The sequence below is a fragment of the Dasypus novemcinctus genome, chromosome 21 (genome assembly GCF_030445035.2).
Source record: "Dasypus novemcinctus isolate mDasNov1 chromosome 21, mDasNov1.1.hap2, whole genome shotgun sequence".
Classification (NCBI taxonomy): domain Eukaryota; kingdom Metazoa; phylum Chordata; class Mammalia; order Cingulata; family Dasypodidae; genus Dasypus; species Dasypus novemcinctus.
Genome location: NC_080693.1, coordinates 66143808 through 66287986, shown reverse-complemented (window position 1 = coordinate 66287986; position 144179 = coordinate 66143808). Strand labels below are relative to the sequence as shown.

At 40.1% G+C, this 144179-nt stretch overlaps 2 protein-coding genes and 1 pseudogene across 9 annotated transcripts; 2 read left to right on the top strand and 1 right to left on the bottom strand.

Annotated features, from left to right (window-relative positions):
• Positions 1-37582: 37582 nt before the first annotated feature.
• On the bottom strand, positions 37583-76443 carry MYL4 (myosin light chain 4). 3 transcript variants are annotated; one of them, XM_058284464.2, is made up of 8 exons: positions 76342-76443; positions 55118-55286; positions 51777-51804; positions 41017-41166; positions 39311-39484; positions 38776-38853; positions 38147-38191; positions 37583-37761 (listed from the first exon to the last, which is right to left on the bottom strand). In XM_058284464.2, exons 2-7 carry the CDS (start codon positions 55250-55252, stop codon positions 38163-38165), a joined length of 594 nt encoding a protein of 197 aa, XP_058140447.1. In that variant the 5' UTR covers positions 55253-55286; positions 76342-76443; the 3' UTR covers positions 37583-37761; positions 38147-38162. The 3 variants fall into 3 exon arrangements, with proteins under 3 accessions (XP_058140447.1, XP_071066824.1, XP_058140446.1); XM_071210723.1 differs by lacking the exon at positions 76342-76443 and adding an exon at positions 75690-75760; XM_058284463.1 differs by lacking the exon at positions 76342-76443 and having other exon boundaries at positions 55118-55327.
• Positions 75896-143136, top strand: CDC27 (cell division cycle 27). Of its 6 annotated transcripts, none has more exons than XM_058284460.2 (19): positions 75896-76210; positions 87684-87759; positions 104580-104727; positions 106850-106975; positions 108487-108584; positions 109809-109963; positions 110072-110283; positions 111459-111573; positions 114216-114331; positions 118554-118653; positions 119701-119908; positions 120113-120282; positions 124384-124536; positions 125227-125435; positions 127554-127671; positions 130404-130532; positions 137932-138006; positions 138800-138892; positions 140124-143136. In XM_058284460.2, exons 1-18 carry the CDS (start codon positions 76184-76186, stop codon positions 138872-138874), a joined length of 2310 nt encoding a protein of 769 aa, XP_058140443.1. In that variant the 5' UTR covers positions 75896-76183; the 3' UTR covers positions 138875-138892; positions 140124-143136. The 6 variants fall into 6 exon arrangements, with proteins under 6 accessions (XP_058140443.1, XP_004447178.1, XP_058140442.1 ...); XM_004447121.3 differs by having other exon boundaries at positions 138736-138892; XM_058284459.2 differs by having other exon boundaries at positions 120110-120282.
• On the top strand, positions 130893-137923 carry LOC139437225 (sorting nexin-24 pseudogene; annotated as a pseudogene).
• Positions 143137-144179: the final 1043 nt, after the last annotated feature.

Below are 144179 nucleotides of genomic sequence, written 5' to 3'. Positions count from 1 at the left end.
AGTCATATTTGGCCCACAGAGATTAGATTGTTGGGCACTCCAGAGGGTCCATTCCCCCTTCCGGCAGTGAGAGGGTCTGGTGCTATATCAGTTTACCTGAGCAACCATGGTCATTTTGGACCCACACAACACAGATTGCTGACAAAAACTATAGCTCCATCCCTGCCTAAGGTATGGGAGGAAAGGGTGTGAAGCTTCATCAGTATCTCTGGGTGACTACAGACAGTTTTGTTGTGCCCAACTTGGATTATTATACGTGACTGCAGCTCTGTACCTACCCCTGACAGAGGAGAAAGGTGCTTCATCACTTCCTGGGGCAACATGGGCAGTTTCAGCCTCCATTGCTTACAACACCAACTACATCCTTGGCTCCTACGACATGACCAGCAAGGGAGAAAAGATAAGAAATTCCTAAACTAAAGGGAGAAACTGTATCCAGAATAAATACATCCAGCAAGCTAGATGTGGAAATGCCAACCAAAATTACAATCCATACCAAGAAACAGGAAGAAGTGGCCCAATTAAAGGAACAAGATAAGCCTACAGATGACATAAAGTTGAAACAACTAATCTTAGATGTTCAAACAAATTTCCTTAATAAATTCAATGACATGGCTAAAGAGATTAAGGATATTAAGAAGACATTGGATGAACACTAAGAAGAACTTGAAAGCATACATAGAAAAATAGCAGACCTTATGGGAATGAAAGGTGCAATAAATGAAATTAAAAATACACTGGAGGCATATAACAGCAGATTTGAGGAAGCAGAAGAAAGGATTAGTGAGCTCAAACACATGGCCTCTGAAAGCAAACAAACAAAAGAACATATGAAGAAAAGAATGGAAAAAATGGAACAGGGTTTCAGGGAACTAAATGACAGCAAGAGACATGCAAACATATGTGTCATTGGTGTCCCAAAAGGAGAAGAAAAGGGAAAAGGGGCAGAAGGAATATTTGAAGAAATAATGGTGGAAAGTTTCCCAACCCTACTGAAGGACATAGATATCCATGTCCAAGAAACACAACATACTCCCATCCAAATAAATTCAAATAGACCAACTCCAAGACACGTACTGATCAGAATGTCAAATTCCAGAGACAAAGAAAGAATTCTGAGAACAGCAAGAGAAAAGCAATGCATAACATATAAGGGATACCCAATAAGATTAAGTGCTGATTTCTCATCAGGAACCATGGAGGAAAGGAGGCAGTGGTATTATATATTTAAGATACTGCAGGAGAAAAACTGCCAACCAAGAATTTTATACCCAGCAAAATTATCTTTTAAAAATGATGGTGAGGTTAGACTATTCACAGGTAAACAGAAAGAGAGTTCATAACAAAAAGACCAGCTTTGCAGGAAATACTAAAGGGAGTGTTACAGCCTGAAAAGAAAAGACAGGAGAGAGAGGCCTGGAAGAGAGTCTAGAAATGACAACTGTATCAGTAACAGTAATTAAAAGTGTCAAATATAAAATGACAGATAAAATGCAAAGATCAAAATGAATGAAATAAGAACTGCCTTTACAGTAATAACATTGAATGTTAATGGATCAAACTCCTCAATCAAGACACAGACTGGCAGAAAGGATAAAAAATATAAACCATCTATATGTTGTCTGCAAGAGACTCCCTTAAACCCAAGGATACCAATAAATTGAAAATGAAAGGTTGGAAAAAGATATTCCACACATGCAGTAACCAAAAAAAAAAGCTGAGGTAGCCATACTTATATCAGATGATATAGACTTTAAAAGCAAAACTATTAGAGACAAAGAAAGACATTACACATTAATAAAAGGGATGATTCACCAGGAAGAAATAACAATCATAACTATATATGTACCTAACCAGGATGCCCCAAGATACATGAGGCAAACACTGGCAAAACTGAAGGGAGAAACAAACATCTCTACAATAATAGTTAGAGAATTCAATACACCACTCTCAGCATTGGAAAGAACATCTGGGCAGAAAATCAATAAAGAAACAGAGAGCTTGAATAATATGATAAAAGGACTAAACCTAATAGACATATACAGAACATTGCACCACAAAACAGCAGTATATACATTCTTTTCAGGTGCTTATGGATCTTTCTCCAGGATAGACCATATGTTGGGTCACAAAGCTGATCTCAATAAATTCAACAAAATTGAAATTATACAAAGCACTTTCTCTGATCATAATGGAATAAAGTTGGAAATCAAAAGCAGCAAATAAAGGGAAAATTCACATACATATGGAGATTAAATAACACACTCTTAAATAATCAGTGGGTCAAAGAAGAAATTTCAAGAGAAATCAATAAATATCTTGAGACAAATGACAATGAGAACACAACATATCAGAACCTATGGGATGCTGCAAAGGCATTGTTGAGAGGAAAATTTATATGCCTCAATGCTTACATTAAAAAATAAGAAAGAGCTAAAATCAATGACCTAACTACACAGCTGGAGGAACTAGAAAAACAAAAACAAAAACAAAAACAGCAAGCTAATCCCAAAGCAAGTAGAAGGAATGAAGTAACAAAGATCAGAGCAGAAATAAATGAAACTGAGAACAAAAAAATAGAGAAAATTAACAAAACCAAAAGTTGGTTCTTCAAGAAGATTAACAAAATCAGCAAACCATTAGCTAGACTGACTAAGAAAAAAAGAAAGAAGATGCAAATAAATGAAATAAAAAATGAAAAGGGAACCTTACAACTGACCCCACAGAAATAAGAGAGATCATAAGAGGATACTATGAACAACTTTATCCTAAAAGACTAGACAATGTAGATGAAATGGAAAAATTCCTTGGAATGTACAAACAACCTACACTAATGCTAGAAGAAATAGAAGACCTCAACAAACCAATCACAAATAAGGAGATTGAAACAGTCATCAAACAGCTCCCCAGCTGTTTGAAATGAAAAGCCCAGGACCAGAAGGTTTCACAGGTGAGTTCTACCAAGCATTCAAAGAAGATTTAATACCAATCTTACTCAAACTCTTCCAAAAAACTGAACAAGAAGGAATGCTACCAAACTCATTCTATGAAGCCAGTATCACCCTAATACTAAAGCCAGATAAAGATATTACAAAAAAAAGAAAATTACAGACCCATTTCTCTACTGAATACGGATACAAAAATCCTCAATAAAATACTTGCTGATTGAATCCAAAAACACATCAAAAGAATTATCCATCATGATCAAGTGGGTTTTTTTTTTAAGATTTATTTATTTATTTATTTATTTCTCTCCCCTTCCCCCCCACCCCGGTTGTCTGTTCTCTGTGTCTATTTGCTGCATCATCTTTGTCCATTTCTGTTGTTGTCAGCGGCACAGGAATCTGTGTCTCTTTCTGTTGCGTCATCTTGTTGTGTCAGCTCTCTGTGTTAGCGGCACATTCCTGGGCAGGCTGCACTTTCTTTCATGCTGGGTGGCTCTCCTTATGGGGCACACTCCTTGCGCGTGGGGCTCCCCTACGCGGGGGACACCCCTGCGTGGCACGGCACTCCTTGCGCACATCAGCACTGCACATGGGCCAGCTCCACACGGGTCAAAGAGGCCCGGGGTTTGAACCGCGGACCTCCCATGTGGTAGACGGATGCCCTAACCACTGGGCCAAGTCTGCTTTCCTCAAGTGGGTTTTATACCAGGCATGCAAGGCTGGTTCAACACAAGAAAATCAATCAGCATAATACACCACATTAATAAATCAAAGAAGAAAAATCATATGATCTTATCAATTGATGTGGAAAAGGCATTTGACAAAATACTGAATCCTTTCTTGATAAAAATACTACAAAAAATAGGAATTGAAGGAAACTTTCTCAACATGATAAAGACCATATATGAAAAACCCACAGCTAATGTTGTACTCAATGGTGAAAGTCTAAAACCTTTCCTGTTGAGATCAGGGACAAGACAAGGATGCCCACTGTCACCACTGTTGTTCAATATAATGCTAGAGGTTCTAGCTAGACCAATCAGGCAAGAAAAAGAAACAAAAGGCATCCAAATTGAAAAGGAAGAATTAAAACCTTCACTATTCACAGATATATGATTGTATATCTAGAATGTTCTGAAAAATCTCCAACAAAGCAGTTAGAGCTAATAAATGATTTCAGTAGAGTGTCAGGATACAAGATCAATAAGCAAAAATCAGTGGTGTTTCTATACACTAATAATACACAATCTGAGAAGGAAGTCGGGAAAAATATTCCATTTACAATAGCAACTGAAAGAATCAAATAGTTAGGAATAAACTTAACCAAGGATGCAAAGCACTTATATTCAGAAAACTATAATGCATCGCTAAAAGAAATTTTTAAAAGACCTAAATAATTGAAAGAACATTCCATGCTCATGGATTGGAAGACTAGATATCATTAAGATGTCAGTTCTACCCAAATTGATGTACAGATTCAATGCAATCCCAATAAAAATTCCACCAGCATTTTTTAAGCAAATGGAAAACACAATTATCAAATTTATCTGGAAGGGTAAGAGGCCCCAAATAGCCAGAAACACCTTAAAAAAGAAAAGTGAAGTTGGAGTACTCTCACTTCCAGACTTTAAATCATATTACCTAGCTACAGTGGTAAAAACAGCGTAGCATTGGCATAAAGGTAGACACATACGCCAATGGAACCAAATTCATGGTTCAGAAACAGACCCTCACATCTATGGCCAACTGATTTTTGACAAGCCTGTCAAGCCCTCCCAGTTGGGGCAGAACAGTTATTCAAAAAATGGTGTTGGGAGAACTGGATATCCATAGCCAAAAAAAGAAAGAAGACCCCTATCTCACACCTTATACAAAAATTAACTCAAAGTGGATCAAATATAAAAGGAAATATGATAGAGCTCCTAGAAGAAAATGTAGGGAAACATCTTCAAGACCTGGTGGATTCTTAAACCTTACACCAAAGGCATGAGCAAGGAAAGAAATCATGGATAAATGGGACCTCCTCAAACTTAAACATTTCTGTGATTCAAAGGACTTCATTAAGAAGGTGAAAAGACAGCCCAGTCGATGGGAGAAAATATTTGGAAACCACTTATCCAATAAGGTTTGATTTCCATTCTATATAAGAGATCATACAACTCAACAATAAAAGAGCAAGCAATCCAATTTAAAAATGGGCAAAAGATTTTTCTCCAAAGAGGAAATACAAATGGCCAAAACCACATGAAAAAATGCTCCATATCACTAGCTGTTAGGGAAATGCAAATTAAAACAACAATGAGATGTCATCTAACACCACACAGAATGGCCATTAGTTAAAAAACAGACAATAATAAGTGCTGGAGAGGATGTGGAGAAATAGGAACACTCCTTCACTGTTGGTGGGAGTGTAAAATGGTGTAACTTCTGTGGAAGACAGTTCAGCACTTCCTCAGGAAGCTAAATATAAAACTGCCATATGGTGCAGCAATTCATTTACTAGGATATAGCCAGAAGAACTAAACATTATGACATGAACAGACATCTGCACACCAATGTTCATAGTGACATTGTTCACAATTGCCAAAAGATGGAAACAACCCAAGTGTCCATCCACCAAGAAATGGATAAACAAAATGTGGTATATGCATATGATGGAATACTATGCTGCAGTAAGAAGAAATGAAATTGGGACATATCTGATAACATGGATGAGTCTTGAAGACATTATACTAAGTGAAGTAAGTCAGACAAAAAAGGACAAATATTGCATGGTCTCATTAATATGAACTAAATACAAATAATAAACACGTGGAATTAAAACCTAGAGTATAGGTTATTAGGAGATAAGAAGAGGGTTGAGAAGAACTGTGGATGCTTAATGTATGTGGAAGTTTTAATTAACTTGACTGTAAAAGTGTGGAGATGGATAGAGTTGATAGTAACACATTATAGTGAGTAGCAACTGGTTTATAAATGGGATTGTGACTGAAAATGTAGTCTGTGGAAGTAAATGTCAATAGAAAGAAAGCTAAAGAATAATCTAGGGACTGAATAACACAGTGAACCCAGAGGCGGTTGAGAATTGTGGTTAAGGGTACAAGTGCAAGAGAGTCCTTTTGCGAGCTAGAGCAGATGTTCATCACTATTGCAGGGTGATGGGAATATGGAAAAGCAGGGGAAAACTACAATTGGTGTACCTATAGACTGTGGTTAACAGCAATACTATAATATTCTTGCATCAATGCCAAAGCTGTACTGTGTTGATAATGAAGGTGTATGGAAAAAGTGTGCCAAATGTATGCTATGGACCATGAATTGTGGTAATAGCCTGATGATATTGTCTCATAATCTGCAACAAATGTTCCACCAGGGTGTGGAGTTTCTTTGGAAAATCTATGCATCTGTATGATTGTTTTGCAGGTTCACAATATCTGTAACAAAAGTATATTTTTAAAAAATAGTATGGGTTGGGGGAAAAATATACCAAATATAAGATAAGGACTATTGTTGGTAGTAATATTTTGACAATGCTCCTGCATAGTTTGTAATAGATGTTTCATGACAATGCAAAGAGTTGGTAGAAGGGTGATGTATGATACCCCTGTGTATGTTATGTATGTTTATTTTGTAAGTTCATAATCTTTACTATACACTTATTGTTTATGCATGTTCATGTATGAATGATACACTTCAATAAAAAATTAAAAATTAAAAAAAAAAAGAGCATGGGGAATGGAGTTCCCTCAAGTAATTGGGAACCTTCCTCCCACATGGGAGGTTCCAGGTTCAATTCCCAGTGCCTCCTAAAAAGAAGACAAGCACACAATGAACAGACACAATAGAGCAGACAGTGAGCACAAACACCAGGTTGGGGAGAGGAGGAATAAATAAATCTTTTTTTTAAAAAAGCATGATACTGGTATGAGGATAGACATACAGACCAATGAAATAGAAGTGAAAGTTCAGAAATAAACCCTCATATCCATGGCCAATTGATTTTTGACAAGGGTGCCAAGTCTACTCAATGGGGAAAGACAAATGGTGCTGGGACAACTGGATATCCATATGGAAAACAATGAGAATGGACCCCTATCTCTCCATATGAAAAAATTAACTCAAAATGGATCAAAGTCTTAAATATAAAAACTAAAACTGCAAAACTTCTACTAAAAAATACAGGGGAACATCTTCAGAACTTTGTATTAGGCTACGGATTCTTAGACTTTATACCCAAAGCACAGCCAAAGAAGAAACAATAGATAAATTGAACTTCATCAAATAAAAAACTGTTGCACATCAAAGGATATTATCAAAAAAGTGAAAAGACAGCCTATATAATGGGAGAAAATATTTGGAAATTGAACATATGATAAGGGTTTAATATCCAGAATATGTGTTTTTTTAATAACTTCCCACAGCTCAACAGAAAGACAAACAAATCAATTTTAAAATGAGAATTTCTCCTAAGAAGATACCCGAATAGCCAGTTACCACATGAAAACATGTTCAACATAATTAGCCATTAGGGAAAAGCAAATTAAAACCAAAATGAGATACCACTTCATACACACTAGAATGGTTATTATTTTAAAAATGGAAAATAACAAGTATTGGTGAGGATGAAGAGAAACAGGAACCACTCATGCATAGTTGATGGGGATGTAAAATGGTGCAGCCACTATGGAAAACAGTTTGGGAGTTCCTTAGAAAGTTAAGCATAGAACTATCACATGAGCTAGCAATCCCACTTTGAGGTATATATGCAAAAGATTTGAAGAAGGGACTCCAACAGATATTTGCATAGTCATGATCCTAGCAGTGTTATTCACAATTGCCAAAAGATGGAAGCAAGCCAAGTATCTATCAATGGATGAATGTATAAGCAAAATGTAGTGTATATATATACACACACACATAAATATATACACACAAACACACACAATGGAATATTATTCAGCTGTAGGAAGGAATGAGGTTCAGAAACATGCTACTACATGGGTGAACCTTGAAGACATCATGTTGAGTGAAATAAGCCAGACACAAAGGGACAAATATTGTGCAATCTCATTTATACAAAATAAATAGAAAATGTAAATTCATAGAGTCAGAAACTAGAATACCATTTACCAAGGCAATGGTAAAGGTGGGGACTGGGGAGTTAATGTTTGATTGGCACCGAGTTTCTGTTTAGGGTGATGAAAAGTTTTGGTAATGGATGGTGTTGAAGGTAGTACAACATACTGAATGTAGTTAGCACAACTGAGCCTCTGAATGGTAGACTTGAAATGGTTACAGTGGGAAACGTTATGATGTATATATGTTACCACAATACTATTTTTTAAAAACATAGCTTTATAACATAAAAAGTGAAACTTAATGTAAACTACGAACTTTAATTACTAGTGTAACTATAATAATTTTGATTCACCAATTGTAACAAATGTAGCACACTGATCCACTGGATTTCACCAATGCAAGCCCCTTCAAGCTGGCTTCTATGCCTTTTTGGCATGCCCCCTCCATTTGTTGAGCACTTTCTTACTTTCTGGCACAATAAGATGTTCTGGGCTCATCTTGTACTTTCCCTACCCTAGCCTCAGCATCAGCCATTTGTCCAAGGAATACTGGCTCCTTTTAGTGGGGAGAGAGATTTAGAAACCAAGCAGGGGAGTGGATGTAGCTCAGGTGGTTGAGCACCTGATTCCCATGTGTGAGGCCCTGGGTTCAATCCTTGGTACTTTCCTGGAAAAAAAAAAAAAAGCAAAGAAAAGAAACCAAGCTACGAACTCATTGCTATAGGGATGTATAATAAAGAATCTGACTTAATTTGTATTTAATGTTTGCTGACATCTTTTAAGTCTCACCCCCTCCTTCATCCCCTTTTGTCCCACATCTGGATAAGCTGGTAAGAAAGCTCAGGTGTTCCCTACGGTAGCATTGGCTGGAAGTTCAAACCACATGTCAGAATCCTCAGACCAGTCCCACCCCCTAACCACTATAAAAACCCCAAGCAAATTTCCTTTTCTTGTACTTTCAAACCATTTTTGGACCTGTCTAAGAGTCATTCTGCTCTCCCAGAAAGCCTCACGTGAGTAATAAACCTTTGCGGTGCTTTTGGTGTCTGTAATTGGTCTCAACATCCAAAATAAATTTTGATTTGGTGTTCCTCCTACTTCTGCAGGATGGCCACAACAGGGTGTGGTTGATTCTAGAGCCTCTCAGAGGACAAAACTGGGAGAAGAAACACACACACACATATTCATCTGTATTTTCTATATGTGTATCTATCTCTGTGTGTGCATGTGTGTCTGTGTATGTATATATATATATATATATAAAACAAACCTTGACCTTGTACCTCTAATTCCAATTCAACACCACAACGTTTAGTATTTCTCCTTTCCACATTTGAAATTCTGATCTCTGACAATAAGAAACCTAGATCCTTCTTTTTGTTTTGTTTTGTTTTTTAGAGATACCTCCCCTTTTTATTTTTTTTAAATCTCTAATTCAAAGGGGAAAAATTATTTTTCTGATGAACTATTTTTAAGGCAGTTTTCCTGAGATATAGTCACATACCATACAATCCATCCAAACTACATGCAATGGTTTTTTGGTATAATCATAGTGTTGTGCATTCATTATGACAGAAATTTTTGAACAATTTCATTACTTCAAAAAGATAAACTCCACACCACTTAGCAATCACCTCTCAATCCCTCTATCCTTCCCCAGCCCTACATAACCACTAATCTAATTCCATCTTTATAAATTGATTTATATTAAATTTTATATAAATGGAATCATACAAAATGTAGTACTTTGTGTCTGGTTTCTTTCACTTAGCATAATGTTTGTTTGTTTGTTTTGCCTGATATTAACATCTTGTAACATTAACATACATTTGTTTGATTTTGAAGAAAAACCATCTTATATATGCAATATTACCCATATTCATATTTCACATGAGGTTTTACTATGCTATACAGTCCCATGTCACATTTTTAAGCTTTCCTTCTAGTAATATATATGACCTTAGACATTCCCTTTCAACCACTGTCATACCCATGTAATAGCTCTACTAGTTATATACACTATGATGTGCTTTCAACTCTTCTATTCATTTTCAGAGATTAACAAGGAATCTTTATATTAATTCTGCACAGGTTAACTCTCAGCTTTCCATTCTCTAACATCATCTGTTTTCTAGTGACTTATATTCTAGTTATTAACTCCATGAGTGGACACTAACCTATACTTGTTTCATAATACTGCAATCATACAGTATTTGTCCACTTGTGTCTGGCTTGCTTCAGTCGACATAATGTCCTCCAGGTTCATCCACTTTGTCATTTACTTCATGGTTTCATTTCTTCTTGCAGCTGCAAAATATTCCATTGTGTATACACCACAAATTGTTTATCCATTCATCAGATGATGGACACCTGGATTGTCTCCATCTTTTGGCAACTGTGAATAAAGCCTCTATAAACATCAGTGTGCAGATATCTGTTCGTGTCACTGCTCTCAGTTCTGCTGGGTAAATACCCAGTAGAAGTATTGCAGGGTCACATGGAAAATCTATATTCAACTTCTTTAGAACTGCTGGTCCTCCACAGTGGCAATACCATTCTACATTCCCACCAACAGTGAATAAGTGTTCCTATCTCTCCACAGGCTCTCTAACACTTGTAGTTTTCTGTCTTTTGCATAGTGGCCATTCTGATAGGTATGAAATGATATTTCATTGTAGCTTTGATTTGCGTTTTGATTTGCATGGTGAGTATTTTTTCATGTGGTTTGTTTGTTTTTGCAATTTGTATTTCTTCTTTGGACGAATGTCATTTCAAGTCTACTGCCCATTTTTAAATGGGTTGTTTGTCTTTTTATTGTTGAGTTGTAGCAACTCTTTATATATCATGGATATTAAGCCCTTATCAAATGTGATTTCCAAATATTTTCTCCCATTGAAACAGCTGCCTTTTCACCCTTTTGACAAAGTCCTGTGAGGTACAAACGTGTTCAATTTTGAGGAGGCCCCATTTATCTGTTTTATCTTACGTTGCTTGTGCTTTGGTTAATATCCAAGAAACCACCACCTACCACAAGATCTTGAAGATGTTTCCATGCATTTTCTTCTAGTAGTTTTATGGTCCCAGCTTTTATATTTAGGTCTTTAATCCATTTTGAGTTGATTCTTGTATAGGGAGTGAGATAAAGGTCTTCTTTCATTCTTTTGACTATGGACATCCACTTCTCCAAGCACCATTTTTTCAAGAGACTGTTTTATCCAGTAATGTGGACTTGGTAGATTTGTCAAAAAACAGCTGGCTATAGACGTGAGGGTTTATTTCTGGACTCTCAATTCTATTCCACTGATCAATGTGTCTATCTTTATGACAGTACCATTCTGTTTTGACTGCTGTAGCTTTGTAATATATTTCAAGGTCAGGCAGTGAAATTCCTCCCATATCACTCTTCTTTTTTAGAATGCTTTTGGCTATTTGGGTTCACTTTCCTTTCCAAATGAATTTGGTAATTGCCTTTTCTATTTTTGTAAAGTAAGCTGTTAGAATTTTGATTGGTATTACATTGAGTCTATAAATCAGTTTGGGTAGGATTGATATCTTCACACTATTTAGTCTTCTAATCCATGAACAGGAATGTCTTTCCATTTGTTTAGGTCTTTGATTTCTGTTAGCATTGTTTTGTAGTTTTCTGCATATAGGTCCTGTACTTCTCTGGTTAAATTGATTTCTGGATATTTGAGTCTTTTTGTTGCTATTGTAAATGGATTTTTCCCCTGATTTCCTCTTCAGCAGGATTGCTCAATACTAGTGTACAGAAACTTTACTGATTTTTGCTTGTTGATCTTGTATCCTGCCACACTGCTGAACTCATTGATTAGCTCAGGTAGCTTTGTTTTAGCAGTTCAGATTTTTCTAAATATAGGATCATGTCATCTGCAAATAGTTTTACTTCCTCTTTTCCTATTTGGATGCTTTAATTTTTTTTCCTAATTGTTATAGCTAGTACTTCTTGTATTAATACAATGTTGAACAATATGGTGACAGTGGATATCCTTGCCTTGTTACTGATCTTAGAGGGAAACCTTTCAATCTTTCCCCATTGAGAACAATGTTGGCTGTGGGTTTTTCATAAATGCATTTTTGCATATTGAGAAATTTTCCTTCAATTTCTATCTTTCAAAGAGCTTTTATTAAGAAATTATGTTGGATCTTGTCAAATGCCTTTTCTGCATCAATTGAGATAATCATGAGGTTTTTTCCTTCAATTTGCTAATGTGACGTATTGTGTTCATTGATTTTCTTATGTTGAACCAGGCTTGCATACCAAGAATAAATCCCATTTGGTTGTGATGTATAAGGCTTTTGATATGTTGTTGGATTCTATTTGCAAATATTTTGTTGAGAATTTTTTCATCTATGCTCAGAGAAATTTGTCTGTAATTTTCTTTTCTTGTAGTGTCTTTATATGGCTTTGGTATTAAGGTGATATTGGCTTCATAAACTGTGTTGGGTAATTTTCCTCCTCTTCAGTTTTTTGGAAGAGTTTAAACAGGATTGGTCTTACTTCTTGAAATGCTTAGTAGAATTCACCTGTGAAGTCATCTGGCCCTGGACTTTTCTTTGTTGGGAGATTGTGGATGACTGTTTTAATCCCTTTCAATATGATTGGTTTGTTGAATATAGAGTTAATATAGGTTATTTGTGCATTTCTAGGAATTTGTCCATTTCATCTAGATTGTCTAGTTTGTTGGCATACAGTTTCTCATAAGTATAGTGAGGGTAACTATACTTACGATTCTTTTTATTTCTGTAAAGTCAGTAGTAACATCTCCCTTTTCATTTCTAATTGTATTTATTTGCATCTTCTCTCTTTTTTTCTTTGTCAGTCTAGTTAGGGGTCTGTCCATTTTATTGATCTTCTCAAAGAGCCAGTTTTTGGTTTTGTTTATTTTCTCTATTGTTTTTTGGTTCTCAGTTCTATTTATTTCTGTTCTAATCTTTATTATTTCTTTCCTTTTGCTTGCTTTGGGATTGGTTTGTTGTTCTTTTTCTGGTTTCTCCAGTTGTTCAGTTAAATCTTTGATTTTAGCTCTTCTTATTTTTTAATGCAGCATCTAAGACTTTAAATTTTACTCTCAAGACTGCCTTTGCTGTATCCCATACATTTTTTTAATAATGAATTTATTTTCACTCTCTGAGATGGCTCCTTGGTTTGCTCATTGTTTATTTGCTTGTTGTTTGCTGATTGTTTTTTGCTCACTGTCTGTTTTTTCTTTAGGAAGCACCAGGAACCAAACCCAGGGCCTCCCATATGGTAGGCTGGAGCCCAACTGGTTGAGCCACAGCTGCTTTCCACTTATTTACTTTTAATTTCCTCACATGCACTTCCTTGGTCTGCCAGCAGATGGCACACTTTGGCAGCCCTCTCGGTTCAATGTGTGTTTGCTGCAACACAGACTGGATCAATGTGATACAAGTTCCTGCCTGGAGACAATGAGACTTGTGATTTGTACTTTCTCAGAGACAGGTCTCCAACCTTCACTGGCAGCCTCCTGCTTTTTCCTGGGTAGGAAATAGCTTCACTCCCCTTTTCATTCTCAACAATCAGTCCCAGTTAGTAGAGAAGGAGATTGAGAGGACAGAATCTTTTTAGTCCTAGATCTCTTTTTTTGTCCCTTTAGCCCTAGATCTCTTTAGTCTCAATCTGGCTCCCAAGGCAAATACTTGCACAGCCCCACCTGGCCTGGAAGAACTTGTGGGACACAGCAGACCAAATTTCTGGGTCAAAAGCTGAGTCAGCCTTAGGCTGTGTCCCTCTCTCTCCCCTTTCCTGGGGAGGTGGATCCCTGGGGCCCCCTTTGTCCTTAGTCCAGAGGCCTTAGTATTCAAAAGTTTCTACGTCAGGGAGGTTGCCGGCAGTAGCAACTGCCTCTTTTAACTCACAGTTTTGCCATCGCGATTCTTTTCCTTTGTCCCTCTTTCTTCTGGGAGGTGTCCAACCTTTCCCTGGTGCACTAAGCCCTAGACGTTGTTTTTCCAGGATGTTTCTGCCTGTCCTCTAGCTATTTTTTTGGTAGAGAAGAGAGTCCCATGTTTTTCTAGTCCACCATCTTCCCGAAGTCCCTACCCACTAATCTTAATATTCATTGATGTGTGTTCCACAATTATTTGACTAACAGTGATTTTCTATTTCTCTTTTCTCTTCTGAAGCTATTAATTAGTATTCTATCATAAAGAAGAGCTATCCTTTCTCTCTCATTATCTTCATTTGTTTATTTATTTATATAGTATGAACTCATGGATATTTATTTTATTCTACAGAGTATATAATACTATCATTATTTATTTTGTTGCTCAGATTATCCCAAGATTTGTCTCTGGCTACTTTTAGTTTTCTTTTCACCTTTGGTTTTCCAGCAGTTTGACTATAAGGTAGTTAGATGTGATGTTTTTATTTATCCTGCTTCAGATTTGATGAACTTCTTTGATATTTAAGTGGTTTGTTTTTCACAAAATAGAGGAAATTTTTAGCAATTATTTCTTCAAATATTTTTTTCTGTCCATTCTCTCCTTTCCTTCCAGAATTCCAATTGTACATATGTTAGACCATTTGATATTACCCCACAGGCTCAGTTCTTTTTTTTTTTTTTTTTCAATCTTTCTCTCTGTTTTCCAGATTAAAGAGTCTATTGATCTCTCTTCAAGTTTCCCAACCCTTTCTTCTGAAGTCTCTGATATCATGTTAGGCCTATCTAGGGAATTTCATCATTTCAAATATTGAATTTAAGTTATAGAATTTCTCTTTGGTTCTTTTTTATAGTGTCAATTTCTCTGTTGAGATTTACCATCTTTTCAATCATTATGTCTGTATTTGCCTTTACATCCTTAAACACACTTCTAATACAGTAGCTTTTTAAAAGTCTTCATCTGCTAATTCTGGATCATCTGTTTATATCAGTTGCTTTATTATTTATTATTTTATTATTATTAGCCCCATTTTCCTGCTTCTTCACATGTATTATAATAATATTATACTGTATTCTGAACATTGCAGATCATGCATTGTAAATTTTATACTGTCTACCCTTTACAGGCATTGAGTTTTGTTCTAGCAAGCAGTTAAATTACTGACAGATTATCTTTTTTTTTCTTTTACTCATTGTCTGCTCATTGACTTGTTTATTGTTTTTGCTTGTTGACTGCTCATTGTTTTTGCTCATTGCTCATTTTTGTTTGTTTGTTTATTTTTGCTCAATATCCGTTCACTGTCTGCTCATTGTTTGTTTGTCTTCTTTAGGAGGCACCAGGAACAAACCCAGGACCTCCCATGTGGGAGGCAGGCATTCACTGCTTGAGCCACATCTGCTTCCCTGGCAGATTATTTTGATCAAGCAGTAGCCAAGTTGCTCAAGTTTCTGCACTCTGGCTACTCTGAAATTCCAAACTCTCCAAGCCATGTGCAACCTCTAGCATTTCTGTTTAGCTCTCATCCCCACAGCTGATGTTTTCTGTAGAGTCTTTGCCTAAGTATGTGCAGCCCATCCTTAACAAGGACTTATAGGAAAGTTCCAGGAATAACCCACTTTTAGCATCTTCTTCTCCAAAAACCCACTCCCAAAATTACAGCTCCTTCAGTGTCCCTGACCTATAATCAGTGTCTCCTTAGCTCATGAAACCATCATGCACTCCACAGGTTCCACCTTCCCACACCATACTCTAGTTAGTGACCCCAGGCAAAAATTTGGGCAGTTGTTGGATTCACCTACTATGTTTCCCTTCCTCAAGGATCATAGTTCCTTCTGCCTTTTGTTTAATGCCCGAAAGCAGTTCCTCAAGTATTTTGTCTAAACTTGTTTACTGTGGGAGAGTGAGCCCCATGTCAGTTTATTCTTCATGGTCAGTAGCAGAAGTTCTGTGATTATTTATTTACTTCCACTTCTTCCACCACTAGATGGTGAAATTCTTGAGTGCAGGGACCGTAAGTTATTGCCTTTATAGTCCCTAGTAAGCCCTCAGTAAAGAAAAGATTCTCTTCCCCCTCCCCTTTTTTAACCTTCTTAGCAAGTCTTAATAGCTAATTTTAACAAAATACTAATTCAGCAAAGATTCTGGAAGACCAGAGAGTCCATTCTGTGATTTACCCAGGTGTAATACTCCCCAGCAGATAGGCCCATGGTGGGTGGGAGGGAAAGTACACAATGTGTGACAGGTGGAAGATCCACCCCAAAATCTATTTAAGAGGCAAAAGAGTCATATTATCTTGCTCCTTGCCCATCCTTGGGCAGGCTGACAACAAACAGGGACCCTGTCCATGAGATCTCACCAAAGCTCTGGTCTTTCCAAAGCAACCCCCACTCCTGTTCAATTCCTCATTATAATCACTATAAGTTGGAGGAACCAGGTTGGTGACCATTTCCTGGACCTCATACCTTCAAGGTCATGCTTAATCCCCCTTTGTCCTACGAGTCAGAAGGTCTGGATTCCGGTCCTTACCCCAAACCTCTTTCTAGTTAGATGACCTTGGAAAAAGTCTCCAAATCCTCTCCACACTCACTTTCCTTATTTTTTAAAAATAACTGCCTATTTCCTGCCCTTTTCCTTACATCCAGTCTCAGTCTACATCAACCAGCGCACACATGGTTATGTGTTTCCATGAGACCATGGATATGAAAGTCCTTTGGAGTCTGAAAACACAGAGGAATTTGTTCTTATTATTGTTATTTGTGGAGAGATTATAGCTCTTTTAGTGCAAGTCCATTCCTTGAGCTGAGGAGACTAAGTGTGGGGTATCATATTGGCTCAGAATCTTCTCCTCCTACACATTTGGCAAAGGTTCTTTTTCTGTCCATTGAGGGAAAGGAAATGATCCAGCTGTTTTTTCAGCTTGAAGGAAGGGGGCTTTTCAGCGCCCACACTGATTTAAAAGGTCATAGCTTGGAATTTCTGGGCTCCAAAGAGCTATCTGAGAAAGCACCCCCAGATTGTTATCAAGGTAGCCGTGGAGTCTTGACATTCCAACATTGATTCCCAGGTTTGGGTTAGATGCTTGCTGTGTGCCAGGTTCTTCTCAGGATCCTGAGAAAGCAGTGGTGAAGAGCGTGAGGCCCTGTCCTCCTAGAGTGTGAGCCTGGCTGGGCCTGAGGCAATCAACCTCTGTCTCTGGAATGTAACTCCTACTTCATCCCCACCCAAGCCAGTCCTTCCTCAGCTGAGAAGGGAAAGAGAACCCGAGGACTCTCCATCTCAGCTCAGCATATGCAGTAACAACTGACCAAACCAGGATTCAAGCTCTGCAATCACAGAAGGCATTACTTAACCATTCACCCCCATTCAGACTAATCCAGAAACCTTTCCCCATCAAACCCTGTGATGGTTAGGCTAATGTGTCAACTCGACCAGGTAATTGTGCCCAGTTTTGTCAAGCAAGCACGGGGCTAATGTAATACAAGGACATTTATGGACTTTAGTCATCAGTAACTTTACTGCATAGATAGCTGATTACATTTACATCAATCAGGGAGATTGCCATCATCAATGAGTTACTTATCCAATCAGTTGAATGCCTTAAAAGGGACAGTGATTTTAGCATTCAGAGAGAATTTCCCAGCTTGTCATTGGACAGCCAACATCTTCCAGAAACTCATCAAGGACCTTCATTGGACTTTCATTGGAGCCTGGTTTGCAGCCTGCCTACAGAACCTGGGACTTGTGCATCCCCACGGTCACGTGAGAGACTCTTATAAAATCTCTTACTATTGACAGATATCTCCTGTTGAATCTCTTTCCCTAGAGAACCCTGACTAATACAAACCCCTAATTCACAGATGAGACCTCGTTTCAAGACGGATTTGCTGCTTAGTTTCTAGCCTCAAATTCCTGCTCTTTCATCTTTCTAAATTCCCAGTCACCCTCCTTGGACCCCAGCTCCAGTGCATTCAAACTTGCAACTGGGCTCTTGAAACATATTTCAAATCTCTCAGGTACCCCTTACTCATCTTAAGAGGCAGGCTAATGTGATGGCCTACAGAATAGTTGGGTGGCTAGGTTTTGAATCCTGGCCCCACCACCTGCTTGTTTCCTATCTGTAAAAGGGGAGTTAAATGGGGGAAAAAATCACATAAGTAATTTAGCACAGTGTCTGGCATGTAGTAAGTATTTGATAAATGTGAGCTATTTTTAACCCTTAGGATCACTTCACCTCTCCCAGGCTATCCCCAAATTCTGCCTCCAGGGCAGGACACCCACTGTTCATTGTTGCTGCCAGTCACTAGCCCAATGGCCAATGTTGGCTGAATTGAGGCAGGAGGATGTTGTAGGCTATGGGTAGTGTCTTGTTGGTCAGACTAAGCATTCTCTGAGAACTCCTGGGTCAGGTCCCCTGGTTCCTAAACCAACCCATGCATGGCTCTAGTGGCTGATCCTGGCTTTAATCGGGGCTGCTGAGACAAGTCATTGCTTATCCCAAGCTCATGGACCCCTCTTCTTGCCAAGACCTAAAGCATCCAATGCACTTATCTCTTCCCAGGGACAGGGTTTCTTTACCATCCAGGTTCCTGAATGAGTTTCAGGAGATCTGTGAACCTTCTTTATATGCAAAAATTAGCATGATATACATCTTTCTAGGGCAATGGTCCTTAGCTTTCACTAGCTTCACAAATGGGTCTATTACCCCAACTGTTAAGATTCTAGAAGCCCGTGATGCTGGCAGACCTTCTTCTGAGCTACTGAGGACTTAGGGAGGCCCTTACTGCATCCACAGTATTCACTGTTTCCTGTCACGTCAGCCTTCCATCGTACCAGCTTTTCTGTAGAAGGACCTAGACTGTGGGCACCTGAAATCTGCCTGAATCTAGAGCCAGTCCATTTCCTCAGTGCCCCAATGCTTCTACTCATTTGAGAGGATCATAGCCATGGGTCTCTTCCAGCCAGAGAATGAGCTCCCTTTCCCCCACCCCCAACTCTCCTAAGCATGATGAGCTGCTAACCCAGGTCCTTCTCTCCAAACTACGGTTTTCTTCTTAGGGAGGGAGCTAGAATTTTTTTTTTAGGGGGAAACTAGAATTTGAAAGCATCTATCATATACCGCCTTCTTTACAAATATTGTTTCCCTTAAATCCCCACAATAACTTTTCTTATTTTTTTTTTAGGCGGTACCAGGGATTGAATCTAGGATCTCATATATGGGAAGCAGAAACTTAACCTTTGAGCTACATCCACTCCCCAATGACTCATTTTACAGAAGAGGAAAGTGAGGCTTGGAAGGGTGAAGGAATTATTATTATTATTACTATTATTATTATTAGCTGTCATTTATTTTATAGTTATTATGTGCAAGGTCCTATACTGGGCATTTATTCATATCTCTTTTTATTTAGTCAGCACAAGGTAAGAATGGGAATCCTGATTTTACAAATGAAAAATATAGAGGTTCAGAGAGATGGGATAATTAGCTCAAGAGCACCTAGGTAGTAAGTGGCAAAGTTGGGATTCAAAAACAAGTTGGACTGACTCTAATGCTAACCCTTCAACACAGTGTCTCCTCCACTCTAAGCATGAGTATAGGATGCCAGACTCCCTCAGATATTTCAAATGGGTAGCACTGTGTTCATGGGAGAAATTCCTATGGCTCAAGCCCTCTGGAATTTCCCGTTTTCCTAGATAAGATCAGGAAGTCCATGAAGGAGCTATGCCTAATATTCATGCACCCCAGGCCAAGTCCAGGAATTCTATGTCACTAGCCCAAGAAGGCACCCAGGGCTGGCTCAGTCCTGCCCCTCCTCCCCGCCCCCTTCCCCTGGGCTGCTCTATTTCCAGATCCTGACCATTTCCTGTCTGTACTATTACAAGAAGTTACCAGCTCTGCCCGGCTGAGTCCTGAGATATGACAGCCACACTGGAAAAACTGGGCATGAGCCAGAGGTCTGGACTAAGCAGATGGCCCCTGGGATTCAGCTTTTCCCTGGAGGATGCCTCAGGACACAGGGTGGCGTGACTGTGAGCTGGGTGTGTGACCAGCAGCATGCCTCACTTCCCCATGGCCCCGGCTATTTCCAACCCAATAAAACCCACAGTTCTCTATCCTGACCTGGAAGCCATGAGGTTGGAGGAAGGACTGGAAAGGGAGAGCCCATACCTCCTTCACCCTGCATCCCCCTCCTCACTGCCTCCTTTCCCCAGAGGTTCACACACCTGGGGCTCCCCCAAGGGTCATTTCCCCAGCAAGACCCTTCCTGGGCAGCTACTCTCAGCTTTCCTGACCCTGTCCTTGGTGCTTCCCTGGGAACTCTGCACTCTCATACTCATCCCTAAATTCAGAGATTGTGTTTGTGGTAAAAACTTCAGGCTGAGACAATCCTAGTTAATGAATATCCCATTTTACAGAACTTTCCTTTTCCCAGGTCACAAAACAGACTTGTGTTTCCTACTGGGTCAGAATTCTACTAAGTAACCCACTGAGTAAGGTATAAGCTGAGATGACAGTGTGACAGCTTCATAGCTAACATTTATTGAGGGTTTATTACGTACTGTGCTAAACACTTTATACATATCACAACGTAAAATCTTCACATCCTTCCATGAGATGGCTATTGTTTCGAATCCCCATTTTATAGATGAAGACACTGAGGTGCAAAGAGGGAGAGTCACTGGCCCAAGGTGGCTTGGAGTTGTATGTACCCCAGAAAAACATGTTCTCAAACTTAACTCATTCCTGTGGGTCTGAGCCCCTTGTAAGTAAGACTTTTTGATGAGATTACTGAAGGTGTGGCCCACCTCAATCAGGATAGGTCTTAATCTTAATTAATAGGGGGCTTTTTTTTTTTTTTTTGAGGTACCGGGGCCTGGGGATTGAACGAACCTCACATTGGCGAAGCCAATGCTCGGCCACTGAGCCACATCAGCTCTCGTGAGTTTGTTTTTGGTTGTTTAGTTGTTGTTTGTTTTTGCTTTTATTAGGAGGCACCGGGAACCAAACACAGGATCTCCCATGTGGGAAGCAGGCACTAACCACTTGAGTCATGCCTGCTCCCAATAACAGACTATTACTGGAGTTCTTCATAAGCCAAACAAAATTCAGACAGATAGAGAGAAAACCATGGGATGCAAGAAGCTGAAATTCAGTGGAACCCAGAAGGGAACTTAGAAGCCCCAGAAGCCACCATGTGCATTGCCACATGACAGCGGAGCCAGGACCGGGGACTGCCGGCAGCCGGCCCCAGAGCAACACAGTCTTTGGGGAGAAAACATGGCCCTAATAATGTCTTGATTTGACCTTTTTCCTGGCCTCAAAACCATGAGCCATTAAATTCCAATTGTTTAAGTCATCCCTTTGCAAGCATTTGCTTGAGCAGCCTAGAAACTAAAACAGTCAAGTCACTCAGTTGGTAAAATGCAGCCCTCGGTTCCAAACACTGGCAGTCTAGCTTCAGATCCTGAACACTTAATCACCAAGCTACACCCTGCAGCTTTCAATGCCCGCTCCCCAAACTGGCGATTAATAAGGGACATCTGGGCACTGTGGCAGGTGACCATCGTGCCCCTTGATGCAGGGGGACAGAACTTCCAAAGTCCCTCAAGAAATCAGTATAGGATGGCAGAAGCGGCAGAGAAGCATATGCTATAACTGCCAAAGGTACATGGTTACACTAATTACATATAAGACATAATAATTTAAAAAAATTTTTTCCATCAAGACAGAAAACAAAGGAAATAAAAATATGAGGGTGACTGTAGCAAGACTACTCCTACCAAATCCAAATAATCTTTGCCTCACCCTCCAGAAAAAAGAAATTTAATAAATTTAATAAGCTTCAATCACATCCACTCACTGCCTCTACTCTTTTTTTTTTTTCAAAGATTTATTTTTATTTATTTAATTCCCCTCCCCTCCCCTGGTTGTCTGTTTTCTGTGTCTTTTTGCTGCGTCTTGTTTCTTTGTCCGCTTCTTGTTTCTTTGTCCGCTTCTGTTGTCGTCAGCGTCTGCCTCTACTCTTGATACTCTCCTACTCCATCTCTACCTTTGCAGCCCACAAGATTCATCTCAACTAAATGTTGTAGATGCCACAAAAAAAAGGCCAGTGAGACATGGTCACCAGAGAAACGTCCCCTCATTCCACCTTCCTAAGTGGAGCCAAAAACAGCATTCTTGGTTTTCTTTAGGATCTATTTTTAACTCCTCTCTGGGAAGCATCTCTGACTCACCTTTAGTTACTGGTCACTTCCTTATTCCAAATCATCTTGGTATTTATGCCCTGGTTGTGTACGTTATGTTTTTTGTTCTTGCTTTGTTTGTTTCTATTGTTGTTTTTAACATACTGATAGGCTTATACCAAGGGACTTGGGTGCTTCTTGTGCATTCCTATCGTTACAACACAACAGCCAAATAAAGTAAAGTTTTGAGAGAAATCAGTCAAGCTTTGAGAGAAATCATTCAAGCTTGGAGAGAAATCAGACTTCTTAAAGATGACAGGGACCCTGTGAAGCTTCCTTTAACTTCCTTCAAAAGGAAACTGAGCCACAATGAAATACCACTTCACATCCACAAGGATGGATTTTATTGAAAATATGAAAAATCACAAGTGTTGGCAAGGATGCAGAGAAACAGAAACCCTCATGCATTGTTGATGGGAATGTAAAATGGTGCAGTCACTGTGGAAAACAGTTTGTAGTACCTCAAAACGTTAAACATATGCAAATTCATAAAGTCAGAAACTAGAATACAGGTTACCAAGGGTTGGGTGGGGGTGGGGGTGGGGAATGGGGAGTTAATATTTAACTGATAAAGAGTTTCTGTTTGGGATAATGGAAAAGTTTTGGAAATGGATGGTGATGATGGTGGCATAACATTGTAAGGGTAATTAGTACCATTGAATTATGTAATTGGTACTGGATAAAACAGGAAATTTTAAGATTGTGTATTTTTTAAAATTGTTAGGAACTTACTCTTGAAAAAAAAAGTTAAGCACAGAATTACCGTAACACCTGGCAATCCCACTTCTAGTTATATACTCAAAAGAACTAACAACAAGGACACATTTATACACCATGATCATAGCAGTATTATTCACAATTGTCAAAAGGAGGAAGTGACCCAAATGTCCATCAACAGATGAATGAACAAGTAAAATGTGGTATATCCAGACAAAGGAATATTATTAAGCTGTAAGGAGGACTGAGGTTCTGAAACATGGGTCAACACGGATGAGCCTTGAAGACCTCATGTTGCATGAAATAAGCCTGATACGAAAGGGAAGATATTGTATGATTTCACTCTTATGAAATAACTAGAATGTGCAAATTCATAAGATCAGAAAATAGATTAGAGGTTATCAGCAGCAGGGGTGGGGTGGGGAAAGGAGGGCTAATACTTAATAAGTACAGAATTTCTATTTTGGAGTGATAAAAAGCTTTGGTAATGGATGGTGTTGATGGTATCACAATATTGTGAACATAATTATTGTCACTGAATTCTATGCTTAAAGGTGTTTAAAACAGGAAATGTTATGTTTTATATATATTTATTTATTTATTTTTATTTATATTTATACATGTTACAAAATTTTTAAAAGAGAAACTAAAGCCCAGAATGCAAAAGTGACTCAACAAGATGACAAGCTTGGCCAGGGGCAACTAAGGATTGAGCGGTTTTCATTTTCTACTACCCATTGAGCATTGCACGGAGCGGACTGGGAAGGGGCCAAGGAAGTCAAAGGGCAACACGGAGTGCAGCTTAAGAACACAGGTTTAGGCAGTGAGCAGACATGGTTCTGAATCTTGAAACTTCAATCCACACACTGAGTGACCTTGTGAAAATTATTTAACCTCTACAAGCTTCAGTTTCCTTGTTCGAAAAATGGGGATAATCACATCCACCTACTGTGTGGAGTCGCTGGGAAGAGAAAATGAGCAATGCATGCAGGGCACTCGAATGGCTTTAGCACAGAATAAGTCTGCAGGGAAGGGAAGTTGCTATTATTATGAGCATTATTTCTCTCTTCATTTTGTTTTCCAGGCATCTCTGTATTTGTGAACCTCCACAAAGAATAATTGTTCTTCATTTTCCTTCTCTCTGCCTAGAATGCCCTTCTTCCCTACAGAGCTAGTGTTTATTGAGCACTTACTCTCTTACAGATGCTGTCTGATCCTCACAATAACCAAAATGAGGTCAGTACTATTATTATCCCCATTTCATAGACTGGGAAATTGGGGCATGGAGAGATTGAGAAACTTGCCCAAGATCACATATCCTATGAGTTGTGGACCTATCCTGACCCCAGAGACTGCACACTTAAGCACAGCTCTCTATTGCTTCTATGAGTGTGTTTCTAAATCACTCCCATCCTTTGAGGTGCAATTTAAGTGCTACCTCCTCCTCCAAGAAGCCTTCTCTGACCTCTTAACTGGAAATAATACTTTCTCTCCCTTTACAGTCCCCACTTCTTTGTTAGTGTCTATCTCACAGCACTTGCCTTCTACTTGGTATATTCTATTTGTGCACAATACATGTCTCAGTGTCACTATCAGACTAGGTACTCCTTGAGGGCAAGGACCAGATCCTACTAATTTTATAGGCCCCCAAGGGTCTGGTGAAATGCCAGTGCCATTATAAGAAACTAGACAGATGTTTGCAAAATTCCACAAAGATTAAATTCTAAGTCCAAATGAAAACTTGAAGAACCAGCTATAAAGTGTAGTAAGTAAATGATTGTGAGATTGCACAAGACCTTTTTCCACATTCCAACTGGTAAGCAACCATGTCAACACTAGATCTTTGACTTCTGACTTTTTCTTAAAATGCAGGGGAAAGAGGGGCCGAGTTGAGAGCTGAAGAGTGGGTGGAAATGGAATGGAGATGAGATACGGCCAACAAAATTTTTTTTAAAAACCTTTTTTGAATCCCTTTTGAAGCCCTGGGTGCCAAGAAGTCGAGGGATGCCTGGGCCCAGTACGGCCAGATGCACTGTTTCAAGTTCTCAGATGCCAAGATCAGCTTCCCATGTCACAAAGAAAACTGAGACACAGACACCCTCAACTCTCTGCCCCTGTATTGACCTCAGCCCTTGGTTATAAAGGGTATCTGTGTCCCAGAGTACTAATACTACACAGGATTTATATAAGAGCAAAAGGATGAAGATTTTAAAGACAGCGTGCCTACCCTCTTGGGTATGACCAAGACTTTGCAAGATGGGAATCATCTCCAAGTGACAACGGGACTTTGTCCTAAAGAAAAATTAAACTTGTAGGACAGAGGGCATTGAGTTCTTATTACCCAGAGGTTCACATCTACAGGGAATTCACCCGTCTGAGGAAGGAAGAGGCAGGACATGAGAACTAGATAAAGGAAGAACGGAGCAGAAATGACAGCACGGTGCGGTCAGGAGCCTGTGGATACTCAGATCCAGTGGGGGGACGGACGCCCTGTGCAGACCCAGCTGGACTGGGGCAAGACACAGCTGCGCTTGCGGGGGAATGCTTCTTCAACTACCCTGGCGCCACAGATAAAGAAAAATAAGCAGAAGTGCCTCTCTAAATTTAAGTGTGACCCAAGGAATGGCTGGGGGGAGAAGTGGGAGGAAGAGTCCTGGGAGAAGCAGACGGCCTATCTTAGGGTTGTGGTGGCCTGGGAGGAAGGCTGGCCACACCAGATGCAGTGTCAAAACATCAGGACAACGATAAACAGAATACCACAACGGCTCTGAAACAGCGGTTCTTAACCTTCCCTGGGGCTCTGACCCCTCTTGAAACTCTAAGGATCAATCTTCTCATGACAAAAAAGCATAAGGGTGACCGACCCGGGACGCTGGGCCCGCGCTGGGCGGGCGGGCGAGGGGCGCGGGTCCCAGGGCCGGGCTGGGGGTGGCGGGGCCGGCGGAGCCCCCGAGGCGCCCGCAGGCCGCCGCCACGCACGGGTTCCTGGCGCCGCCGCACGCGGTGTGGCCGGCGTGGCGAGCGCCGAGCGACCCGGCTCGAGCTCCTGCAAGAGGAGGCCGGAGCGCGCGGAGGGCCGCGAGCTGAACCCGCGGGCCCGGGCGCACAGACGGCGGCCAGCGGCCCTGCTGCCTGCGCCGCCGCCCCCTGCGGCCGCCACCACCCGGAGGCGCACGCGGGCCGAGGGGCGAGGACCCCGAGCAGCATTTAACTCTTAGGTGACAATGTGGGGAGGGGCTGCAGAAAACTGCCAAGATCGATGCTGTCGAGGAGAAATAGCCTCGGAACCGGAGAAGAGGGGAGGGGGGCGCTGCTAAGCTGGAGGAAGACGCGGGGGAGGAGGCCCCGTGTCGCCCCTGGGGGCGCTCTCAGGCCTGCAGTCTGATCCTGGAGGCCGGCCTCCTCACTTTCACGGAGGAGCAGCAGGCCTGCAGCCTCCAGAACCGGGCGGGAGCCGTGGAGTGTGACGCAGGTGTGTCCCCCTCTGGAGCCCCCTGGCGAGCCCCGCCCCTCTTCCCGAAGGAGGCTGAGGACACCTGCGCTGTCTACACTTGGGGTCTCCACCGAGACTTAGTGCCTTCTGTGGACCCACGAGCAGCAGCGAGGCAGGCGGGCAAATAAACGCTGGCATTTATTTACCCAGCGCTTCCTCTGTGCCAGGCAGTGAGGCAAGCACTGTCCACATTTCTCTTCACAACAGTCCTTTTAAGAGAGATTCTGTTGTCCCATTAAATGAGTCTATAAGAAAAAATGTTTGATAACACAGCCTGGAACATGGAAAGACTCTGCAAAAGTTAGCACTTGTTACCAGTAGTATGCTACAGGCGAGGAACCGCGCGCAGAGAGGTTCAGGGACTAGAGGAAAGTCACAGAGCAGCAATCTGAGAGATGGGATTTAAACTCCAGAACCCATGCTTCTGTGAACACTGTGTCCTCCTGCCGCCCCCGCTGTAAGCAGACGGGACAGTTTGTCAGGTTTCCTTAGAAGGCCTCACTCTGAACTTGACTGCCAGCAATGGAGCAGGACAAGTCCCAACCTGGGAGTTGGGAGACCTGGCCGTCATTGTCCCACTCTGCCACCTGCCCTTGACCCAGCTCAGTCTCCGAGGCGTGCAGAAGGGGCAGCGATGGCTGTGAGAGTTTCCTGAGACGACTGTGCGTTGGTGTCTGGCAGTGACTGGCACTTGATCAGCCCTCCCAAATGGCCACTCTGATGATGTTCCTGTTACTCTATGTTTTGTTGCTGTTTTGTATCAAAATCAGTCTTTCTGATAACAGAATTGGCAAGGGAGCGGCATCGTATAATTTTAAAATAAGCATTCTTCCTGTTCCCAAGGTATATGCTATTGAAGCAAATGCCTTTATGTTCCATATTTTAAATATGGAAACCTCCATATTTAAAAGAATTCTCTGTGCCTGTTGATAATTCCTCCTTTCAAATAATATTCTCAAAAGTCCCTATATAGCCCATTTCGGTTATCCCTTGCAGCTTATAATGGGCTCCAACTTGTGAGTAGTTCATACCCAGGAGTGTTTGCCCTAAGCAAATTGTGGCAGCTTGCACCAGCTTTGGGAGGCATCACAGCCAAGAGGCTGTTTCTTGTGAGACCTTGGGAGCCACCACAGATACCCTACTGTGTGGCTTTGACCTTGGGTTGCTGAGATCTTGGCCAAGGTTGCAGGGATCTCTGTGCCCCACCAGCCACGGCTCCCGGATCTTAGCCCCTTCACGCCGTGCACAGGTGTGTACTAATGCCGGGCACTGTGCCGGGGCTGGGGCTAGGGCAGTGACAGAAGACGTGGCCCCACCCTGTGGACCTAAAAACCTGGCAGGGAGCTGCACAGACATGAGCCAGTGCACCACGCTTTTCAGGGTGCAGCAAGGGAGCCAAGCCAGTCGCTCTGCAGCCCTGTGACAGGGTCAGCCTTTCAGGCACAATGAACTCCCTGCCCCACAGCAGCACCTGCCTGTTCAAGCCTCAGCTCAAAGCTAGTTCTGTGGGTAACAGATGCAAGCCATTGATTAAAGGAGCAGCTTGAGGATCCAAGCTCTCTGAACGGAGGCCGATTTCAGAGGTTCTCCCATTCCCATAAAGTTCACGGCATGAACTCCTGAAATGTGGACGTGCCCAGCATCCTGGCATCCACCTCACCTCCTCCTGCGTGCATCTCTCACCCAGAAGGAAGTTCAGACCTTGCACACACCAGGGGTTCTGGCAGTGCGTGATTACTGCACAAACCCTTTCCATTCCTCCAGGCAAACCCTGGACAGGAGTTGGGAAGCCTGGCTCCTCCCCACCTCTGCAGCAGGCTCACACCACCCGCTCTCTCCTTCCCCCAGCATGCACCTTCCAGGACATCCAGGGAGAGCGGCTCCCGTCACAGGGTGAAGGGCTTGGAGTCAGGCCCGGCCCCCCCACCCTCCCCGTGGCTCCTCAAGTGCTTTAGGCCTGGTCCTCACCTACTATGATGCATGGAGCTGAGGCCCAAGACTGGAAAGGGGGTGGGTGAGAAGGCGCCCAGTTCAGAGCCCGTGCCCAGCGGTCCTCTTCACGTGCTGCCCCCGTCCCAGCACCCAGTGGGGCCAGCCCTTGCAACTGCCCTTGAGAAGTGGGACTGGGGGTCGGGCGGGAATGCCCGTGTGTCCCATCAGTCTCTCAGGCAGGGCTCTGAGGTGTGGCAGAGGGTTGGCAGGATGGTGGCCAGTCAGAACTGGGACCTCTGGACGCATGCACTGGGACCCTTCTCCAGCCCTCCACCCTGAAGCACCAGCTGCTACAGTTCTGGGACAAGGATTTCTCAAAGCAACTACAGCAAGTGCATGTTCCTTTCTCTTCGCAATCACCTAGAATTTCCATTTCTGAAAAAGGTGTATGTAAATCATGGGGCTTACTCTAAACAAAGGCCTCTAAAGGGGAGTTTGGTCAAGGGCCCCCTCGTCTTCTGGCCCCCACAAATTCCCCAGAGCCATGCCCTTCCTGGACCCCTTCCCTTCTGCCTTCCACAGGACAGGCGGCCCTCATCGCAGCCGGCCCTGCTCTGGCTTTCCCTGCACCCAGGCAGGACTGTCAGCCCCTCTAGACTCTCCTATGGGGTTGAGGGGCCGTAGAGGGCCCTCCTCTGTGTCCTGTTTTCTCCTCATTTGCTTGCCTCACTCATCTTGCTGCATCTTCCTCCCCAGCACCTCCAAGACCCCACACTGAAGTCACTGCCAGAGCCATTGTCTGTTTCTCCGCTGACTTCTTGGGCACCTGGTGCTTCTCTTGACCATGAACTTTCCATGAACTTTTCTCCTCCCTCTGGCCACTCCATCCTCACCTCTTCTGCCCACTCTCCTAGTGCAGGTCACACTCCAGCTCCCTTAGCCAGGTGTCCCAGCACCTCCCCTTCTTTCTCCAGCCCCCAGTCTCCAGCCCTGTATTGCCACCTGCTGAAGGGACAACCTGACTGGCACTCCATGAAGCAAATTCCACATCTCCCAGCCTGCCCCCAGCACCAACCTTGTGCTGCTGCACACTCTCATCTCCCTTCTCTACCTGTGCCCCAAGTCTTGTAGATTCCACCTCACAAATGTCCCTCCTCACCAATCCCACTCCTGCCCCTGCTGCCACCTGCTCCCAGGGGAGCCTACCCCTCTCTGCACAGTTGCAGGGAACCCCTAGGTTGCCTCCCCAGCAACCAGGAACAGTCATGCCAGAGGCCCTCCCACTGTGCCCTTAGGAACCCCAAGCTCTCCACATGTGATTTTGGGGGGTTGTATTTTTATGCCCAAGGCAAATATTCTAGTCAGCTTGCTGACTGTGCACTAACCACAGTTTCCTGTGTGACCGGGGGTGGCGTGTGCTAACGCCAAAATGCGTCACCCCACACCTGCCCATGTGCACGTGTGAATTTGACCCACTCACTGAAAAGGCGAGCCTCCTCTTGGAAGCCATTTTCATCAAAGCCTTAATATCTGGAGCTATTTACTAAGTTGAGACATTGTGATGAGTCATGTATCCCACCTGCCAAAGAGCAGAGGCAGCTCCCAGGCATGCAGACGGTTCTCATCCACTGGAAGCCAAGTGACAGGGGACAGTGCTGTCATGGTCTGCCAGGCCGAGAAACACCTCACGGGGCATCCAAGTCACCCAGGCAGGACTGGGTCTACTCCTCCCAGACCCCCAAGCTTTTGCAAGTCAGTCTCTAAACAGGAGGCTGCAACTGCTATTCTGTTTCAGCAAAATATCATCATACTTCACATTAAATTAACCAAGGGAAGCAGATTTGGCCCAATGGATAGGGCATCCACCTACCACATGATAGGTCCTTGGTTCAAACCCCGGGCCTCCTGACCCATGTGGAGCTGGCCCACGCGCAGTGATGATGAGCGCAAGGAGTGCCGTGCCACGCAGGGGTGTCCCCCGCTTAGGGAAGCCCCACACACAAGGAGTGTGCCCTGTACGGAGAGCTGCCCAGCACAAAAAAAGTGCAGCCTGCCCAGGAATGGCGCTACATACACGGGGAGCTGACACAGCAAGATGACGCAACAAAAAGAAACACAGATTCCTGGTGCTGCTAACACGAATACAAGCGGACACAGAAGAACACACAGTGAATGGACACAGAGAGCAGACAACTGGGCGGGGGGGAAGGGGAGAGAAATAGATAAAAAATAAATCTTTTTAAAAATTAATTAGCCAATCTCCAGGAGGATTGCATCCAGCATCCATGTGGAATCTAAGCCCCCTCTTGATATAGATGTGGAGTGGACACAACCATTCCAAGGTCCACAGGATGGAAGAATAGAATATGGATTAGGGTGGACTTACTGATATTCTGTTCATGAGCTATTATGATTAGTAATCGAAGAAAATGTGGCATTGGTGTGGAGAAAGTGGCCATGGTGGCTGCTGGGTGTGGGGAATGGGAGGAAGAGATGAGATTTGGAGGCATTTTTGGGACTTGGAGTTGTCCTGGGTGGTGCTGCAGGGACGTTACCGGACATTGTATGTCCTCCCATGGCCCACTGGGTGGACTGTGGGAGAGTGTGGGCTATGATGTGGACCACTGACCATGAGGTGCAGCGGTGCTCAGAGATGTATTCACCAAATGCAATGAATCTCTCATGATGATGGAGGAAATTGTTGCTATGGGGGGAGGAGTGGGGGGAGGGAGGTGGGGGGTATATGGGGACCTCATATTTTTTTAATGTAATATTTTTAAAAATAAAGACAAAAAATTAATTAACCAGGATTTAATTACATTAATTAGTTATATTCATCTAAATTGTATTGTTTGGTAGGCTTCTCCTCAGTTTATCATTTTTGGGGGAGTTTTATAGTTTAGAAGGGCTAAATGAAATGCTTACATTGGGTTACATGTCTACATATTGAAGAAACATTATTACAAATGAAGTTGTCATCGCTGGGGGAAAAAAGCATAAATGTGCCCACAACAGTCTTTTATGATTAAAGACTGTGTTCCTACTGCAAGAGGAAGGGATGATAAGCAAAAGCGATCCTGTAACAGTGCAACTGCAAACAACCAAATAAGGAAATAGGTGAGGACATGAATCCAAAGAGGCTGATGGGGCTGAGGAAAGTCTTCTGAGGGGTTCCTACACATTTTAGAAGGAAGGAGGAGCAGCCGAGAGCTAATTATGAACATAAAATTGTGGCATGAGCTATGAGAGCAAGGTCAAGAAGGTGTAAGTCCAAAATAAGGTGAAATGTTTATGATGTTAAAATCAACAAAAAAATGTTTTTACTTATGTCCTGACCAAGAACAGCAAGGACATACAACGTTGTTCTAACAGATAAACAGTAGCAGAACTCAGTTCCATCTTCTCTGTCAAGATTGATTTTCAAACTCCAAAATCTGAAAATGTTGACAAGAGGGAACCAAGACCAAGATAGGAAGACAAGTTAAAGAGCAAACTGGCCCCATTAAATGGCTTGAAGACGCTTGGCCCAGAACAAGCACCAGCTGAAAGTATAGAGGAAAATGGCTGAGGGAAGAGGAAATACTGACTACCAATATGGAGAGTGCTCTTGGATCTTCTCTGGGATGCTTTGAAAAGCAAACTCAGGGGAGCGGATATGGCTCAAGCAGTTGAGTGCCTACTTCCCACATGGGAAGTCCTGAGTTCAGTTCCCGGTGCATCCTAAAAACAAACAAGTGAAAAAAAACAACTCAGGGGAGCTGGTGTGGCTCAGTGGTTGAGCACTGGCTTCCCACATAGGAGGTCCTGGGTGCAATCACCAGCCTCAGTACCTAAATTAAAAAAAGGCAAACTTAGGACCAGTGGATAAAAGTCTCAGGAATGGAGATCTCAGATTGCTACTGGGAAAAATGTAACATAAATTAGAGATTTTCCCCAACGGAGTGGGCTACTTAGAAAGGTAGTGAGTCCCACGCACAGCTGGTATTCAAGTGTGAATGCTGGGTAATGATTTCATGGGACTTTTATGGGAGGATTTGGACTAGAGGTCTCTTCCAATGCTGAAAGTCTATGTGTCTGTGGTTCTACAAGATTAGGGTAGAAAAGAATGAGTACTTTCCCTTCACATCTTTAGATTTTTTTAAACTTTAGTTTCACACCTTTAAATTGGTGGACATCACTTCAGAATGTGATCCCTGCTCACCCATCTGCCCTCTCTCTTTCTTTCTTTCTCCTTGCCTGGTATCCCATTCTCCAGTTCTTTTTCTCACTCTTTCTTTATCCTTCTTTGTTTCTCTTTACTCAAATCCTAAAAGGCAGGGACTTTACTCAAATCCCAAAAGGGTTATAGTTGGAGAAGAAGAAGGCACCCTGTGCCCCACCTTGAGTCCTTGTCTTACTTACATCCCATCTATGCCTGTCCCACCTCTTCCAGGAAGCCCTCCTGACCACTCCTCCTCCTCTGAGCTCTTAGTGCTCTCACCCATACCTTCCGCCTTGGTCCTTAGATATATTCTGCCTGGTGTCTTTTCTTCTATTTTGTCTTACCATCACTTAATTTTTCATATATACACCATTTTTCCTCAAATAGCATATAAACTCAGAGAGAGAGAGACCATGGGTGATTTTGTTTTTTAATCCCCCAAAGCACCTACTACTCAGTCATTTTGAATGAAAGCTTGACCTTTCCACCACTTAAGGTTCTAAACATATATACCCAATAAGAGTGAGACTAAAACAAATGGACTAACGTTGACTATAGGAAGAGAAAATTAGTTGAGTTCTAAATGACCAGTATCAGAGAGCTGAAAGGGATTTTAAAGATGATCTAATCAACTTCCTCATTTTGCAACCTGTGGGCCAAAAGTTGCATGAGCACATGACTTAGGAGGAGAAATGGTCTAAGCCAGGTCTGCACGTGCCAGGCCAGTGTCTCTTTATGACCTGTCATTGCAAACACTTTCGTGGGTACTGAAGCAAGCTAACTAATCTCCGTGAGTCTTTAAAAGTGGATAAAACCTCTGTTTACCTGAAGACATTGAGACGGACTAAGTGACTTCTTAAGTTTCCTTCCAGTTCAGGCTGGGAATCAGTTTTCTTCTAATTAATTTCCTCCGGTGGCACCTGCTTAGGCATCCTAAGCACGCCGCTGCAATTTTGCCATCTAGTGGTGTAAGGTGGACATTGCACCACCAGCAATCTCAACAACACATACTGCTTTTACAGCCCTAGTAACCAAAGAGAGTTTATACAGGGCTCCAAACATATGACGGCAACACTAGTAATGTTGCCCTCAGCGATTATACCCTACTAGAAGTCTCCAGGGTCCCCTCTCGTGTCTAAAATCTTCAGTTCCTATTTGACAACTGTGTTGAGACTAAATCGTGGCCATAGACAATAAGTGCAGAGAAGTTCGAGAGGGGTGTTTGCTTGTGGCACTGGGGAGAGCTCTGGAGAAGAGATGAGCCTTGATTTGGGTCAAAAGGCATGGAAAGATGTGAATGACTCAGTAGCCAATAGGGAGTTTTTGTAAGTTGTCATTGGGAAGCAATTTAATGAAATGATGTTCAAAGAATATTAATATTATGGCATGCTACAGCCTTCAACTGGAGGGGGAAAACTGAAAGAATTAAGAGTTGGGCTTATTGTTGTTATTCTTTCTACGTGATATTTTAAAATTCTCAATAGGGAATAATTCCTACCAATGCCCTGCACATAGTTAGTGTTCAGTGAGCTAATGCTCCCTCTATTATCATCTCTCTGAAACTTACCTTTGATGTCTGGGGACCCCATTTCGTGGTCACTTCAGCTCTAGTGGCTGCTTTGCCCATTTTCTCTCCAGGGGTCAGGAGAGTATTTGGGTGTGCTCAGGTGTACAGGAGCCAGGACACACCCGCTGACGCTTGGGCAGGAGGTAGGAAAGGAGCAGAGCAGGGAGAGGGTGGGCAGGGGCCTTCTCTAGTCTCCTCTCTCTTCTCTGCTTTGGCTCATCCCCGCTGACCGTAGGAACTTTAAATGAAGCTGCCCGTCCTCTCTTACCTGGGGCAGCTGGCTTTCTCCCCAGCATCTGTTCAGCTGAGATGAACATGAGGGAGCCATGTTTAGGGAACTGATGTCCAGGAGGCCAGAAGCCGGCCTGTGGCACATTGTCATCTGTCCTCCACGCAAGCGGCTGCACTCCGTCCCCTCACTTTCCATCCTCCCACCAGGAGGCCAAGGCATTGCTGGCTCCAGGCTGCAGCCTCCTTAAATCTGCCTGGGGCTGGGACACCCCTTCCCCTCCCTCTCCTGCCGAGCTCACTCTGCCTGTCAGATGCACCACCCTGTCAGGCCTACTGTCTGCCACCCCTCGGGGGCACGGCAGGGGGATCTCTCAAAAGCACTCAGGGTGGGAAAGAGACCTCAGTGGGCTCAGTCCCATTCCTAAAAAATCATACGATTTGAAATATTGGAAGTCAGTCCAGTCAAAGAAAATCTAGGGAATAAAGTCATCTTTTCGCCCATTCCTCTTCCCAGGAGGAGCAGGAGCTCAGCCTTCCTGAGGGCCTGGGGTAGGGGGTGATAAGAGGGAGGGAGTTTCTTCTGCCTTCAAACGGACAATCCCAACACCACAGAGGTGTCCAATATGTCGTGCTGGCTCCTGAGGAGGGTCACCAAATAGGAAATGCTTCCTGAGCTATTCCCTCAGTGGGAGTGATGGCTAAGCCATTTCAGACCAGGACATGACCTGGGGAACAGAGATCGATCACACAGTGCAATGCCACAAGATTAAAGGAGCCTGGGTCCCAGGGGCTTTTGCCATACCAGCCCTGGCCTACTAACCTCTGGACTTTAATGGGAGGGAGAAATGCACTTACATTTCTTTTAAGCCTCTGTTTATTGGTCTCTGTAACTCACTGATACTGTGTTCGATAAATGCTGGCTGTTGTATATTGCATGATTATAATTCCTTAATGTTGGTCTTGCAACTAGATTATAAGCTCCAAGAGGGAAGGGACCATGCCTGTGGCTCAGTATATCCCCAGAGCCCAACCCAGTGCCAGGCACACAGCAGGCACTGAATAAGTATCTGTCAAATGAATGAGTCAGTAGCACTTGTTCATGCCCTTTTCGTCCTGACCTAAGTGCCCAATCTTAGGGCATCTTTTCCTTTAAGGTCTCACTTAAAGATCCAAGAAGAAGCTCCAAGGGAAATTTCTCCTGCCATACTTCACTTCCTTCTGGTTCCTCTTCTTCAAGTTCATAGGAACAGATTCTGTATGTAACACAGATGGCATTAGCCTGCTATTGTTATGCTGTTTGGGGCTCATTCTCTAGTCTTGTTAGTCCCTGGATACTTGTTTCCTTGCTTAACTGGACTATAAGTTACACTGGCAGGGAAAACACATTTTCAGTTTTTTAAATTATTGGAAGCCTTAATCTCAATTCCTCATAAATGCATACAGCTGACAATAAATGCTTATTAGAGGAAGAAACAGAGAGGAGGAAAATCTGACAAAATCTCAAAACCAAGAAGGAAAGTTTGCATTTCAGTTTGGGAAGAGAGATTCAAGAAAATGAGCCAAGCTTGAAAAATTCAAAGGTTGGTGTGTTGAAAAAGGGAACAAAATGGAATTCCAGGGACCTGGACTCAACTTCCATTTGCTGTAATCTTGGGTATGTCACTTCACCACTAAGGACCTGTTTCCTTATTTGTACATAAGAAGATCTGACTGAACCAGTGAAGTCTGAGCTGTGCTCCAAGAAAAGCCAGTTAAAGGTCCAAAGATTCTAGAATGCAGATCCTTTACCTCTTCCTCCAGAAAGGGTCTGTCCCCAGCTTCACACATTGGCTTCCCCATAGAATTTATTTTGATCAAAGAGCTTTAACAGCTAAAATAAAATAAAGTTTAAAAAACATTGGATTCACGGAAGTAGATTAGGCTCAACTGATAGAGCATCCACCTACTACATGGGAGGTCCAGGGTTCAAAACCAGGGCCTCCTGACCCGTGTGGTGAACTGGCCAATGCACAGTGCTGATGTGCGCAAGGAGTGCCGTGCCACATAGGGGTGTCTCCCGCGTAGGGGAGCCCCACGCACAGGCAGTGCACCCCCACAAGGAGAGCCACCCCATGTGAAAAAAGCACAGCCTGCCCAGGAATGGCGCCACACACACAGAGAGCTGATGCAGCAAGATGACGTAACAAAAGGAGACACAGATTCCCAGTGCCACTGATAAGAATACAAGTGGACACAGAAGAACACACAGAGAATGGACACAGAGAACAGACAATGCGGGGGGGGGGGGGCGGGTAAGGGACGAGAAATAAATAAAAAATAAAATCATTTTTTAAAAAAACCACAACACTGGATTCAACGAAACACCCTCCAACTGTATAAAGATCTCTGGTTTTACGATCACATAAGTCTGTTCCCAATCCCCAAAGCCCTCCTCAAAGAAGAAAAGGTACGTGCAGGCCTCAGACTCCTCTCCCCAGCCAGACTGTAAATTCTGAGACGGCTGCATTTTGGCTTTTGCTTCTCCACTTCCCAAGGCAGACAAGTACCTGCGGCTGGATGCCCTGACAATCAGGGCAGCAGAGGGGCTGTGAGGAGGAATATACGCTCTACCTTGGGGAGTTCTCAGTGGCATAGGGACCCGGTGTAGGGTAACTGGGTCTTTGAACTCCAACATGTGTTTCTGCTCGTTCGTGTGTGTGTGTGTGTGTGTGTACGTATATCTTTAACTTCACATCTTTTTCCTTCTCCCCAGGCCTTGCTTTTCTTGTCTCTCTCCTTGTCCCGTGTGGTCACCCCTCTTCCCGCCCCACCTCTGATGAGCCTTTTCAGGCCCCTGAGCTGGTCTTCCGGGTCTGGAGCCCAGGGTTTGCAGGAGAGAGTCAGTGAAATGTCCAGGGCAAGCAGGGCTGAAATCAGGTACCAGGGGCTTTGCAAAGAGGAGAAGAGGCACCTAAAGGGGCCACAGGAAGAAGCAAGGACCGTTTGGAAACCCTAGCTCAGCTCCTGGTGTCCTCCTTCCTGCCTGCCACCTGGAGGTGAGAGAAGGTGGGGAGTGAGCCTCCCCCCCCCCCCCCCAGTTACCACTCCTCAAACCGCAGGCTCCACCAGAACTCACCGCTCAAGTGTCTGCCCTATTATTTCTAGATCCATGGACTTCTGTCCTACTTCTCCAGCACCCAGCTACCACTCATTTCTCTGGGGCATCTGCCTGAGGCGATAGGTGAGACAATCACAAAAGTACCACTCAGAGACTGGTCAGAATCAGAGCACTCGGCCCAGCCTTGCCCGGGCTGTTTATTTGCAGGGAGGGCTTGGGGGCTCTGAGGTCCTTGGGGTTGGGGTGCAGTGACAGGTCCAGGACTCCAGCTCCAGCTCGGTCCCCCAGGGTCTCTTGGTAACTCACCCTGGAATGGCTAAGGCCAAGGGCCATGCACCTGAAAGAAAGCACCAGATGAAAAGCACATTTCACCTTCCTGACCCCAGTCCCTGACACGAACCCCATCTCCATATCAGCCAGCACCAAGCCCGGGAGGACCAGGGAAAGGAGAAGAGAGGAAGAGGGTCACGAGCACAGGCCGGGAAACCTCCCGGAGCCTGAGCAACAGGCGCCAGACCTAGGAGGATGGCTGATGAGGGCAAGAGGGTGGAAAGACAAGGGAGGAGGGAGGAGAGGAGGAGCGCTGCAAGCCAGGGCATGACAGCATCCCACTCAGTGTCCGCAGGGGTCAGGGCTGGAACAGAGGACTTCTGGGACACACAGTGTTGTCCCTAAAGCCCTGTGTAAACCAGGAGGGACCGGGAGGGAGAGGCTGCACTTGCCCTGGAGGAGTCGGCTTCACCCAGACATGATGTGCTTGACGAAGGCTGGGAAAGAAAACGACAGTCAGCCACGGGACTTGGCCCTACGCAGCTCTTTATTTCTCTCAGCCCCTTAAACCTTCCCCCTTCCCTCTACTGCCTGACTTCAAATCTTCCCGCTCCCACTTCTCCAGTGATTCTTTCTCCAATTTGGGGGTCAGTGGGAAGAAAGTAGAAAAGGGCAAGAGACCTAAACCCTGCTCTGTGTCCCTTCTCTGTCCTGATCCTCAACATAGACGAAATGAGTTACCTTATCTTAACTAATCCCCATAATAGCACTATGAGACAGGTGCCGATATGACCCCCATCGTCCAGATGGGAAAATTGAGACTCAGAGAAGGTTAAGTGACTTGCTCACGGACACAGAGCTACTTCATCACAGAGCTATCTCCATAACACAAGCTCCTCCCATCCACACCCAGGGCAGAAAAAAACAACACCCATAGGGAGCCCACCGATATCCACCGAGGGCCGAAACCCTCCTGCCTAGCTCCCGGACCCGTTCTGCAGACTCATCCCCGGTCCCAGCAAGCCTGGTACCTGCCCTCCCTCCCTCGGCTGCCCAGGGGAGCAAGGGCACAACCCGACACCTTCGTAATTGATGCAGCCGTTGGCATCCTCCTGCCCAGCTAACAGCTGCTCCACCTCAGCCTCGGTCATCTTCTCTCCTGCGGTGGGGGCAGTGGGCTCTTAATTACACATGGCAAGGGGGGCAGGCAAAACCCAAGCACCCCCTCAAGTCTGCAGCCCGAAGGCTCCCTGGGGGGTAAGGCTGCGTGGGCTGAGGCACCCCCTCCACCCTACAGCCAGGAAAGGAAAAGCAGGCCAGGGCCCGGTGCTGGAGGCAAGACCAAGGACAGAAACCTGGCGGCCCTCCCCCCGGGGTCTGTCAGGAAATGCCCCCTGCTCTGCCAACCTACCCTCCGCTTCTCTTCCAAACCCTGGAATCTGGGGAGCACACCCGGCTGGGGAGGAGTGTTCCCAAAGAGCCCCGAGAGACAGGGCCCGGGTGAGGACGTGACCCTCAGGGTGGAGAACCCTTCCGTGACCCCCGGCCTAAGCCAGCAGGGCCCCCCAGCTCTCCTGGCCTCCGCCCTGGGCTTCCGCCGCTGCCCGGCGGCGTACCCAGGGTGGCGAGGACGTGCCGGAGCTCAGCACCCATAACCGTGCCGTTACTCTCCTTGTCGAAGACGCGCAGCCCCTCCACGAAGTCCTCGTAGGTGCCCTGCTCCTTGTTGCGGGAGATGTGCTGCAGGATGGGCAGGAATGCCTCGAAGTCCAGCGTCTTGGTGTTCATCTCTTGGGGCGGGCGCGGGGAGGGAAGAGAAAGCATCGTGAGCAGAAGCTCCGGGGCAGCAGGGCCAGCTCGGCCAGGCTGGGACCCGGCCCTGCACGCTGGCAGCACTCAGTGCTTAGATGGCAGCCACTTCAGGGCAGGCACAGAGACCACCAGAGCAAGACAGGACCCTGGCACCGGGCGTCCTTTTCTCGGTGGCAGGACTGGGACAGAAGGGAACAGGAGCCGAGACTCCGTCCAGAACTCTGAGCTCCCGTGGCCGCGAGGCAGAGGTGCTGACAGTGGCAGCACCAGCATTTTGAGGGGCCCACAGGGCCACACAGCCCAGGCCTCACTTTCACAATTTAAACTTTTGACGTGCAACTAACATACTGTCATAGGGGTGAACCCATAGGATCACAAAAAAGAAAACTTTGCGTTAACTCTGTGTGTGGGTCCTGTTGCTAGCCCACGCTGCCTGGAGTTACCTTGAACCAGTGCTTTTATAAATTTGCAATTATTTTGTGAGTGACACACTTCTCCATTAAAAGTTGTAAGGAGCTTTCATTCAGTATATATAAATAATTTTTAACTGCCACAAATGATGGCATTTATTGCTCCTAAAAGAACCCAGGAATTCCCCAGAATGGAAGTGGTCTGTCTCTCTTGGCCTCTAAGAAGGCCTGCTGACGTGTGCAAGCTCCCAGCCCCCTGGCCCTTTCCTGACCACATCCTTCACCTCCAACTGGGGTCTTCAGCAAGAGGAGGAGGGGCAGGGGCCAGGACCAAGGGAGGAGAAGGGGGGACCAAGGTGGGACCCAGGGAGCCACTAGAGACTGCCCACCCTTGATGGCCTGGTCCAGCCTAGTGTCCACACCCCTGAGAAAGACATGCATGTTTTAGGGCAGCTGTTAGCTCTTTTTCCACTGCCACCCATGACAGATGACATGCACAAATGGGACACACTCCCTTGCATAATTCCCAGGTTGCCAGTTATCAAGGTACCACTGCCTAAATTCTCACTCACCCAAAGCTATCAGAATGCAAATGAAAGAAGCGTCATTACAGAGGTCATCTTGAACCTGGTTGAATTTGCAAAAAATGAATAATTTGCAAACTTGGGTGCTCTAACCATTATTCGAAACAAATTGTTTGATACAACTCGCAAAGGTCATGCAGCATCTCAGCACTATACCAGGTCTGCTGAGAGCTCCTGGGCGGTGGTGTACAGGGAGTGGGGAGTGAGATGTCACCAAGCCTTCCTGCCCATGTCCTGCCACCCCAGGGAGTTGTAGCTCCTGCCCTCCAGGAGCCCCTAGCCCTCTGGGGGAACAATACCACAGGGGACATGAGCTGAGAACAGGCCCAGGCCACATTCTCCAAGGGCCAGATAATGCCAGGGGCTTCTAGGTCAATTATCACAGTGGAACAAGGGTACCATGGGGAGGTGAGGCTCGTCCTGGAGGGCTAAAGGGGCAAGAGAGGGCTAAAGGAGGCAGATCTGGGAGAGGAGCCAAGGCCGCAGCCTGAGGGGCAGCCCGTGGCCCACGCTGACCTTCCGGCTTGGGCTTGCCCAGGACGCGCAGCACCTCGGCGTTGGTGGGGTTCTGGCCCAGGGCCCGCAGCACATCCCCGCACTGCCCGTAGGAGATCTTCATCTCTCCAGCTGGGGTCCGGTCAAACAACGAGAAGGCCTCTTTGAACTCTGTAGGAAGAAGACCAGCTGCAGCTTCCTGGGCCCGAGTGAAGGCAGTGGCCGCGTCCACCGGGGTGGAACAGCCAGTGACCACGGCTGTTAAAATACTTCAGCGCTTCCCCTCGGCCACCATCCCATCTTCTGACCTCTAAAAAGGCAGCCTCTGAGACCAGCTCCAGCCCTGGTCCTAGGGAGCCAGCTGTTAAACAATTTGCATGTCTCCCCAGCCTTCGCTCTCCCTGCCCTTCCTCCCCTGGTGCAGTGAGGTTCCTGATTGCTGCAAATGGCAGGGAAGTGAAAGCAGCACCAGAGTGGGGACCAGGAACCCTGGGTTGGTGGCTCGGCTCTGCCACAAAGCACAGGCTAAGCCCGGCTGCGTCTCGGTTTCCTTGGGCGCACACAGGGAACAAGGACTCCACCCACCCACCCCTCCAAGCTACGGTCTGTCAAAGCAGGTGGCAGCATAGGGAAGCACTTTGCAAATGATAAGACCTGTTAGGATGTTGGCTATTATCAGTACTGCGTGTTTGGGGCTAAAGGAGTCTCCCAGGACACACCATGTGACCTTGGAGCCAGACTACCCCAGCTCTGCCCTGACCCGCATGTGGCCTTGGGCAAACTGCTAACCTCTCTGGGCCCTATTTTCTTAGTTCTAGATAGAGATGCAATGTCCACCTGTGTGGGCTGCAGGGTGTTTCACACAGCGTCCCAAGCAGGGTGTCTAAGCACATGGTAAATGAATCAACAAATGGTAGTTATTATTATATATACTAGTTCTGAAGCCAGCACAGAACTATAGGGCCTGGACTTCCTGAGGGTACCAGGGCAGGTGAATGAGGGACAAGGTCAAATGAAGGCACTGCAGGGCCCTTTACAAGGAAACGTAATTCCTCATTAAACCAGACTCAACCAATTCATTACTGGGGATTATTTAGACTAGGATTGGCATTGAAGTTACCTTATGTTTACTAAACAGATTAACAGTATAAACCAAAGACTGCTTGAAATACTTAGGAGAAAAGCTGTTTTAAGCCTCTCCAAGTCCTTTAGAAATACTTACTTGGAGGCTGCATATGGATTATTTACAAATCATTCCACATATCAAAGGTTCCTCAACTCTACTTGCAACTCTTTATTAGGCTTTGTACGCATTTAAAAGATATAAAACTGCCTGCTTTTCACATTACTGAATAATTGAATTCAATTTCTATATCCACTGCTTACTAGTTGGTTGGCCTTGGCTAAGTAAATATCCAACCTCTAAAATTCTTCTCTATAAATGGCACCTACCTCATGGGGGACCTTGTGAGAAGGAAATATATTAACATATGTAAAAACCTTAACACAAGGTCTGGCACATAGTAAATTCTCAAAAAATGCTATTATTGTCTTACTGATTTAATCCCAAATTTACCACTTAACTATGTGTACCTTAACCTCCTTGAGCCTTGATTTTCTCCTCTGTAAAAAGGAAGTAACAGGGAAGCAGACTTGGCCCAATGGATAGGGTGTCCGCCTACCACATGGGAGGTCCGCGGTTCAAACCCTGGGCCTCCCTGACCTGTGTGGAGCTGGCCCATGCACAGTGCTGATGCCGTGCCGTGCAGGGCTGTCCCCGCATAGGGGAGCCCCATAAGAAGTGCGCCCCGTGAGGAGAGCCGCCCAGCACTAAAGAACATGCAGCCTGCCCAAGAATGGCGCTGCACACACCGTGAGCTGACACAACAAGATGATGCAACAACCCGGTGCCGCTGATAAGGACAGAAGCGGTCACAGAAGAACACACAGCGAATGGACACAGAGAGCAGACAACTGGGGGTTGGGGAGAAGGGGAGAGAAATAAAAAAGTAAATAAATCAATAAACCTTTTTTTTTAATTTGAAAAAAAAGGAAGTAACATCTACCTCACAGACTTCTTATAGGATTTTTTTTTTAAGTAATCAAGCGCAGGGTCTGACACAAAGTCAATGCTCAATAAGTATATATTTGCTACTTGAATCTGAACTCAGGCATTTTGGTCTTCTCCTAGTTTGTTCAGAAGAGTAAGGTCAGATTTAATAACAGAGGGTGTCTCCTCATAAAAGTAGGTACAATGACCCTTAACAGGAGGGTGGGGCAAGAGGCGGCAGGGGAGGAATAAGAACAGGGACCTATGGTTTGAGCACTGACCGTGAGCCAGGCTCTGAGCTGACTTATGAATCACCTCATTAATCTTTACAATAACCTTATGCCATACGAGTTATTATCCTCGTTCATAGGCCAATGCAGATATGGTTTCTGCAACTGTGAAGGAAGCCATCCATGTCCTCCCACAGGAAACAGTGGGGAGGAAGGAGGCGGAAGCTACTTGCTGTACCTGCTAATGCTCCGACCTGTGACTCGCCTTCTGAGGAGCGTAGTGTGTGCATAAACCAAACACTGAAGTTCACAGTTACACAAGGGGGGTGGGAAACCAATGTGATCTTGAGATGTACTGCAGAAAACATGATGTTCCCAGACCCAGAGAAATCTTTCCTCAATAGTCGCCTATTGTCAGCTGCTTACTAAAGCAATTAGTCCAGTGGTAGAAAGGGAAAGACCGCTTTCCAGAAGGATGTGGAAATCTGGAGAGGGACTAGACAAAGAAGTCAAGGGTTACAAGCTAGTTCCTATGACGAAAAAGCATTTTTTTTTTTAGTGGAGCCATATGGCCTGGAGAATATAAAGCTAAGAAGGGACTTGATAATTAACTTCCAATGGGTGGAGGGTATCTAAAGGATGTTGAACAGAATCACAATTTCTGAATTGAAAAGAACCGAATACCTTGCTTTGTGGATAAAAAAAATTAGGGTTTAAAGGTGGAATGGGTGGAGTGTTTGAACACCTGCTTTGCATGTATGAGGTCCCATGTTCAATCCATGGTACTTTCTAAGAACTTTTTTTTTTTTTTAAAGTTTATAAAAGAAGTTAAGTAACTTGCCCAAAGTATCATGGCCTGATAGTGGCAGAATTAGGGCTAATACCAAAGTCTCCTAATTTCCAGAGAATACTCTTTCCACCATACCAGGAGAACACTGTCTTCAGCTTCACAAAGAGCAAGCAAGAGATAATGGAGATAAAAATAAAAGCAGAAACCATTCTGGTCCAACATAAGGAACAATGTCACTGAGGTCAGAGGGATGAAAGACCAGAATGTTAGCCCCAGCCTGAAAATCTTCAGAGAGAGAAGAGACAACCAGGTGTGCCAGCTGATTGAGCTCTGGCCTCTCCATATGAGGCTCTGGGTTCAATCTCCATCCCCTGGTACCTCAAAAAACAAACAAAAAAAGCAATGATTGCCTTTAGGAAAGGGGGAAATAAAGGAAAAAACTATTATTTTTCATTATTTACTTTAAAAATACGCCTTAAAATTATTTGATTTTTTTACCATGTACATGTATTAATTTAATTTTTTAAATATAAGGAACTTCTGGGAAGATGGTGGACTAGAAAGACATGTGACTCTCTTCTCCTCCAGAAAAATAATTGAGGACAGGCTAAAACAGTCTAGAAAAATATCTTCTAGGGTTTAGGACACCAGGCAAAGGCTGGACACCGCCCAGGGGAGAAAGGGACAAAGGAGGGAAATCATGACGACAGAACTGTGAGTTGGAATCAGCAATTGCTCCTGCCGGCACCATCCCCGACACTAAAGACATTTCAGAATTCTCAGGTTTCTGGGCCTGTAAATACAGACAGAGGGGGCTCCAGGAACCTACCCCCCATGGAAAGTGGAGAGAGGGTGACACAGCCTAAGGCTGACTCAGCTTCTGACCCATATATTTGGTCTGCTGTGTCCAGGAGCCCTTCCAGGCCAGGTGAGGCGGTGCGCCATTGTTTGCCTTGTAGCTGGGAAGGGGCTAAAGATTCACGATCCTCCCAGACTCCTTCTCTACTAACCTGTACTGATTGTTGAGGACTTACACGGGAGTGGAAACATTTCCTAGCTGGGAAAAGGGAGGGGGCTGCCAGAGAAGGCTGGAGAACTGTATCTGAGAAAGTTTGAATTACAAGGCTCTTAGACTCCATGCAGGAAATTATATCACATTGATCCGGTCTGTGTTGCTACAAATAAACTCCTACCGGGCATTGAACTGAGAGCTGCCAAAGATCGCCATCTGCTGGCAGATCAGGAAAAGCATCTGAAAAATTAAAATAGGAGACTTTTCCCAGCCTCAATAGCCGCCCTCCCCAAGGCCCTAGGAAGCGAGTCTAAAGCCAATTTCTAGGTCCAGTGCCCAGTTTTGACCAACTAGCAGGGACAATCCTAACAATCCAGGTCGATCCAAGAATCAAAGAGCAGTGGTAACACGCAGCCTCCTGCCACTAAATCTCTACAAAAGAGAAAGAAATTGAGCATCTAAGTAAACTATATCCCAATCAGATGCATAGACATCAGCAAAATATTTATTAGCCATACTAAGAAAATAGAAGACATGGCCGAAGAAAAGGAATATATCAAAGCTCCAGAAGAGACGCAGGATTTGAGAGAACTAATCAATGAGATGCATACAAATTTCCAAAAACAAATTAATGAGTTAAAAGACAATATGGTTAGTGAGATAACTGACATCAAGAAGATATTGAGCGAGTGCAAAAAAGAATTTGAAATCCTGAAAAAAAAGTAACAGAGTTCATGAGAATTAAAGACACAGTAGGTGAGATCAAAAACACATTAAAAGTGTACAACAGTAGAATTGAAATGATAGACGAAAGAATAAGTGATGGCAAAGAAAGAACAGCTAAAATTGAAGAGAGAAAAGAAAGGAAAAAATTGAGCAGGGGCTCAGAGAGTTGAATGACAACACGAAATGCAACAACATACATGGCATGGGAGTTCCAGAAGGAGAAGAGAAGGGAAAAGGGGCAGAAAGAGTATTTGAGAAAATAATAGCTGAAAATTTCCCAACTCTCATGAAAGAAATAAACTTAAATATTCAAGGAAAGTGGATGTAACTCAAGCAATTGGGCTCCTGTCTACCACATAGGAGGCCCAGGGTTCTATACCCAGGGCTTCCTGGTGAAGGCAAGCTGGCCTGCATGGCAAGCTGGCCCACACAGAGTGCCAGACCATGTGGAGTGCTGCCCCACACAGGAGTAACACCACACAGGAGTGCTGGTCAACACAGAGAGCTGACGCAGCAAGATGATGCAACAAAAAGAGACACAGAGAAGAGACAATAAGAGGCTTAGCAGTCCAGGGAGCTGAAGTGGCGCAAGAGAATGATCACCTCTCTCCCATTCCCAAAGGTTCCAGGATTGGTTCCCAGAGCCGCCTAATGAGAAGACAAGCAGACACAGAAGAACACATAGTAAATGGACTCAGAGAGCAAACAATGGAGGAAGGGAAGAAAAAGAAATAAATCTTTAAAAAATAAATAAATAAATATCCAAGAAGTACATTGTACCTCAATCAGAATAAATCTGAATACACCATTTGTCAAATGCCAAAGATAAAGAGAAAATTCTCAGGGCAGCAAGGGAGAAGCAAACCATCACATACAAGGGACACCACATAAGACTTAGCACAGATTTCTCTTCAGAAACCATGGAGGCAAGAAGACAGTGTATGATACAATTAGGATACTGAAAGAGAAAAACTGCCAGCATATAATTCTTTATCCAGCAAAATTGTCCTTTTGATATGAAAGTGAGTATAAAATATTGACAACCACACAGAAACTAAGCAAGTTTGCAAAAAAGAATTCAACTTTGCAGGAAATATTAAAGAAAGCCTTAGAACCTGAAACAAAAAGACAGGAGAGAGAGGCTTGGAGGAGGGTAAAGAAGTAGACTAGCTGAAAGGATAACCAAAAGAGTAAAAATGCAGACAAAATTATGATATACATATGAACACCAAAGAATAAAATGGTGGAAGTAAATAGTGCATTTACAGTAATATCATTGAATGTGAATGGATTAAACTCCTCAATCAAAAGATACAGGCTGACAGAATGGATTTTTTTAAATGTGCCCTCCATATGCTCCTTACAAGAAATTCACCCAGGGATATAAAACGGCTGAAAGTGAAAGCTTAGAAAAAGATAATCCACATGAACAGTAACTAAAAAAGAGCAGGGGTAGCTTATGCTAATATCAGGAAAAAACACAGGCTTTAAATGCAATAAAGTTATAAGAGATACAGAAGGCCATTATATTAATAAAAGGGATCATCCACCAGGAAGATAAAACAGTCATAAATATCTATGCACCTAATCAGGGTGTCCCAAAATACGTGAGACAAAAACTCTAGGAAAACTGAAGGGAGAAATAGACACCTCTACAATTATCACTGGAGATTTCAACACCCCCCTCACATCATTAGATAGAACAACGAGACAGAAGATCAACAAGGAAACAGAGTACTTGAGCAATATGATAAACAAGTTAGACCTAACAGACATATATTGAACAGTGCATCCGAATTCAGTGGGTTATACATTCTTCTCAAGTGCCCATGGATCTTACTCCACATGTTAGGGCACAGAGCAGCTCTCCATAAAATATATAAAAACATTGAAATTATACAAAGCACCTTCTCAGATCATAATGGGATGAAACTGGAGATCAATATTAGACAGGAAAAAAGTAAATTCTCAAAAGTGTGGAGGCTGAACAACACACTCCTAAATAATCAGTGGGTCAAAGAAATTGCAAGTGAAATCAGTAAATATATAGAGACAAATGAAAATGAGAACACAACATATCAAAACTTATTCGATACAGCTAAGGTAGTCTTGTGGGGGAAATTTATAGCCCTAAACACCTATATTAAAAAAAGAAGAAAAAGCTAAACTCAAAGACTTAACTGAACAACTAGAGAAACTAGAAAAAGAACAGCAAAACAATCCCAAAGCAAGCAGAAGGAAAGGTATAAAGACTAGAGCAGAAATAAATGATATTGAGAACAACGAAAATGAACAAAACCAAAAGCTGGTTCTTTAAGAAGATCAATAAAATTGACAACTCCCGAGTTAGACTAACAAAGGAAAAAAGAGAGAAGATGCAAATAAATACAATCAGAAATGAAAGGGGGGGAGTTACATCTGACGCCACAGAAATAAAAAGAATCGTAAGAGGATATTATGAGAATCTGTATGCCAACAAACTAGACAACCTAGATGAAATGGACAAATTCCTAGAAATGCACAACCAACCTACACTGATGCTACAAGAAATACAAGACTTAACAAACCAATCATATTTAAAAAGATTGAATCTCTCATCAAAAATCTCCCAGCAAAGAAAAGTCCAGGACCAGATGGCTTCACAGGTGAATTCTACCAGGCATTTCAAAAAAGAATTGAAACCAATTCTGTTTAAAATCTTCCAAACAATTAAAGAGGAAGGAAAACTAACCAACACATTTTATGAAGCCAACATCACCCTAATACCAAAGCCAGATAAAAATAATACAAGAAAAGAAAAATTACAGACCAATCTCTCAAACGAACATAGATGCAAAAATTCTCAACAAAATACTTGCAAATCAAATTCAATAATATATCAAAAGACTTATCTATCACAACCAATTGTGATTTATTCCTGGTATGCAAAGCTGTTTCAACATAAGAAAATCAGTCAACCTAATACGCCACATTAACAAACTGAAGGGAAAAAAAATACATGATAATCTCAATCAATGCAGAAAAGGCATTTGACAAAACCCAGCATTATTTTTTATAAAAGTACTTCAAAAGAAAAAAACTGAAGGAAAATTCCCCAGTATGATAAAAAGGTGTATATGAAAAACCCACATCATACTCATTGGGGAAATGCTGAAAGTTTTCCCTCTAAGATCAGGAACAAGACAAGGATGCCCACTGTTACCATTGTTATTTAATGTTGTAGTAGAAGTTCTAGCTGGGGCAATTTGACCAAAAAAAAAAAAAAAAAGTAAAGGCATCCAAATTGGAAATGAGGAAGTAAAACTCTTACCATTTGCAGATGACTTGATCTGTACTTAGAAAATTCTGAAGTATCTACAATGAAGCTACTTGAGATAATAAATGAGTTCAGCAAAGTGGCAGGATAAAAGATCAACACGTAAAAATCAGTAATGTTTTTATACATCTGAGGAGGAAATCAGGAGAAAAATTCCATTTTCAATAGTAACAAAAAGACTTTAATACCTAGGAATTAATTTAACAAAGAAGTACAGGACCTATATGCAAGATACTACCAAACAATGCTAAAAGAAATTTTAAAAGACTAAACAAATGGAAAGACATTCCATGTTCATTGCTTGGAAGAATAAATATTATGAAGATGTCAATCTTACCCAAACTGATTTATAGATTCAATGCAATACCAATCAAAATCCCAACAGCTTACTTTATAAAACTAGAAAAGGCAATCACCAAATTGGAAGCATTCTAAAAAAGAAGAGCAATGTAGGAGGAATTTCACTGCCCAACCTTGAAACATATTACAAAGCTACAGTGATCAAAACAGCTTGGTACTGGCATAAAGATAGACACATCGATCAGTGAAATAGAATTGAGAATCCGGAAATAAACCCTTACCTATACAGTCAACTGGTTTTTGACACACCTACCAGGTTAATGTTAATGAACAAAAAAGTGTCTTCAATAAATGGTGCTGGGACAACTGGATATCTATAACCGAAAGAATGAAAGAGGACCCCTGTCTCACTCCCTATACAAGAATCAACTCAAAATGGATCAAAGACCTAAATATAAAAGCCAGGACCATAAAACTACTGGAAGAAAATGTAGGGAAACATCTTCAAGACCTTGTAGTAGGTGGTGGTTTCTTGGACCTTACACCCAAAACATGTACAACAAAAGAAAAAATAGATAAATGTGACCTCCTCAAAATTGAACACTTTTGCACCTCAAAGGACTTTGTCAAAAGGGTGAAAAGGCAGCCAACTTAATGGGTGAATATATTTGGAAATCACATATCCAATAAGGGTTTACTATCCAGGATATATAAAGAAATGTTACAACTCAACAATAAAAAGACAAAAGAAAAAAAAAGAAAAAGAAGACAACTCATTTAAAAAATGGGCAAAAGACTTGAATAGACATTTGTTCAAAGAAGAAATACAAATGGCAAAAAACACACGAAGAAATGCTCAACATCACTAATGATTAGGGAAATGCAAATCAAAACTACAATGAGATATCATTTCACACCTATCAGAATGGCCACTATTAAAAAGACAGAGAACTACAAGTTTTGGAAAAGATGTGGAGAGAGAGGAACTTATTCACTTTTGGTGGGAATGCAGAATGGCACAACCACTGTAGAGGACTGTTTGGCAGTTCCTAAAGAAGTTGAATATAGACTTGCCACTTGACCCTGCAATATACTGGGTATATACCCACAAGAACTGAAAGCAGTGACATGAACAGACATCTGCACACCGATGTTCATAGCAGCATTATTCATGATTGCCAAAAGTTGGAAACAACCCAGGGTCCATCAATAGGTGAATAGATTAACAAACTGTCATGTATTCACACAATGGAATATTATGCAACTGTAAAAAGAAATGAAATTGTAAAGCATATGACAACATGGATGAACCTGGAGGACATTATCTTGAGTGAATCAAGCCAGACACAAGAGGATAAATACTGTATGGTTACAGTACTATGAACCAAATATATTGTGTAACATATTATGATTTTTTTAAAAAAATTTTATATGTATCCAGTACATCTAATTGAGAAATTTTTTGAAAAAAGGAAAGAAATATATTGTGTGTGTGTGCTTAAAATCAGGGGGTTGGTCCGGGTGATCTTTTAAGGTCCCTTTCAGCTCCTGTGATTTTATGTCCTGGAGTCATTTGGTGGGAGAAACAGAGGAGTTGCAATAATAGTGAGTCTTGTTTTATAGTGAGGACATGTAGATGTCACATGATTAAATATTTCATTCTCAAATATCAGACTCCTACAAATGGGGGGTTAAGAGGCAGCATCTATTTGGGAGATCGCCAGGCTTCTCTTGAAGCTGCATTTAATAATACTTTATATAAGATTGAGAAAACTTAAGTTATCTCATCAAAGATAGGGAGGGGGAGTTGATGGAGATCACAGGTGGACTAGGGCATCCCCAAATCACCCCTGCTACTGCTGGTGGATGAGCATCTTAGCAAACATCATGTTGGGGGAAGAGGAGCTGGTAACCTAAGAAGGGCTTTTCAATGCAATGGAAATGAGCTTCTACAAATTTTGGACATTAGGCTTTGTTGTGTATCTATTATGTTCCAGGCAGTCTGGCTGGGAGGCTGAGGACAGGGATCTGGAATCAGAATGCCAAAGTTTGAGTCCTGGCTCCACCACTGACTGCCTGCATGAGTCGGGGCATCCTCTGTGCCTCAGTTTTCTCACTTGTAAAATAGGGGAGGTAATTATCTCTCCCCCACAGGGTTGTTGTGAGAACTAAATAAGTTAACCCATGTAAGTAAAGTGTTTTGGACTGTGCCTAGCACATAGCAGGTGCTCAAACCAAGTTTGCTGTGATGACGGTGATGATGATGATGGTTACTATTATGAATCCTCCCACTCCTCTTCCTCCAGGAAAGAGGAACAAAGAGAGTATGGTGGGGGAGGGAGGCTGCTGGTACTCACCTTCGATCTGGTCGGCACTGAAGTCTATCTGTGGAAAGGAAAACAAGACAGTGAGGGCTGAAACTGCTGAAGGCTTCCAAAGGAAGCAAGAGTGGCTTCCACAGCACCCTCCAGATGGGGACTGCTGGGGAGGAAAGGAGACTATCGGCTAAGTGTAAAACACCAGTCTACCTGGAATGGGCCACTGTTCAATAAATATTGCCTCCATACCAAAAACTCTCAATACCACTTGTTAAGTAATGGCTCTGGGTGAGGGGGAAGAAAGAGAAATACTCTTCTTGGATACCTCTAGAACCACACTGACCCCCTTGGGTCAATCTAAATTCTTCATCCTAGCCAACCAGAAACTCTGCTTTCACCTCTTCAGTCTCTCCCTACTCCACAACTCTCTGACCTCCTCTGTGCCTTTACACCACCCACTCCCCACCCTTGGTCCCCTTCTTTTACTGATTTTATTTTATTTTTTAGTTTTTTTTTGTCTTTATTTATTTTTATAATGTTAGATTCAAAAAATATGAGGTCCCCATATACCCCTCAACCCCCTCACCCCACTCCTACCCCCATAACAACAACCTCCTCAATCATCATGAGACATTCATTGCATTTGGTGAATACATCTCTGAGCACCGCTGCACCTCATGGTCAATGGTTCACACCATAGCCCACACTCTCCCACAGTCCACCCAGTGGGCCATGGGAGGACATACACTGTCCAGTAACGTCCCTGCAGCACCACCCAGGACAACTCCAAGTCCCGAAAATGCCCCCACATCACATCTCTTCCTCCCACTCCCTACCCCCAGCAGCCACCATGGCCACTTTCTCCACACCAATGCCACTTTTCTTCGATTACTAATCACAATAGTTCATGAATAGAATTTGATGCTGATTTTAAATCCACCTCCTTTAATGAACAAATTGTCCCTCTTAGGCACTCTGGAGTAGTGGAGTATTTTGCATGGGCTCTCAATGTTCCATAATTGATTTTTAGTTGTGTCTTTACATGTACCTGGTCACATGAAGCCAGGGTTCCAACAAGGCAGGGATTTTTGTTCTTGATCATTAATGCCTGGCACATAATAAATACTCAATAAATATTTGTTGAATAAAGCAATACATTTTGGATCCCCCCCACCCCATATGCATACTAATTCCATGCTGAGTACAGAACAGGAAAGTGGGAAGCTCTGAAAATGAAAAATGAACGAACATGAATCATCATTTTAATTTAGGATCTTGTATGTTATTGATTGTCTTCTACCCCGTCTTCTCTCCCTTGATGGTGGTTAACCAGTCCTGGAGCATCTTTTTCATGTACCACCATTCCTAGTACTAAGTCTGCTGCTTATGCTATGGCCATGCCATCTCATCTTCCAGAACTGTCCTCCATTAGTGAGGACCCCTGGAGGTAGCTGGCATGGGCCAGAGAATGGGAGGGAGATGCTTGTTCTAAACTAGCTGTGCCCAGAAGTGGACTTTGCTAAGGAATGGGGGCAGTGTGGGCTGTTCAGGAAGTTAAAGGAACCCCCTAAGTGAGATAAAGGATGCTTTGCATTAACTCTGAAGAAAAGGTATGATTTGCCTTAATTTACAATGCTTTAAGGCCAGGAGTAAACATGTAAGAAAAATGAATATAAAAACATCAAGTCAGAATGTGTGATCATAATCACACACACTGGGATTAAGTTTACTTTTGCTCTATCTTTGAGCAAAGAATCTTCTAAGCAAAGGAACTGGGTAAGTACAATAATGGGAGAAATGACTCATGAAAGGCACCTAGTCTTTTTTCCACTTTAAAACAAATCCAGTCATTTCACAGGAGTGGAAAATCCAGACTTGACAAAGAGAATCGCAACTGGAGCAATGCATTAGGGAGGTGGGGGTGGATGGAGGGAAGTGATGGGCCGAGGGGAGGGTTTGACGTCATTATAGAGCTGTTGCCTGGTAGCAGAGAGCAGGCCTGGCAAAGGCTGCTGCTTTTAGAGGGGGAGATGATCAGCTTTTCTTGTCAGGCTCTGTTCAGAGAGGGAGAAATAAGTGATTTAGGAAGCCCTTCAGGTATTTTTAAGATCTTATACAATGCCTCAGTTTCCCCAGTGTGCTACAACCAAGCCCAGGGGTGAGGCAATGGCCTCCATCTATTGGCCAAGCCAGCTCTGCTTAACCCTTGGCCCTTGAAGGGGATTACCATTTTACCATGGATCAACTGCAGGGCCCAGGCACAACACTCACAGAGTCCCTGGCCATGGATGCTGAGAGGAATCCTGAGGGGGCCAGGGACGGCCATACAGTTAGAGGCCTGGGTTTCTGGTTCCCTGGCTACATGCCACAGAACCTAGGCCTGGCTCTTATTTTGACTTGACTCCCCACCACTCCAGCCCAGCCCTAAGACTGATCCCCTGGGGCCCACTCCTCCCGATCAGTTATTAATAGCACTTCATACCAGTAGCCACTTGACCTCTTGCATTCTGGTGCCAAGGCTGAAAACTGCTCCACGCTCCAATGGCTTCTGGCTCCCTTCCTCCTTGGTCCACCCCCTCCCAGTTCCATTCCTTCAGCAGCTGGGCCAGATAGCTGGGAGGCCTAAAATGACTGAGTCAACAGGCAGGGGCTCCATCAGTTCCAGGGAGAAGAACACTCCACTGTGGGGGCAGCAGGGCAGAAAGGGACTGATGAGAGAGAAGGAACCAGGCGCAGTTCCCTCACCAGGTTAGAGAGGGGGTCTCAGCCTGGGATGGGCCAGTCCTCCCCCTGCTCCATATGGGAGCTCAGATAGAGGCTACAGAAGGAAGAACCTATCTGGGTAGGGAAAGAGGAAAGATAGCCAGACTCCGCTCACCTTATCCTCAGTCTTCTCCACTTCCCACCCCACCCCAGGGGCCCAAGCACAAAGGGAGAATGCTCCCTGAACTCAGCTCCAACTGTTTACGTTACTCACTGCAAGCGGTACTGCCAGTCCTCATTATGTATCTTTTCTCCATAAAGGTACCACAAGACCTCCAAGGAAATGGTTGGCCTCTTTTACTTTGCTATAGTGGCCCCCACAGTGCCTTAAAAAAAGTCAGATGGTTGGTCGGCTGTACCTTCTCACCATTCCCAACTCTTCTGAGCAAATATGGCATGGCAGAGCAGTGCCCTCAGACAGTATCAACTCAACCCAAGATGGCCTTCCCCAGCCCCACCATCTACTCCACTGCCCCAAGATTGATAATTCAGGCATGGATACCATAACCCTCAACCCAGTCCAGCCTACATCACCTGAAGTAGATCTCTAACTTCCAGGGCAAATAGGATCCTGAAGGTCGTCCTCTCTCCCCTCCAGGCAGCTCTGCCTCACTCACCTTTACACTCTTGGGGTCAAAGGCAGGTTCCTTGGGGACCTCAGGGGCTGGGGCAGCAGCAGCGGCAGGAGCAGGGGCTCCTGCTGGGGCTGCCTTGGCCCCCTCCTTCTTGGGCTCCAGCTTCTTGGGAGGCATACTATCTCGTTGGGGTCTTCCGTGGAGGTGGAACCTAAGGAGGAAGCAAGGCATGCAGTGCCCTGGAGAGGAGACAGGAGACTGGGATGCCTCCTTTCCCTTTTATCTGGGCAGGAGCCCCCACGGAGGGGCTGGGTGTGAGCAGGAGCAACTGCTGCTGACTATAAAAGGAAGAAACACCAGCAGGGTACAGCTGACAACTGTGCATTGTCACCAGGTTTGGGGCCACCAGCCCCTCCCTCTCCTCCCACACCTCCCATTCTTCACAGCCTCCATCTCTGGGACAGGCTGATCTCTTCCTGCCAATTGGTGGAAACCCAGAAGGGCCAGGAAAACAGACCCTCTCAAAAATGCCAAGTTGGGCCAGAGAGATGAGCTGACTTGAGCAGATGATAACCCTCACACAAAGTCCGGGGAGGGGGAGGCTTTTTTTAGCCCCTCCTAAGCAGGGGCAGCCCACTGCACATTCCTTTTAAGCCAAGATCCTTTAAGCTGAGCTCCACTCTGGGCCCTCAGCTCTGCCCTGACGTTCAACTCTCCGGCCTGGAGCCCTGAGCGACAGCTGGTCCCACCAGCCCACACTGTCCCACAGCCTCCTGCTCGACAGTTTTCAGAGCAGGCATCCCAGGAACTCAAATCCCCTGGTCTTTGCCCCCACCAACCTCAATCATTCCACAAGTTTTGACCACTTAACAAGTGTCTGGGGAGTGTGTGGGGGGGGGGGCCAGGGTGAGAAGCAGAGAGTCAGCAGGACTATGGGTCAGAAAACTTGGGATCTAGTTTTTACTCTACCTCTAAGTCACTCTGTCCCCTGAGCTCTGTGTGTGGTGCTTACTATGGTCCAAGCACTATTAAGTGTTAAGTCATAGAGTATCTCATTAAATCCTCATCACAATCCTATAAAGCATATACTATTACTACTCCCATTTTACACGCAGGAGTTTGAGTTGAGTAACTTAGGCAAGTTGAGTTGGCTAATGACTTCCAGCTCGGATCGCCCAGGTGTGTTCTGAGTCTAAAATTAAATCATTTATATTATAATCCCATCTGTGGGGGAAAAACATGTTTGCTTGTTCATCAAAATGGTTGGGATGGACACACACTAACCTGGTGACAGGAGACACCCCTGGGAACCTAGGGGATGAGGGCAGAAGGATAAGAGCAGTTTTTAGTTTTTTACTTTTTTTTCACTTCCTGTATTAATGGAAATTTTTCTAATGAGCATATATGATTTTGCAGGGTTGAAAGCCAACAATACTTCAGAAAAACAATTAAAAGTTTTATCCGCTGCACAGAACTGCTGTGAGCTGAAAATTTAGGCTCTGAAATTCAGATGATAAAGAGGAATAAAGCTGAGATAAGCAGAAAAGTCACTTTGCCTTTCTAGGCCTAGTTTCCTAACCTAAAACTGAGATTACTAGACTACAAAATGTCTGATCCTGTTAACTTCCAAACCTGCAGTTCCAAGCCTGCAATTCCAGGTCCTCTGGAGCTGATGTCTATGCATACCCCCAACTGCCCAAGCTAAGCTTCCATACCCAAGATATTCATTTCAGAGCCAAACGGAACCCATTTGATAGGTGAGAAACCGAAGCCCAGCGAGACCATTAGGCTATTCAACGGCAGAGCAGGGGCCAGCTGATTCTGAGTTCCGGTGTGTGGTGTTCTCTCATTCCACACTGCCCCTTCTAAAGCAAATACACGCTCTCCGCATTGGTGGACAGAGAAGGCTTCAAAGGAAACCAAGGCAGGAAAAGGGGCCAGAACTTTCTAAGGGGACCCCAAAGCAAGGCCAGAGCCCAGACCCTAGGCCGTCCTCCTGGTTCTGGGCTGTGACAGCAGCTCCTTCGCTCTTTTCGCCTCACGTTCCCCTTGTCTTCTGCCTCACCTTCTCCCTTCCTTCTCCCCCGTCAGCCCAGACTCCTTGTGACCTACACTCCTGGACCTCTGCTCATATCCTTCCATATTCTCTGTCTGCCCCCCTCTCGGACCCACTGCATTCCCCCAAGGGGCTCTGGGACTTAGGCTGTTGGTGATTAAAAAACAAAAAATAAAAAGAGGAGAAGAGGCTTCCCACCTCCCTCCCTACCGCCACCCACTCTCTTCCTGGACAAGGCATCCTGCAAGGTTTGTACAGAGACACACACCCTGAGGCTCCTGTCGAAACCCTCTAGGAAGCTGCAGGGAGGCCCAGGCACTAGTCCTAACTTTGCCAGCCACTTTCTTTCTCTGGGCCTGAGCCTGATTTTCTCTAAAATGAGTGATAATGAGTTTTCAAACTGCGTTCCACAGAACTCTATGGTTCCACCAATATGCTTCTGGCTGCAAGGGATGTAGAGAGGTCAGGGCTAAGAAATCCCCCATATCTGCCACTTCAATCAACCACTTCAAAAAACCACTCCTGGGAAGCAGATGTGACTCTATTGATAAGGCCTCCGTCTACCATATGGGAGAACTCAAGTGCCCACGCAGCAAGCTGAGTGCCCCCACGGTGAGCCAGTGCCCGCTCAAGTGAGTCACGCAGATGATGATGCAACAAAAAGAGAGATGAAGAGAAGAGTCAAGGTGAAGCACAGCAGAGCCCAGGCACTGAGGTGTAACTGACAGCAAAACTCTATCCATGTCAGAGGTCCCCGGGACCCAATCTTAGAGGAGAAAGACCAGAAGACAAAAAGAGAAACAGATACAGAAGATCACACAGTGATTGGACACAGGCAGAAAAAAATAGCAGGGTGGGGGAGAGGAGGGGGAAAAACCCATCCCTGGGGAGTGGGTGTGGCTCACTGGTTGAGTGCCTGCTTCCCATGTATGAGGTTCCAGGTTCAAACACCTATACCTCAAAAAAAAAAAAAAACCTCTCCTGCTGTTTTAAATACTGGGGTTACCATGATCATTTTCTAAAAAATGTTTCCACAGTTTAAAAATTTTGAAAATAATCAATGAATGAGATGCTTTCAAATATCCCCTTCCAGTTTAAAAAAAAAAAGTCATTCTAGAAGAAGAGTACGGTTTGGGAGATTCTTCATTTCTTTTCTCTTTTTCAAATTTTTAAATTTCTTTTTTAATTCTAAGGATATGCAAGATATCAAGTCTGCATTGGAACAGATCTATGAGCTTAGGGAATAGGGAAAACTAAATGGGGTCCTAGGGGCATCCGAAAACAGAGTATGACTTTGGAGGCAGACAAGTGTAGGTCTGAATCTGGTTTTGGTCCTTCCAGGAAATATTCCCTTCAACAGTAAATATTCCCTTCTTAAGTAATTGCGAGATTAACATAAATAAAGCAAGTAAAGCACCACAAACAATCCCAGGCCTAGGAAAAGTCGTAGACGTTAATTTCCTTCTGCTAGCCCAGGCACATGAAGTTAGAGGTGTGCTTGGGCTTCTTTTCCCTGAAGGAACTCTGAGAAGAGGGACCCTCATGAGGGTGTGACAAGGTGAGGAGGCAGTGGCTGTCGGGGTTGTGAGGTGTGGTTTTAGGAATGAGGAAGGAGTAGAGGGGGATGAAGGGGGGGGGAAAGGCAGCAGCTGGGAACCCAGGGTGTGAAATCCCCGTGGCTCAGAAAGCATGTGGCAGGTCCCCGGGGCAGGCCTGTCCGCCACCTACGTCTGCCAGCTCACCCTCAGATGAGGAGCCGGCCTGCCTAAAACTTTAGGCCACGGGTGCCACAGCGGGGGAGGAGACATTCCTCAAATCAGTTTATGATTCTCTTTGAGCAAGTCCAGCTGAATGAGGGCCTGGCACTTCAGGAGCAACTAGAGAAGAGCCGTGGTTTCAGGGAAAGAGAGATGCATCAAGAACCATGACTGCTGGGAAGCGAAAGTGGCTCAAGTGATAGAGCTTCTGCCTACCATGTGGGAGGACCCAGGTTCTATCCCTGGGGCCTCCTGGTGAAAAAGAAGAAGAGAAAGCAGGCCCGCGCAGCAAACCAGTGCACTCGTGAGTGCCCACTCCAGTGCCCGTGCGAGAGCCCACATGGTGAGCATGAGTGCCCATGTGGTGAACGCAAGCACCCGTGTGGTGAGCAAGTGCCCGCGTAGTGAGCCAGCACCCACACAAGCGATGGCGCATCGAAAGAGAGACAAGGGGAGAGTCAAGGTGAAGTGCAGCAGAGACCAGGAACTGAGGTGGCACAATTGACAGGGAACTTCTCTCCACATCAGGGATCTCTAGGATCAAATCCCCGTGAATCCTAGAGGAGAGAAAATGAGAAGAGAAGACAACACAGAGAGCAAAAACAGTGGCTGGGAAGAGGGGAAGAGGGGAAAATACGTAACTAAATAAATCTTAAAAAAAAAAATAAGACAGCTGATACCAGCCTTTATATTAAAACTCATTCATTAGAGCCCAGGGTGAACGTAACTGAAATCAGAGGTTTCATTTACTTATGAGCCTCATTCTGTTTCATGGGCCCTGTCGAATCTTCTCTGTCTAGGGTGTCCTTCAGGGCCTACAAGAGGGCCTTCCCCTTCAACACAAGTCAACTCACCAGAACAAAGGAAAGGGGGAGAGGCAAGTACAGCAGTGGATACAGGCAGCCCAACCTCTGCCTCAGGAGGAGCGTCAAGTGGTTCCTGAACCAGAAGAGCTGGGGTCCGCCCAAAGCTCCTACTGGAGGGATTTCACACTCAGGGCACAGAACACACAGGAGAGCATTTACAGCAGCTGCCAAATTGGGAGGCAAACGCACAGAGAACTGACAGGAGCCCTGGGCTGGGCTGTGCTCTCCCTCCTTCTTCTCCCTTCACCTCTAACCACTCCCGGCCCGTGTTCGCCCTGAGAGAAATCCATGAGAGTCAAATCCCTGGGATCAAATGCTGCTGACAGCAGGCCTGGCTGTTAATGCCTTGCCTTATCATCCTCCCTCCTCTCTGCTGGCCAAAGTGTCATAAACCTGGACATCACGGAGCAGTGACCTGGCCAACACTACAATAATCTGTCCTGTAGACGGCACCGGGTAAACCGGCTTTGCTGCCAGGCAGAGGTTAAGAGGCCCCGCCCCCTCAGAAGCCAGATTGCCTGAGGCAGAGCCCTGACTCGGTTACTTCCTAAGGCAGCTTAGCCAACCTCTTTCGTCCCCAGTTTTCTCATCTGGGGCTGCTAATGTGAACCTCACAGGATGGGTATGAGAATTAACCATGTTATACAGGTGACATGCTTAGAATAGTGCCTAGCATAGAGCAAGTGCTTAAAACACATAAGCATAGGTCCTGATTAAACTAGAATGACTGCTACTCCCTTCCTCAAGATCAAGAGTGTTGAAGAGAAATGAAGAAAACGGTAAGAAACCAGAATGAAGGACGCGGCCTGTTTTGAACTGGCTTGTGTGTGTGGTACGGGGTGGTTCTGGTGTGGGACAGGAGGTGGCCAGGTACTGCTATGAAATGATTAAAAAAGAAAAGAAGTTCTTGGGATTCTGATCTCTTTTCCTCCATCGTTGTCTTGGAACAAACAGTGCCACCCCTCACCTGCAGCTACTCGAACCTCTGGTCCAGGCGTTGGTAAAGGAGCACTGGGCTTCTGAGGAGCTGATCAGAACGGGGTGGGGTGGGGGGGACAACCTAATTTTTGGCAGTTGTTTCTCCTCCTTATCCCCTCTAAACTCCCTGGGCAAGAGAATCACAATCTAAGAAGTGCCTTCCCCTAAGGTTGCTTCTCCCTGGGGATGGGGGTGGGGTGTGAAACCCCAACATGAGGGGTTATTTTGTGGGGTTGGGCCTCACTGCCTCGGGTTTGGGTGCCAGGGGTTTTCAGTCTTAGGGCCCATCCAAGCCCTCACCCTCACCCCTGAGCTCAGTGGCACTGGTATGCACTGTTGGACAGAGCAACCTATATCCCCAGGGGCAAAAAGACAAGACAGGTGAAGAGCACAACTAATTCAAAAGAAGATGAGTTACTTGATTACAGATTCAAGTTTAAGTAGAAATATAACACAGATCAAGATATTTAAAGTAGCCTAATAAATACATTAAAAGATATAAAGGAAGGAAACGAATATGGCTCAACCAATTGGACTCCCATCTACCATATAATAGGTCCAGGGTTCAGTGCCCAGGGCTTCCTGGTGAGGGCAGGCTGGCCCACGCAGCGAGGTGGCCCACATGGAGTGCCAGCCCACATGGGAATGCGGCCCCACACAGGCGTGGGAACGCCGCCCCATGCGAGAAAGCCACCTTGCACAGGAGTGCCAGCCGATACAGCACAGGAGTACCGACACGGAGAGCTGGCACAGCAAGATGACACAAGAAACACAGAGGAGAAAAAATAAGAAGACATAGCAGAACAGGAAGCTGAGGTGGTGCAAGAGAGTAATTGCCTCTCTCCTACTCTGGAAGGTCTCAGGATCAGTTCCCAGAGCCGCCTAATGAGAATACAAGCAGACATAGAAGAACACACAGCAAGTGGACACAGAGAGCAGGCAATGAGGGGAGAGGGGAGGGGGAAAATAAATAAAATAAATCTTTAAAATAAAAAGAGATAAAGGAAATTATTATAATTAATATGACACAAGAAGAAGAAAACATAAAGCACTAAACGGAAATATCAGATATAAAAATGTAATAGTTGAAATAAGAAAAAAACTTTAAAAAGCAAACATACATTAGATATGAAAACTAACTAAAATAGAGCACACAATCAATCAGTTTGAAAAATAGCAGAATGGATACAGCTGGGAAACAAATTAGGGAATTGAAAGACCAGAAAGAAAATCTCCCAGAAGGAAGAAAGAAAGGCAAAGAAATAGAAAATACTTTAAAACCTAAGAGATGTAGAGGCTAGAAATAGAAATGCTTTATGGTTTGAAAGGGCAACTGAGCTAAGTACATATATATGAAAGGAATCTCATACAAGCCCATTAGGGACATGAATGAGGACGTTCACTACAGCATGATTTGTGGTGGCAGGAGTTGGAAGCAATCTGAGTCTCCATCACTGAGAGAATATCTGGGTAAGAGGTGAGTGTGCACCATTAAGGAGTATGAAGTAGTTAGAAAAAAACAATTAGATGCACATAGAAGAAACAGTAATAAGCTGAAACTGAATGAGATATAAACCACAACATTTCTATAAATTAAAAAAATAAATATATGGGGAACAGATGTGGCTGCTCAAGCCCTTGAGTATCCACATGGGAGGTCCCAAGTTCAGTTCCCCGTGCCTCCTAAAAAAACAAAAACAAACAAGCAAAACAAACAAAAAAAGCAACTCATGTGGCTCAGTGGTTGAGTGCCAGCTTCCCATACACAAGGTTCCAGGTTCAATCCCCAACCCCAGTACCTAAAATATATACATATATATATATATATATATATATATATATATATATATATATATGCATACAATCTCACTGATAACATACTGTGTATGAATGAGCTGCAGTTGAAGCACCAAGGAAAGAAAAAGTTTATTAGACAGGTACAAGAATTTATGCTAAAACTGAAAAATTTCTTAATACAAATCAATATACATTTTTCTAATTTAAATAGGTAGGTTTTAATTGTAATTGGCAGCATTATGTAAATTCACTGAAAAAGCTACAAAAGTTCTAAGACTTTGTCAATATTAATAAATTTAGAGTTGCTTTCCAAAGCATGCAATACTTTGAATTTGATGTTAGAAATGAGTTGACGCAAGAGGTAGTGAATTTTCTTAACTTGGACAGACATAGTTTTGAAACCATTGTGCTTTGATTGAAAATCAAATCAATTCTTCCAAAATAGTGGAAGCAATTATTTCAGTATGGATGTGATTAAAGGAAAGTGACTATTTTGGTAACTGATTCAATTATTGGAAAACGTTAAAGTATGCTTGGAACAACTTAAGTATGTGAATCTACTTTTTCAACTGTGAATTTTATGAAACTTAAATATAGATCAAATCTTCCTGATGAAAATTAAGCATCCAAACTGATATAGTCTGCAAGAGTAAAAGACATGCTGGATTTGGGGAGCAGATGTGGTTCAAGCAGTTGAGTGTCTGCCTGTCACAAGGGAGGTGCCGGGTTCAATTCCCAGTGCCTAATAAAGAAGACAAAATGACCAGACAATGAGCAGACATTAACCAATGACAATGAGCAGACAACCAGCAAAAACAACAAGCAAGAATACAAAGAGCAGACAACGAGCAAAATGAGCAGACAACCAGCAAAAACAAATGAGCAAGGAGCAGATATGGTTCAAGCAGTTGAGTGCCTGCCTCCCATATGGGAGGTCCTGGGTTTGGTTCCTGGTGCCTCCTAAAGAGAAAAAAAACAGACAACAAGTAGACAATGAGCAAAAACAATGAACAAAATAAATGAGCAAGCAGATGAGGGAGCCACCGGAAGGTTGGGGGGTAGACATACTGGATTTCAGAAACTTAGTACAAAATATCTCATTAATAATTTTTATATTGGAGCAGGTCTAGCTCAGTGGTTGAGTGCCTGCTTTGCATGTATAAGATCCCAGGTTCAATCCCTGGTACCTCCTTTAAAAAAATTTGTATTGATTACATATTGAAATGGTAACTTTTTGGGCCTATTGAGTTCAATAAAATATAGTACTGAAAAGTTAAAATGCATGAATCACTCATTATTCAAGAACTCACACAAACAAAAAACACACATTTGAAATATTAGATGGCTGCCTATAGTGGGTAGTGTTTGGCTAGGATGAGGGAGTAAGAGTGTAGCAGTTTGGTATAATTTATGAATTCCTAAAATAGATATTGGATTATGTTTCTAAACTTATCTGTACCTGGGTGTGATTAAATTATGATTAGGGCTTTCATTGGGCCACATCAGTAAGACTCACAGAGAAAACTACATGGCAGGGAGGAGAGTTGGAGTTTTGATGGTGGAGTCTTGATGTTGGAACTGGAGCCTGGGAAGTGAACACACAGGAGAAGAGAACAGAGGAAAAGAGAAGGCTCCTTCCACACAGCAGAAGCCTGGGTGAGAGAGACAGAGCCATTCACCTGATAGCCTACAGCTGGCTTTGTGGAGAAAGTACAGCAGCTGAGTGTGGAGAGAAATGGAGCCCCAGGAAGACAGGAACCCAGGAAGCCTGAACTCTTGGCAGATGTTGGCAGCCATCTTGCTCCAACATGTAGAAATAGACTTTGATGAGGGAAGTAGGGCCTGGTAACTGTAAGCTCCTACCCCAAATAAATACCCTTTATAAATACAAGCCAACGATTTCTGGTATTTTGCATCAGCACCCCTTTGGCTGACTAATACAGAACTTGGTCCTGAGGAGTAGGGTCATGCTTTTGCAATTACCAAAATGCTGGAACAGTTTATAAATGGGTAAGAGGTATTTTTTGGAGGAATTGTGAAATGCTTGATGGAAAAGGCCTAGATCACTTTGAAAAAACTGTTGATAGCAATATAGATGCTAAAGAAACTTACTCTTATTGGAAACTGGAGGAAAGACAATCCATGTTTTAAAGTTGTGGAAAACTTCGCATGATTGACTCCTGGTGTTTTATGTAAGGCAGAATTTGAAAATGGTGAGCCTGGGCATTTAGTTGAAGAACTTTCCAAAGTAAATTCAGAGAATGTGGCTTGGCTTCTCCTTGCAGCCTATAGCAAAATGCTAGATAAGAGAAATACACTGAGGAATGAACTGTTGGACACAAAGAAACCAGAAAGTGATTCCAGAAATTCCAAGGCTCTAGAAATCAAATCCCTAGATGATAGTGCCCCATATGAGGACTTAACTAAACTTGGAACTTGGAAAAAATCAGGATTGAAAATGCAGTTATCTAGGAAAGACCTGTGGAAAGTCTTACTGTCTCATGGCTTGGAACCCTGCTTCCTGCCTACTAAACCAACAAACTTTTTGAGGGAGCTGTAGGAATGAAACCATTGTCAGCTTGGACCAAAAAGAACATTGATGGGAGACATAAGGGGAAACAGCTTTAAGAGGAAAACCATGGAAGCTGAGATCTGGAATTAAGACATCACCTTGGACCAAGAGAGGAGCCCCACCCATGTGTACAGAGAGGGTGGATGTTCCCATAGGATGTTCAGGAACAGTTTTGCCACACCAGGGTACAGAGAGGGTGGAGCACATTCCACAAGGATTAGGCTGGTTAAGGTTACCACCCTATAGGTCTGAGAGGGGTGTACCTGTCCCCCATGGATTAGGGAAGGCCAGGTGGTCAACTCATTGCTCTGAGAAGGTTGAGCCTATATGCCAAAGGTTAGGAGGAATGTTGTCTTCACATCACTGTACTAGAGGGGTGTAGCAGTTTGATATTATTGATGAATTCTGAAAAGAAATATCGGATTATGTTTGTAACTGATCTTTTCCTCTGGGCATATTAGATTATATTGGATTCAGAGGTTTGCTTGATTAAGTAATCATGTAACTCTCTTGTGCCAGTAGGGCATTGACTCCCCACCCTTTGGTGGGTGGGGACTCACAGAAAAAAAGCATGGCAAAGGACAGAGTTGGGGGCTTTTAATGTTGGAGTTGGAGCCCCAGGGAGAGAGACAGAGCCATTCGCCTGATAGTTTACAGCTGACCTTGGGGGAAAACAGAGGAGCTGAGCCCAGAGGAACCCAGGAAGCCTGAACTCTCACAGGCATTGGCAGCCATCTTGCTCCAACACGTGAAGATAGACTTTGGTGAGGGAAGTAACTTATACTTTATGGCCTGGTATCTGTAAGCTCCTACCCCAAATAAATACCCTATATAAAAACCAACCAATTTCTGGTATTTTGCATCAGCACTCCTTTGGCTGACTAATACAGAGGATCAAGTCCAAAGATTGGGTAAAGTGTGGCAATCACCCCAATGCTCTTGGAGGGTGAGGTCTGGAGCTTGGTTCCATCCAGATGCTTGATGAGGGCAGAACCAAGAAAATGGCTGCTGGGCAAGCCTGTGGAAAGGGTGGGTTCCCATAAGGCCCCAGGAAGAAGAAACCATAGTCTTAAGAATGACTGTCACTATGAACCAAATATATTGTGTAACATATTGTATGATTCAAAAAAATATGTATAGGTATCCAGTACACGTAACTGAGAAATGTATGTTTTTATTCAGCTGTGTTTTCTTTTTAGTGTTTAATTGTTTATATTTTCAATTATTAAATGTACAAAATAAAGTTGAAAGAAAAAAATGACTCTCAGACTTTGATATCTAATGAAGTATGTCCTTCAGGTTTACTGAACTATAGAGGACCCATCACTCATGTTTCTCTCCCAATTTCTCTTTATTGTAATGAAAATGTTTATCCTTTGTCCATTTGTGTATTGGAAGCAGATAAATTGTTTTATAAGTTTAAGAGGCTTACAGCAGACAGGACTTTGCTCCCTTTATTCCAAAACACACTGTATTTCTTTAAACTGATTGCGATGCACTTTTGTGCTTAGCATTGTTACTGAAATAAGATTGTTGGGTTTTTTAAAATATTGTAATGTCTTTTTGGAATTCAGAGGGTGGAATGTAACAGTTTGGTATAATTTATGAATTCCAAAAATATATATTAGAATATGTTTGTAAACTGGTCTGTACCTGGGCATGATTAGGTTATGATTAGGGCTTTGATTGGGCCACATCAGTAAGACTCACAGAGAAAACTACATGGCAGCGAAGAGAGTTGGAATTTTGAGTTGGAGTCTTGATGTTGGAGTTTCAAGCTGAAGCCCAGGAAGTGAACACAAAGGAGAAGAACACAGAAGAATAGAGATGGCTCCTTAGACACAACAGAAGCCCAGGTGAGAGAGACAGAGCCATCTGCCTGATAATCTACAGCTGGCTTTGTGGAGAAAGCACAGCAGCTGAGCCAGGAGGGAAACAGAGCGCCAGGAAGGGAGATACCCAGGAAGCCTGAATTCTTGGCAGACGTGGCAGCATCTTGCTCCAACATATGGAAATAGACTTTGGTGAGGGAAGTAACTTATGCTTTATGGCCTGGTAACTGTAAGCTACTACCCCTAAATAAACACTCTTTATAAAAGCCAACAGATTTCTGGTATTTTGCATCAGCACCCCTTTGGCTGACTAATAAAAGGAGAAAAGGGAATAAATGAATGAATAAATAAATAAATAAACAAGAGCAGTCCTGCATGGGCCATTGATGAAAGAAGGTCATAAAGCTAGAAAATGATTAACCCAACCCTCTGTACCTGAGATTCTTACCCACTAAGGAGGAAGGATATAAGCAATGAATAATCTGAAGGCTAAGTGACCCTGAAGGCTCAGAGCATGAAAGATGAAGGCAGAAAAGGAGAACAAAAGTGTCTAAAAATAGAAATAAAAATGGTAGCACTGGCTCTTAGAGCTCTTTAAATCATCTCTCAAACTTCATTTCCTAGGAAGCGGACTTGGTCCAATGGATAGGGCGTCCGCCTACCACATGGGAGGTCCGCGGTTCAAACCCCGGGCCTCCTTGACCTGTGTGGAGCTGGCCCATGCGCAGTGCTGATGCGTGCAAGGAATGCCGTGCCACTCAGGGGTGTCTCCGGTGTAGGGGAGCCCCATGTGCAAGGAGTACGCGCGGTGAGGAGAGCCGCCCAGCGCGAAAGAAGGTGGAGCCTGCCCAGGAATGGCGCCACACACACAGAGAGCTGACACAAGATGATGCAACAGAAAGAAACACAGATTCCCAGTGCTGCTGATAAGGATAGAAGTGGTCACAGAAGAACACACAGCGAATGGACACAGAGAGCAGACAACTGGGGGCGGGGAGGGGAGAGAAATAAATAAAAACATTAAAAAATGTTTTAAAAACTTCATTTCCTCAGATGCTTTAGCATAGGTGGAGAAGGCTACCTATGTTTGACCCACTCAAGAGTCCGTTTAGAGACGTGAAGGTGGCTCAAGGGATTGGGCTCCCAACTACCATATGGGTGGTCCCGGGTTCAGTTCCCAGGGCCTCCTGGTGAAGGCAAGCTGGCTCGTGCAGCAAGCTGGCCCGTGCAGAGAGCTTTTGCAACAAGATGACGCAACAAAAAAGAGACACAGAGGAAAGATAATGAGAGACAGAACAAACCAGGGAGCTGAGGTGACTCAAGCAATTCAGTGCCTCTCTTCCATATCAGAAGGTCCTGGGATCAGTTCCTGGTGTCTCCTAAAGAGAAGTCAAGAAGAGAAGACAAGCAGATGCAGAAGAATGTGCAGCGAATGGACACAGAGAGCAGACAGCATGCACAAGCAGCAAGGGGGAAGGAATAAAAAGATAAAATAAATCGTTTAAAAAAAAAAAAAAGGTTTAAATTGTTGAAGCTACTTTCTGTGCTAAGACCAAGGCAGTGCCACCTAGGGATAGATCTGTGAACTGAACTGTGTGAGGACACAGGAGGGGCTCAACGATGGTGGGTTAGAGTCAGTGGGAGGGCAGGAGAGCTAGTGAATGGCAAAGCGATTTATAGCTGAAAAGCAGCAGAGAGCAAGCAGGAATCCGCACCAGTCGTTAAACATCCTGACAGCTGCAAGGAACTTTAGGGACCCAGAGAGGAGGGGATAGCCTGCCCGAGGTCACACTGTGAGTCACCGCAGACTGGAGACTAGAGCTGGGGCTTTAATTTCCCAGGCCTAGGTTATTTCCCTGATACCACTCTAAGGCAAGAATGGGAGCTGGTAGAGCTGGTATGGGTTTCCTGAAGGAGAATCCTGACCCCCAAGGGGGCAAGGAACCAAGGAGGTGTCAGTGAAAAGAGGTGGCCCCAGCACCCACAGCTTGGGTAGCGCTTAATAAGGAAAAGAGACTCAAAACCTCAGCAGGCACTTTTTTTTTTTTTTTTTTTTTTAAAGATTTATTTATTTATTTAATTTCCCCCCCTCCCCTGGTTGTCTGTTCTTGGTGTCTATTTGCTGCGTCTTGTTTCTTTGTCCGCTTCTGTTGTCGTCAGCGGCACGGGAAGTGTGGGCGGCGCCATTCCTGGGCAGGCTGCACTTTCTTTTCACGCTGGGCGGCTCTTCTCACGGGCGCACTCCTTGCGCGTGGGGCTCCCCCACGCGGGGGACATCCTTGCGTGGCACGGCACTCCTTGCGCGCATCAGCACTGCGCATGGCCAGCTCCACACAGGTCAAGGAGGCCCAGGGTTTGAACCGCGGACCTCCCATATGGTAGACGGACGCCCTAACCACTGGGCCAAAGTCCGTTTCCCAAGCAGGCACTTTTTCTCATCATTTCACCATACGCTTTTAATGCTGAGGATGATTCTCTTTTGTCGGTTTCCAGTTCTACCAACTTTCTCTTTTACTTCTTGATTCTGACTTCCTCCCTCGTACTCTACTTCTTTGTCTTGTCTCTTCTGTCATCTGTCCCTGACCCTGTCTCCTTTACCTCCACAATCTCTCCTTTGGTAATTTCATCCAGATTACTCTCATTCATTCATCCAACTAACACTTATTGAGCACCTATTATACGCCAGTACTTGCACTAAAATGAATAAAAGGCCATCCCTGGAGCTCAAAGTCTGGTGTGGAGGATGCAGACATATAAATAAATAGTTTTAATATAATGATAAATACTTTCACAAAGGTGTTTTCAGGGTATTACATAACAAAAAGAATGCATTTAGTTTTGCCTGAAAAATTGGTATGTCCAGCCCAAACTTCTTTCCCAAATTGTTGAAGCTCCACATTTTCAATTAACGTTTGGACATTCTTACCTGGGGCACTTTAAAATCAGAATATTTTAAACCTAATTTAAAATACAAAACAAACAAACATAATATCAACAACAAAAAAGTCTATCAAGGCAACTGTAGTCTATACTCAAGACTGGGATATAACCAAATCTGTGTTTAATCCATTGTTCTGCAATATATCTAGAGAAAAAGTCTACCTAGAACCCAGAAAATGGAAAAACAAAGATCTTATTATTTGGAGGGTGCCCTCTCCAGATGATATAGATATTTTTAACTTCCAATCAGGCCTGTATGTCCCTTCTGAAAAGGAAATAGCTTGTAAAATCATTCAATTCACTCTTTTGGTTCTTAATATGTTCTCACCAGTCTTCTGATTAGAATCTGAATGCCTGTGCTGTAATCTCCTATAGGAGAAGGAATTGGATATGAATATTTCTCACTCTAAATGAGTAACTTGGAACTGTTCATTTTCCATCTGTTTTCAGATTCAACCATCGAGGATCCTAGAATCATGGAAATTTAGAGCTGCCTACACTCTGTAGCAGCTCTTTGCTGTAGTCCTGACCCTTTAGTTTCTTTCTCCCTCCAATTCACATAACACTCAGCTGTTATCATAATCTTTCTCAAATTCCATTCTCCTGCAGTCACTCCCCAGCTCAGTCACCACCAGAAACTCCCTAGGTCTATTTTATCAGATCTAAAATTACTGGCCTGGAACCTAAAGCTTTTACTCAACTGTCCCTGTTTTCACCAAGCTTATACAGACTCCACTCTAGACAAGCTAATTTGCTTATTGTCCTCTGCCACTACTAGTTTGTCTCTGTTAGGTGCCTTTGAGTCTGGCCTCCCCTCCTAGCCATCAACCCATGTAGCACATCTCAGACCTCACCTCAACCAACACACACGACACTTCAGACACCTCCTTGACTTCAAATTCCTTGAAGAAACTTCTGTGTCAGACTAGGATGTCCTCTGGGTCCAGAAAGGCAGCGTTAAAAGAGCATCAAGTTTAGACCAGTATGAGATACAATTAAATGTTCAAGCCATTCAATGATTCCAAAAATATTTATTCTTAAAATTTTTATGCAGGGAATTGTACTAGGTAATGGGGACATAATGGTAAGCCTTAAGTTGCTGCTTTTAAGGAGGTCATATGAAACAAATGTAATTAAAATTATGTATGCTATGAAGGAAAAGAACAAAGATGCTGTGAAAGATAGCAAATAGGGTGGAGCTAATAATTTAGATTAGGTAGGACAGGGAATATTCTGAGGATGTGATATTGAAGTTCAGGACTGCAGGTTGGGTAGAATTTAGCTAATTAAAAAGTAAGGTGAAAAAAGAAGAAAAAGAAACAAAAATCGAAAAAAAAATTTTTAAAAAGGAAAAGTGAGGAAGAAGGAGCAATTCATGTAAAGGCTTCCACTTTAATCAGTCAATTAAGCATCTATTAAAGATGTCATTTTTTCTCAAATAATATAGAGCAGTATAAGACTTTGTCTTAGAGAAAAGAGACATAAAATAAAATAAGCAATCAATAAAAAATAATAATAGGGACAGAATGAGTTTACTGTATATATTCATAAAGTACATAAGAAAGAATACCCATTATGTGCCAGACACTGTACTAGGTTTGGAGAATAAATTCAGGAATAAAACAGACAGGGCTTCTGCTCTCATGGAGTTTACAGGCTAGATAGGAAGATGGAAAATTAAGTGATTTCAGTGAAAGGTGATGAGACCAATGACATGCACGGTAGCACTGGAGCAATAGAAGGGATAGCCAACCTATTCCAGAGGATCAGAAAAGGCCGGAAGAAGTATATTTGGAGGATGAGCAGAGAGGACCAGGTGAAGAGTGGGAACAGAATATTCCGGGCAGAAAGAGGAGTACATGAAAAGCTATGAGGCAAAAGAGTGGGTCAAGAAATTCTATGTAGCTGGAATACAAATCATAATGGGGAGAAGGGATGAGACAAGGCTGAATAAGGAGGCGGGGACCAGACCGTAGAGGATCCTATTAGACCAATTAATGGGTTTGGTCTATATCCCAAGGGCAATGGGAAGCCCTGAATTGGAGTGGTTTGGGGAGGGGAGTCCTGACATGCTCAGAGTTGGTTTTGGTGGTTTGCAAGACTAGAGGCAGGAAGGGATGAGAAGATATATTTAGGAGGTAAAATTTACCAATCTTACTGGAATCACTTATTTAACTGTTCTTCTTTCCATATAGCCTGTAGGTCTTTGTGACTAGATGTTGCAGATAAGTTCTTTGGTTTTGTTAGTGGAGAGGCTGGTGATGGCTGAAACTGGGATAGGAAATATTTCAGGTGTAGGAAACTAGGAGTTCCATTCTGAACAAGGTACCTGTGAGACATCCAGTTAGAGACGGCAGCTAGACATTTGTATCTGGAGCTCAATGAAGCAGATTTCTGGAACAACTTGTAGATTCTTAAATTGAGACCCCAAGAATGGATGGTTTTACCTAGGAAGAATGTGTAGGGTGAGAAGAAACCCTAAAACAGATGCCAGGAGAAGCACATTAAAGTTGAAGGGGTTGACAGAGGCACTGCAGAGGAAACTGACAAGGAACAGAACAGTAGGGAAAATAAGCAGGAGGCCCTGTTGACAGAGAAGTCCAAGGCAGGGTAATGTGACCAAGAGGAAGGAACAAGTGGAAAAAGAAAAAAAAAAAAAAAAAAAGCCTCCAGGTTAGGTAAAATAAGGAGTATGTAAGGCAGCATGCAATATGATGGATAATGGATGATAGGTAGCAAGATGTCCAAGTGATTGCTGTGTGGTGAGTTTCAATAGGTAAATAGTGGATATATTAATAGAAGGAAGTAAAAATCGTCTAAAAGACCTCATCAAAGCACAATTTCAATGTGGTCTTGGTATGGATGATAGAAAACCACAACAGATGAATTAGCCTGGTGAACAACAGTCAGAAAAGAAATGTTCATTTTCACAGGGGAAAAGGCTTCAGGTAAATCCTAAGCCTAAGAGCCAGTGTTCCAAGCATGACAAACTCTTTAAATGCTGGCTCTTGATACTCAGTTTTACACCCAAAGACTTAAAATGTAATTTCCTTCATTTAGATTTACAAAAAAAAATATCTATTGCACAACTTGAGTTGGCAGGAGGCTGTATGAAAATGAGCTGGTTTTGTAAAATGACCACAAATTTAGTATGAGCAAAGTGTGAGGTAGCTGCAAAAAAATCCAGATACAACTTTAGTCTACTTAATAGAAGTATTCAGATAATAAAAGTTAATATTGCTTTCTGAATTGATTAGAACAATCTAAAGTATTGTGTTCAGTTAAAAGGGTCAAATTTTAAGTGTAATACTTCTCATCTATCCCTTTCTTTCCATTCCCAACTACCAGGTTCTCTCATCTTACCAACAAGTAATGGGATTTGACTTAGAGACCTAGGACTTAAGGGGCCTTGCAGCTTCCATTGTGCCCTCTTCATTGCCAGCCACCAAGTCAAGAAGCTGAGACTACACTTGTGACTAACGAGAGGCCAATATGGAAAGAGAGATCCTGTGGAAAAGCCCTAGCCAATAGTAGCACCAAGGCACCAGACATGTCAGTGAAGCCATCTGGGATCTTCTGGTCCCAGTGAAGCTACCCCAGCTCACACCACATGGAACAAAGATGAACTGTCCCACTAAGCTCTCCCTGAATCCCTGACCCAGACAATCATGAGAAATAAAATGGCTATCATTAGAAGGAACTAAATTTTGGGATGATTTATTCTGTAGCAACAGACAACTGAAACACCCGGACTACTGATTATTTTCCATGGCAGAGCATAGGGTTAGCATGGAGTGTGAAGCCAGATCTCCTAGGTTTGAATTTGTTTGTTTGACTGTGGGTAAGTTATTTAACCTCAATTTCCTCATCTATAAAATGTAGTCAATAATAAAACTACCTGTGCTGGGTTAAGAGAATTAAGAGTTAATTAATGTAGGGAAGCAGATACGGCTCAACAGATAGAACTTCTGCCTACCATATAGGAGGTCCAGGGTTTGATACCCAGGGCTTCCTGGCCTATGTGGCGAGCTGGCCCACATGGAGTGCTGTCGCGTGCAAGGAATGTCGCCCCACACAAGGGTGCCCCCCATGCAAGGAGTAGCCCCTGCTGCAAGGAGTGCAGCCCCCACACAGGAGAGCAGACCTCCCAAGAGTGGTGCTGCCCACATGGAGAGCTGACACAGAGCAGAGACAATATGAGACGCAGCAAACTAGGGAGATGAGGTGGAGCAAAAGAATGATCGCCTCTCTCCCACTCCAGAAGGTCCCAGGATGGGTTCTCAGAGCTGCCTAATGAGAATACAACAGACACAGAAGAACACACAGCAAATGGACACAGAGCAGACAGCGGAGGGAGGGGAAGGAAGGAGAAATAAGGGGAAAAAAAGTTAATTAATCTAAAAATTTTAGAACAGCTGCTTGGCACATGGTAAAGCTCAATAAATATCATCTATTATCATTAGCCCAGCACTGCTCAATTGAACTTTCTGCAATGATGGTAATGTTCTTTATCTGTGCTGTCCAATATGGTAGCCACTAACCACACATGTCTGCTGAGCACTTGTAATGTGGCTGGGGTGACCAAAGAACTTAAATTTTAATTTCATTTAATTTTTAAAATAAATCAATTTTTTTGATATATATTAATAAAGCATACAATTAATTTCATTTTATTTTAATGAATTAAACTTTAAATAGCTAGTGGTTAGTCCTACTGGACAGTTTAGAATTCTATTTCCGCTAATTCATCCAGTATAATCCTGCTAAAGAATAGTGCACAGCACAGCATAAAGTCACCTTAATACCTGCCCTTTGTGGGGCTACAAACACATGAACAGTGACTAAAGATGGCTGGTTGGTAGAGAAGGTTGTAGCTGTGTAAGTTGGTATTAAAAAAATAAAACTCCCTCTAACCTAACCAAAAGGAAGGAAGTGACCCATTCTAACTTGATCTCATCTGTATAAATCTGTGGGAACAAGAAAGTGCAATTTTCCACACAGTAGAATACACCTTGAGTTCCACATTTAGCCCAGGGATACCCGGACTAGACTAGAAAATTAGTCTTTAAAAATTGTTTTCATCATCTGCTGAAAAACAACAAAATTTTAATAGTTTCTTGACTCATTCATTTTTTATCTGGCAGCAAGGAAATTTGAGAGAGCCTACTATGTGTGCCAGACACAGCCACATATGGTAATGCACTTAATTATTTTAATCCCATTTTTCCAGACTAAGCAAATAGAAGTTCAACGAGGTTGTTGCCTAAGAACCTAAAACCGGTTAGTGCCAGAGATGAAATTTAAAACTAGGCCTCTTTGCAATACACCAGAATGCCTCTCCTTTCAAAAATAAAAATTTCTGCCTGCCTTCTGAGATTCTTCCATGATCTGATCATCCAGGTAGGTATTTTCAGTTAATGTCTTCGTTCTTACCAGACTAATCTCATTTCTGCTTCTCTTCCTTTACTCTCCTTTCTTTTGGTCTAATTCCACCCATCCCTCAAAGCCCAGTTTAAATGTCCTTTTTTTTCCGTCCAAGAAACCTTCCATATCTTCAATTCCAATTAATTTACCTTTCCTCTTAATTTTGACATCACTTATAATGGGCACCACATAATGTAGCATTGCTTTCGCCTTAAATAGATCGCAATCTCCTTGAAGGCAGGGCCTTACTAAGCCTTGAGGGATGTCCATCCTTAGGAATTTTCTTTGATTTCCCCCAGGACTGTACGAGAGTAGATACTTCTGTAATATTAAAGACCAAAGCGCAACAGACAAATACTTCTTAAGGTCAGCCCCAAACTCTTGTATTTTACCCTTTGCTTAAACTACCGCACACCAATCAATCCGAATGGGATAAGTGAAGGCGAATCCAGACAGCAGCCGAACCACCTAACACTCCGTCACGCCACGCCCAGCCTGCTGGTGGCCGGTTGGGCGTGGCCCGGCCTGTTGGCGGCCGATTGGGCGTGGCGTGCGTGGGCGGAGGCATAGCTAAAAGGAACTTATGCTCTGTGAGTCAGATTCGGTAGTTTCCGGTAATCCTCGACAATTTCCGGCAACGGTCTACTTCCCCTCCACTTCACCTCGGGTATTTCCGGCCCTTTTCGGACCTTTCCGTCTGGCTCCCAGTCTGATCTCTTTACTTCGGGTATTTCCGTGTCCCGCTCGGAAGTATTCGGCAATTGCTCGGCCTCCCCCATCCCCCGGTAACGGTCGCTTGTGAGTTTAAATGAGCCGGGACTGGCCGGGCCGGAGCCGCTACGGGGGGGGGCTGAGGCACTGCAGAAAGTGGGCCTGAGCCTCAAGGATGACGGTGCTGCAGGAACCTGTCCAGGTAACGATTACCCCTTCTCCGTAGCTGGCTCGCAGCCTCGGTCGGCAAGCGGCGTATGGCCACTCCGCGGCCTGGTGCGGCCTAGGCCCGGGCTGCTCCTCCCGCCTACCCTTGTGCCGGGTCCTGCCTACCTTTTCGTCAGTTCAGCCGCTTTGCCTGCAACCTAAGTTGTGTTACCTTTGGTCCTACATTACTTCTATCCCTAATCTGATCAGGGTTCGGTGATAATACCTCCTTTTCCTTCGGAGCCAACGTTCGGCCAGCCCCTCCTGTCAGTCTAGGGGCCTGACCTGTACCGGGGCGAGAGACGAGGGGGCCAAAAACTCGCCCCAGGTGCTCTCCTGCCGGAAGGATGATTAAGAAGCATGTTTGATCAGAGCCTGCATGATCTCTCTAATGGTGGGACAAGTTTGCCGGGTTTTATTTGTTTTATTTTATGTGAGAGGGTAGAGGGAAGGTAGGATCGGTATTTTTAATGCTAATTTCTATTTTAGTAACAGACTTTCTAACCTACGTTGCTTTTCTCGTTTCGTGAATTTCCCCCTGGACAATGGTCTGAGAAGTCCAAGGCCCAGTGCTGAGGTGCAAGCACCTATCCAAAGAGGAAGGTGGTGGAAACAGTAAATATGTTTTTTCCCATTGCGTATGATGGGGATCAGGAATATTTTATTGTGCATGTTTATAAGGTGTTTGGGAAACGGAAAGGAAAATAATGTTTTTCCATCCATTTTACAGTCCTCATCACACTAAGGTATGCTTTGACGCACAGTGCTCTGTCAGTATGAAAGAAACCCTATTGGATTTTAAGTGTGTGATGCAGTGCCAAGTCATTTTTCCTCCTGCCATTTGAAGAAACTGAATCTTTTGTCCTTTGATTATAGACCAGGTTTGAGGGCTTTCATCCCACCATATGATCTTTGACTTGATCAGAAGAATTGACCTCGATCAGTTGAGTTGTCACTAAGTAGTGGACTTACTTTTTTTTGAAGTTAGAAAGCAAACTGGTTTTAGAAATTACTTCAATTGCTCCTAATAGGTCTGTAATATCTAATAGTAAATATCATATTACATCACTACTTCCATATTTCCTTAATTTTTCTTCAAAGCATGAACTACTCATTTCTTCTAGTTTGGCTTCCTCTTCAGCTCTTTGTGTGTTAGCAGCTCTTAGTGTTCAAATTAATGTAATGTGGGGTTCTATCTCAGGAAAGTTACCTCTTTACAAATTGTGCCAGTGCTTCCAAGGTATTTCTTTCCATTCACATTTGTTTTACCAGTAAAGAGTCTCTTTTAAGATATGATTGAGGCCTAATAGGAAATTAGAAGTACTATCTTTACCTTCTTCAATAGTTAAACATACTATTCAGGTGGTTTAATTTCTATTTTATGTCTTGTAATTTTGTCTTAATAATTAATGATATTTTTACTTTATCTGGCCCCAAAAGGCTTCTAAAGTGATAAACTAGTTTCACTGATAGCATATAACCACTATTTAATAATAATCCCAACCTGTATAAAAGCATGGATGAGAAAAAATATGTAGCCTATTCCTAGATGGTGCCTATTAGGATTCTTCTTTTTCTTTAGAATACTCTTAGAATGCACTTAGATATTTTTAAGGCTTAAAAGCCAAATTTGTCTCCCTTTTTTCTCCATTAGATTTTGGGATGGTGATAAGAAGTTTTAGGAAATGGAGCAGTGGAAGGACCAAGCAACTTTGGTTAAGGTGATAAAAATAAACTGATCAGGGATAGTGCTGAAAATGGGAAAGAATTGGAGGAAGAGAAAAAAAGTAGGACAAAATAAGATACTATCTATATTTTAATAAACTAGGGTGATTGATTGCATGTATTGGGAAAGGGTTGAGAGCAGGTTGGAAAATTACTTTGTTTCCTTTCTTATGATGCCTCAGAGTTCATAATCATCTGAAAAATCAGCATCTGAAAAAGTTGAAAGATGACCAACTGTTTCCTGCTTTATTTTTTTGTTGAAGTTTCAACATGGAATAGCAAGTCTGACATACCACATATGCACATATCCCTAAATATAAGGGTATTGCCCCCCCTCATTACCTCTCATAGAAAATATTTTATATTTGAATCTCTACAAAAAAGCTCATATTTTGAGGCAGACATTCTGTCAATTTTATTTTTAAAAGTACCTGAGGAAGTCAAACTGGCATAAATGACTATAATCAGTGCTAATTGAATGTTTATAAAAGTTGCCTTATGGAATCTTTAAAAAAGATGCAAAAACATTTTATATAGATTTAATAATTATTCCTTGAGCTAGGACTTCACCATTAGAAGTGTTGGATGAAGCTGTAAACAAACTTTTTAAAAATCACTTTTATATAAGCAATGTAGTTAAGTAGGGACTATATACTCAATATCGTCATGAGGTCACTAGATAGTGAAGGAGTACTTTTGGCTTGGAATATGATGTCCTTGGGCAGCATCTAATATGGATTCAAAGGTTACCATATTTCAGATCATTTAGAACTGAAGGTGGTGTACTCTGGAAAATTGTTTAAGATGACAAAAAATAGTGACTGTAGTGAGGACAAAGATACTGATGTCAAAGATACACACGAGGAAAGCAGATGTAGCTCAAGTGATTGAGCACCTGCTTCCCATGTACAAGGTCCTGGTTTGATCCCTGGTACCTCCTAAAAAACAAACAAAATGAATGAATGGAAAAACCAGCTCTCATTGGGGAGCAGATGTAGCTCAGTGGTTGAGCACCTGCTTCCCATGTACGAGGTCCTGGGTCCAATCCCCAGTACCTTCTAAAAAAAAAGATGCACATGAACAGTTTGAATAAAATTGTTTTATGCAGTGAGAGTAGAAAAAAATGAAATTACTAAATATATTTTTTGATCTTAAAATAATATGTGTAACTAGATTAATAGGCATTTGACTATATGATTACATTCCAAAAAGTTTATATATTCAAGTTGGCTGAAACACACTATTTTTGAAATTTTCTTTGAGGAAATGGGAGATTACCTTATATTTCGGATCATATTGTATTTAGGTGCAATATAGTATCTTGAAGATAGTGCTACACAAGACCTGAACTAAGAGAACAAGCTTTGGGGGAAATACATAATAATTTATTTTGCAATTACATAATAATTACAAATACATAAGAATTTAATCCCTTTATGTACTTGTGTCCTGATGTAGCCCTTGTTTTGCTTATAGTCTAAAGGAAGTGAAAAACGCTTGACAAATCACAGATTAACAATTATAATTATTAATAAGGGCACAATGGAGGTTTTCTGAGAGAGACCTGACCTAAGTCCAGGTGTCAGCTTTTCTTGTATACCACTAAAGAAGGTACTGCAAAGCAGCAAAGAGTTAAGTAGCCTCAATGAAAAATTCAAATGGGAAAGAATGCATTATGTACCTGCTATATGCCAAGCATAGAAAAGTATAAAAGACATTCTGATACTTCTCTAAAAAGGGTGTCAAGAAAGTCCTTTTTGAGGAAATGACATTTAAGCTGAGATCTGAAGATTGAGAAGGAAACACTAATTTGAAAACCATAGCAGGCAGAGAAAACAGCATGTGCAAAGTCCCTCAGACACAGCAGAACTTGGCTTTGGGAAAAAAAGTGTAGGTCGTGTGGCTGGAGTTGCATAGTGAAGGAAAAGGACATGGCAAAAGATGAGGTCAGCAGGGGCTACATTGTGCACATTGTGCAGGCCTGGAAGGCCATTATAAGTACAGTTTTCCTTCCAAGTGTAATGGGGAATCTTTGAAGGATTTTCAGCAGAGGGTTGATAATAATCCAATTTATATGTTAAGATCTCTCTGGCTACTGTATAAGAAATGCAGTGTGGGGTATGGAGCAAGAGTAAAAGCAGTAATTTTATAGTTGATGGTAACCTGAACTGAAGTGGTAATTGTAGAGTAGGAGAGAAGTGGATGAATCAGATGTTTTAGAGATAGAAATTTAAGAGATTTGGGAGGTAGAACTGATGAGACTTGGAAATTGATTGGATAAGTTTGGAGGCAAGGGAATCAAGAATGATTTCCTGGATTTCATTTGGTGGTGTCATTTAAGAAATGGAGAATAAATCCTTTAGTGGGGTGGGGATGGGAGACAGATTTGAAGGACAATAAAAAATTCTGTTTTAATCAAATTAAGTTGGATATATCTATGAGATTACCAAATAGAAATATGGAGACATAATTCCTTATCTTTTGAGGATTCTATTCTTGTTGGGAAGATAGGAATGCTAAACAGGAATAATTGGATAATGTTACAAATCAGTATGTATTTAATCGCATGGATAATAAAGGAAATCAAGTGGGAAAATGGGAAGGGCTTCTTGAAGGAGTAGACCTTAAAGCCTTAGAGGATGGGTAGTATTTGAAGTAGAGAAGGGAGAATATTCCTAGTGTGGAGTGGCATGAGCAAAAGCCTGAAGTTGAGAATAAGAATGGTGTTTAGGGAGAAGACTTTGGCTAGAATGAGAATTGCAGAGCAGAAGGAAATAAGGTTTTGATAGCCAAATAGAATCTAGAATTATAGATTGAATTAGGTACATTCTATAGATAGAATTATAGCAGACTTAACATCCAAGCTGAGGAGTTTGGATTTAATGTATTGGTAATAAATAGCCATTGTAGGTTTTTGAGCAGAACTATGTGATGAAAGCAATGCTTCGGGAAGAATATCTGATGCTGTTGGGAAGGAGAAGAGAAAAGAGTAAGGGAAACATACAGGCTAGTAGAATAATCTAGTTACATGGTAATGTAGCCCATGGCTTCTCAACCTCAGCACTATTGACATTTTGGCAAGCAATTCTTTGTTGTGGGAGCTTTCCTGAGCATTATAAGCTATTTTGCAGCATCTCTGGCCTCTACTAACTAGATGCCAGTAGCATCCCCACTTTCTGTTTGTGACAACCAGAAATGCCCTGCAGATAATGCCACATGTCCACTAGGAAGACCTCCACCTAAAAACCACTGATATAGACCTAAACTAAAATAGAGTTCTAGAAATTAGGTTGTGATTTACAATTTAAAAAGAAAAGGTACTTGGTACTATTATAGCATATATATAATAAGGATTTTTTTTTATTGTGGTAACATGTATGTTATTTTAACCAATTTAAATGTACAGTCAAGTGTCATTAATTACATTCACAATGAGTGAATTACATTCAAAACCATCAAATGAGTGTCAGTTTGAAAGATACTTAAACATGCATGGTTTCAGAACCCTAGATCATGCCTGGTCTGGTAGAACCCCAGAAGATCACATCAGTTTTTATAGAGATCTAGGATTTAGCTTGCCACTATTCTGGACTTTCACACACCTATTTAGGAGGTAGATGTTTTTATCATTATTTTACAGATGATGAAACTAAAGCTTAGAGAAGTGGTTTGGTCACTTTGATTCATTCAGAAGGATCCCCTTTAGCAGCCCTGCATTAGAATGTGGAAGTAGGGAAGTGGATTTGGCTCAATGGATAGAATATCTGCCTACGACATGCGAGGTCCATGGTTCAAACCCAGGGCCTCCTGACCTATGAAATGTGCGTGGGCACAGTCCTGATGCATACAAGGAGTGCCATGTCATGCAGGGTTCTCCCCCACATGGGGGAGCCCCACGCACAAGGAGTGCTCCCTGTAGGGAGAGCTGCCCAGCGTGAAAAAAGCACACCCTGCCCAGGGTGGCGCCACACACACAGAGAGTTGACACAGCAAGATGACACAACAAAAAGAGACACAGATTCCTGGTGCCACTGACAAGAATACAAGCGGACCCAGAACACACAGCAAATGGACACAGAGAGCAGACAGTTGGTGGGGTGGGCAGCAGGGAAGGGGAGAGAAATAAATAAAATATAAATCTTTAAAAAAAATAAAAAAAGAATGTGGAGGTCATTCTAGACATTCAAGAGATCATTAAGTCAAATAAAATGTGAATACCCTTTAGCTTATTGTTTTCTGAACCACTTTTTTGAGTTATTATGCAATCCGAATATTTAAATTTTCTGAGAACACCTGTAGTTTATCGCATTTCCTTTTATTTATCACTTTGCCCAGTTGTAATGTAGAGGAGATAAAGGCTAGATAGCCATGATTCTGTAGCATATTTAAAACCTGTCCTTATATTCAATCCCTTGTCAATCCCACATATTTTTGTTCTAAGATTCAGCTTCCTAATTGTGAGATAAAACAAAAGCACCCACAATGACCGCAACCAAATAGGTTCTAACCTATGAAATAATGCCTGGCTTGTTCATAATTTCTTATTGTCAGTAGAGACCTGGAAATCCAAATTGTTAAGGCTTTGTACAGCCCACCTGAAGAATTTGATTTTCTTGAATTGGTTAGATTTTGTTGTTGCTGCTTGTTTTTTTGTTTTGTTTTTTAACTGAAATTAGGATCATATGAAAATGAAGTAAGTGCTTAATAAACATTAACTCTGGGTGAATTATGTCTTTCAAAAAAGGTAGGCACATTAAGTGAAAAAATGGGTAAATGAATGAGTAGAAGGGAGAGAAATAAAGGACATGCTCTAGGTTGCTGTTAACCAAAAATCTGGGTATCTTCCAGGTTTTTCTAGATCAGACAAGAGATTTTATTGCCCAAAAGCCTGATCTACTCCACGCGGTCTGTCAGACTTTTACCTGTAACTACTTACCACGTAGTTGCATCTTATGCTTTTTAATGTTTTGGTTATTTTGGCAAAAAATAAACACCCAAAAGAATGGGTGTTACTTTTTATTGCCAACATTAATTTTATTTATATTAGTAAAAGTTAAAATTATAGTAGGAATTTCTTAATTTATATTTATGTCTAGAGGATTTTTCTGGTTCTAGACTACAGGCAGCTTCGGTGAGATGTGAAAACAGAACTGAAAAAGGAAGGTAAAAGGCAGCTGGGATTTGAATATCGTACTAAGTAGTTTGTACTTCATTCTGTAGATGTTTTCTGGTAAAGTTTATGAGGTTATCCAAGAGGAATCACTGGAAGAATTTTGATCAGGAAGGAAGAAATGATGATAATGATTATGGCAGTAAAATCGAAGTAACATTGGATAAGACTCTAATCCTTTTGGCTTTTGAGATTCCATTGAGTAGAGAGGTTTTTAATTAAAATAAGTCTTTGTAAATCAGTGTCTTATACCATAATATACCAATGAGTCACCCGGGAATCTTGTTAAAAGGCAAATTCTGATTTGGTGGGCCTGAGAGTACCCTTCTAGAAAGCCCCCAGGCGATTTCAGTGTTGCTGCTCCATGGACCACACTTTTGAGTAGCAAAATTTTATATAGTCCTTTGAAGGAACAGGAAATGACTGGGTTAGGAACACTGACATTGATTCTGAGATGAAATGTTGCCTTTGTTAGTACCATTTACTTGAAGTATGTTTCAGTTCTCTCCTTTCTCTATTTCCTTTTTTCTGGATAGGAATGGACAGATCAAATATCTTTGAGACCTTATAAAATTTAGACTAGATAGACAGTAGGGTTAAACAAGAGACTCTAGAGACCCCAAACTGAGTTAGTTTACTATTCTTTCTTGGGGAAATAGAAAAATGCACCCTTGGACTAAGTAAGTTATCTACTGCTACTACTAGGGCTTTTAATTTAAAATATTATAATTAATAACTAATAGCAATGTTATTAAGCATTTTCGTATTCATTCCACAAATATTTATTGAACCTTTATACCAAGGCATAATAATTGCTTATTTTAATCTAGAGTTACAATGTTAGCTAGTAATCTTTATTAGGTAACCACATCTTCCTGATTTTTTTGTATCCTTGAATAAATCATTCAACAAATTCTGAGCTGTGTATATGCTAAAAAAATTAAAAGTAACACTGTTGTATTATGATCAGTTGTGAGATATCTCAAAAGTAATTTGTTATTAAGAATATATAGGAAGCGGACTTGGCCCAATGGATAGGGCATCCGCCTACCACATTGGAGGTCCGCTTTTCAAACCCCAGGCCTCCTTGACCCATGTGGAGCTGGCCCATGTGCAGTGCTGATGCTCGCAAGGAGTGCCCTGCCACGCAGGGGTGTCCCCCATGTAGGGGAGCCCCACGCACAAGGAGTGTGCCCCGTAAGGAGAGCCACCCAGCGCGAAAGAAAGTGCAACCTGCCCAAGAATGGTGCTGCACACACAGAGAGCTGACACAGCAAGATGATGCAACAAAAAGAAACCCAGATTCCCGGTGCGGCTGATAAGGATAGAAGCGGTCACAGAAGAACACACAGTGAATTGACACAGAGAGCAGACAACTGGGGGTTAGGAGAGAGAAATAAATTTAAAAAATATATATATATATATTATATATATATATATATATATATAAAAGTCGGGAAGCAGACATGGCTCAGCTAATAGAGTGTCCATCTACTATACGGAAGGTCCAGGGTTCTATCCCAAGGGCCTCCTGACCCGTGTGGTGAGCTGGCCCACACATAGTGCTGCTGCACGTAAGGAGTGCCCTGCCATGCAGGGCGTCCCCATGTAGGGGGGCCCCATGTGCAAGGAGTGCGCCCTCTAAGGAGAGCTGCCCCGTGTGAAAAAAGTGCGGCCTGCCCAGGAATGGCAGTGCACACATGGAGAGCTGACACAGCAAGATGATGCAACAAAAAAGAGATGCAGTTTCCCAGTGCCACTGGATAATGCAAGCAGACACAGAAGAACGTACAGCGAATGGACACAGAGAGCAGACAACAGGGGGGAAGGAAATAAATACATAAAATAAATCTTTTAAAAAAATGTATAAGTTTGGGGAGCTGAGGTCCTGGTTCAATCCTGTGTACCTCAGCTCTGCTGTTGTAATGTGAAAATAGCCATAGCCAATATGTAAATGAATAATAGTTCATATATTAATAAAAACAGGTGACGGGTCAGATTTGGCCTCCATGCCATAGTTTGCTGGCCCTGATACAGATTATAAAAAGAATTCCTACAAAAGTACTGGTAAGAAAAGGGTTAATCACCCAACAGAAAAATGTGTTACACATGAACAGGCATTTGCCAGAAGACTAAGAAACATGAAATAAATGACCAATGAACATATAAAAAGACGTTCAGGGGAAGCGGATGTGGCTCAAGTGATAAGGCCTCTGCCTACCATCTGGGAAGACCCATGTTCGATCCCTGGGACCTCCTGGTGAAAAAGAAGAGAAAGCGTGCCTGGGTGGGGAGCCAGTGCCCACATGGTGAGCCAGGTGCTCACTTGAGTTCCCATGTGGTGAGGCAGTGCCTGTGCAAGTGAGTCATGCAGCAAGATGTTGACACAACAGAAGAGGTGAATGGGAGAGTCAAAGTGAAGCACAGCAGAAACCAGGAACAGAGGTGGCCCACTTGACAGGGAACCTCTCTCCACATCAGGGGTCCCCAGGATTGAATCCCTGTGAATCCCAGAGGAGAAAGATGAGAAGACAAAAAAGAGAAATAGATACAGAAGATCACACAAATAATGAACACAGCAAAAACAGCAGGGCGGGGATAGGGGTGGGGATGGGGAAATAGAAATCTTAAAAAAAAAAAAAAAGAGTTTCATTCCTTAAAAAAAAAATAAAAATGAAAAGATGTTCAGCCTTATTTTAGTATTCAGCCACATTTCACATTCATCAGATTGGTAAAAATTGAAAGTTTGACAATACTTAGCGTAGGCAAGAATATATAGTATAAGGGGGGGCTCTAAAACATTGTTGGTAGAAGTTTAAATTAAATCAATTTCAGAAAATGACTTGACATTATCTAGTATAAATGAACATGGGCATATTCAACAACCTAGTAATTCCATTCCTAAGCACATACGCTAGTTTGGCAAGATTCTTATATATGTATCCCAAGAGACAAATAAAAGAGTGTTTATTGCAGCTTTGTTCATAATAACCAAAAAAAAAAAAAAAGGCCAGAAATAACCTAAATGTCCATCTGCTTTCAAGTGGATAAAATACCTTTTGGTATATTTATACAAAGGAAATACATTTATTCAACAGAAAAAAAATGAATGAATTCCAGTTACACACATCATCAAGGATGAATTTTCAAAACGTAATACTGGGTTATAGAAGCAAGTCATAGTAGAGTATATGTATTTATTTCAATCGTATTGTGTATACTTTCTTTTGTAACCCAGTATTTCAATTGCAAAAAAAAAAGAGAAAACTAAATGTTATGTTGCTTAGGGATGGTTCATACAAGTGTGTAAAATTCATGAAGAAAACCGGAGGGAAGATTAACAAAATTCAGGATGGTTATATGATTAAGTAGCAGAACATAAGTGATTTTGAAGATATTGGCAACATTTTATTTCTTCAGCTGGGTGGTAAATGCTTTTGGGTTTGAATGCTCTTGTTTGTTATTACTTAAAATGTACTTCTATCTGATATATTTTATGTGAATATAACAAAATTTTATAATTTTGAAAAAAAAATTTATTGGAATAAATTAAAGGTTATTCCTATGATAACTTTACTCTTATTTGCATTCCAATATGCTTCACTGAGTGAGTGAGAATAGGGTAGAGTTGAAGCTAAAAGGCAGGGAAATTTGCATGGAAGGATGATATACATTTGAACATCTTCATGTATTTCATGAAAAATGATTGAGAACTACTACTGCTATAACAGCCTGTAGTTTAGTGGGGAAAGGCAGACCTATAAATAAATGCAATATAATAATAAACATTCTTCCACTACAAGTATGTTTTTTAAAAAAAAAGGGCTAGAAATCACCAGGAAGGCTTTATAGAGTAGACATTATTTAACCTGGGTCTTTATATAGAGAGATGAGCAATTTCTAAGTGGAAGGGGGTAACGGAGCTCACATTCCTCAGTTAAGGAAAAGGATGTTAAAAAGGTACAGGAGCCTAAAAACCCATGGAGGAGGTCTGCGGTTCAAACCCCGGGCCTACTTGACCCGTGTGGAGCTGGCCCACTCGCAGTGCTGATGTGCGCAAGGAGTGCCCTGCCACTCAGGGCTGTCCCCCATGTAGGGGAGCCACATGCGCAAGGAGTGCGCCCCGTAAGGACAGCCGCCAGCGCGAAAGAAAGTGCAGCCTGCCCAGGAATGACGCTGCACACACGGAGAGCTGACACAGCAAGATGATGCAACAAAAAGAAACAGAGATTCCCATGCGGCTGACAAGAACAGAAGCGGACAAAGAAGAACACGCAGCAAATAGACACAGAGAACAGACAACTGGGGCGGGGAACGGGGAGAGAAATAAATAAATAAATCTTAAAAAAAAACAACTCATGGACAATTGAGTGAGTAAATTCAGGTAAGTTAGTAGCCATACTGTGAAGAGCCTTACCTATCACACTAAGGAGTTAAGGAGTTTGCACTTTGAGCATTGGGGTTTTATCACTTGAATTAGCAATATTAATTTGAGTGTTATATGCAAGACTCTATGCTAGGACTTACCTTGAAACTGTCAGTTTATGTTTATGTTCTTTTTCCTTCTTTGCAGGCTGCTATATGGCAAGCGCTAAACCACTATGCTTACCGAGATGCAGTTTTCCTCGCAGAAAGATTGTATGCAGAAGGTATGTAATCTAGTCACCACTATGAAACTGTAAAGGAAGAATAAAATACATGGAATTCTGTAATTTCTTATGACTACCAAGATTCTAGGTATTCTTTCCATCTTGTTCTTATTATAATTGCATCTTTTTTTCTTTATGATTAATACTTGTTTTGTGACAGCTTTACTTTGTATCTATGTAACTCCCTTAAATATTACTTTTATAACTGTGTAGAGTTGCTTAGGGTTTATATACTATGTTTATGTAATCATTTTCTAATCTTTAGGTATTTTTTTCTCCAAGTTTCTTATTAGAACAGAGATTATATTCTGTGACTAAGAGCATGGGGCATGATTTAGAGTCTATGGCCTTGGTCCAAATCCTTACTCTATCACTTAAATGTACACTTATGTAACCTTGGACAACTTAATTAAACTCTGAGTGTTTCATGTTTTTTATCTATATAATAGGAATAATAATAATGCCTCCTGGAATTGGTTGAAGAATTAAATGAGATAATATAGTTAAAGCATTTGGCACAGTTGTCTGGCCTGGTAATAAATGCTCAATAAATATCTGCTGTTCATGTATATGTCTATAATTCTCTTTGTAAGATGTTAGTACAGATGTGTACAGTTTTTTTTTCTTTTGAGTCATTTCCTTGGGTTATATATAAAAAATGGAATTTCAAGTCAAAGGGTATGATCAATTCCACAACAAATTGGTAATCTAGCCAAGAGAAATGTAATAATCTGTGTTGTCACCAACATTGTAAGAGTACCATTTCTTCAAAATCTGTTAGCTTCAGATTTGACCATTTTAATATATTGCTTTCTTGAGGAATGTGAGGTATTTTTGGCTTGCATTTTTTAACTATTGGGGATTCTGGGTATGTTTCCAAGTGTTTGCTTACAATTTATTCTAATTTCTGTGAGTTGTATTTGGTTATTACAGTATTTATCCCAGATTGTTGCTCTTTAATCTTGACTCTATTGATTTTTATTATTCTGATATTTAAAATTTTTATGTAATTGAACACATCAGTTTTGTCCTTTATAATTTCTCCTTGCTTTCAGTAGCTGGAAAATTGTCATCTTTCTACAACTCCAATAAATATTTTCTTGGTAACTTAAAAAAATAAAGAATTTGTCATAGTATATTGAGTATGATGTGAGCCAATTGTTCTTTTATTACTTTATTCCATATTATTTATTCAATAATGCTTTTTTCTCCCACTATGATGTATTACTTGCTTTTATATTCATTTTTAAAAATTGTTTGGCTCTGTCTCCAGAATCCTCTCTCTTTCTTCTATTAGTTCATTTATTATTTTTAACCCAATATTATGTAATTTGCATAATTAGCACTTTATGTTATCTTTAATAAGGCATTTTTCACATCATTGCTTTTTTTTAACTTTCATTTTTCCACATGAATTTTATTATTGCTTTGAAGTCTCACAGAGTTTTTGATCAATGCTCACTTGTAAACATGTAAGTCTGTAAATCAATTTAGGAAATATTGACATCTCTACTATATATAGTCTTCTCAACCATGAACAGTTCTGCCTTCCCTTTTTTTCTTCTTTAAAGATTTATTTATTCCTCCCTAACACCCCCACCCCCATTGTCTGCTCTCTGTGTCCATTTACTGTATGTTCTTCTGTGTCTGCTTATATTCTCGTTAGATGGCTCCAGGAACCGATCCTGGGACCTTCAGGAGTGGGAGAAAGGTGATTACTCTCTTTTGCCACCTCAGCTCCCTATTCTGCTTATTTTCTTATTTTCTCTCCTCTGTGTCTCTTGTTGCGTCATCTTGCTGCACCTGCTCTCCGCTTTGGCCGGCACTCCTGTGTAAGGTGGCATTCCTGCGCCAAGCAGCACTCTGCGTGGGCCAGCTTGCTGCACGATCCAGCTTGGCCTCACCAGGAGGACCTGGGCATCAAACCCTGGACTTCTATATGGTAGACAGGAACCCAGCTGATTGAGCCACATCCATTCCCTTTGCCTTCTCTTTATTCATATATTTTTTATTTGTTTTAATTCAGGTTTTCTTCTTTTTGTGTAAGTTCTCATTGGATCTTACCAAGAATTTTTATTGTTTTATGGTTGTAGATGAACTTTAGTTTGTGTATTTTTTTTAAAAGATTTATTAATTTCTCTATGTTGTCTGTTTTCTTTGTCTATTTGCTGCGTCTTCTTTGTCCGCTTCCATTGTCGTCAGCTGCCCAGAAATCTGTTTCTTTTTGTTGCGTCATCTTTTATCAGTTCTCCGTGTGGTGCGACACCATTCCTGGGCAGGCTGCACTTTCTTTTGCGCTGGGTGGCTCTCCTTACGGGGCGCACTCCTTGCGCATAGGGCCCCCCTATGCGGGGGACACCCTTGCGTGGCAGAGCACTCCTTGCGTGCATCAGCACTGCACATGGGCCAGCTCCACACGGGTCAAGGAGGCCCGGGGTTTGAACCGCGGACCTCCCATGTAGTAGACGGACGCCCTATCCACTGGGCCAAGTCCACTTCCTAGTTTCTCTCTTAATTTAGAACCTAACCACTCTGTTTAAACCATCTTTCTGTGAGGGAAGATTTCAGAAGTGTAGTGGGAACAGTTACTGTCTAGGTCAGTAATGATGACATTGAACACTTCTATCATTTATTGATTTCTTACTGTATACTAGGTACTCTAAGTACTTAAAAATTACTTCTTTAATTTTCAAGTAACTGTAAGATAGAAATTGCTGTTGCCATTTTATAGATGAAGAAACTGAAGCTAGTGTTATGAGCAGTAAGCGATAGATCTGTCTGAGTCAGTTTCACCAAGGATACCAAACACCTACCATTCCCTCTAACTTGCAGCCATAGTAGATATCACTAATCCATCACAGTACTCTTTCCAAGTGAACCAACCTCAGAATTCTCATCCACACAGTGCCGTGGGTGACAATACCAGTTGATTAAAGCTGGTATACTAAAGGTAATGTGTTTGCCTCTTTGCACAATGGCCTCCTATTCTGCTACTGATAGCTCCTTTTATGGGGAAAGACATCTAATAGGGCATTAGGCTAAAGAAATTGATAGGTGGGATCATTTATAAGTCAAATACCTGGCATAATTTCTCAATATAACTAGTTCCTTGTCACCCATTGTTCTTTCTCCTAAAAGTTCCATAAGTAGACTGCTTTTAAGTGGTATGAGAGAAAAGAATAGCAGAGTAGTATAAGAGAGAACCCTACTCAGATATGCATTAATCATTTCATCTTAGGCAAGAACTTACTCTGAGCCTAATTTTCTTTATCTTTAAAATGGGAAGAGAAATAACTATTTAGCTTTAAGGTAGCTTTAAGGACCAAATATAATAATATACATAAAGAGTTTTCTATATTCTCCAAGTCTCTCTCTCCTGTCTTTTTTTTTCAGGCTATAAAACTTCCTTTAATATTTCTGCAAAAGTGGGTTCTTTTTTATGAACTCTCTTTAGTTTCTGTTTGTGAATATTTTATACTCATCTTCATATTTGAAGGACAGTTTTGCTGGATAAAGAATTCTTGGCTGGCAGTTGTTCTCTTTCAGTATCCTAATTGTATCATACCACTGTCTTCTCACTTCTATAGTTTGTGATGAGAAATATGCACTAAGACTTACTGGGCATCTCTTGTATGTGACGATTTGTTTGTCCCTTGCTGCTCTCTGAATTTTCTCTTTATCTTTGACGTTTGCCATTCTGAGTAGTATGTGTCTTGGAGTAAGTCTTTCAGGATTTATCCTGATTGGGGTATGCTATGCTTCTTACACATGTACATTTCTTTCATGAGAGTTGGGAAATTTTCAACCATTATTTCCTCAAATTTTTCTGCTTTTCCCTTCTCTTTTCCTTCTAGAACTTCTATGACATGTGTGTTGTTGCAGGTTTTGTTATCATTCAACTCCCTGAGCCCTTGCTCAATGTTTTCCATTCCTTTCTCTGTTTGATTTCAGCTGTTCTGTCTTCTGTTATCACTTTTTCTTTTTTCTGTCATTTCAAGTCTGCTGTTATATGCCTCTAATGTTTTGTTGTTGCTGCTGTTGTTTGTTTTTTGTTTCTTTGAGTTACTAGGGCCAGGGATTGAACCCAGGACCTTGTATGTGGGAAGCTGGTGCTCAACCACTGAGCTACATTGGTTCCCCTGAGTTGGTTTTTTCATTTGTTTGCTTGTTGTTTTGTTTTTGTTTTTAGGAGACCCTGGGGACCAAATCCAGGATCTCTGATGTGAGAAGCAGGTGTTCAGCTGCTTGAGCCACATCTCTTCCCCTGATGTGTGGGTTTTTTTGGTTTTTTTTACTTTTTTTTTGCTCATCATCTGCTCCGTTTTTTGTTGTTGTTGTTGTTTTTGGCTTGTTGTCTGCTCTCTGTTATTGTTTTTTTCCTGCTCGTTGTCTGTTTTTTTTTTCTTTAGGAGGTACTAAGTACCGAACTCAGGACCTCCTGTGTAGAAGGCATGTGCTCAATTGCTTGAGCCACATCTCCTCCCTACTTGTTTGTTTTTGCTCATTGTCTGATTTTGTCTGCTTGTTGTTTTGCTTGTTGTCTGCTCGTTCTTTGTTTTCTTTAGGAGGTATCAGAAACCAAACCCAGGACCTCCCATGTAGGAGGCGGACACTCAACTGCTTGAGCCACATCGGCTCCCCCCAATGTGATTTTGATCTCACCTATCATGTCTTTCATTCCTGTGAGCTCTGTTTGAGTTTTCACTTTTCTATTTAGGTTTTCAAATTCTTTGTGCTCATTCAGTATCTTCTTGATGTCCTTTATCTCTTTAGCCGTATTGTCTTTTAACTTATTAATTTGATTTTGGAAATTTGTGTGCATCTCATTGATTAGTTGTCTCAAATCCTAACGTCTCCTCTGGGGCTTTAATATATTCCTTTTCTTAGGCTATTTCTTCCATTTTCGTAGTATGACTTATAATATTTTGCCGGTGTCTAGGTATCTGGTTAGGATGGTGAATTTATTCAGATGCTCAGTTTCTCTTTCTTTGGGATTTAGTGGTGGGAGGCTGTGTTACTACTGTTCTTTGATTCTTGGTTTACCCAGTTCTGAGTCTTTAGGATTGTCCCTGTTAGTTGCTAAAATCTGGACTCTGAACCCAGTAATGGGTTGTAGACCCCCCTTCCTTGAGCCTTGGGTAGGGAGGCTGTAAAGGCCAGAAAAAAGACTTTCTTGCTTACTTTTTTTTTTCTAAGGAGGTACCAGGGATTGAATTTGGGACTTCCTACATGCAAAGCAGACGCTCAATTGCTGAGCTACACCCACTTCCCTTAATTACTTTTAATTCCCCCACGTGCACTTCCCTGGTCCACCGGCAGATCGTGCTCTTTGGCAGCCCTCTCACTTCATTGCCTGGTGGGAGTGTGTTTCCTGCATGCAGCAGGAATCAGATCAGTGTGATAGAAGATCCTGCCTGGAGGCTAAGAGCCTTGTAATTCAAACTTGCTTAGAGCCAGTTTTCCAACCTTTGCTGGCAGTCCCCTCTTTTCCAGGTTAGGAAATAATTCCTCTCCCCTTGCATCTTCAACAGCCAGTCCCAGTCAGTAGAGAGGGAGGTTGAGAAGGTCGGATCTCTTTAGTCCCTCTCCAGCTCTCAAGGCCAGCAATGGCACAGCCCTACCTGGCCTGCAAAGGCTCCCGGGACAGCAGACCAAATTTGTATGTTCAAAGCTGAGTCTGAGGCTATGTTCCTCTCTGTCTCTCTCTACCCTTTCCTGGGGAGGTGGGATCCTGGGGCCCTCTTTGTCAGTAGCAGCCAGCCCAGAGGCCTGAGAATTCAAAAGTGTCTTTAAGGTGGGGGAGGATGCAGGCAGCTGTGGCTTTTAATTCACATTTTTTGCCGTTGTGACCTTTGCGCCTCTCTCTTCTGGGCAGTGTCTAGCCTTCCCCTGATGTCCTAAACCCTAGAAGATGATCTTCCAGGCAGTTTTTGTCTATCTTCTAGGTATTTTTCTGGTAGAGAAGAGAATCCCATGTGTTCTTTTACTTTTGTAGTTAAATGCTTGCCAGTGAGAAAGGTGATGCTGGTATTTCCGTCATGTTTTACATTTTATCTTGTAATAAATTAACCTTCAGTTCTAGTCTCTGTAAAAAAAACTTTTTATTTATTTATTTATATATATATATATATTTTTTTTTTTTTTAAAGATTGATTGATTTATTTAATTCCCCCCCTCCCCCGGTTGTCTGTTCTTTGTGTCTATTTGCTGTGTCTTGTTTCTTTGTCCGCTTCTGTTGTCATCAGCGGCACAGGAAGTGTGGGCGGAGCCATTCCTGGGCAGGCTGCACTTTCTTCCGTGCTGGGCGGCTCTCCTCACGGGAAGCACTCCTTGCGCTTGGGGCCCCCCTACGCGGGGGACACCCCTACGCGGGGACACCCCTATGTGGGGGACACCCCTGCGTGGCATGGCACTCTGCACGCATCAGCGCTGCGCATGGGCCAGCTCCACATGGGTCAAGGAGGCCCGGGGTTTGAACCGCGGACCTCCCATGTGGTAGAAGGACGCCCTAACCACTGGGCCAAGTCCGTTTCCCTAAAAAACTTTGTAATCCAAAATTCAACTCTAATTTTCATTGCAGTAACTTGGAGATTTCACAGGTATATCAAACACTATATATGCAAAGCTGAATTCATAAGTTCCCACCCTATTCTAAGATTCCACTATTTCTTAATAGAAAAACTTCCTAAATGATCTTCTCGTATATATCCTTTCTCCCTTCCAAATCAGTCCATCTTAAAACCTTTTATAGGTATTGACTGCTATAAGAATCTATCCCTATATTTTTACACAGCATTCAAAGTCCTGCACAATCTGGCCATCTGCTTTCTCCTCATGTTTTGCCCCTTTCTCCTTAAAATGCTTTGGTTGCTTGGAGTTATGTTTCCCAAAAAAACATGTCCTTAATTTTAAATCATTCCTGTGAGTGTGAACTCATTGTAAATAGGAATTTCTGATGAGGTTACTTCAATTAAGGTGTGGCTCAACTGAATTAGGACAGGTTTTAATCATATTACTGGAGGCCTTATAGAGAGGACTGCAGAGAGAGAAGCGATGGAGTGCAGCCAGAAGCTGGAAGTCAACGAATCCAGAAAAGAAAGAAGATGCTGTCACATGTACTGCTTTGTGTATGAAAAGCCAAGGAACCTCAAAGATTGCTGCCCAGCCAGCAGATCCCAACTCTAAGAAGAAGCAAGCCTTCTAACCTCTGAAACAGAGAGCCAATAAATTCCTGTTATTAGGCCAACCCATTGTGTATTATTTGTTTTAGTAGCTAGGAAACTAAAACATTGGAACACTAAAGGACTTTTAAAATTTTCCTTCTCCCCTTTTATCTGTGATGCATTTTCTCTGAGCGTGGTTTTAAAGCCTTTGCAAACATTATTAATCCCATCATACACAAGTATAAAACCAGTTAACATTGAAGTTCAAGAGTTAAACAAATGTAAGGAAAAAATTATGAGAATAGTATTAAACTACTAAAGTTACTTATGTGGATGACATGTTCAGTAGCGGCAGTGACTCTGCATGATGGTGGGAGTCATGCAAAGTGAAAAGTACAGCGCCCATGTACTTGAAAACAATCAGCAAAAAAAAAAAGTTAGCAATGGAATGGAATTATGTGAACTTGTAACCCAAGGCCAGGTCTGTATTCTCCACATTATTATCAAATGACTGGGAAGCGGATTTGGCCCAACAGATAGGGCTTCTGCCTACCACACGGTAGGTCCAAGGTTCAAACGCAGGGCCTCCTGACCTGTGCGATGAGCTGGCCCACACACAGTGCTGATGCGTGCAAGGAGTGCCATGCCACACAGGGGTGTCCCCCGCATAGGGGAGCCCCATGCTCAAGGAGTGCGCCCTCTAAGGAGAGCCGCCCAGCGCGAAAAAAGTGCAGCCTACCCAAGAGTGGCGCCACACACATGGAGAGCTGACGCAGCAAGATGACACAACAAAAAGAGATATAGATTCCGGGTGCCACTGACAAGAATACAAGCAGGCACAGAAGAACACACAGCTAATGGACACAGAGAGCAGACAACTTGGAGGGAGGGAGGAGGGGAGAGAAATAAAAAATCTTTAAAAATATATATATCAAATGACTATTTGGGTTTTATAAATTTAGGAGAAGACCAGTAATAATAATAAAGATAATAACACATATAGCACTTACTATGTGTCAGACACTATGTCCTCTACATATACTGAGTCATTAATCTTTTTTAATTATTTAATCTGACTATCAGGAACCATTAGAGATATATATATCATTATATCCTTGTTTTACAGGTCACAAAACTGACAGAGAAGTTGAGTAACTTGCCCTCAGTCACATAGCTAATAAATGGTGGTGTGGAATCTGAACTAAGCACTCTCTCTCTAGAGTTAGTACTCTAACCCACTATCCTGTACCACTTATAATTGGTTTAAGAACTTAAAAGATAAGATGAAATGTGTATCACACATCATAGATAGTCTCTAGGTTCTATGGCGTGTGAATATGCTCAACGTCAGAGTTCATGGCTGGATAGCAAGCAGAGTACCCTAACTAACTTCTAAGGAGTTTGCTGTAATACTTAGAGAATTTATCAGGGACAGATAAAGAACACTCATCTCAATAAATTTTAAGTTTTACCAAAACCGGTCCATTTTGAGAAAGAATGGTCATTTAAATTATATATCAGCACAAAGAAGAGCTGTCTTATCTGATTTTAAAAGAATCTAAGGATTAATTTACCTTCCTACTTGATGGAATTATATCTGGAAGATGCAAGCTTAAACCCCTCTTAATTATTTCGGACTTAGATTCAAATGTTCTTTCAACCCCTGAAGCTTAGCCTGTTTGTAAACAAAGGACCTTCAGTATTATCTGCAGCTTGTTGGTTTTTTTGTTTGTTTCACGTAATGCATTCTGGAAATCCTTCTATGTCAGTATATATTTTAACAACTAGAGTGTTTCATCATAAAGATGTAACATAATTTATTTAGCTAGTACATGACTGATTTCTCAGTATTACTTAAGAGTGAGGTCATGGTGCCAATACTTACATTATTGATACTTACGAAATATAATTTGGGCTTCATAATTCCCAATTTCATATTTTAAGTAAGGCTCTAAATAAAGGATGGTAAGTAAGTGCCATGCAGACATCTGTTTCTGTTTCCAGATCCTGTTATTTTGATCTCTGTACACTTAGAAGCTTAGCCAGGACTCAGAATTTTTATGAACTTAACTTGCAACAGCCACTATCAGTTAATTGGAGTTACTGTTCTGTATAAATTCTATTTGTCTTTCCTATCCAATAAATATACTCTATGCTATTTACATTTATTATACTGGTTTACTACCTGCTTACTACTGGCTTACTAGTTGTTTTTGAGGTAGCATTATCTCTTTCTGCAGTCACATTAATTTTGGGGAACCTCAGAAACCTCCCATGTCTCTTAACTTCAGGTTAATCTGGATTTACTTACTTATCTGACTTTCATTATTTTAAAGCTTTACTTAAATCATGAATCCATATTCCTATTTGAATTTATATTTTAAGTTTATACACCTCAAAAAAGTAATTGCAGGCAAGCGGCTGTGGCTCAATCAATTGGGCTCCTGTCTACCATGTGGGAAGCCCTGGGTTTGTGTCCCAGGGCCTCCTTTTGAAGGCAAGCTGGCCTGCACCCGCAGAGAGCTAGCGCAGCAAGATGATACAGCAAAGGGAGTCAAGCAGGCACAAAAGAACACGCAGTGAATGGACAAAGCAGACAGCAAGCAACCCGCAAGGGGAGGGGGATAAATTTTTTTAAAACAGTAATTGCAGTATGACACCGAAATCACACACCCACAAACAATATCAAGGGAAGCGGATGTAGCTCAAGCAGCTCCACCTACCACATGGCGGGTTTGGTTCCCGGTGCCTCCTAAAGAAGACAAGCAAGACATCAAGCTGATGCGACAAGCTGTCACGGTAAACTGATGAAACAAGATGACACAGGATGGGGAAACAGACTTGGCCCAGTGGTTAGGGCATCCGCCTACCACATGGGAGGTCCGCGGTTCAAACCCCGGGCCTCCTTGACCCGTGTGGAGCTGGCCCATGCGCAGTGCTGATGCGCGCAAGAGTGCCTCGCCACGCAGGGGTGTCCCCCGCGTAAGGGACCCCCACGCACAAGGAGTGCACCCCATAAGGAGAGCCGCCCAGCGCGAAAGAAAGTGCAGCCTGCCCAGGAATGGCGCCGCCCACACTTCCCGTGCCGCTGACGACAACAGAAGCGGACCAAGAAACAAGACGCAGGAAATAGACACAGAGAACAGACAACCAGGGGAGGGAGGGAATTAAATAAATAAATAAATAAATCTTTAAAAAAAAAAAAGATGACACAGATGACACAACCAAGAGACACAATGAGGAAACACAATGAGAGACACAAATGGAGCGGAGGTAGCTCAAGCGATTAGGTGCCTCTCTCCCACATGGGAGTTCCCAGGCCTGGTTCCTGGTGCCTCCTAAAAAGAAGACAAGCAGACAGCAAGCGCAAACAATGAGGGGGGGGGGAGGGGGAGATAAATACATATAAATAAATCTTAAAATATATATATATTTGCTATTTTTATATCATTAGAGAATTTCACTGCTATGAAAAATGAACCTGAACATAATGGTTTGTGAACAAAACATTTGAGAAAGCATTATTGTGGCTGAATGTTACTAGTTTTGGGGAACCATTATTTATTGGTATAATCAATAGTTTTTAAAAATTAATTTATAGGGTGACAAGAAACTAGGCCTTTGAAAAATCTAGAAGAAATCACACTTTCTAATTCCTGTGAACTAGCTCTGGAACTAAGACTAGCACTTGTAGCACAGTGAGCTTAGTAGTCTCTTCCTACTGCAGTAGAACTCTGGTCAATTTTTGTATCTGCAGCATTTGTATTGCTGTATATACCATTAACATATATGTGTCAAAATTTCTTTTTTACTCCATACCATTTACGGTTAACATTTTTTGCACTAGTTTTGTGAAAAATCAAAAATGGACCAGAGAAGTTTTCTGTTGGGTTTTCTTTTCCCTTTCAACCATAATTTTAAAATAATAAACTATATTTTTTTAGAGCACTTTTTGGTTTACAGAAAAATAGGCATAAAGTATAGAGTTCCCATACTACCCCCCACCCCATTCCCACACAGTTTTCCCTGTTATTAACATTTTGTCTTAATGTGATGCATTTGCTACAATTGATGAAGCAGTATTATTAGGATTATATTATTAACTAAAGTCCACAGTTTTACATTAGGGTTCACTCTTTGCTTTGTTTGGTTCTATGTTTGTTTTGTTTTAAATTTTATTGTAACAGATACACAGCATAAAATTTCCATTTTAACTATTTTCAAATATACAATTCAATAGTATTAATTATATTCACAATGTTTGCTACCATCCATTACCAAGACTTTTCTATCACCCTAAACTGAAACCACGCTCATTAAGCAGTAATTCCCCATTCTCCATATATCATTATCCTGATATCCTTTAGTTCTTTCTTTTTTTAAGGTTTATTTTATTTATTTATTTTTCCCCCTTCTCCCATCCTGCTGTTTTTGCTGTCTATGTTGTCTTCTCTTCTCATTTTCTCTCCTCCAGGATTCGATTCTAGAGACCCCTGATGTGGAGAGAGGTTCCCTGTCAATTGTGCCACCTCAGTTCCTGGTTTCTGCTGTGCTTCACCTTGACTCTCCCCTTGTCTCTCTTTTGATGCGTCATCATCTTGCCGCATGACTCACTTGTGCAGGCACTGGCTCACCATGGGGGCACTTGTGCTCACCACACAGGCACTTGCACGGGCACTTGCCCTCACCATGCAGGCACTCGCTTGGGCACTGGCTCACTGCATGGGCACACTTTCTCTTCTTTTTCACCAGGAGGCCCCAGGGATCGAATCCAAGTCCTCGCATATGGTAGGCAAAAGCTATGTCACCTGAGCCACATCCACTACCAGTTCCTTGTCCTTGTTTTCCTTTAGCTCTTTTTTTATTTCTTAAAATAAATATTTTAAGATTATTTATTTATTTAGGAGGTACCAGGAATTGAACCCAGGACCTCATACTTGGGAAGTGGGTGTTCAAACCACTGAACTTCACCTGCTCCCCAAGATGATATTTTTTAAAGTTTTTGTCTGGTATGTCCAAAGTCTGGCCTCTTTGTAAATGGTTTTTGATGTTTCATCTTGCTCCTTTGTATGGACCATCATTTCCTGTTTCTTTGTATGTCTTGTAATCTTTTGTTGCACACTGGGCATTTTGATATATTAATGTGTATATTCTGGAATTTAATCTCCAAGGTGTCTGTTTCTTAAGTTTGTATCCAACTAGTGTTATGACAGAGATTTTCTTGAATGCCAGAAGCTAACAACAACAACAAAAATACAAAAACTGCCTTTCCAGTCTTTGTTGATTCTGTCCTAATAGTGAACCTGAAGAATCCTGAGGTGGAAGCATAGCGTCTTCTCTAGTCTTTTCTGAACTTGCACTTGTCCTGGGCTTGTGAATTTAGGAGTTCCACATTTACATAGGTCCATATGCCTCTTTCACCTCAGAAATAGTTTTTCCTACTTATCCAAGGCACTTTTTTGTATGTGTTAAAGGCTATATTCCTTTGCCCCTGGCTGATGCAATTTAATTTTCTTATACTGATTTAGCTGCCTCACAAGCCACTTCTGTGTGCAGGACAAGTTCTGCGACAGCAATCCAGAGACAAACATCCTGGTTAAGTCTTTCAGATTGCCACTAAACAGATTAGTGCCAACATATATGCACCCCAGTATGCATATATGCCTTATATGTATACCCAGGGGAACTCTATTCCCTCCAGAACCAAGACCAGAAACCTGCACTAAGAGCAGGGGCTGGCTGTGTATGAGCCAGGGAGGGGATAGCAGAAGGATCAGCAACAGCATGATGAGTTTTTCCTACCAATTTTAAGTTGCCTTTTTCTTCATTTGTTGCTTGCCCAGTTAACTGAAACCCTATAACCATTTTCTGGAGCTCTGAGGAATACGGTTATGCCAGTTTTTGCTTGTTATTTAAAAATTCTGTGGAGAGACAGAGCCCTGGAGCATCTCATTCTGCCGTCTTGATGGCATCACTTCTTTTGTTTTTTCGCTTTCATATATATATGACAAAAATCTTATAAGAGTAAACTTTCTTACTGCTTTTTTATCCCAATTCTTTTGAATGAACTCAGCTTTTCAGGAAAATGTACAAGTTTATCCTGTACTTTGTGACAGTTTTTCTCAAATGTTAGCATGCATCAGAATCTGGAGAGTTTCATTTTTTTTACCTTTTTTATTTTTTAAAAGATGCTTTGATTACATAAATATTACAGAGACTATATAGGGGGTTCCCATATGCCCTACTCCCCATACCTCCCACATTTTCCCACATTAGCAACATCTTTATCAGTGTGGTACATTCATTGCAATTGATAAACACATTTTGGAGCATTGCCACTAAGTGTGGATTATGGTTTACATTGTAGTTTACACTTTCTCCCATTTGACGCTGTAGGTTATGGCTAGATATATAATGGCCTGTATCTGTCATTGTAATGTCATTCAGGATGATTCCAAGTCCTGAAAATGCCCCGTATTACACCTGTTTTTCACTCTCGCTAACCCCAGAACATCCTTGGGTCACTGTCTCCATAACAATGGTATTTCTTCCATTGCTAGAATCACAATAAGTCTATAGTAGAATACTAATAAGTTTATTTTAGTCTGTACTTCATTTCCCAATCCTGAGGACTCTGGGATGGTGATCCCACTCCACCATTAATTGAGGGGGGCTTCAATCCCATACATCCTATGGATGGGACTTTCTTGCTTGAAGTTGTAGGCACTTTCAGTTCCTAAGTATGTTGTTTGTCCATCATCTCCTCCCAGTTAATTGTCCTGGGTGAGTCCATCAAACTGGAGAGTAGATGTTGGAACTCTGTTGAGATTCAGGGCTCAACTGGCACATGGACAGTCTATACCCCTACCAACTCTAGTACTAATTATAGGTTCAAATAGAAGGGACAAGAGTCATGCATAGAGAAACCACTGCTGAGTCTAACTCTGTCACACTGTGGAGCATAAATACCAGATTAGGGTCCACTGGCAAATTCCTGAGCTATCTGCCCTGACTACAGTGCCTGGATGTCTCCATATCCCTGAGAGATTTGCTGTTTGGAATAGTATCTACTTTGGCTGTCAATGAGATCCTGTTGAGATGTATATGAGTGCTACCTCTGGGATGGCCTCCCGACTCACTTTTAAGTCTCTTAGCCATAGAAACTCATTTCTCTTTAGCTTTTCCCCTTTTTGGTCAAGGTCTTTCCCTGCCCCCCCCCCCCCCCCCCCCCCCCCCGATGCATTGCTTATTGGTACTTGGTAGCACTCTCTCGGTGCCAGGGAAGATCATCCCCAGGAGTCATTTCCCATGCTGGGGGGAAGTTACTGCTTTTTTATGCTGAGTTTGGCTTAGAGAGGGGCCACGTTTAAGCAACAAGGAGGCTCCCATTTGGTAATTCTTAGATACACCAGGTCACTAGGCTAGGTTTCCATTTCAAGAGCAAAGGCTCATAAGCATAGTCATCAATATTAAAGGTTTTTCAATGGACCATCCTCCTTCCCAAGTCATTGTCCCTGTACTTGGAGCATTCTTATTGTTCCATTAGAAAATGTGGCAGAGCTTCCTGGATGGGAATTTGATACTCTTTTGGTTATGGTATGAATCTCCCTGCACCGTGACAATGCCCCATGAACATTTGAACACATTTATATTGCCTTATATGTATACCAAGGTGAACTTCCTCCCATGTATCCCCCCTCACTGACTCCCCACACCAATGATCCTCCCCTACCACAGTTGTAACCCTTCTGTGATCCAAAACCTCTTCAAAAATGAAACCAATAAAATAGCTACATACAATTATTAAGAAAATGAAATAGTAATGATAGTTTTATATATAAGAAGTAAAATACAGGAAAAATTAATAAAAAGTAAAAATAAAATATTTTTGTAATTGGGATATTAAAAAATAATGAAAAAATATTTAAAGGAAAAAACTTTTTTTGACATTTTGCCTTCCATCACAGTAAGACTGTTGTCCTCTTTGTACGGTGATATTTTCTTCCATTTATTGCCCCAGTGTCTTTTATTTTTTATTTTTTTTCTTTTTCTTTTTTTCTTCAAAGAAGATTTAGGTCACACTAGAGTCAGGTACAGAATACAGGGGATTCCCATATACCCAACATCCTCCCCCCTTGTCCTTTCCCCCATCAATAACATTTATGTGTGGATGGTACACTTGTTACAATTGATGCACAAATATTGAACATAGCTACTAACCATTGTCAGTGGTTCACATTATGGTTTACATTTTGGACCATATACTTTTATAAAATCTGATAAAATTTAACGTGGCCAGTATCCATTGTTGCAAGATCATGCAGAACACTTCCATCACCCCCAAAATGCTCCCTGTTCCATCTGTTGCATTCCTCCCTCCCCTTCCCCTTCGGGCCCATGGAGACCACCAGGCTTCACTCCTTGAAGGACAAGATTCATAGTTACTTGCATCTTCACTGAGGGCTTGACACACTGGTATGTCTGGAGGGTTTCTTTACAACACAGATTGCTCATCCCTATTTCTTCCAGAGTTTTTGATTTAGTAGGTCTAGGGTAGGGCCCAAGAATTTGCATTTCCAACAAATTCTAAAATCATGCCAGTGGTGGTCCAGGATTACACTCTGAGAACACTGGCTTAGAATATCCCTCAGTCCACTGCCATAATCCATTTTTAGAAGCACAGGCTTGTGGTGTTTCATCTATTTTTCTATCCCCTTTGTTGTTGCCTCTATAAGCTTGTATCCAAATGGTTGTGGGATTATGAGAATAGAAATCCAGTGGTGTTCAGTTTTGGAGAGAGAGAGAGCAGATAAGGGGGGAATGCCACATTTCATTAACTAAGGGAGGGGGGCATTTCCTAATGTAAAAAATAGGAGAAAATGTATACATCCTACTCTCAAATATTCCGAAAATAGATAAAATGATAGGGCAAATGTGGCAAAATGTTGAAAGTTGGTGGATCTTAGTATCTGGAAGTCTGGATGGGGGTTTTGTTGGAGTTCTAGAAGGCATTAGTATTATTTCTGCAGTTGTCTAAGTTTGAAATTAGTTCAAAATAAACGTTAAAAAAATAGGGCACAGGTTGATGAACGATGAGCTTTTACCACTGGAGAACAATTTATTGTTATTGTACAGATTTCAAGTCTGTCAACTGAATGTTAAAATTATGTGCATATTCACAATTTAGAATTTCTTTTCTTTATCTTAAATTACCTTGAATGTAATTTAGTTTATATTTGGCATGAGAGAAAAATGTGTTTGTTTTTTTTTTAATAATTTTTTTGAGTGGAAATTACTTTCAGATTGTTAATTACATTTATAACCCTCTTTTTTCCTCTCTAATGACATTTGACTTCTGGTCTCCCAAAAGTTCTATTAGAAAAATATGACATAAAAATCAAGATACTTTACTGGTACCCTATTTAAAGAGGTGTTTGTTTGCATGTTTGTGTTTTGATTTTTTTAAAGGACTTACAAGGAATGACTTTTCTATCAGCACAATATTTCCCCTTAATTTAAACTTGGATTAATAAATGATTGTTTTCTGTTAAGATGTCTAAATTTTTTGTTGCTAAATTTGTTTATTGCCAGATAAACAATGATCATTCAACAACTGAACAATGCCCAACTCTTTTTTTTTTTTTTTAATGTCCTTAGTACACTCAGAAGAAGCTTTGTTTTTACTGGCGACTTGTTATTACCGCTCAGGAAAGGCATATAAAGCATATAGACTCTTGAAAGGACACAGTTGTACTACACCACAATGTAAATACCTGCTTGCAAAGTGTTGTGTTGATCTCAGCAAGTAAGTTTTTAAATCTTTTCTAGCAAATTTGATTCTATTTATGCTGTAGAATTTGGATAAAAATTCCTTTGACAGATTAAACTCAATTGACTTCCTTTCACTCTCTTTTTTCATAGGACTCTATTTCAATAACATTTGAAATGTTTACACTTTTGCCAGAGGCATTATTATTTTTGTTGTGGAAAGATTTCATTGTTATGATAATTAACAATAGAATTTAACTATGAAGAAACTTAAGTTAAAACTAATTCCCTTCAGTTCCTAAAGTGATCATAAATGGTATTTCCTTTCCTCTGCTTTCAGTATTAGACCAACTAGAATAAGCCTGAAAATTTACCAGATCACCTGAGATTAATGCCCCCTCAGCAGTGTATGATAGATATTAGTGTAATTAAGAATGTCCTTTCTTCGATCTATTGGGAACTACTACTCTAGCCTTTGAAAGGGGTAGGTTCAGGGAGCAGTTCTTTTGCACATTTTAACTAAACCAAGTCAACGGAGCCTATTCTGAAACTGGAGGCAGCTAGAGGCAGAGGTAATTAAGTTCCGTTAAACTCTTTTCTATGTTATATGAAATGGAATAATGGTAAAAGCTACTAAACAGGTATTTGTAAAAAGCCTGTGTGCGTATTTAGTTTGTAGGTATCTAGTGAGGATACAAATAAGTCTCCTTAGACTGAAAAATAACTTATTTGTCCAATGACTAATTGATGACTTTTAAAGTAAAGTTAGCTAAAATACCTATAAAATTCTGAGATGTTTATTATTAAACTATTTTTAAACTCCAAAGATTCTAATGTTAAATTTTTTAAAATCTACCTTCTTATTTAATTTACCAGTTAGTTTCTCTAGCCAGTTCTTACATTAGACATTTTTACCTTATTTGTAAGTCTATATTTTTTAAATCCCACAGACAGTAAAAGGACTTTAGTTATCACCTTTTATGGCCAGGATAGGCTGTATAAACTTACTTGAGAGTTCCCCCCCGCCCCCATAGGGGCCTGGAACCTCCCATGTGAGAAGCAGGTGCTCAACCACATGGGGAGCCACATCTGCTCCCCATGATTTGTTTTCTTTTGTTGTTTTTTTCTGTTTGTTTTTTGTTGTTGTTTCTTTGTTGTCTTTTTTCCATGATTTGTTTTTAAACATGAACTATTGTAACTCTGATATGCTAAAAGTATATAGTGAAATCAGGCAAATTTTTTTCATTTGGGGAACAAGTTTATGATTTTTTTTTTTTAAGGTTTTTTTTTTCTCTCCTCTCCACCCCCAATTGTCTGCTCTCTGTGTTCATTCGCTGTGTGTTCTCAGTCTGTTTGTATTCTTGTCAGCGGCACTGGGAATCTTTCTCTTTTTTTTGTTGCGTCATCTTGCTGTGTCAGCTCTCCATGTGTGCGGTGCCACTCCTGGATAGGCTTCACTTTTTTCACATAGAGTGGCTCTCCTTACAGGAGTACTCCTTGCACATGGGGCTCCCCTATGCGGGGGACACCCCTGCATGGCACAGCACTCCTTGCACACATCAGCACTGCGCGTTGACCATCTCACCACATGGGTCAAGGAGGCCCTGGGTTTGAACCCTGGACCTCCCATGTGGTAGGCGGACGCTCTATCCTTCGAGCCAAATCCACTTCCCAAATTTGTGGTTTTCTATATCAAGAAAAGGTAATTAACAGATAAAAAGAAATAAAGTGCTATTCAAGTTTTATTTATAAAAATCCTAAAATGACTGAGACCAGTAAATATGCAATTTTTAATCAAATATTTTAGTCTTTTTAATGTATTTACAGTTTCTTATCAAGGAATTATAGAACTAGAAGGACCACTACATTCTTTCGTATCCTTTTCTCCACACTATTTAGCCTTCTTCCTGCTGCTCAGATAAATTTGTACTAAAAAAGATTAACTGGTTCTATTTTTAATGGTAAAACTGGAATTTTAAGATCATAAATTCCTTGTTTCCCAAATGATTCTAAATACATGTTTACCATTATTCTGAAAGTACTGTGAACTTTTTACTTTTATCTATCTCCATAATTAGAGGTACATTGATAATGAAGGATGTCTTTGCACATATTGGTTTATACTGATTTTTAAAAACCTGTAAATTTGTATTTTAAAGGCTTGCAGAAGGAGAACAGATCTTATCTGGTGGAGTATTAAATAAGCAGAAAAGCCATGATGATATTGTTACTGAGTTTGGTGATTCAGCTTGCTTTACTCTTTCATTGTTGGGACATGTATATTGGTGAGTAAGAATGATTCAAACTACAGGAAAATTGTTTCCAATTTTTTGTATGATCTGTAGCTTTAAACACATGCGTTTATCAAATTGGCTAAATAATTATACAATCTTTTGGTTCCATGATCTTGTTAAACCATAAAAGAAAACAAAAACAAAAAACCGTAAAAGAGTAGGGATGTTGGTCCCATTTTTGACTCTCCATTTAGCCTTAATGATAATAACTACAGCAGTACAGCCTAACAACTGAGGGCACGTAATACTGGTTATTCACCAGGTGACCCACTTAAGGGGGGAAAAAAGTGAAGTTGTTTTTCTGTATTAAATATCACTGCTACTCCTTAGAAAGAGCCTCAAATAAAAGTTTCAATAATGGAGAATAGCATTTCTTATCTGGTATGCCGTAATGATTTTTAGGCATGTCGGAAAAAATTTCCAAAAGTGGTAGTGAAAATAATAGTGAGTTTGCAAATAATTTACTTTCTTAAAAGTAAGTGAGATGAATATGAATCCAAAATTATAACTAACAACATGTTCACTTGTTTTCATTCTGAAATACTTTTTAATTTGGCATGTAGAGAATGGAGATATAATTAGCATAGCAAAAATTGCTCCTAACTGCCCAGCAGTTATGAACAATATGAGTAAAAGGTATCAGGGGAAACATGATTGAGAACTGTTTATAGAAAGAAGCAGACTAGCATCATTTTAAGATAAACTGAAGCCAATTTGAATATGGTTTTTAAAAATCCTGGAAAATGACTAGAATAAATTATTTGGCTAAATTTGGGTGCTTATTTTCAGATGTGGTAGAAGTATGCCTAGCCATTGATACTGCTTTTGGTAACAAGACTAAAAAAGCTGTAATATCAAGATCTTTGTATATCTTAAGAAAACAACTGAGAATAATGCTATTTGGTTCATACAATTATGATTCTTGTCATTTATTCAAGAAATTTTGAGATCTATCTCCCAATTTGACTGAGACACAGTAATTGGCACTTGGAATATAAAGATAACTCAAAGGCATTGTCCTCAAAGATTTATAGTAGAGTAGGAGTAGGAGGAATATAATAGAATGGAAGGCATTTCTACTTTGTTAGAAAATCTGATCCTTTAAATGTACTATATTAAAAACATTTTAGGTCACTTTCATAATTACTACTAGGATGTTTTATTAGAAATTAAGAATTTGGATGTTTTCCATATCTTATTCAGTAACTGTCTAACAGTGAATTTAAAGCAGTGGTAATATTCAAGAAGGCAATGATAGTTTATTTTGTTAGCATTTATTCCAGTTAATGTTCTGTGTGCTTTCTCCTGACTTTTGGCTTATAATGTCCTAAATGATAGTGATTATTATTTAGGATGCTAAGAGGGGGAAATAGATAATTGAGGGAAACATCAGTGAGAATGCTCTCAGAACCTAAGTAAGACTCATCTAATTCCCAAAATTTTCTTTATAATGAATGTTCTGGGTAATCTAGCTTGTTTAATCTATTTGTTTTTCTCTACAGCAAGACAGATCGGCTTGCCAAAGGATCAGAATGTTACCAAAAGAGCCTTAGTTTAAATCCTTTCCTCTGGTCCCCCTTTGAATCATTATGTGAAATAGGTAGGTTTGTACAGGAGGTGGGAGGAGGGTTCCCCCATTTCTTCTTTTTTTTTTCCTACTTAATTTTTGGAGAGTAATACAAATCACTGTTTGCAAGAAAAGGATTTTTCAAAGGTTAAGGGCTGTTAAAATTGAGAGTAAGAATTAAGTTAGGATCATGTTTCAGGAATGTGACTTTTCTTTACTGAATCACAAGGATTAAATTCAGAAGTTTCTTCTGTTTAGCCAATCAGGCTTAAATATCTTATGTCCTCTAGAATGAGTTCTGTTGTGAGAATAGCACTAGCCAAAATAGCTTTCTTCTCTGAATAAGAACTTTCAAAAGAAAGTAATAGAATGCTTGTAGCAGGAACTGTTACACGAACAAGGCTAAACAGTATTGAGAGAATGTCTCAGTGTATATACTTTGGGATGCATAAAGGACTATTTTTAAACATTGTTATCTCTATATACTTGGAAGTCCTTAAAATTTCACTGGAATATCTATGGGATTTCAACTCCCTAACTCCACTCCTTGTCTTGAGAAAAATGAGAATTGCTTTCTGCTTTTAAAACTAACACAGAGATGTACATTTTCCTATGGGTTATTAAACAGTATTTAAATATTTCCTAAATCTACATCTTTATCTTAGGAAATTTTTTTTTTTAAGATTTATTTATTTATTTTTATTTCTCTCCCTTTCCCTGCTCCCCCATTGTCAGCTCTCTGTGTCCATTCACTGTGTGTTCTTCTGTGTCTGCTTGTATTCTTGTCAGTGGCACCGGGAATCTTATTTTGCATCATCTTGCTGTGTCAGCTCTCCATGTGTGCGGCGCCACTCCTGGGCAGGCTGCACTTTTTTCGCACTGGGCAGCTCTCCTTATGGGGTGCACTCCTTGTGCGTGGGGCTCCCCTATGGGGGGACACCCCTGCGTGGCAGGGCACTCCTTGCGCACATCGGCACTGCGCATGGGCCAGATCCACACAGGTCAGGAGGCCCTGGGTTTGAACCCTGGACCTCCCATGTGGTAGGCGGAGGCTCTATCCATTGAGCCAGATCCACTTCCGCTATCTTAGGAAATTTTTACCATAAGCTGATGGATGGGCTTTTGGCAAATGTGATCAGTAGAAATGGACAGAATTTTTAAAACTCTGGGAAGGCCTTATTTCATCAGTTTTATACATACTTGCAACAAAATTAATCCTAATTTCCTCAGAAGAAAATATCCTTTTTGTCTTCACAGGTGAAAAGCCAGATCCTGATCAAACATTTAAATTAACATCTTTACAGAACTTTAGCAACTGTCTGCCCAACTCGTGCACAACACTAGTATCTAATCATAGTTTATCTCACAGACAGCCTGAGACAGTTCTTACAGAAACACCTCAGGACACAATTGTAAGTTTTTCATACTCTAATGTTCAGAAAATTATAAAAACCAGTAAGAATGATCTGAACTAATATATCATGTATCATAAATGACATGGTAGAAATTTTTTGTTTCAGGAATTAAACAGACTGAATTTAGAATCTTCCAATTCGAAGTACTCCTTGAATACAGATTCCTCAGTATCTTATATTGATTCAGCTGTAATTTCACCAGACACTGTCCCTCTTGGAACAGGAACTTCTATATTATCTAAACAGGTTCAAAATAAACCAAAAACTGGTCGAAGTTTATTAGGAGGGCCAGCTGCTCTTAGTCCATTAACCCCAAGGTAAGACGAACAGAAGATACTTTAAACTGTGCTACAATATTAAACAATCTAATATCAGTTTGTATTAATTAGTAATTAATTAATCTGAACAGCAACTTCCTAAATCACTATGGAAATTGAGACATTTAATTGGTCTATACTGAACCTATTCTGTTTTCAGAAAGTAAAATAAAAGAAGTATAGTATATATAAAAATTTAATGTTACATATTGGGTGAATTTTTAAAATTCTTGAATATGCCTATTCAGGGAGCAGAGTAGTTCAAGCAGTTGAGTTCCTGCTTCCCGTGTACGATCCAGGTTCAATCCCTGGTACCCTTAAAAACAAACAAAAGAACCCACTCTCATTGGGGAGCGAATGTAGCTTGGTGACTGAGTGCCTGCTTCCCATGTATGAGGTCCTGGGTTCAGTCCCTGGTACCGCTAAAAAAAAAAATATATATATATATATATATATATATTCATGCCTTTTCAGCTAGTGTGTACATTAAAAGATACTGTCTTTATGGCTGTGCATCGTGGGTACAATGAACCCCTTGAAATGTTGGTGTGCTTATGATGAAATCAGAGCAACATAAAGGATTGACACCTATCAATATAAGATATTTTGTCAAAATTACTAGAAGTATATTTGTATAAAAATAAAGAAATCCAACCCAGAGGATAAGTATCCAGAAGTATCAATATAAAAAATTGTATGCTAGAAGAGCCTCTATGAATTGGGTTCTGGGCCAGAGAGCTATTAAAATAGCATGACTGAGATTACAACAATTCATTGGATCCACAGATAATAGCTCTAGAAACCATTGGATAATTCAGTGGCCTCTAGAGACATTTTCTCCATTATCATGTCTAAATCATGTTTCACAAATTTGAAATAATTTGATCATTTTGAATCTTACTTTATAAAGCCACTCTTCTGTATTTCTAATAAAATCTCCTGAGATGAGTAGTTGTTGCTCAGTTGTAGTTCCTTGTTTTCTTTAATTTAAAATCTTAGTTATGTGGGTGGGAGAGTCTGCAGTCACAGTTTATTTTTAATCTGCCCCTTAGATCCTCACTGCCCCCAAGACTGATTTGCCATTCTCTTCCTTTTAGACCTTCTAATTTAAGTATACTGCTGCTTTATATATGCCTTGATGACTTTTTGACACCTTGATTTCAACCTCTTCTCAGTTTTGGGATTTTGCCATTAGAAACCCCAAGTCCTGGAGATGGATCCTATTTACAAAACTACACTAATACACCTTCTGTAATTGACGTGCCATCTACCGGAGCCCCTTCAAAGAAGGTATTTTCCATTCAAAATGCAATTTCATATGGATAAGAGAAACTCGTTTAAAAATCCAGTCTTTAGTTCATTTCAGAGAGAATCTAACCTTATGTAACTGCTTTTGCCTTAGAGTCTTAGGGTCGTTGATCTAAATGTAGATCATCATTGTCATAGCCTCCTTTTATCTTAAGAAATAAAACTCTTTTTTTTTTCCCAAGTAAGATTATAACTCACAAGTCTAGTTTATTTAGGCACTTAGCTAAAGGAGATTTTTACTTTGTTTCCTTTATTAATAAAATGTTTTCTGTCACCTTGAATACAAATAACACAAATTATATCTGCCACAGTTTTCACTTGTCCCTACCACTATGCATGTATGATTTTTGAATAGTACTAATAATAACATGAAAAAAATTTGCTCAAGTAAAGCCAACTTTCTGTTATTAAAATTTTTATGGTAGATCTGCATAGAGATAGTGTGTTAAAAAAATGAAAAATATTTGACAGTATTTTTGTACTAAATACTGCAACAAGTTTCATAAGGTTATTTTTATGCCCCTTTTGAAGGTTTATGGCAATAGAGGCCAAAGTGCTATTTGTTTAAAGCATATCTGACATTGTATCTTCTGTGAGAATTAAATTAGGTTATATATGTAACTGCCTATTGCCATGTCTAGAGCCTAATGGGTGTTCAAAAAATGGAAGCTAATTAAGTCACACTAGTATGGAAATGACTAATATCCCCTTTACCCTCCAAGAGATATGTTTCTGGTTTTTGTTTTCTCTTGTTTAAAATATCTTTTCTTCTACTCCTAAACAAGTGACAATAGGAACTCCAAGAGTAGTAAAAAGGAGTTGCAGAGTAGTTTATGTGTAGATTGTTTTAAACCTGAATTTTAAAAGTTGGGAACTACCTGCTGCTTTATTGATGTGGGCATGAAGTATAATTGTGGAAATTAGTTTATTGTAGTTATAAGAAGACAAAGAAGAATGATAGTTAACATACTAGATGAAAACCTCAGTAGACTATAGCAACCAAGAACAAGTTAGGCCATCAGACAGATACAGGATTTCAGTGCCCCAATAATAAAAGCCACTTGCTGGGGAGCAGATGTAACTCAAGTGGTTGAGCACCTGCATTCCATGTACGAGTTCCTGGGTTCGACCACAGTACCTTCTAAAAACAAACAAACAAAAAAAAACCTACTCTCATTGGGAAATGGATGTAGCTCAGTGGTTGAATGCCTGCTTCCCATATATGAGGTCCTGGGTTCAATCTCTGGTACCTCCTAAAAGGAAAAAGAAAAGCCATTTGCTGTCTTATCCTCTTCTGCCTTAGTTCCCCTCTTACCCTATTATAAGATATTCACAGAAAAGCTGCACTTGCAGGTCTGCATGGAGTATCGACTAAAAATATCAAACTGAGTAATGAGTGTATAAGACAGGTTTTTAATAAATGAGGAAGTGCCACAGTTAATTTCAAGTTTTGTCTCATGAAGGGGTCGAAATGGATGAATGGAGAGGTACCATTTGGGGGCAGGTGGAAGCAGGATTATGGAGTTTAAGAATTGGTGGTAAATCAGGTGAAAATATTCAGTGAATAGTGATAGCAGAAAGGATCTGGCAATAGATATAATAACTGAAGCTGTTAAAGTGGTCCAGGATTGCCTAGGGAAAGAGAGTAAGCTAATAACACAGAGTGTACTTAAATTAAAAACAGTGGAAGGAAGAGGGGACAGCAAATAAAATGGTAAGACACACAATCAAGATTCTACACTATTTCAGAAGTTATACAAAGTTTCAAAAAAGAAGGGCTTTCAGTGATGTTGAGGTAAGATCAGATGAGAAAGTGATTAATAGTGATTTAGTAATGAGTTATTTGATAATTACAAACAATGAATATCAGAAACAGTAAATTTCAAAGAAAATTATCTGGTGGTAAAAAAAAAAAAAGTAAAAAATATCCACTGGTGGCAACAGCCATAAGTCACTTTTAAAAGGTAAGTGGTGAAAATAGAGAACTCAGAAGGGGCAAGCAAGATTTTTTTTCTTCGAGGGAGCAAAGACAATTAATGAAAGAATGGAAATACTAGAAAAGAAATATTAAGTCTAGGAGCAAAGTCCTTAAAATTTATAAAGTAACTAGATGACTTTTGCCATCACCTTCAAGTCTTGAACTTCTATAGAAATTACTAATTGCCAAAGGGGTGTAAAATCTTACTTAGTGTTGTTTTTAATGTATACTAAATAAATCATAAATCTTGAGATTAATAGCTGTCTTAAAACTCATTTTATCTCCATTGTCTAGGGTTCACTATTCCTTAGCCCCACACATAGAAGGTATATAATAAATGAAGGATGATCACAATCAGATGTAGATAATAGCTTATGAGAATTTTGAGCCTTTGCTTTGAAACTTAAGTGAAATATGAAAGGACAGTATAAAGAAATAAAAATATTCTGAGATTAAAATAACAATGTTATTCATACTCGATAAATAATGACTTATTAATAGTTTTGGTTTAAAGATGAGGGTATATGTTGAAACATATGAGGTATATGTTGAAATCTTTGAGAGAATGCAGAAGGGAGAGTTATGGTGTCTTTTTTCATTTACAGTGCATTTTAACTCACAAACCTTAAACTTCCGTGTTTTATAGTCTGTTGCCAGAATCGGCCAAACTGGAACAAAGTCTGTCTTCTCACAGAGTGGAAACAGTCGAGAGGTAACTCCAGTTCTTGTTGCACAAACACAAAGTTCTGGCCCACAAACAAGGTATTTATTATGGTATCATTATTTAACATTGTTTAACTAAACTCTCCCTTTTTTTTCTTGCTGTAAAATTGATTCTTTCTACTTCTTCATATAGGCAGGTTTTGACTCTCCCATGAACTTTATAATGAGTATTATAGTTTTTGTGTATGTGAACTTTGAAATTTCTAACTTAATATGAAGACTACTATAATTTTTAGTTAAGTATTATAATGCAAATCAAGAAAAGAATTAACTAAAATATCATTTTAGTTTAATCTAATTGCCTCACAAATTTGTTTAAACTAAAAATTCTAAACACTCCTCCGAAGTACTTTTCTTTTTATACATATGACCCTCTCTATAGGTCAACTACAAATACATTTTATTTGACCCCTCCCTCTATAACCAGATCATAAAATTAATTTTCCAATAAATCTTCAAATACTGAGTCCATTTCTACACAGAGATGGTATTATTTATAGGATTTATTTTCCTATTCAAGGGCTGAAAAATAAATTATAGCTAATAATATTAAAAAGATACAATTTAGCCTCCTAAATTAGTAACCATATAATGTTAAGTCTTAAAACAGATGCAAAAGTGCATATTCCTTGACTATGTAAAAGGGCTAAATATTTCTATAATGCTAGGATGGTAAGTCTTTTCATGAGTGCTAACAGATGACAGTGATTATCTTGGACTCTATTAAAAGGGTCCCGAGGTCTCCTGCAGAGCAATATCATATAGGCTGAGTAATCCTAATCCTAAAGACTATGTAAACATAATTCTACTGAATTATATACATTTCACTTTAAACAAATATACAAGCTGTAATAAGCATCAGCTATTGATAATATTATGCTCTTTGAAGTGATTCCATTTTATCTACTTCAAGCCTTATTAGCAATTATTTTTGTTTTGTCTTTTTAGAGGTCACTTTAGGGTTTATAATATACGTCTTTGGAGTATCAAAGTCTGCCTTTAAATAGTATCACTTGACATATAAAACCTTAAACTAGAATACTTCTATACTCCTCTCCAGTCTTTATGCTGCCTTTGTCATATATTTCACTTCTACATATTTATAAACTCCATAGTGCATTGCTGTTTCTGCTGTAAACAGTTATCTTTTATAGAGATTTTTTAAATAAGAAAAAGAAACCTGTTTTATATTTACCCACATACTTTCTATTTTTGATGTTCTTTATTTCTCTCTGTAGATACAGATTTCAATCTTGTATCATTTTCCTTCAGCCTGAAGGACTTTCTTTAATATTTCTTGTAGTCCAGGTCTGCTGGTAATGAATTCTTTCAGTTTTTGTATGTCAGAAAAAGTCTTTTTCATCTTTGTTTTTGAAAGATATTTTTACTGGGTATGGAATTCTAGGTGACAGGTTTTTTCCTTTAAAAATGTTACTGAACTGTCTTCTAACTTGCATTATTTCTGACAAGAAGTCTGCTGTTATTCTCATCTTTGTTCTTCTCTATGTAATGTGTTTCTTTTTTCCGATTTATCGCTGGTTTTAAGCAGTTTGATTATGATGTACCCTAGTACAGTTTTCTTTATGTTTCTTGGTTTTGGGATTCATTGAACTTCTTCGGTCTGTGGATTCATAGTTTTCATCAAATTTGGCTAAATTTTGGCCATTATTTCTTTAAATATTTTTTTCCATCCACATCCACATCCCTCTCTCTTCTTCTGAGACTCCAGTTACTGGGATATTAGTTAGACTGCTTTGTCCTACAGTTCACTGATGGTGTGTTCATTTTCATTTCCAGTGTTTTTCCTTTCTGTTTCATTTTGGATAGTGTCTTTAAGTTCACTCATCTTTTCTTTCACAGTATCTAATCTGCTGTTAATCTCATCCAGTGTATTTTTTCATCTCAGACATTGTATTTTCCATCCCTGGAAGTTTGATTTGGTTCCCTCCTAATATGCTCATGTTTTCGTCTTTTTTTTAACATATGGAGTATATTTATAGTTGCTTTTTTAATGTTCTTGTCTACTAATTCTGTTACTGTGTTATTTCTGGGTCCATTTTTATTAATTGGTATTTCATTTCATTATGGATATTTTTCTGCTACTTTGTATGCCTGTTTTTTGTTTTTTTTTTTTTTAATTTTATTTGATCCAGTTATTGTAAATTTTATGTTGTTGAGGACTGGATTTTTTTTTATTCCTTTAAGTATTTTTAAGTTCATTGTGGGATTTAATCCTTTCAGGTCTTGCTTTTTAAACTTTGTTAGGCAGGACAACTGATTTTACCCCACTGTTGATATAATACTCTTAGAGTACTCTAACCAGTGACCTATTTATTATGATGTTTTTCCACTCCGGCTATCAGAAATGTGAACTGTTCCCAGGCTGGACTGAGTTCCAAGAATTGTTTTGCCTTTTCTCTTCCAGAAGTTCTTTTCTTGGCTTCAGATAGTCTCTTCACATACCTGCAAATATCAGTTTTCAGCTGAAGATGCTAAGGGAACAACACTTCAAATCTTTAAAGGGTCTTTGTGTGTGTGTACCTCTCTTCTCTCTGGTACTCTGCCCTGCAAATTTTAACCACCTTGGCATCCCTTAATTTGTAATAGCATTTTCTTAGCACAGAGAAGCCTCTATATTTGCATTCCCCTTTTCTGCACCATTCCTTCAAAACTCCTCAAATGTTTGCTGTCTTGTTCAGTGTCTGAAAATGATTGTGTCATATATTTTGTACAGTATCTTATTTTTTTAAGATGGGAGAATAAATCTGGCCCATGTTATTTCCATACTATTTAGACTGTTATTTTGTAGAGATGATTAGAATGCATAGTATTCTTAGCTAAATCATCCAAGAAAGTTTTTGCCGTCATATTCACCTCAAAAATTATCCTGTAAAACTCATTTCTGTGATCTTTCCATGGTATTTTTTTGCTATCATAACCTTATATTTTTATTAGAAAATCACAAAACAAAGATGCTAGTTACATAAACGTTTTTAAAAAGAGTTTAAAATAACTGGCTCAAAATCACAAAGCTGGTAAGTGATGGAGCCTAATTTCAAACCAAGGCAGTCTGATGCTAGAGCACACTTGCTTACTGTCAAACTCTTAAATGGATGCAATTGTAATAATTCATTTATACATATTCATATAATGTGATCATTGTTTCAAACTCAGTATCCTGCTTCATTTTTATGGTACCTATTAAACTGGGCACTTTTTTTCTTATGTCAGATAGGTCTTTGGAGCTAACAGAACCTTAACTATAGGACTTCCTATAATAATTCTCTGCATGAATAGAGTTATAGGATTGTTTACCCTCTGGCAGCCTTTTGTCTATGTGAGGGTAATCAATCTCAGCAATATTCTCAGTCTTGTCTTCCCTATGAACTGTCCTAATTTCTATAATTAGATAATCTTAAAGTATATTCCATTATTTGTAGTATAAGTGACACATAGATGTTCCTACAAAATAAAAGATATTGTCTTTTAAAATGACTTGTTGACCTAAATGACCTCACTTGCTGAAATCCCTACATTGAAGTTCTGTCTTTTGAAAGGTTTAAGGACAGGCCTGGGCATTCTTTATTCGCTGGTCAGCATCTCTTTGTCCCAGACACAGGTAACTAGCAGGCTTTCCCATAAACTGTATAAACTGTCAACAGTTTAGTTCATAGACTTAACCACTCTCAATTAGATAATTCAGGTTTTAAATGTGCTTGCTTTCTAAGATTAGAATTCTTACATCTTAGTATTTGCCTTTAAAGTAAAAATATATCCAAGTAGTTATTAGAATCATTTTGCTATAAACAGAATAAACCTTGATGTAGTTGTTTGAATTTACAGGGAAATAACTTTCCAAACACCAATTGATCTACTGGTATATATTTGTTGGCAAATATCCCACATTTAGAACATCCATGTCTGGCTATCTTTTACTTTTTCTCTGACTTGCAAATGAGGACTAGAGATAATTGACTTATCAATGTTTTTACCACTTACTGACCCAGAATTTTTATGTGAATTATACTAAATTCATATTCGTAATTTCAGATAGAATGAGGATCTGTGCTGTAGTTGTTACCATTTTAGGAAACAAGAGTAATTTTTCTTTAAATCCTGGAGGGAAGAGAAAAGGACTGACCAAACTCATCAACTTTAGAGTACAAACATGATGAATGAGTATTTTTTTATATACCTGAATTGAAACAATAAACTTTATAAACTATAAAAAATAAATGCATTCTTTTATATATTTTTTTAGTACAACACCTCAGGTATTGAGCCCCACTATCACATCTCCCCCAAATGCACTGCCTCGAAGAAGTTCACGACTTTTTACTAGTGACAGCTCCACAACCAAGGTAATTTAAAGATGTCTATGTATCACATTTACTTAATGTTTCCTACTCTACAATGTCTGTCATCAATGACTCCATCACTAATAGATTACTTTCTTTTAAGAGATAATTTAGAATTAATTTTTTTTAATTTGAAGGGTCTTCTTAAAACTTTTATAAATTTTCATGGTCCTTCAATAAATATTATATAATATCCTCAAAATGGCAAGATTATAGTGATGGAGAACAGATCAGTGGTCACCAGGAATAGATCAGTGGTCACCAGGTTGGGGGGAAGGTATGGCTATTAAAGAATAGAACTAGGAAATTTGTGGTGATGGAACAAACCAGTATCCTGAGTATGGAGGTTAATTACTCAAATCCATACATGTGGTAAAATTTCATGGAAGAGTAGATTTGAAAAATGGTGAATCCCAAATAAGTTCAGTCTTATTTGGTCTTATAGTTTAGTTTGTAATATTATACCAATGTCAGTTTCCTGAATTTCATGAGGTACTATGGTTATGTCAGATGTTGTTATTGGGGGAATTTGAGTTAAGTTAGGTAAATGGTAATTCTCTTGCTATTTTTGCAACTTCTTGTGAGTCTAATTATTTCAAAATTTTAAATTTTAAAAATTGAAAGGCCCCCTTATACCTTTTGTAAATTTTCTGGGTTTGCTGACAGATGTTGTGGGCAATCTTTAACTTTGATACTTAACAGATCAACAATTTTATAACATTGGTTATAATGCTCTGAGACACTTAGTATTGCATCCAACTATTTTAATTTCAAATAATTAATAAAAGTATTATATACTTTGAGAAAAGAGCAACACCTGATGTTGACTCACCTTAGTAGTAGTCAGTTAATACCATTTATTTTCTAAATTAAATTTAAATTACTTTGAAGAGCTTTATTTTTATACCATTTCTTCTTAGAAAAATATAGGTTAATATTTATTAAGTATATTAATCAATATACTTATTTTATATCTAATACTTGAGAATTGGTTGAAGGGAAGTCTAAAATACGTGGGTATAATAAATGGGATTTTCCCCCTTTTAACAGGAGAATAGTAAAAAATTAAAAATGAAGTTTCCACCTAAAATCCCAAATAGAAAAACAAAAAGTAAAACTAATAAAGGAGGAATAACTCAACCTAACATAAATGATAGCCTGGAAATTACAAAATTGGACTCTTCCATCATTTCAGAAGGGAAAATATCTACAATCACACCTCAGATCCAGGCTTTTAATCTACAGAAAGCAGCAGCAGGTCTGTTTTAAATATTTAATTTCTTCTTTGCAGTTTACCTTATTGTTCACTTATCGCTTTAAGTAAATTTCTTTGTTTATTACATTGCCTTTATTGTTATCTAGATAGACACTGGAATGAATTATTTTTTAATTAGTCATTCTAGGAAACCAAACTGTTTATTATGTTTTTCTCCTTTGTTTACTATATTTTTTCTCCTAGAAGGTTTGATGAGCCTTCTTCGTGAAATGGGGAAAGGGTACTTAGCTTTGTGTTCATACAACTGCAAAGAAGCTATAAATATATTGAGCCACCTACCTTCTCACCACTACAATACTGGTTGGGTACTGTGCCAAATTGGAAGGGCCTATTTTGAACTTTCAGAGTACATGCAAGTAAGTATAGAAAGCAGTTAAATATGCCTTTTTAAAGATAATTTAAATTTCCTTCCTTGTTGTTATATCTAAAAGGCCAATATTTATTATGTAATGTTTTTTATTTATTTTCTGACTATTTGTTACATATACAATTCTTTATTGTATTAAAGGGTGAGTATTTAAATTTTGGAGGATTACTTGAGATTTGTGGAGATCAAGTCATAGGTGCATCTTATGTGGAATTCTTTTATGCCTCTTGAATCTGAAAATACATATTTATGATGTAATAGGTATTTGTAGTCAAAATTATTTCTATAGCATACTGTTATTTACTACGATGAATTTTTGTCATTTAGTATGTTTTATAATCCTGGAGAATGTTATGAAGAAAATTATTTAATCAAGGATACAGTGTCCTTATCACAAGCCTTTAATCCTTTTCATTTTAATTACATTCATTGCTTAAGTTTTATCTGTTGTTTATACCAGAAAAGATGAGAGTGATTAACATAAAGTCAAAAGAAATTTAAATTTCCCAATTTAAGTTACCTACCCAGTTCTCCTCCCACCTCTTAAAATTTTAAAAACATGTACATGGGGAGCAAATTTGATTCAATCAGTTGAGCTCCTGTTTCCCACTTTGGAGGTTTCAGTTCAGCTCTCTGTGCCTCCCAAAAAACAACTACAAACAAACAGCAAGCAAAACAAACAAACAGAAAAACAACTCAGGGGAGCCGATGTGGCTCAGTGGTTGAGCACCAGCTTCCAACATACGATGTCCTGGGTTCAATCCCTGGCCTCTATACCTCGGAAAAAAAACAAACCATGAACATAACCCACAACCCCCCCCCCCAATATACTTATTGTACATTGTATACAATAAACTGTCTCTAATTTGAATTTTTTTTCCTTTTTTCTTCTTATTTTGTTTTTCTTTTTTTCATTTGGACTATTTAAAGTTGATAATAAGGGTGGTTTTTTGCTTCATTTATTTTCAATTCACTTATTCAGCATATGTTAGAGTACATAGTATGTGCTAGACTGTCTTCTAGACTCTGGAATACAGCTAGACAGACAATAGCTTGCCTTCATGGAGCTTATATTCTAGTAAAATAATTATATAAGGACATGAAGGAAAATAAAGCATAGTAAGAAGATTAGAGAACAGTCAAGTGTGGTGCTATTTTAAATAGCATGTTTAGGGAAAAAAGGTTCTTCTCCCTTTGTGAGCCAAGCAAAGATCTAGAAGAAAAGTGTTCTTCCAGGCAGAGGATAAATACAGAAGATACCAGTCATGTAATTATGTTTAGTAGATAAAAGAGGGTTATAGACAGAAAGTCTTATTCATTGCTAGAAGGCCCATATTTGGATTATGACTTCTTACTGGTTGGTCTTCAGTATGTATACAGATAGGCAAGCCCCTTGAGTTTAGCAAGCCCTTGTCAAAATTATTCCTAGTTTATTTCACAGGTACTCTGATACCAAAGCCTGGTGAAGACATCACAAGAAAAAAAAATTACAGATCAGTTTTCCTTATGAATATAGATGCAAAAATTCCTAACAAAATACCAGCAAACTGAATCCAAAGGCATATTAAAAGGATTATACACCAAAACCAAGTGGGAGTCATTCCAATACTGTATTCAACGTACAAAAATCAATGTAATACACTACTTAGAGTGAAGGGAAAAAAAACACATGCTTATCTCAAGAGATACCAAGAAAAAAAAGGCATTTGACAAAATCCTGCTCTGTGTTTTGATTAAAAACAATTAAAAAAAAAAAAACCTCAGTAATGTAGGAATAGGAGGAAACTTCCTTAACATGATACAGATCAGTCATGTGAAACCCACAGCTAACATCATACTCCCTGGTGAAAGACTTACCCCCTAAGATCAGGAACAAAACAAAGATGCCAACTTTCACCACTGCTATTCAATGTTTTACAAGGTATTAAGCAAGAAAAGAAATAAAAGTTATCTGAATTAGAAAGGAAGAGATAAAAGTGTCAATATGCGTGATATATAAGATCATGTTTTATGATTTTATACATAGAAAACCCAAAAAATTACACAAACTATTACAACCACTAAATGAATTCAGCAAAGTGGCAAGATAAGTCGATCAACCACAGAAAAATGTGTTCCTGTATGCTAGAACAATCCAAAGAGGAAATTAAGAAACCAGTTCCATTTACAATAGCATCTAAAAGAATAAAATATCTAGGAATAAATTTAAATAACACCAAAGACTTGTATATTAAAAACTATAAAATACTACTGAATGAAATTAAAGAAGACCTACATTAATGGCAAGATACCCCATGTTCATAGATTGGAAAAGTTAACATTGTTGGTATGTCAGTATTATCCAAAGCATTACATAAATTCAATGCAGTCCCTATTAAAATTCTCACAGCCTGGGAAGTGGATGTGGCTCAATCGACTGGGCTCCCGTCTACCATATGGGAGGCCCTGGGTTAGCTTCCCATGGCCTCCTTGTGAAGGCAGGTTGGCCCATGCCTGTAGAAAGCTGACAGACTGCACCCGCAAAGAGCTGGCACAGCAAGATGATACGACAAAAGCAGACACAGAAGAACGCACAGTGAAATGGACACAGAGAGCAGACAGCGGTCAAGTGGCAAGTGGGGGGGATAAGTAAATTTTTTTTAAAAAATTCCCACAGCCTCTTTTGCAAAAATGGAAAGACCAGTCCTCAAATTTTATGGAAAAAAAGTATCAAGGACCTAAATATAAGAGCTGAAACTCTTAGAAGATAACATAGGGGCAAATCTTCATGACCTGAAATTCAGCTGTGGATTTTTAGATATGGCACCAAAAGCACAAACAACCAAAGAAGCCATAGTTAAATTTTATTTTATCAAAATTGAAATCTTTTGTACATCCAAGGAAATTATCAAGAAAGTAAAAAGACAACCTACAGAATGGAAGAAAATAGCTTCAAACCATATGTTGGATAATGGATTAATAATACAGAATATATAAAAAACTTCACATCAACAATAAAAAGACAACCCAAATAAAATATGGGCAAACTATTTGAATAAACATTTCTCCAAAGAAAATATACAAATGGTAAATAAACACTTGAAACAATGCCCAACATCGTTGGCCATTAGGGAAATGCAAATTAAAACCAGAGTAAGATAACCACTTCATATACACAAGGATGGCTATTATTTTGTTTTAAAATGAAAAATAACATGTAGGAGAAGACACAGAAAAAATGGAACTCTGGTGTGTTGTTGGTAGGAATGTAAAATGGTGCAACCACTGTGGAAAGTAAAATGGTGGTTCCTCTAAAAGTTAAATGTAGAGTTACTGTTTGACCAGGAAGTCCCACTTCTACATATGTACCCAGAGAGTGAAAACAGGGTCACAGACAGATTTTTGTACACCAGTGATACAGATGTAGCATTATTCACAGTAGCCAAAAGCTAACAACCCAAATGCCCATCAACGAATGGATAAACAAAATGTGGTATATATACACAGTGGAATAATATTTGGCTCTAAGAAGAAATAAAAAAAAAAAAAAAAGAAATGCCATTGCGGCATGCCGCAACGTGGAAGAACCTTGTAAACATTGTTCTTCGTGAAATATGCAAGACCTCTAGGGATAAAAATTGCATGATATCACTTATCAGAGATGACTAGAAATAGCAAATTCACGGAGCTAGAAAGCAGTTTAGAGGTTACCATGAGGTGTTGTAAAAAAAATTTTTAAACCAAAAACCTTGGGCATATGTATTTTTTTGGACAATGATTTTGATGATAAAATATTGATTCATTCTTTTTAAATTGTAACTCTAGCTTTTTCTTTTTGGTGGAAATCTAAATTTTCTTTTCAGAGTTCATGTTTTTACTGTGCCTTTTGTGTATGAAAATCAAATTAAATGTGAATCTGAACACATTAATATTTTACCTATCACAGAAGGTTACTTAATTTGGCCTTGCATTATTACTACATATTCACATAAAAACCACAATATATGGCAGTAATTAGGTCATATGAGAACAGTACCCAGTGCTCTACCTATATTTATGTAAATTGTATTATCTTGTTTTCCTCTTGCTATTGATGGTTTTTCTATTTTAGGCTGAAAGAATATTCTCAGAAGTTAGAAGGATTGAGAATTATAGAGTTGAAGGCATGGAGATCTACTCTACAACACTTTGGCATCTTCAAAAAGATGTTGCTCTTTCAGTTCTTTCAAAAGACTTAACAGACATGGATAAAAATTCACCAGAGGTATGTCGACTGAAATACTGTGCTTGCATAGTTATTATTTGGTCACCATTAGCAAATGGAGATTAACTAAATAATTCAAATACTGTTTACTATCATCCATACTTACTTTTGTATCCACCTTCATCTAGGAAGGAACTCAAAAAAGAAAAAGTCCTAGTATATATTGTGCAGATTCACAAATAGACAAATCACTTAACAGATAATTCTTTTAGGGTTAATCAACATTTGAGGGAGCAGGTGTAGCTCAGTGATTGAGCACCTGCTTCCCGTATAGGAGGTCCCAGGCTCAATCCCTGGTGCCTCCAAAAAATAATAATTAATTAATAAATAGATAAGATTTGACTTCGTTAAAATTGCTCTTGTTTAATATTCATGAAACAGAAATGTTATTGTTTGAAAAAGTGCTATTTTTAAATTAAATTACATGATTAATTTTAATGGTCATTTTAAGACAGGCATAGTTAATTTACATGGTACTATATTTCAGTGCAACTCAAGAATGTTTAGCAAGACTTTCATAACATACTTAAGCTTAGAATTAAATGTATCTATTAAAAAGCTTTAGTTTTCGTCTTTATGTTCTAAGCTGAGCTGGGGCTTGATTTTAGTGATAAATTTGGTTTTGTTAATTAGAAAAATAATGCAAAATTTTAATTGTGTATTTGTTTTTGTTTCCGCTTTTTTTTAAAGGCCTGGTGTGCTGCAGGGAACTGTTTCAGTTTACAACGGGAACATGATATTGCAATTAAATTCTTTCAGAGAGCTATTCAGGTTGATCCAAATTATGCTTATGCCTATACTCTATTAGGGCATGAATTCGTATTAACTGAAGAACTAGACAAAGCCTTAGCTTGTTTTCGAAATGCTATCAGAGTCAATCCTAGACATTATAATGCATGGTAAGTGCTAATAAAGTGCACAGGCAGTCTTATTGATGAGGCTGACACGCGTAGGTTTTTTTGTTAAATATCTCTATCATGCGTTTGATTATTAGTACTTAAGGATGGTACATACTGGTTGATAACTTCTAACCAAAAAAATTTATGTGAAATTTATACTACTTTTAACTAATTCTTAAATTAACCAATGGTTATTAAAATACTAGGTGTTTATAATCAATAGTTTCAGCCTTTTCTCCTACCAAGCTTTTACAAATAGTTGGCTTTGTTAATTGTTCTGGTACTTTTTTTGCAACATGAAAAGTGGTGATTAGGATAGAAAATCATTGGAAAGTGGAGAGGAATAGTGTAATTCATCCATTGGATTGAAAAATATTCACTAGTGGTTACTCTTTAACATATAATCACAAATATTTCAGCTCATTGTTCTAGATTATTAAATAGTGACTCTGTTTTGCATCTTTTTATACCTGTGCACAGATAAGCAAATAGGAAGTTACTACCTGTTAATAGACCGTATTGTCTGATCAAAGACTTTTTTTTCCTATATCTGCTTCAATACCATATTTACTGCTGACATTTTATTGTGTGTCTCTTAACTGACTTAGTAGTTTAAATATCAAGGAGAAATATAATTCTGAAACTTTAACTCATAGTAGTTTTTATGTCAGACTTATTTTTTTATCTTTTGGGTTTAATTATCAAAGCAGTTGAGTTTTAGTCTGTTTATCAGTAAATCTAAATTATTAGATTATTTTTGGATTTCTGTAGAAGTTTTTAAATGGATCATATTTAATTTATAATTAGTTGCATGGGCTGAAAGATTGCCCCACTCGCCTGTGTTTGCTGACATAAAACTGTCAAGTTTGCTGATACTGACTTCTCTTCATACAGATATAAATTATCTGTAATATTTTAAGAACTCAGTTGTTAATAGGACCTGTGTTGTTTTATAAATGTGGTTCTGTTCTGATACATTGCAATAGTTACAGTCTTAAGAAATTTTTATAAAAATAATTGTGTCAGTTGGAGAAAAAGAGGAAAATTCAGACTAGCAAGTTTTGGGGAGAATTTAAATAATAAGGTATTTAAATAGGTCCTAAGTATCCAACTAAACACTGAGAAAATTTATTATTCTAACTTCAGCATAAATAACCTTTCTTTTGTTATCTCCACCTTCATCATCATTAACATAGAGCTTTTTTATGTTTTCTTCACCTATAATACTATTATAATGATAAGGCAAGGCACTCAAAGCCATGTTTGTTTTTTCTTATGCATTTGGAGCTCATTCCCTGTAATCATCATCTAGTTATAGCCAAGAGAGGTCTTCTCAAAGTAAATCAATCACACTATGTTGAATGTTTTGATGTTTGATCATGTGATGTTTCAAAAATTCAAGAGAAATATCTGTGTATCAACTTGATAAACTGTTGTGCAGCCTTTAAAATTATAATTCTGAAGTCTATAAATATAGGAGTATGTTTTGGATGTAGTGAATGGAAGAAGGGGAAGCCAAACATGATTCTATGTATACTGTAATTATAATGATATAAAATATATATATATTTGGACAAAGCATATGGAAATAGCATTGTGAATTGAAGTTCAGGTTTTAGAATATAACAGAAGGATCTGCTTGGAATCTTAGTTATATTACTTTGGACAAGTTATTTAACTTCTCTAAGCCTCAGTTTCCTTATTTGAAAATGGTAACAGTATCTGCCTCCTTGTATCCTCTGATAATTATATCAGATAATTCATATAAAGCATTTAGCAAAGTTCAGGGCACACATATAATAATCACTCAGTGTAAATTAGCTGTTACACCTAGATTGTTGTGGTAGGCTTAAGGATGTTTTAACACTGTCATAGTTTTATTTGATTGATTTTGATTTGTTTTTACGTAAAAGTAACTCCTTCTATTAAGTGTTTAACTGCTCTGATGCTTTTTATCATGACTGATACTTTTTGCCTTTACTCTAAGACCACCTATTTTTCTACTGGTTTATTAAAATGCCCAGATTCCATACATATCCTCTTATAAGCTGAAATAAGTATTAAGTTAGCAGCCTAAAATTCATATCCCTAAAATTATATTTTGTTTTATGCTTTCAGGTATGGCTTAGGAATGATTTATTACAAACAAGAAAAATTCAGCCTTGCAGAAATGCATTTTCAGAAGGCACTTGATATCAATCCTCAAAGTTCAGTTTTACTTTGCCACATTGGAGTAGTAAGTAGTTTTCTAAACATTATTTCTTCATTAACTTCCTTTTTTAAATGCTTTTTTTACTGACTTAAATTCTATAATGAAAACTGGGGCCATTATTCTTGTTCTTGTTTTTGAAATAGTATCCTGGGGTCTTCTATGGCCAAAACCATTACCTTTTCGCTTAACATGTAGAAAGATCATTGGAGTACTGCCATCCCTTGCATGTCATTTCATTTCTCTGAGCTTCTATTTTATGAATGACAGGAATACCTGCCTTGCCTAGCTCATAAAGCTTTTAGGAGTCTCAAATGAGATTCTTCATATTTTCATATGTTAATATTTAACTCCTAAATTAAATAATCAATATTTCAAAGCAATGGGTGCCTGTGTTTAAGTCTCTGAGTAATGATAGGTATATCAGAACTAATTAAAATTCTTCTAAGGTGATGTAGATCACATTTTTTTTCCTTTTTTTATAGTCTTTTTTTTTTTTTTAAAGATACATAGATCACACAAAATGTTACATCAACAACATCTTTCATCAGTGTGGCACCACCATTGAATTTGATGAATACGTTTTGAAGCACTGCTACACCACATGGATTATAATTTACATTGTAGTTTACATTCTTCCCCAGTCCATTCGGTGTGTGTATTAGTCAGCCAAAGGGGTGCTGATGCAAAATACCAGAAATTGGTTGGTTTTTATAAAGGATATTTATTTGGGGTAGGAGCATACAGATACCAGGCCATAAAGCGTAAGTTATTTCCTTCACCAAAGTCTATTTGGAGCAAGATGGCTGCCAACATCTGTGAGGGTTCAGGCTTCCTGGGTTCCCAAGTTCCTGGGGCTTGCTTTACTTTGGCTTCAAGGTTCCTTCCTTCCTGGGGCTGACTTCTCTTTCCTCTGTGTGCTGACTTCCCAGGGCTCCAGTTTAAGTCTTCAGCATCAAACTCCAACATTAAAAACCCTCAACTCTGTTCTTCGAGGTGCCTTTTATCTGTGAGTCCCCACCACCAAGGGGTGGGGACTCAATGTCCTAATCATCACTCAATCATGCCCAGATACAGATAAGATTGCAAGCATAATATTTTTTTTTGGAATTCATCAATTATATCAAACTACAGTAGGTTATAGCAGGATCACCATTTTTGTGTTTACATCTTTAAAAAGTATCCGATAATAAAGTGTACTTTGATAAAAGATATGTCTGTTTTTTAAAATCTCATTTATTAATTTCTCTTTAAACTTTTTGTCATTTCCACCCACCCATACCCCACCCCACCCCCAGTAATTTTGGCTTTTTGGGAATGAGTATACAAAGGAGTAAATTATGTTATTTTGGAATTTGACTAATATGAGAGAACAATTCTAGCTATTTACTGACTATGCTGAAATTGGCCATAATTTTCTTAAAAATTGACATGGTAACTTCTTTTATAAACTAAATACTATGCAAGAAGTATAGAGAAAATTTATCTAGTTAAAATTTGTTTTGTTTTGACATCTCTTTGTTTAAATAAGCAAATCAAGTATCTCTTGACACCTTTTAGTGATGTTGGATATTTTTTAGAGTAAGTGTTCTTCTAAAGTGATTATGTAACAGTGTTTTAAAATTTTGATGGAAACGGACTTTGGCCCAGTGGTTAGGGCGTCCGTCTACCATATGGGAGGTCCGCGGTTCAAACCCCGGGCCTCCTTGACCCGTATGGAGCTGGCCATGCGCAGTGCTGATGCGCGCAAGGAGTGCATGCCACGCGAGGGTGTCCCCCGCGTGGGGGAGCCCCACGCACAGGGAGTGCCCCCGTGAGGAAAGCCGCCCAGCGTGAAAAGAAAGTGCAGCCTGCCCAGGAATGGCGCCACCCACACTTCCTGTGCCGCTGACGACAACAGAAGCGGACAAAGAAACAAAAAAGCAGACAAAGAAACAGGACGCAGCAAATAGACACCAAGGACAGACAACCAGGGGAGGGGGGGAAATTAAATAAATAAATAAATCTTTTTAAAAAAAAAAATTTTGAGTTGTGTATTTGAAGACGTTTTCAGAGTATACTTTTCTTTTTTAGGGAACAAGTATTTAGGGTCTCAATCCAGTATTTGACCACATGTAGTAATAGCCTTCTGAAAATATCATTGCATAGAAGAGTTTAGCAGCCAGATGTTGGTAGTACCCACTCTCACATTCTAGTGACAGTGATAGTTGTTAAAGTTACACAGCCATATATATTCAACCCACTTTATCTTTAGCATATTATTTTTTCAAGGTAATAACACAGCAGAATGAGGATATACATGTGAATGAGTAGTGAGGCTTGGTAATTTTTTTAATCTTTTAAATTTTAAGTTATTTAAGCTAAAATTTTCATTTCCTGGTATCACAGATCAGTGGTAGTACAAATGTATAAAACAGAAATATCTTTTCTTTTTTTCAAATTCATAAAATAGGTATTGGGAGCCAGAAGACCTAGGTTCTGATCCCAGAGTAAGACATTTAACATCTCTTGACTTCAGTATTCTCATCTTTAAAGTGAAGCAATTGAACTAGAACTGGAAGAAATTTTAGAGATAATCCATTAGTAGCTTGGTAATTATTAACTAAGTCCACTTAACCCAGTGAAGGGTCCAGATAGACCGTATAATAATTTTTAAAGGCTTTGTTATCTTTATGTTACTCTTAAGTCATATTCTTTGGTTCTCACCTTTCTTCATAACTATCAAGAGGAGGGTATATTAATATCTCTATTTCTTATAGGTTCAGCATGCATTGAAAAAATCTGAGAAGGCTTTGGATACCCTAAACAAAGCCATTGTTATTGACCCCAAGAACCCTCTATGCAAATTTCACAGAGCCTCAGTTTTATTTGCAAATGAAAAATATAAGGTAAGATAAATGTGATCTTATGCATTGTATTGCTTAAGTTGAGTCTCTCTTTTTTTACCTCTTCCTCCTCCCCACCACTCCACCTAAGATGGCTCCCTCGTCTGTTTGCTTGTTGTTTTTGGTCGTTGTCTGCTCATTGACTGTTTCTTCGTTAGAAGGCATTAGAACCAAACCTGGGACCTCCCATGTGGGAGGCGAAACCCCACCTGCTTGAGCCACATCTGCTCCCTCTTTTTTTTACTTTCAGTGAACTAAAACTTATTTAGACATTAGTTTTGATCTGAGACAGTTCATTTTCCTCATTTTCAAAAGCTATTAATTTCATTTTGTGATTTTCTTTCATGAAATACTCAAGGAAGGATGGCTACGTGCATATTTAGGAATGTATGGTTATCCTTTGTAAAGTTAAAAACAAAAAGAGTAAGAGCTTCCTAAAAAAAGGAAAGAAAAGAAAATATCCCAAATTTAAGTGCACAAAAAAACTTGGGCCAAATAGTGCATTTTAGTAGACTCTTTCTCCAGAAATCTGTCCTTCTAGTATACACTGAAATTTGCAGAAATCAAAAATACAAAACCAGGGGAAGCAGATGTGGCTTAAGCAGTTGTGTACACACCTATTATATGAAAAGTCCCAGGTTTTGTTCCCAGTGCCTCCTAAAGAAGATGAGCAAGACAGCAAGCTGATACAGCAGTAGCTCATCGAACTGACGCAACAATATGACAACAAGGAGACACAACAAGGAAACACAATGAGAGACACAACAAGCAGGGAGTATCTCCCACATGGGAGGTCGCAGGTTTGGTTCCCAGTGCCTCCTAAAAAAAAAAAATGATGACAAGCAGGCAGAGAGAGTAGGCAGCAAGCACAAACAGAAGCGGGGGCAGAAATAAATAATCTTTTTATATGTATGTAAAACCAGACTAATAAAGATATATTAAGGATTAAATATTATATAATTTGTTCTTTGCCATTGATTCAGTCTCATTTAGTTTGACTCTTTTTCTTTATGAAGTGGATTTTTTTTTTTTTTTAAGATTTATTGATTTATTTCTCCTCCTTCCCTCCATTGTCTGCTCTCTCTGTCCATTCGCTGTGTGTTCTCTTGTGTCTGCTTGTATTCTCATTAGGTGACTCTGGGAACCAATCCTGGGACCTTCCAAAGTGGGAGAGAGAGGCAATGAAATGGACTTTCTAATGCTACTGTTTTTGTCCTTTAGAAAACCTTGTTTTGAATCTAATTATTACTTTCCAACTTTTGCTCTTTGAGATATTATAATTGTAATTCAACATTTATTTTCATGGTTTACTTCTTTAAATATGTGGTCAGTTTCTTAAATTGAAGGATTTTATTCAATTTATTATTCTTAAAACTATTTTAATGCCAACGCACCTACCAGATGTACCATATAAATCAGCCCCTTCCTTGCTTTAAAGAGCCCACGTTTCATCTGTTCCATCACCCAGGCTTTGGTATTTATAGCCAGTTTTGGGTACCAGCTAGGGCCTTGGCTCAACTTTAAGCCTACTTTGTGATATATGGATAGAATATAGATAATGACCATATGAAAATAACAAAAGGAAAAAGTTACTGGTTGTTTCTGAAATATTCTGGTTTCAAAATGGAAATCAATGATAGAAAAGGAATATCTCAACCTTTGTATGGCTAACATTGCTAGCCAATACCCTGTTTAATGTGATCCTATAGATATCTAATCATTTAATAAGACTTAGGGCAAAATAAGAACTCTGAGGCTATGTTAGACACTATTTCTTAATGAGTCTTTGTTATTAGATTCTTGGGGTAAGGAACATGATTGTTATATGAAATTTTGATAATTATATAATGGAGCCAGAAAGAAAAAAAAAGAAATCAGTTCTGAATTTTGTATAGTGTAGCAGTAGAGAGAGGTTGGAGTGAGTCCTCCTGATTAAGATTTTTTTTTTTGGCAGTACACGGATTGAACCCAGGACCTCGTACATTTAAAGCAGGCACTCAACCATTGAACTACACCCGCCCTGCATTAAGATTTCTTTAAAGCAGCAGTTCTCACAGTGTGGTCTGGGGACTTCTAGATTCCCCAAAATCTTTTCAAGAGTTCCACAAAGTCAGTGCTATTTTCATAATAATACCTACATGTTATTTGCCTTTTTTATTTTCATTCTCTCTCAAATGTACAGAGGAATTTTCCAAAGGCTCATGACATGATATTATAACAGATTGAATGCAGAAGCAGATATGATAAGAATTTACCTGTCTTTAATCAAGCCAGACATTAAAAAGATTTGCCAAAATGTTAAAACAGTGCCACTCGTCTTGATCATTTTTTTTGTTAAATATTGGAAAATATTGTTATTTTTTGTAAAGAACATTCATTCTTTTTGTTAACATTTAACAGGTTTAATATTGTTACTTTTAAACTAAGGAATGAATATATATTTTTAAAACTTCTTTCTTTTCTGATATGATATTAATAACTATAACCCACATTAACAAAAATTCTTTGGGTTCCTCAATAAGCTTTAAAATGTAAAGAGATCCTGAGACCCAAAAAAGTATGAGAACTGCTGCTTTAAATTATTAAAATCAATCTCAGTCCTCTTCATTGTGCTACACTTCATCAGTCCTTATCAGTAATGTCGGTAATGACAGATGTAACTCAGTAGTCCACGGAGGTCTACATTGCTTCCTTTTGCTTTGAGGGAGGATGACCTGGAGCAGAGATACATGGTATTTAAGATAGAAGTGCTAATAAATGGAAGAAAACGTTTTGTTGAAAAAAGGTATAGGGAGTTTCATGCCTTACACAAAAGGCTTAAAAAATTTATAAAAACTCCAGAAATCCCTTTTAACAAGTTAGAAACTTGTCGTCTGAGAATGACTGTGTTTGGGAACACATTTACAGTCTGTCATTTTAGAAAATGAAAATCTCCCCAAACTGTTTCTTGATTTCCTAATGTGTGACACTTGCCCTCTTTTGCCAAAGGCAAAGAGTTGTGGATCTTTTGATAAGACAGAATCTGAAGAGTGAAGCAAACTCCCACAAGCTGGTGTAACTGTCCTCTGGGATCCATTATCTTGCCTACAGCCAGCAATTTGCCAAATGTGGTTTTTGAAGGAGTTCTCCATGGGGTAGTTTACCCTCGTTTGCAGCTCAAGTAGAAATCCTACCTGACTAAAAGGAATTGGAACATGTTTCAAAGTCATAGTCAAGGAAATCAAATATCTACCAAATTAGCCCAAATTCTGTGACATAACAGGTCTAGCTAATGGTAAAATTTACAGTCCCAGTTTATTCAGGACAGGGATGTTTCTATTAGAATGGTACTTTTATAAATAGAAACTGAAGCAGGGTGGTGGTCAGGTTAAGGCCAAGTGTTAAGAAATAAAATGTAGCTGCCAGCTTAGAAACCCATGAAAAAGAGGCTACACAAAGGTCCCTAGGAGCACTGAGTGTAACAAAAAGTTATTCTCTTATTCATTAGCACCATTTGCTTATGAAAAATCTTATCCTGAATCATACTAAGACCGATGAACTCTGGTAGCTTTTTGTTCAGATTTTATGACACACCTATTACTGTTAGTAATAATAGGTATATTCGGGAAACAGATGTGGCTCAACCAGTTGGTCTCCTGTCTACTGTGTAGGAGGTACAGGGTTCGATTCCCAGGGCCCCCTGGTGAAGGCAAGCTGGCCCACGCAGCAAACTGGCCCACACAGAGTTCCAGCCCATGCAGGAATGCTACCCCACACAAGAGAGCTACCCCCGTGCAGGAGTTCCGGCTGAGGCAGAGAGCCCTCGCAGCAAGATGACGCAACAAGAGACACAGAGGAGAGAAAATAGGAAGACATAGGAGAACAGGGGAGCTGAGGTGGTGCAAGAGAGTAATTGCCTCTCTCCCACTCTGGAATGTCCTGGAATCTGTTCCTGGAGCCTCCTAATGAGAATACAAGCAGACACAGAAGAACACACAGTGAATGGACACATAGAAGAGACAACAGGAGGAATGGGGTGGGAGGGAAAAATAAAATAAATCTTAAAAAAAAAAAAAAAAAAGGTACATTTTAAAGTGCTGGCACCGGAAAATATCACAGAAACAATCTGCTAAATGTGAGGAAGGAACTAAACTGGAATTTAATTATACTGACATAATTAATGCTTTTTCTAATCATGGCATTTTTATTTACATTAAACTAAAATTGCATTACAGGAATGGGTTAGCTTCTAATATGTCAGTACATAAGCTAAAATGAGATAGTTTTCAAGATTATCCTTAAAAGCCCTTCAGAAAGGTGCCATATTCGAAATCTATATATCTACCACAACCAGTTTTCCCCCCATTGTTGGAAGAAATGACTTTTTCTCTGGTTGAAGACTAAATCAAGTTGTTGGTGTTTGTTTAGGGGCCATTTTGTATAAAAAGCCTATGCATTTAAACACTAGAGTCACTCTCAGCCCTGCAAGATACTTCCCCTTGAGGGAGATGTGAACTGACAGTGACTGAGGGAATGCCAAAATGATTGTATTCATCTTGTATTTACTCCAGGGCATGCATTCATTGAATAAGTGGTATTACAACAGCGTTTAATGTTATTCTTATTTTTCTCTTTTCATTGTCCTCATTCATTGTATAAATGTAAGTTTAAATGTGTTATGATATAGCTCCACTGTATATCAAACAGACATTCATATTTTGAGTAACAAAGAGTAAAATCAGTTAAAATACCTGTATGTGTATGTGGTATATTTGGGCATTTCTTTGGAAACTAATAGCTAGCCTATTTATGGTTATTAGTTTGTTTGTTTGTTTTTATTTTGAGATACCGGGATCAGGGATTGACCCTGGGACCTCGTATGGGGGGGCCAGCACTCAAAATACTGAGCCATGATGGCTCCCTCATCTGTTTGCTTGTTTCTTGTTTTTGCGTGTTGTTTTGCTCTTGTTTGCTAGTTTTCTTTAGGAGTCACCAGGAACTAAACCCAGGACCTACCATGTGGGAAGCAGGTGCTCAACCGCTTGAGTGGTTATATGAGTTTTGATTCTAAATATTTTCTCCCACACAGAATCTTATTAAAACTATTAGGGAAGTGGACTTGGCCCAGTGGTTAGGGCATCTGTCTACCACATGAGAGGTCCACGGTTCAAACCCCGGGCCTCCTTGACCCGTGTGGAGCTGTGCTGATCACAAGCAGTGCTGATGCACGCAAGGAGTGCCATGCCACACAAGGGTGTTCCCCGCCTAGGGGAGCCCCACGCACAAGGAGTGCACCCCATAAGGAGAGCTGCCCAGCGCAAAAGAAAGTGCAGCCTGCCCAGGAATGGCGTCACATACAAAGAGAGCTGACGCAGCAGAATGACGCAACAAAAAGAAACACAGATTCCCATGTTGCTGACAACAACAGAAGCAGACAAAGACAAGAACACGCAGCAAATAGACACAGAGAACAGAAAGCTGGGGCGGTGGGGGGGAGAAGGGGAGAGAAAGAAATAAATAAATCTTTAAAAAAAAACTAATAGAGGCAGCAGATGTGGCTCAATAAGTTGAGTGCCTGCCTCCCACATGGGAGGTCCCAGGTTTGGGTCCCAGTGCTTCCTAAAAAAACAACAACAAAAAAACCCAACTCAGAGCTGATGTGACTCAGTGGTTGAGTGCCAGCTTCCCATATACAAGGTCCCTGTTCGATCCTTAGCCCGGTACCACAAAAAAAAAAAAAACCAATAACTAAATCATGGTTTGGGAAGTAGATGTGGCTCAAGCAATTGAGTTCCCATCTACCATAGAGGATGTCCTGGTTCGATTTTTGGGGCCTCCTGGTGAAGGCAAGCTGGCCCATGCAGAAGTGCTGACACAGCGAGATGACACAACTAAAAAAAGAGACACAGAGGAGAGACAATAAGAGACACACAGACCAGGGAGCTGAGATGGCACAAGATACTGAGCTCCTCTCTCCCACTCTGGAAGGTCCCAGGATCAGTTCCCAGTGCCACCTAAAGACAAGACAAGTAGGCACAGAAGAACACACAGCAAATGGACACAGAGAGCAGACTGCAAGCACAAAAAAATGGGGGAGGGGGATAAATAAATAAATCTTTTTTTAAAAATCATGATTTTTTATTAGGATCTAGTTAAACAGGTTTGAAGCCTACTACAAACTTTTAAAGAGATGTTTTATGATAGATAAATTACTACATGTTGGAAACAAGATTATTTATTAGCTATTTTGAGTTAAATAATGGGAAATACTTAAATTTTTAAAAAATATATGTACCAGTTTACCCCCTCCATTCTTTCAAAAAAACTAGTATATAAGCCTTTTAAACTGATAAATTACTGATGAAAATATGTATGTGTTTTGATTTCACTCCTCTTTTTATCCCACTTTTTTTATTATAAAAATTTTCAAACATCACTATGATTGGTAGAATAATATACTGAATATATAGAGAATATATATACTGAATATATATAGAGAGAATATAGAATAATATACCAATAAAGAAAGGAATTCCCTTATATTATCTAAGTTCCATGATCATCTGATACCTTTACTAGCTCTGTAATCACTGCTTTTTTATGAAGGTAATATGCCTATTAAGAAAAAAATTCAAATAATATAAATATATAAAAAATGCAAAGTAAATGTGCCTCATAACCTTACCCTCCAAGGATAAGCACTATTAGCAACTCAGTACATACTTCTCTAGTTCTTTTTCTCATCATTTTGATATATATTTGTTTGTAACAAGGCTTATACTATTGTGGTAAGTAGAATAAATAGCCCCCCAAAGATAGCACACCCTTATTTCAATACCTGTGAAAATGTTTCCTTACATGGCATAAGGGACTTTTCAGGTGTGATTATGAACCTTAAGATGGGCAATCTAATCACATTAGAATTTTGAATTGTTAGAAAATTCAAAAATAGAGAAAGCTACCAAATGAAAAATAGAAGCTTCCACCCACCCCAGTCTTCTCAATCACCTCCTTCCTAAAGGTAAAGTATTCTTATCTAGTTTTAAGATATGTATTGCTTTCTTCTGGGGGAAAAAGAAAAGGTTACTAGTGTTAACTCAGTTCAGGGAGTTAAATTTTAGCTTCCTCATCATTAGTTGAAATGGCAGGTTGGTATTCAGAGCTTAGTGCTTACATCAGGGAGAAGGGTCATTCACAGAACTTCAGACTTGTTTTGTTCTGCAACTTAGCTTTCAAACCACTTTAATATACAATGTGGTAAGTTATTTTAAATAAGATAGTGACAACAACATGGGTTGTCACTACCTGGAGACCTCAAAAAGTATGTTTGTGTTAAGATAATTTTGGAAATCTTATGAATAAAACACTTGCCTAGTCAGACAGTAAAATTTTGCTATACTAATGTTTTCCTTTGTTTTTTCAGTCTGCTTTACAAGAACTTGAAGAATTGAAACAAATTGTTCCCAAAGAATCCCTCGTTTACTTCTTAATAGGAAAGGTAAAGATTAGGACCATGGCCATGGCCCTAAACTTTGACTTTTATAATGGATATTAACTTTTGAAGAATATGATAATTATTGTATAACATTTTTTGAGCAAATTCAACTAGAACTCTGAATTGAAGGCTCTGGGAATAAAGAATGAATTCATTTTTAACATTTAAGAAGATGCTGTCCTAATGAAGGAGCAAAAATACACCCCCCAAAATCTTAACCTTACTTGGTTATTTTAAGTAGGTTAGCCCTCCATCTTCACAGCCCAAGGCCAATAATTAGTTCATAACTGAGACTACTCCATGCAAAGCCCTTAGCTTCCATTTCCCAATAAAATATTTAGAAAGCCCCATAAAGAAGAATATGAAGGCATTGTGTTTCCTTGATTAGAAGAAATAGCTTCTAACATTTTTAAGGTCAGATTAGTCAATATGTTTGTTTGTTTTTTAAGTAAATTAATGCTAATCAAGCAACTTATAGTCCATTTCTTCCTATTGTGGTAGTGAGATTTATTGGAAGCTCAGCACATGGGAAATAGAGGCAAGGAATTCTGAGAATAATACCTGAATGTATCAGAAACTTAAAAATTCATCTGTAGGGTGAAAAACGTTCTACACATCAGAATGGGTTTAGAACACATGAATTAGGAGCCTAATTTAAACTATAAATGTTTAGGATTTTATAGTTAAAACTCACAACTTAATGAAAAATGTAGTGCTGCTGTTTATTTTTAGGTTTACAAGAAGTTAGGTCAAACGCACCTCGCCCTGATGAATTTCTCTTGGGCTATGGATTTAGATCCTAAAGGAGCCAATAACCAGATTAAAGAAGCAATTGATAAGCGTTACCTTCCAGATGATGAGGAACCAATAACCCAAGAAGAACAGATCAGTGAGTATCATTCATATGAAATAGTCTTGTTTTATATATAGTTACTCAAACCAGAGATCTAGTGAAATACCACATCAGAGTTAGGCAAGTTGGAACAGGTACTTCTTTTACGACAGTTTAAGCACAGACATTTTTGTGAGTGTTCAGAAAGTTACCTTTTGCATAAGGATTTGTGGGCTGCTTATTTTATTTATCTAACCATGGTATAGTCTTTATATCAAATGGAATTTTATGAAAATTGAACACGGTAATATAACAAAGTGCATATTGGGACAGGTAATTAGGCTCAGTTCTGGATCTAGTTTGCTCTGTGACTTTGATAAATCTATTACTGATTTTTACCTGGGCCTCATTTTATGTTTGCGTATATAACTAATTCTGCCTTACCTGCCTCGTAGGAAGGTAATAGGAGGCGGGGGGAAGATGATACATATGAAAACATTTTGACTGCTAAGTGAATAAGTGAGAGAATAATAAAATTTGTGTGCATTTTAAAGCTGACAGATCTGTAGTAATGGCTTTAAAAATTATATGTGGCATATAAATATATACTTAGTGGTTAAAAGAAGAGAGCAAAGAAATATAGTTTAAGGCTCATTAAATACTCTATCCCAAAATTGAGTGGATGTCTTAAAATAATTAGTGCAAACCAAGACTTAATGTATCAATAAAATTTTAATAAGAGAATTGAGAAATGTGTGATAAAATAAACTAATATGGCTTTGTTCCAGAAAACTTGGTGAAAAAGTTTCTAATTAATAGTATAACTTCTGTAATCCTAATAACTGTTTGTCGTGTTTGTTTGTTTTAACTGAAGATTATGTTCTATATTTCTGTGGACTAGTAGGTACTACCCCGAAGTAGAGCCAGAGATTGGGGATTTATGGAGAATGTCAGTATTTTTTATTTTCCAGAAAACTAGTTCTAATCATGTGTAGACTAAGTAGGTAAAATTGATGCCCAAGTACCTAGGGCAGGAATAGGAATTCATTAGAGAAAGGTAGTTGGGTTAGTTAAAACCCTGAAAGCTAAATTCAATAAACTAATCTTCTCAGACATGCTGTAAAAGAAGATACTTGAATTGCATTCTATTAAAGGAAATTAGGATTTGAGCATTTTTAATGGGATTTATTTAGGGTCTTGTCTCTAAGTGTAATACAGTTTTCCTTGTTTTCATGAACAAGAAATTCTTGTCAGATACCTTACTGTAGACTTTTGTTTGTTTTTAAAGTGGGAACAGATGAATCCCAGGAGAGCAGCATGACAGATGCGGATGACACACAACTTCATGCAGCTGAAAGTGATGAATTTTAACTTCCAGAAATCAGACTTTTCCAACTGGATGTATGACTAGTGCTGACGTGTTTCTTGTCCCTCCATTTACTAAGTCTTCATTCTTGAGCCAGCAGTGTCATCATCCATCACTTATACCATGAGTGTGCCATTTTCATTGGACCCTGACTGTACACAGAATGAAAAGCAGTGCAATATTTAGCTGCTAACAAGACTGGCTCTTTCACCAGTATGACAATTTAGGGGGGGTAGGGTGAGGGACTTTTCTTTTTTTCTTTAATCTACCTTTGTTGGAAAGCTATCATGGAAGGAAGAGTTGTGTTTTATCTTGAAGGAACCATTAGATAGGGAAAAAAGTGATGAACCAGAATTAGTTGGTGTCTTTTCCAAAAATTTGTTTTTATTTGGTTCTCTTCTTGATAAGCAGAGTGACTGACCTTCATTTCTAGGTTCTTCACGAATGGTGTTAGCACGTGCCAGATGGAACAATAAAAGACATTGCCTATAACAGAGTAACTTGATTGCCAAGGAATGTAAATTACCTTAAACTTGCAGTGTCTCCTATAAACAAATGTTATGAGCATATTGGGACTTGAGTGTAGGAATCCAATATCCCTCCATACAGTATATACTTATTCTTGGTAAGTATGCTTTAATATCTAACCAAGAATTTTAATTTATTCACCTTGCTTCAAAGTGTTGATTATTGTTGTCTTGTTATTGCAATCTTTAAATTTGGTCCTTACAATATTGCCTCGTCTCTTTGAGCACTGTGGGGATCACCTTTAACATTTAGAGATGATAGAGTGGCTGCCCACTGAAAAGCCAAAACAAGGCCCTTAATAACCATTTGAGTTCACCTTAAGAATCAGTATCAGAACACTAAAGTGGCGAGTCTTTAAGAGATCATGATAGTAAAAGCCTTAATACAATCAGAATTGTACCGTAACCTTGAATCTATATTTGTTCAATACAGTATCCCTTTGACTTTTCTAAGTGTGTAAGCAGGGTGCAAGAATGAGTGGTTACCTTTGGTTGAGGTCATGTCCATTCTTTTCAGCTCTCTGCTTTTGATTATTTTCAGTAGTGTGGGTCACCAAAATACTGAGAGTGATTGGATTTAGGATATTTAAAACTTTTAGCTAAAAAAAAAACCCTCTTCTTATGAAGGAGACATAAGTTCTCTCCTGAGTTTCAGTCATAATATAGATTGGTGTCTTTGGGGAACGGCCTCAATTTTAAAGATCTAATTATGCATAATAATATGGGAATTATTGGAATTTGACAGTAACAGATTTAAAGTCTTAAATTGTGTATCTCCTTTATTGTGATGTGTTAAAATTTTTAGGGAAACTTCAGTTGTTAACATTTTATTAAGTGCCAATGTCAGAATATAACAAATTATAGTTTATTAATGAATGACAGGCCTGCAGCTATTATTTTGGATTATTTGATGAAGGACAAATTTATCTACTGGTTACTTGTGTTTGTTAGTCAAGCTGTGAAAATAAGGTGGATTACAGAAGATGTGAAAACATATTTAGCTTGTAGATTCAGTAATTTTCTATCATTTACTGTTAATCTTCTCATTTGAGCATGGATTAGATACCATTCCAAGTTAATTCAAGTCAGAGTCCTAGATTAGGTATTGGGTACCAGAAAGGTTAACAGAATTTCCCACCTAAATCTGTTTATGTGCTGCCTTATGTATATATATCTATATAGATATATAGATTTTTTTTTTACAAAGAAAAGGAAAGGTTGGGAGTAAATGAATATAATTTAAAATTCCTAAAGGCTAGCACTTGGATTCTAACAAATACTCCATTTATTATCCATTAGTTCTGTAATATTTAATTTTAGATTCTTTTATTTTTTTAATCAACAAAAATCATAAGCCAACTGCATAACAGTATCAAATATAGGGTTTCATAGAAAGTTTCAACTTGAGCTCTATGTTACAATGCCTGGAAAAATCTAAGCTCCTAACTAATTTGCTGAAATATAATTAGTTCTCTTTTGTAGTACGAATTTATGTCCTGTACTAGAAGTGAGACTTTCTAGTACTGATTTTGAGACCAAGGTAAAAGGATTGTTGTGGAGAGCATACCATGGCAGTGGCTAGTTGAGGGACAGCTCAGTCTTGGCCCAGTCTTTTCCTCACACCTACTTTCAAAGTCATTTAGGTGTATAAAGCCTTATTTCCCACCTAGTAACTGTTTCTGGCTATTTTGTTTCTTTGTTTTGCATGAAATGGGGATCAAACAACCAAAAGAGGAAGTACATTGATCAAGCAAAATGTTGACTTTGAATTTCAGAAGTTACTTTGAAATACTGTGTACTTTGACATCTTTTTCTCTGTCTAAGCTTTTCACACATATACATATATACACACACACTTTTGTTGAGAATGTATGTTGTAGCATTGGATTTTTTTCCCCCTTAGAAATGATTCTTAACTCGGGTATTTTAGAAAGTTGAAAATATTTTTCAAAAGAACAATGGTACTCAAAATAATGAAAGGTGATCCCTACTTTTTCTGTATTTCATTACTTTAAAATTTTAATTTTTTCTAAGAACTGCAAGTAACATTTGAACCATGCTGCTGTTGTACCTTAAACAAAAACTCAGTGATAACCAGTATTTAGTCAATTAAAAATGCTCTTTTTGAAGAAAAAAGTTTGGAAGTCTCTAATTAGCCAGAGTCTAGTATGGGTCTTCACTGAGAAATATGGTGACCTGTTTTCTTTGTGAAAACCTGGGAAAACGCAAGTGTGGGTATGATGTGCGTGTTCTGTTTGCATTGAAACAATGTAATTTTGTCTTCTTTTTGCTTTTCCTGACATTTCAGAAATTGTACAGTTGCGGGGGGGGGGGGTCTCTTTTCTGTTAATATATTTGCAATTCATTAAAGGATACAGAAAATCCAAATAAATTACTTTTGAAAACAATTTATAATCAAGTTGTTAAAGCTATATAAGAGCTGTGCCATCTGTATTTTTATAGTAAGGCACAGCAAAATAGACATGAAGGATTACAGTTTTATGTTTCATAAAAGTCTAGGACAATGTTTCTCTAAGTTTTTTCTTAATTTATTCCCTCTTCTCATATATAAATATATATTTTTAATTAATACATTCTTTTAGTATTATTTGGAATTTCAAAATAAATATTGTGACTAAAAAACAATGGCAATTTTTAGAATATATTCTTTTTAAACTACAGGATACCCTTACCAGCAGCTGCCAGTTTTCAAGTCAACTGCTTATTCTTTGATCACATAATTTCTGAAATTTCTTTAAAAGGGACACAAAGCTTTTTGTTCCAGTTAGGATCTTTTTTTTTTCCAATCAAGGTCTGAAAGAGGTAGAATATAGAAAGCAAATCTTAACACTAGTTTGAAAATCTTTTATTCTTGATAGCTTGGAGAAAGTGTAGAGAGCTGAAGGGTTCCATTCAAACTTGAGAAAGAGTAATGACAGAGAAAATCACATGGAGGGAGGGGAATTAGCTGGGCAAATAGAAGAGAACTATTTAGACTTCATAACCTTGCCTAGGACCTGCCATTTACTGTCAGCTGAACAGATAAAAGCTAGGCATGGAGGTATTCTTTGGCTTGTTTAGCTGCTAATTAATGGTTCTTGAAGATTCAGTATAGGTTTTATTTTTCTTTATAAGTACAACATTTGTTAAATAGTGATGTTTAATGAAACCATGCTATGTATAGTAGTTACTTCCTTTATATACAATATTTTTAATCCTCAAAACAAGCCTCCAAGGTAAGTCTTATCCTATTTTACAAAAGAAAAAACCAAGGCTCCACTAGTACATGATAGAGCTGGACATTTTTTTTTTTCAGTAGGAACTGGGGATTATATCCAGGACCTCATACATGCAAAGCAGGCACTCAACCACCGAACTGTACCTACTCTCCTGAACCAACACTTTTTGACATTAGTGTATGTTCAAGCACTTATATTTCGTTTTGGACTTC

Bases quoted from the DNA above. Each gene is read 5' to 3' on its own strand.
- CDC27 (XM_004447120.3), top strand. From the start codon at position 76,184: ATGACGGTGCTGCAGGAACCTGTCCAG. The intron at 108,585-109,808 runs GTAGGTTTGTAC...TTGTCTTCACAG, and splicing joins TGAATCATTATGTGAAATAG to GTGAAAAGCCAGATCCTGAT. The intron at 109,964-110,071 runs GTAAGTTTTTCA...TTTTTGTTTCAG, and splicing joins AAACACCTCAGGACACAATT to GAATTAAACAGACTGAATTT.
- MYL4 (XM_058284463.1), bottom strand. From the start codon at position 55,306: ATGCCTTGCTTCCTCCTTAGGTTCCACCTCCACGGAAGACCCCAACGA. The intron at 39,485-41,016 runs GTCAGCGTGGGC...GCCCGCCCCAAG, and splicing joins GGGCAAGCCCAAGCCGGAAG to AGATGAACACCAAGACGCTG. The intron at 38,192-38,775 runs GTGTCGGGTTGT...TTTCTTTCCCAG, and splicing joins CGGCTGCATCAATTACGAAG to CCTTCGTCAAGCACATCATG.